The 101,411-nt window shown below is 54.0% G+C and overlaps 1 protein-coding gene across 1 annotated transcript; it reads right to left on the bottom strand.

Moving 5' to 3' along the window:
* Positions 1-28,481: 28,481 nt before the first annotated feature.
* Atp9a (ATPase phospholipid transporting 9A (putative)) lies at positions 28,482-96,986 on the bottom strand. The gene is made up of 24 exons (XM_077109196.1): positions 96,929-96,986; positions 95,270-95,321; positions 93,554-93,648; positions 90,605-90,685; positions 89,285-89,360; positions 83,099-83,175; positions 81,762-81,922; positions 79,223-79,365; positions 78,226-78,338; positions 69,966-70,178; positions 58,285-58,446; positions 51,589-51,681; positions 50,321-50,404; positions 49,445-49,615; positions 46,918-47,016; positions 45,077-45,166; positions 44,821-44,965; positions 44,062-44,126; positions 41,315-41,470; positions 39,070-39,134; positions 38,154-38,262; positions 37,558-37,615; positions 35,761-35,964; positions 28,482-33,022 (listed from the first exon to the last, which is right to left on the bottom strand). The coding sequence occupies exons 1-24, from the start codon at positions 96,980-96,982 to the stop codon at positions 32,886-32,888; spliced, it is 2,703 nt and encodes a 900-aa protein (XP_076965311.1). The 5' UTR covers positions 96,983-96,986; the 3' UTR covers positions 28,482-32,885.
* Between the last annotated feature and the right edge of the window lie 4,425 nt (positions 96,987-101,411).

Raw genomic sequence — 101,411 nt, 5'->3', positions numbered from 1 at the left:
GCCAACGCCTTCACCTCAGACTCCTGACTCGGGAACTGTGGAGAATGTAGTTTCAAGCTGCCTAGATCGTGATGATTTGTTACAGCAGCCACAGGTGACCGATACCACCCTCCAGCAACACACACACACACACACACACCAAGCCATTCGGGGTCCTTTCTCCTATTTTAGACCCCAGCATTTAAAGCCATTTGAAATCATCTTGGCTACTTCTCAGCTCACTTGCCCCAGAACACAGCCCTTGAGGACAGACTCCCTGCTCTGTGACACGTGGGGTGACTGAGGCGCCAGCCAGTGAAGTTCCTGGTGCCAGTGGTGCAGCTAGCCAGGCGCAGAGGCAGGCTTTGGAGCCCCGACTCAGAGCTCAGGCTGTTACCTCTAGGGTGGTTGAATGTCACCCGGGACCCAGAGACTCACAGCTATAGGGGAGCAGCCCCCCCCCCCCAGGGCCTTGCAGCCCCATGAAGAGAGAGCTCTGGAAAGCTGGCTGGAGGAGCGTCCCACTCCAGTGACTCTCCCTGGAGCTCTGAGGGGAGGGTGCTGTGGGCTGGGGGGCTTCCTGGAGGAGGGGCCTCTGGAGAGCCTGGGAGGACCAAGAGGGAGGTCCCCAGAGGGGCTCTGGCTCCATTCTGTGAGGACAGAAATGCAGCTGGGTCCGGAGGCTCCTCGCTGGCCGGCTGGGGACTCCCTTCCTCTAAGGGAGACACAAACATTCTACTTTCATTTCCCCGAAGCTATGCAGGGCCCGGCCCCCTCCCCGACTCACCAATCAGATCTGCCTCAGTTTCCCCATCCTTAATAAGGACGTGCCCGCCCTCCACACCCTCTGTCACGTCCGTCCTTCCTTTCCGGAACATGTCAAGGAACGACGTGGGATTGGGGAAAGGACCAGAGCCAAGGTCCGACCCCACCTTAGACCCTCCATCTGTCGAGCCGCATTTAGAAATCCGGGTACCGCCATCAGAGGATCAGAGACAGCAGAGCATGTGGCCAAGGGCCTGGGTGACAATTAAGGCTCCACCCCCTTCCCTCCTGGGCAACACTAGGGCAGTTGCTGCCCTCTCTGTGCCCCACTCCCCGCTTCCAGGAGGGGACAGTTGCAGCAGTTGGGGCACAGGGCTACACGGGGATGGAAAGACTTAGTCCCCGTCAAGCGCTCGGCCCAGACCCATTGAGTCTGTGCTGAAGGTGCTTCGGCTCTCGGTCCCGGAAAACGGAGGCCCACAGTGTGCTTCTAATTTGCTCGTGGCTTTGGGCAAAGGTTGTCTTACTGTGTGCAAGTGCCAGTCAGTCCTAAGGCTTAGTGTGTGCTTACGCCTGGGAAGCACTGAGCTAAGTGTTTTATGTGCATGATGTCACACAACGCTGGCAACAACTCTATGAAGTCGACACTATCATTACTCCTTTTCTGTAAATGAGAAAATTGAGGCTTCACAAGCTACAGCTCTGAACCCAGTCTCTGTCATTATGCAGCTCGGTAAGTTAAAAAGTACCTTGAGAGGTATAAAGTATTGCATCTATTCAAAGAATTCTTGCTATTCAGTCCTGTTCCTATTCAACATGGGTCATTGTTTTTGCCTCTTAAATATAATAGGAATTGTTGTTAACATTTATGGAGCATCGACCATGAACAAGACATCGTTTTTGGTGCTTGTGAATCTCACAACAACCCTACAAGGGAAGCAGTGTCATTGGTTCCATTTTATAGATGAGGAAACTGAGGCACAGAGAGGTTAAGTCATTTGACGAAGATCACACAGTGGTAGTGTGGCCAAGCAAAAACTCTAAACCATGCAGAAGTCATAGAACTCGGGCCTGGGAGCAAGCAAAGCTCACTCTGGGTTTGTTTATTCCTGAAATACTTTCCACCATCTCACGTCAGATAACACTGAACACACCTCTTTCAGATCTTCAGTTTTCCCCAGGGCCTCAGTCCAAAGCTGCACAGCAAGTTCATTATTTTCTTGCCTTGCAAACATCTCTAGGCTCTATTTAATGACTTCACCCATCTGCATGCACCCTGTAGATCTGTGTCTCTAGTCCTGCTGGCGTCTGAGTTTAAAGGGACTAAAAGGGACTTCAGTCCTTTCCTCCCTAGACCCTTATGCGGGGCCAGTTGATGCATTTGGATCAGCCCATTTCAAGCCAGCTGTCTTAGGGGCCTAGAACAGCAATCTGTGTGCCCTGTTGCCTTGGCACGCCGATCGTGGTTTGCCAGAAACAATCTGGTGCCCTTGTCTCCACATGTGCACACACACAGTGGCATGCACACACCCACAATCCCTGCACACGAACACAGTCTGGGGAGGGTGCTCATGCACATGCACACGACACACACGTACCTCGAAACTGTAACAGAGGGGCAAGGTCATAAACCTGGAGCAGAGATTGAGCAGCTCCAATAAAATCAGAGCCCAATTTCTCTTCTAAGTTCCCCCTTCCCTGTCTCTCCCCGGCCTCCATCCCTCCTTCTCTTTCTCTCCAAATGGAGCTTAATTTGGCATTAGTCTGTCCCCCACCACCACCACCACCATCCTAACATCAAACACTGGGTTTCGGTTTGGAAGGCAGTAAACCATTTTGCCTGCCTGAGAGCATCCCTTTATAGATGATGCAATATCAGCGGTGATTCTGCCACTATGTCATCACGTCTCTGCTGCCTGACCACAAGCAGAAGACGGGACAGACTAGCACCAGTTAAAATGTCCAGAGCGCTGGCAGGATCTTGCTTTCAAAAATGCAACTCAGCTAAAAATATGCCACCGAGGTCCACTGTGGCAAAGCGCACCGTTTACCTAACCCAAGGCATTTGGCTTCAATCTGGTTTTCAAAAAGAGCCCCTTAGGTTTATTTACTGAAATTGTCATTTCTGCCCCCACCCCCACCCCCCAGAACTTTAATCAGCCACGCAGAGCACAAAACCTACATTCAACTCTGATTTTATGACACGAGGCTAACTCCTCCTACACGAATTTATTCCACTTAACTCTTGCAGCCCTTCCCACTTGGCAGTGCCCCCACCCCCACCGCAGGGCTGGCCTCGGAAAAAGACTGGGCACTGCCTCCCCGCACTTCAAAGACTGATCCATCATGTGCAGCCCAGACTCCTGCACCGTCCCCACCAGGGGGGATCTCTTTCATATCGAATTCGTATATAGTAGCCCCCTCCCAGAGGATGCAAGGGGTCTGATTCCAGAGCTGAACCCTAGAGGAGGGAAAAGAAGCAGAAACCGGGAGAGTAGAGGGTCATCGTTCCATCCCACGAACCACGGTACACGGCACTTTAAAGGGCGAGGGGGGCTGGGGGACTTTTGCCATCAAGCACATCAAAAAAATCAAAAAATACATATATAAATAAAGAAGAATACTGTTCAAATGTCCCAGAGTATCTGCCGCCTATTAGAAAGCCGAGTCTCCTTGTTACATTTACTGTATAGTAAACTGTCAAGCCCGTTTTCTTAAAGAAAAAAAAAAAATCTAATAATAATAATAACGACAACGACAAAACCATGCAGCCCAGCGGCAGCCGCTGTCAAAGCCGAGCGCTGAAGAGGTTAAGCGGCCAGCGGTTAGCAGCGAGGATCCCTCCCGGTGTCCCGTGGCGGGGAAAGTCCTCCCGACGCGCTCGCCGAGGGAAACCCGCCTGGGGACACTTCCCTGCCCCCGCGCAAAGCTGTCTGAAGTCGGCTTCCCGAATCTCCCTCCCCGGCCTGGGCGCGGGCGCCCCTCCCCGGCCACCCTACCTGAGTGCCCCGGGCAAGCGGGGTCCCAAGCGGGGGTCCCCGGCTGCCCCCGCCGCCCGGAGCTGAAAGCGCTGCCCGGGACGGGAGCGGAAACCCGGGGCCGGGAGGCGCGAGAGGCGACGTCTGGAGCGGGTCGGGCGCAGTTACCTTGGTCCACAGACCCCATGATGCGGAGGGGATGGCAGTGCCCCGGCCTGAACGCAGCCTCTCTCTGCATCTGGAGGGCACCGGGCCGGCGCGAGCTGGGGAGGGGTCGGCTGGGCCCGGCCGCCGAGGGCGCCGTCCTCTCCGCAGCTCGCCCGCGGGGCTGCGCTGGCCGTGGAGCCTGGCTCGGAGCGGCCGGGCTGCGCGCCTCGGCTCCCGGCGCGGCGGGTCGGCGGCTCCGCGGTCGGCTTACTCCAGAGGCAACGCGACTTCCTTCCCCGCGCTCCGTGTTTATAGGCTTTCAATGCAGTAAAATAACGGGATTCCCTCACTGTTTCCTCCTGTTTATCCAGCGCCATGGAAACCACTGGATCCCGTCCATCTCCAAAACTCAGGGCTTTCCTGCAAACTTCACACTCAGGAATCCATGACGTCGCCTCCTCCGCGGCCAGCCAGCTCCGCGGCTCCTTCGGCCGCCAGCACAAGTCCCCGATTGTTCGGGAGAAAAGTCAGGGAGAGGGAGCGAAGCGGGAGACCGCGGGAGGAGGGGCGGGGGCGTGCGATGTCCGAGTCGGCCCTGCAGGAGCTCGGCGGCTGTTTGCGGGGATCGCCCGGCCACCGCCTTCCCCGGCGGCGGCTTTCCACAAGTCAGGCCCAGGACTCCCCAGCCCCCCGTTTTCCGAGCGGGCACCCCTCAGAGTCAGCTGCCCAGGGTTCAAGTTGTCGAGGTCCCTGGACACTTGCCCGGGGCCCTTCCCAGTCCCTCTGGCTTCTGGCTGCCCAGATTTTGGCGTGTTCAGGGATGGTGGGGAGGAGGAAGAGGAGATGGAGGAGGAAGGAAAATAAATAAATAATAGTGCCTTGTGTCAACTCTCCAACTTCAAGATTTTTTTTAAGAGTTTATTTTTAGATTCATTTAGAAGATCCAAGGTTTCCAGTGATACTCAGAGGCTCCAGCAAAAAATGAAATGGCCAAAGAGACGCTGAAACCAGGCAACCCATGTGTTTACACATGCTCGGGATAAACAGGAAAATAAAGGGGAGGGATGTCATGAACTTTGCAATGTCCAGAAGAAGATCCGCGGTGTGCCACGCTGGGCCCCCACCAGTGGGCCTCAGCCCGGGAAGGCCAACAGGGAGCCGGCTGTGCACCTGGCAAGATGCCTCTCCTGGGCTTGGACGGATGTGCCTCTTCACCTGCGTGCAGGACGGGAACTTCTGGGCCCACAGATAAAGCCAGTTTTGAAAATGGACCTTGTAGATATTGCCGTGGGCTCTGATAAAATGGGGTGGCAACCAAGACTGGTGACTCACCACCTCCCCCCACTCTCCACTTGGAGGGAGCTGGCTCCGTCAGAGGGACCGCTCTGGTCTCCACGTGTGGGCCCACAGTGGCCTCTCTGGGCAGCCCTCCGACATAACCGCTTATCCTGGAAGGCTGACCAGAACGGAGCCTGAGAAAGTCCCGCCCGTCCTGCCCAGGGGAGGCTTTCCCAGGTCTCCCTCAACCAGGGTGGCCACCCGCGGTAGAGCTTAAGGAACGCTGCTCCCCCAAAGGGCACTGCCATTATCTGTCCGCCTACTGTGCGCCAAGCCATTCCAGGTAAGGGAGGCTCCTTGCCTCTCCCATAAACTAGATCTCAGAGCCGCCGAGTACCTTGAAGTTGCCCTGCAAGAAAGGGGTCTCTCCCCAATTTCCAAGGGGGAAACTGAGGCCCACGGAGGGCAGGTGGCTGCAGTCCATAAAGCCATAGACTCTCCCCAGTGAAGCCAACCAAGGAAGCCCTGTGCCCTGAGGTCTCCTTCCCAATTATCTGAAGCAAGAACAGGTGACCAACCCTCCTGGGCATGGATGAAGCTCAGGCTCCTTTTGCCACTCTCTGTACGTGACTTTGAAGGACAGTTGCTCTACTTAGTACTGTCACATAGCAAGTCCTAACCCGGACCTACTAGGGGCCAGGCCCTAAGCTAGGGCCATCTCTAAATTCCAGCTCACAACCCTCTTATAAAGTAATTATACTGAAACCAGGAGGGGTCAGCCTTGTGCTGTCTGGTGTGGTCGCCACTGGTCACGTGCAGCTACTACAGTTTAAAAATAATTAACAAAGAAAAAGTACAAGTCAATTCTTTCCACAAGCCATGTTTCAAGTGCTCAAAATCCACATGTGGCTGGTGACTACCAAACTGGGTGGCACAGAATAAAACATTGCCAACACTCCAGAAAGATCTCCCGGGCAGCGCTGGCTTAGGCAACCTGAGAGCCGAGGTGCAGCCCAGGCTCAGGAACAAGACTCCCATGTGGCCACATTGTCAGTTCCCCACTCTGTGAACTGGGGACGCTGTCCACGCTGACACTCAGCCGATGTAAAAACTAAATGAGCTTATTTAATTGAAGTGCTAAGAACCATGAGGCATATAATAAATGCTAAAAATACACATCTTTTAAAAAGCCTTCTCACGGTCAAGGCGAGAACAGTGACTACGCCCCGAGCGAGCGAGCGAGCGAGCGAGGCTGTCTGCCTTCATGTAATAACCTCCAGCCTCTGCATCGCACCCAGGCCTGAAGCAAGCCCCTCGGGCCATCTGCCTCCTTCTACCTGTCTGTGAGCTGGATGCTGTGAGTCCCGAGGACGGATGAGGAAACCGAGGCTCTGCAGGTGGATGTTCACACGGTGGGTGACCGTGGCCCCGAGTTGAACCCAACTCTGGCAGCAGAGACTGTGTTGTTGGCACAGCAGCCCCTGCTTCCCAGAGGCCTCCCTTGGAGGAGCCGAGGTCTTAGAGGCCAAAAGCGAGGCAGGAAGCAAGCCTGCGGGGCCCTTCCCTGGCGGACTCATTATCGGGGATAATTTTAGACTCAGTCCCACCCAAACTTGGCTTTTGAGGCAGGGCCCGTTCTCTGCAGGTGCTGGGTGCCATGCGGGGGAGCCTTTTGGAACTCAGTAGGACCAGCATCAGCCACATTTCTCTGGAGCCCACACTGTCACCGTGAAGCGTTTTCCCTTTTCGGGCTGGAGAGGGCCGTGGCTGAGTCACCTAATTTACCCTCCCGAGCGAGCTGCAGCCTGGGCTCCTGGGTTAGCAGCTCTTCCTTCCTCAGACGGCTTCTTTCCTCTCCCCGTGCCAGGGCAAGAAATATTTTGTCCTTTTGAACTGAACCACCCACTGTTTCTCTCTCGGCTGGAGCACTCTCCCTTTTTAAGGGATGCTCCGAGGGGGGTGGGTGGGGAGCTTCCACCCACTAAATTATCCACGAAAACTCCCCAAAATAGAGGCCCTCAGCTGGAGTGCCAATCGACAGCATGTGAGGAAAAAGCAAAAGAGAAACCCAATCAAAGCAAATAGAGGGTGTCCAGGTGGCCGGGAGGCCGTCCCTGTCCCTCCCAGAGGCTGCAGGCACATCTGGGGTGAGGGAGGCCTGGGATCAATGGCAAAGCCCGTTGCTAAATTCCCTCCTGCAGCCTGATAACAAGAAGCACAGGTATTCTGCTGAGACATTTGTTGGCCATGCTGTCCCCAAACACCAGCGACATTTCAAAGGCAGCTTAGGTGAAGGTCCCTGACCTCGCTGCACACACAGCCCAGGTGACATCTGTCTGCCGGTCGCCTGGACTGCCCACCCCTTCTGGCTGAAATGAAGTTGAGGTTCAGTCTGGATTTCCACGTGCTCAGACACAGGAAGCAGGACCCTGCAGGCGTGTGAAAGCCAGAATTTCGAGGCGTATTGACCTATCCAGGATCACCATAAACGTGCACAGAGCACTTGCTCTGTGACAAGCATTAACTCGTTGAATGCTCACAACAATCTTGTGCTGATCATCTTATGGAGGAGGAAACTGCAACACAGAGAGGCCATGCAGCTCTCCCAAGGTGGCACAGCCAGTAAGGGGCAGAGATGGGTTTTGAACCCCAGCCACTGGGCTCTAGAACACATGTTCTTGCCCAGGACAGTGTTTTCTCAACTGTCCTGAGAAACCCCCATCACACATCAGCCCAGGTGCCAGTGAACAGAAGAATCGATAAAGAAAATGTGGCACATACACACAACCGGGTCTGACCCCGCCACAGGAGGAAGGAGATGATGGCATTTGCTTGTAGGTGGACAGCCATGGAGACATCCCACTAAGTGAAATAAGCCAGGCCCAGAAGGTCAGGGGTGTGTGCCAAAGCTGGAGTGAATAAGGTGGGGAGGGGATCCTATGGAAACAGATGGGGGTCACTGGAGTTGAGGAAGGGGATTGGGTGGGAGGGACAGACACAGGGAGAAACTGTGGAATGAAATTGATCAGATTATGCCATGTACCTATGTGACCGTACCACAGCGAATTGTACTCCTATGTACATCTACAAAGTGCGATTAAAAAATGATAGATAAATAGAAAGAAGACAGAGGACGGACAGGGGGAGGGAGGAGGGGAGGGGGGAGGAGAGGGAGGGGGAACTGGGGACTGATATGGAGCCAACTGTATCCCCTGCATGTGTGAGTATGTCAAAACGAACCCCACTATTATGTGTAACAATAATGCACTAATAAAAACATTGTTTTAAAAAGAAACTCCCCATTAAAGATTTACTCATGGACCAGGCTCACTCTGAGGGCCTGGCCCTGGCTGAGTGTTCGGGTCAGGTGGGGGACAGGTCCTTGCCTTCCGCTTGGTCCATGAGGACCCTAAGGAGGTGAGGTGGCAGCCTTGGGAAAGAGCAGCCTCAGGAATGTCCCCGGGGGGCCAGATGCCAGGGATCCTGGCAGAGGGTGGGCAGGGCGGCCCGTGGGCCAGCCCCAAGGGCCTCTGTCCTCAGCTTCCTCAGCAGGGACCTGGGAGTGGCCACCCTTGATTCCCCTCCCCTCCATTGCCACGGCCTGCAAATCTCGCGGCTCCCAACGCCCTTCCCCCTGGCAGGCTCCAGCCCACCCTCCAGCCACCAGGGCTTCTCTCCCCTCCCAGGATCTCCAGAGTGACCTTGCTGACCCCCTGCCACCCTGGGCCCTCCCCTGAGGTCAGCTCTCTCCTATGGCCAATACCGTCTCATCTATACTCAGAGTCTCCAGGGGACATTGGATCCTGTCACACCCCGCCGGCCAGCCCCTGCGTTGGTTCCCATGTACCTTCAGAGTGAAGTCCAGAATCTCCCGTGTGTTTAATGGAGGCCTGGGAAACACCCAGCCCCCAGCCCAGGCTGGCCCCTTACACTTTGTTTTTTATTTAAATACCAGGGACCGAGCCCAGGGGCCTAACCACTGAGCAACATCTGCAAGCCCTTTTTTTATTTTATGTAGAAACAGGGTCTCGCTGAGTTGTTTTAGGGCCTTGCTAAGTTGCTGAGGCTGGGTTTGAACTCTCGATCCTCCCGCCTCAGCCTCCTGAGCAGCTGGGATTATGGGCGTGCACCACCATGCCTGGCCCTCTTACACCCTTGAACCCCACATTCCTGCCCTCCCCAAATAACCAGAGGCCCCCTGGTGCTTCATGTCCTCCCGTCACTCTGGGCCTTTCACCAGGCTGTCCTCCCTCCTGCCACCCCAGACTCCTTTCCTTACTTAGAGGTGAGTCTACTAGGTTCCCAGTCCTGCCTTACATACTATTTCTTCCAGAGAAGCCTCAGCTTCCTGTGGAACCTGGATCTGCTGCCACTGTGGCTGACCCGGCACGGGCCCAGGACCTGGCACACAGTGAGCACCAACAATGGCAGCTGCAATCATTGTCCTCCTGCCACTACCTACAGCTGTCATGCCAGCACCCAGATCAACCGGATATGACACTCCAGATGTCCCCTCTCTCTCAGAACACAGTGTGGCCTCTGCCCGGTGGCTTCAGTGGCTGTCTGCAGAAGCCCCGGCCACCAGCCTTGGTGTTTCTCCCCGACGCAGAATGTGGGGACATGGCCGGTGTGACTTCTGAGGTTGGTCCTAACAGACATGTGGCTTCTGTGTCCCTCTCCTGACCACTCACTCTGGGGGAAGCCAGCCGCGGTGCTGTGAGGACACGCAGTCAGCCCTTTGGAGAGTCCACGTGTGGAGGCACTGAGGCCACTGAGGCCACCCGCCCACAGCCGGTCTGGAAAGGCCCCTGGAGCCTCCAGTGGCTGTGGCCGCAGCCCAGGACTTGCCTCTCGAAAGACCTTGGAGCCCAGTGAAGCTGCTCGACCCACAGACACAGTGAGGAGCTCACTGGCTCCCCTAAGCCACTGCGTGGGAAGGAAGCAACAAAACTAAGAGAGGCCCCAGGCCTGGTCCACCGCCTGCCGGACCCCGCTTCCTCTCCCCACCGCCTCCAAGCTCCAGCCACTCCTTGGCTCTTTTGTCCCCAGATCTCTGGGGCTGGCTTCTTCCATCTTTTGGGTCTCAGTGCAAATGTCACCCTAAAAAGCCTTCTCCCACGACCCTCATCTGGGAAACAGGCTTCTCTGCCTACAGCTCAACCCCCACCCCGAAATCTGAACACAGCACCCTTTATGGTCTTGACGGCCCAATGGATCCAGGACTCATTCGTTTGCATACTGTCTGTCTCCCCAGCCTCCGGCTGAGACCTCCCCACACAGGCCAGGACCTTTGTTTACTCACTACCGGCCCCGGTGCCTAGAATGGGAACCGGCGGACGGCTGGACCTCGAAAATGTTTGTTGAGTGAATAATAGAACATGAGATTGTCTCATCTGTTTTGTTTACTTGGTTATGACTCATCTCCCCACTAGACTAGGAAAATAGGGACATGTCTGTCTTTCTTGGGGCTTGGCACCACGTCTGGAACTGGTGGGTCCTCAGTAAATAGCCCTATCTCATGTCTCCAGAGGGACAGCTCTGGCAGGCTCTCCCCAGGCCCTCCACATGGGTGAACTCACTCGGGCCTCACAACAACTGTCTGAGATAAGCCTCCTATTCTCCCCATTTTGCAGGTGAAGAACTGAGGCAAATACCAAGCCGGGGACTGAGTGAGAGTTTGGGCAGTGGCTGCCGGCTGCAGGGACACTGCCAGGCCGGGGCCTGGTGGGTTGAACGAATGACAGGCAGGCAGGATGTTCTGGCCACCTGCCGCGCTGCGGGGAGGACCCCCGCCCATCACATGGCCCGGGAGGTGGGTGAGGGCTCAGCTGTGGCTGGCGAGGGCCAGGGCGCAGGCGGGCGGTGGCGGGCAGCTGTGTCCCCTCCCCGCTTCCCAGGGAGGGAAAGGTCCACCTCATGCGGAAAGAACGCCCAGTTCCGTGGCCGGGGCCGGGGTGCCTCTGCGCCGTCCATCTCGGGATACATTGTCTTGCTTTTAATAGCCTCCCCCCACCCGCGGCCCTGACTGACTGTTCCCAAAATAATCCTCCAACTCGGCTTTTTCCAGCCCAGAAGTGCTGAATCTCGGTGCCTCCCCATGGCGGCTGCCAGCGGGAACCTTGGTAACCCCAGGGTCCCCCAGGCCCGAGTGTGACCCAGCAGGGAGGTTTCCGAGGCATTTGGAGAGGCCCTGACGTCCCCTGCCAGCTCATCGGCGCTGACAGCGACTTTCCCTCCGCCGGGGGCGGACCTGCCCCGCGGAGGAGCCGAGGCCAGCGCCCGGAGCGCGGCCCTGGAGCGGGGACGCCGTTCCTAGAAGCTGGAGAGCTGACGTGGAGCGCCAGGGACTGGCTGGTGGTGGGGCTGGCGGCTTGGCGGCCGGGCCTCTGCGGGCAGGAGGACGGGGGAGGGGAGCCTCCGTGCATTTTTTTTTTTTTCCTTCTTTTTGAGCGTGAAGCTGTGAAGCTCGAGGCCCAAGCTGCTCCTTCCTTAGTGGAGCCGACAGGGCGCCTAGACTCGGGGTTTTCTTGCACCATCTTGTTCATTTGTTCATGCCCTCAGCGGGTCCTGGAGCACCTACAGTGTTCTGGGCCCCGGGTGCAGCACAGATGCTGTCCTGGTCCCCGTGGAGGGGACACACCGTGGGGCAAGAAGACCCAGAGCTGGAGAAGCAGCCTGTTTTAGCCAGGGGGCCAGGAAAGCCTCACAAAGGGGTGACCCTGGCCAAAGAGAGCCAGGGGAGGGAGCTAGCCGCCCAGGGCCGGGAGAGGCCCTGCCGGTGCTTTGTGGAGCAGGGAGCCTGCCTCCTGGTCACATTGGTTCCTTCAGGCCTTGACACGTTTTCTGTGCACCTGCGAAGAGCCCTGAACTTGATGGTGGACGCCCAGGCAGACGACAGGTGTCTTCAGGGACTCTCCATGCAGCCAGAGCGAGAGTGTCCCCAGACAGCGAAAAGCAGGGTCTAGGGCTCTTGTGGGGACCTGGGGAGCCACAAAACCACAGGAAGCTGCATAACCTAATAGCAGGGGATGGGACAGGACCTCCAGAGCCGCGACCTTGAGCAGGTTAATAGTAATAGTCGCCATGATTTATTGAGTGTTCATGCCCCACTCGCCTTATTCCAAGTCTGACTCGTATTAACTCGTCTAATCCTCAAGACCTCTGAAAGGAGTCTGAATATGTTCACAGATAACAAGAGGCTAGTGACTTGTCCTAGACCACAAGGTGGGAAAGCCTGGAATTGAACCCTAAAAAGGTGGAGCATGCTCTCTCCACTTCCCCTTCTCCTCTTCCTGCTAAAATGGGATTGATGGTAGGAGTTCAAGCAGCCATCTTGGGCCATGAAACAGGAACTGTCTTCAGGAAGACAGAGCTGTCACATTGGAACTTGATTCCCGAATGACCGTGGAGCCTTTATAGCAACCCTGACTCTCCTACCCAAATTCTTTTGTAAGAGAGAAATAGCTAATGTTTTAAGCCACTGCTCCTCAGGATCTTTAGTACAACAATTAGGCCTTTTCCTTAACCAACGTGGATTTTATCTTAAGAGTAATGGGGATCCCATGAAGTGTGGACACATGGGGTGACCCAGACACACATGTACTTTTGGAAGGTGGCCAGAGGTAGAGCTGAGAGTTGGGCCCCAGGACCAGCTGATCTGGGCTCCAACCCCAGCTCTGCCTCTCCTTAGCTATGTGGCCTACTTAACCTCTCCACGCCTCAGTTTCCTCATCTGAAAAATGGGAGTACTGTCACCCCATTGAAGGACCACCACCAGCCCATGTCAGGGTGCTTAAAATAGCACCTGCCCCAGGTTTCCAGCCCAAGGCCCTGGGAGCCAGGCCAGGGGAGGACAGCCCTACTGGAGCCATCTGGTCTCAATGCCCAGCTAGCTCGGCTCGGCACCACCACCCACTCCCAGGAGGTATAGGCAGGCACCTGGGACCACAGTGAGCCCAGAAAGGTGTCCACAAGGAACCCTGAGCCCCACACCATTGTTAAGGCACACCACGGAGAATACCTAGCCATGGTGGTGACCCAGAGTAGAGCCGCCAGCCCCCGGGGGAGCTGGCTCTAGAGGCTGCCACCCAGCCACCCTGCAGGAGCCACCTCAGCACCAGGAAGCCCAGGAAGCCGTGCCCAGGAGCCCAGTGGGGAAACGGGCAGGCGCCCTGCTGGGAGCCGCGTGCTGCCCTCTCCGCCGCGGGCACCCTGGAAGATAAGGAGCCCGGCTTCCTGAGGATGTGCTCCGAGCCCTCCCTCCGCCTCCTCTGGGCCTGTCAAAATATTTCTTTGTGGAGCCATCCCTGTTTTTCCATTAATAAAAGTATTTTTGGGCTCCCAACAACAATGAGCGAGTGTTACAAAAGAGGCTGGCCTTCCAAGGTAAACAGAGCCCTCCTCCATGCGCGGAGCAGGCAGCAGCGCTTCTGCGGCTCTCTGTGTGCTGAGCTGCCAGCCCAGGGAGGGTGGGCTCCAGGTCCATCCACCCCGTCCAGAGCAGAGGGCAGTGCCGTCTCTCTTCAGGGTGCCCTGGGCCGGTGCAGGCCAGGGAGCCCCAGCCCTCCTCCCTCCCTCCAGCTGATCAGACAGTCAATCAACATACATCTGTGAGGTCCTGCTCCGCCAGGTAGACCTGCAGGTGTTCTGATACATGTCCCCCTGGGGCCTGGCTAGGGCAGAGTGCAGACAGGCACCTGGTGAGCAGTGAGCATAGTAGTTCTGGATTCAAATCCAGCTCAACCACTTACTGGCCACAGGGCTTGGGGCAGGAGATGGGGCCTTCCAGAGAGTCAGTCTTCTCCTCTGCAGCATGGACATACCAACAGGCATTAATGCAAGAAACATGCTTGGGAGAGAACAGAAATAATAGCTATTAAGTCATTGCTACTAAATAAATCAATATTTGTTCAATGAATGAATAACCATGCAGATGAGTGAAAGTGGATGGAGGATGGAAGGAGTCATGTGTCGGTGGCCATAATAGGAATCTCTAATAAGCCTCTCCAAGATTTAGTATTATAAGACAACAATAAACACTCATTAACTCCCATAGTTTCAGTGACTCAGAAATTCCAGAGCTGCTTAGGGCTCTTTGTAGTTCAGTCAAGATGGCAGCCAGGGCCACAGTCATCTGAAGGCTGGACTGGGAGCCACTTCCAAGGTGCTCGCTGGCAGGAGGCCTTGGTGCTTCCTTCTGGCCACACCCCACCCTTGGGTCTCTCCTCGGGCTGCTTGAGTGGGCTCACAACATGGCTGCCAGCGGGCCCCAAAGTGTGACTGAAGAGAAAGAGAAAGAGCATATAGAACCCGAGGCTGTGACCTGCGATGGAGGTCACCCCCACCACTTCCACCATGTCCTGTCCCTTGGGGGTGAGTCACCAAGTCCAGCTCACATTCAAGGGCAAAGAACTTCAGTTTCCACCTTTGCCTTTCAAAGTGGCAAAGTCCTTACAGATGTCCTTAAAGTCACGACAGCAACCAAGTCGATCCCCTGCACAGGCCAGAGGGTCTTAAACACCAGGCCAGCTCCCCAGACCAAAGGAGTGCGCAGCACCCAAGCCCATCCACGTGAAGCCCTGGCCCAGGCCACAGCATGCAGAGGACAAAGAGGGGTGGCTGCCGGGGTGGGGTGACCTCTGTAAAGGACAAGGGCATGCTCTGTATTTTGACTGGGGTGGGGTCAAAATTGATGGGGCTGTAGCCTTTAAATGTTCATTTTGCTGTATGTGAATTATAATTTTAAAAAGGTTATTTTTAAAAGTACCAACGTTATTGACCCTTCCCACAATAACTTTCTTCTTTCTTTTCTTTCCTCCCTCCCCTCCCCTCTCCTCCCCTCCTCTTCTCTTTCCCTCAGTGCTAGGGATCCCACCCAGGGCCTGCCTTTTGCTCCCTAGCAAGTGCAGTACCGCTGAGCTACCCCCTGGCACGCTTCCCACACTATTTTGGTTGTGTCACACTTACCAAACCTGGTTCACTGTTTATTGTAAATAAAGTTTTATTGGAACACAGGTGCACACACTTATTTACAGCTGTCTCTGGCTGTTTTCTCGCTGCGATGGCAGAGTGCTACCTTTGAGTAGTTGCAACGGAGAGCACATGGCTTGCAAAACCGAAAATATTTACTAGCTAGCCCTTTACAAAGGGCATTTGCTGACCCCAGCTCTACCCAAGAAAACTAGGAGCTTAATGCAACTCTAGATGCATCTGTTTTCAGGGCCAGAAAGCCAGCCCAGCCCCCACCCCCCAGCGTGTGCACAGCTACTTCCCCCAGCAGGACAGATGTGGGAAGATCCCATGATTTGTCCCCATTTGGAAGTCATTTGACATTTTCTTAAAAGCACTCTCTGCAACCCACCCTTTGGTGCCGGGGAGCCCTGGCCAGGGCTGGTGGGTCTAGAGGGGCCCTGAACCTGGGCCCTGTCCACGCAGCAGGGGGCAGGACAGCCCTTGGGAAGATGCTTACTATTCTATTTATCCACACCCAACCTTTCTCCCCCCGCCCTCTGCCCCTCCCCGCCCCTTTCTCAAGACACGTTGTCATCTTTGTCATCGGAGTCCACCAGATTGCTGGGGTTGGCCAGATTCTCTCAAAGTGACTGTTTCATGGTGCTGACTCAATTTGTAGGCAGGCAGGATGAAACTGCACTGTAATCAGCTTTAAGAGCAAAACTAATTAAAACACCAGTTGGGGACTCCAGGGGGTGGGGCAGCTGCCTGTCACTGGCCTCCCCAACCTAAAAAGTTAGAGCCTGAAAGAGCAGGGGGCAGGTGGTCCCTGAGGCTCTGCCGGGCCAGGTCCGCGTGGCCTGGGGAAGGGGCCCTCTACAGTCACTGGCTTCGCCCCTCCTCCTCCTCTCTCTTCTGGAAATAATCTTCAGTTCTTATTTGGGATCAGACCTTTCTGATTCTCAGTTGGGGAGGGGCTGGCCCCATCCCCAGACCCTGGGACAGACAGGTGGCCAGGCCCAGGCAATCAGCACCCAGAGCCGCTGACCCAAGCCAATGCAAGTCACCTGGGCCTGCGGTTTGAACAGCCAGGGAACAGAGCCTCATTTACACGCTCATTTTCTCACACTGTCCTCCTGGAATGGCGGTCAGCCGGCTGGGGCATCGCCTCCTGACCTCTGACCTCCTGGTAGGAAGTGCTACTGGGTACCAGGCTTGGATGTGTCCCCTCTAGGCCTCTCCTTGGCTCAGGGCAGGAGCCTAGCAAGCACCAGTGCTCCTTTTATAGATGAGTAAACTGAGACTCAGAGGCTGGGGACAGGGTCACACAGCCCCTAAGCAGAAGGGACCCAGGAAGGAGCTGTCTCCCCAGGGATGCTCCCGGGGAGCCTGTGTCCCTCTGCACGGAGCAGGAGGCCCGGGCGCCCTGAGTCAGCGTGTGGCCGCGAGCGAGCTGCTGGGATCAGCAGAAAACCCGGGCTCCTTCCCAGAGGGCTTTGAAGGGCCTGGGCCCAGGGACAGGGAAGGACATCAGTGACCTCAGACAGCGAGGAGCAGAGGAAGCCCTGGGTCACCTGGGGGCAGGTGCCCCACCTCCCACTTCCAGCCTTGGCCTTTCCCAGGCCCCTCTCCTGAGAGGCTTCTTGCCCCCCCACCTTCTGTTTTGCTTTGTGGTTTTTTTTTAAAAAGTTTCCTTTGTTGTTACCACTTAAAACAAATAAATAAATAAAGCCAACCAACAAAGCAAACATCTGGAAAGCTTTGTGGGAAATGGCATCCTGCTCTGGGGACCCACCCTCCCGGAGCGCAAGTGCCCATGGGACGCCCAAGTGGCCCCCAAATGCTCTCAGAGGAGAGGCGAGGCCCGGCCGCTCTGCTCCCAGAGCACTGTCCTCCTGGGAGGGTCCCGGCCCTCCCACATCACCAGGACTCCCTGACCAAGTGCACACCCTGGCTCCCTCCCTGAGGCTCACCCTGAGGCTCGACCCACCCGGGCCCCACCCATCCACGAGGGGGGGGGGGGGAGGGGGCCTCTCCCAATCCAATCTCAGACCTCTACCTCCCTCCTCCAGGCCCCTCTTTCCCGTCCACTGCAACTTACTCCTCCCCCACCCACTGCTGCTGAAGGTATCTTCCCAAAGAACCGCTCAGATCAGCTCACCGCTGCCCTGCCCCACAACATCCTCTGGCTCTCCATTGTCTCCCGAAAGAGACACGTTTCTGGTTGCGATGGTGAACCTCTCTGAGGTGGATGTCTAGTTATGTTTTTCCAGCATTCCTTTTGTCCCTTCTTGGGTAATTCCACACTCGGTGGTCTTCCTAGTGGGCCATGGATTGACAGCTCCCCAACTTTGAGTCCACATGGTTGGGGGGTTCCACTCAATCCACCCCAGGTTCTGAAGATGGTTCTGTGACCCAGACGGGACTGATGCATATACAATACACCCCTGAACAAGGAATTGGTTCAGTGTTGGCCATATGACCCAGGACAACCCCTCTCTCTCTCTCTCTCTCTCTCTCTCTCTCTCTCTGTTGGTGTTGTTGGGAGACAAGGCAAGTCAGGAGTTGCCGAGGGCCATCTTGCTACCATAAGAAGAGTTTCATCTCAGGGGAAAGTAGAGCTATGAGATCAAAAAAGAACTAGCCACCATGGCAGGATATGCCTAAAATCCCAGTGGCTTGGGAGGCTGAGGCGGGAGGATCACGAGTTCAAAGCCAGTGTCAGCAAAAGCAAGACACTAAGCAACTCAGTGAGACCCTGTCTCTAAATAAAATACAAAATACAAAATAGGGCTGGGATATGGCTCATTGGTTGAGTGTCCCCAAGTTCAACCCCTGGCACCACCCCCCACATAAGGAACTAGTATTTAAAGCATCTTTAAGCCCCTGGATACAGCTGTGCCTGAAGCTACAGAATTACCCACTCGCCACCCGTCTGGTTCTTCAGTTTTAACAAGTCAGAGGTGAATTTCCGTGACCGACAGAGTCATTCTGGCTAATACAGACCTCAATAAAAACTTCAGCTTCCTGGTCCAGCTTCACCCCATTATTTCCTGCATTTCTCTCTGATTCTGAGAAAGTGTCTTCTTGAAGAGTTGGTAGAACATCTACCCTCCAGCCTCAGGGGTTCCAGCCCGGCTGGTTCCTGGCCCTTGACGCCCTCTCCGCGCTTCCTGCCTCCTGAGCACCCCCTAGGCTTTGCCCAAGCCGACCTCCCCAGGAGGACCTGCCGTTCCTGTCGTCTGTCTGGGAACGCTCATCACCTCCCTTGGATTCTGCTCATTTGTGCATCTCCTTTCCCCTCAGGGTCGGGGACACGGAGGACAAGGACACATCTCTTTGCAAGCACGTGTGTGACATAGAACAGAAACTCAGTGAGGCTGCTTTGTACTCATGGCCACCTGCTGAAGCGTCCCAAGACTCCCTTGCTGGGAGCCTCCGTTGGAGGGCAGGTGAGCTGCTGGCTCTGCAGCTCTCACCCACCTTTTCACACCAGCCCCTTTCATCCAGGGGCAGCCCCATCTCCATTCTCAATCTGGAAGCTCAGGTGGAGCTCGTGACCACGTCTCTCTGGCTGCACAGAGGGCAGGTGACCCAGGCCTGGCAGACCAGGGCACTGCACATGCCGAGCCACAGTGATTATCACAGAGTTAGATGCATGAATCTCGCAGAGATTCAAACCGAGAACTTTTGCTGGAGCTGTTGAGAATGAAACACTGTCTTGGCTGGGATCGGAAAACTGGGATGTGAGCCAGGGCTGCCGGGGCCACCAGGGAGGGGGGCCTGAGAAAAAAGCGAGCAGAGTAGAGCCAGGATCCAGACGGATGCCTGACATCATTTGCACCCTAGATCCAGCCATGCCTAAAGCCAGTCCTGCTCTGTGCTGTTTTGGTATATGATCCAGTAAATTTCTAGCAGACTGGGCTTCTGTCACCTGCAACCGTGAATCTCAACTGATGCAAGTTTCAAGTCTTTCTCCCCATCCTTAGGACTGATCAAGAGTACCTCAGGTGGTCATTCAATGTCTAAATGTCAAATGACTGAGGACAGGTCCTGCCACCATCCTCTCTCCCTCCACAACACTGCTCTGGCTCTTACCCCTTCTCAACTATCATTTCCAGAAAGATCTTATTTGTTATTCACAGAAAGAATTAGATCTCTCCAGAACAGCTGGGCCTCAGAACATCCCAGATTCTCCTTCATAATACCTCTCACAGTTGGCAATTGCATAATGGTTGGTTAAATTAAGTATTCTATGTGATGGTACACACGTATAATCCAGTAACTCTGGAGGCTGAGGTAGGAGGACTGAAAGTTTGAGGCCAGTGTCAGCAACTTAGCAAGACCCTGTCTCAAAATAAAAAATAAAAAGGGATAAGGATGTGGCTCTAAGGTAAAGCATCTGGGTTCAATCCCCAGAATTGTGAAAATAAATAAATTAGTTAACTATATTTGTTTACCCCTAGAACTGCAAAACTCCACCAGACCAGGTATTGTTTTATCTGCCACTGAATCCTCGGAGCCTGGAAAAAATAGGTGCTCAGTAAATGGCCACTGGATTAATAAATACACTGACAACTTAGAAATCAATTATAAGAATATACCTTCCATGTTTCTCAGCTTGAATAAGACAGGTAGAACCACAGCTCTTACTGAAATCTGGTGCATCCAAGGCTCCAACGAAAACCAACCCTGGAGAAGGCTTCAAGAGGAATTCCCTCCTGCAACTCCACCAGCGTTTTAGCGTATTGAACTTGATCAGAAAGCCCAACACAATTTGTGATTCATTACCAGGGACCTAGCCACGCCCTGAAGCAAATGTCAAATTTCACACATTTAATGAACTCCATACTTGAAATATGTGGCCTGTAAAATCTGACTTACAACTGCAGTTAAAATCCGTGGTGCCTAAAAAGGAATGTGAAAAGTATGTATTTGTGCTTAGAGAAGGGGCTTTTTTCTCCGAGATATTAATTCACTCCAAGGCATATAAACGTTCCCGAAAGCATTATTTCAATTGCAATATTTCTTTCAGCACCTCAAATTTAGTTACCAACTTTTGAGAAGGGTGGTTGTGTCAGGTTACACGCGAGTGCAAATACGCCACCATGCAACTGTCAGCCCCCTGGAAGGCCAGGGAGTTGACAGCTGAGCTGCGACGGCCCCAAACAGGCAGAACCGAGCTTAGTCAGCACCATCATTAAACCTGCCTTAAGTCAATACCGCCGGCCACATCGCCTGGAACCATGACTTTCTCCCCCAGGTGGGCCACAGCCTGGTTTACGGCGGCCAGCACCTGCTTCTTCCTGGGGTTCAGGACTTGATTTGTCACCTTTGAGGTTGGATACCACGGAGCCCTGACCTGCCTGGTGGGGTGACAGATGGCTTCCCATGGGATGCTCCATGGTGACAGCACAAACCAAATTTCAAGAGCATCTTCCAGACTGAAAAGGGCCCCTTGATCCCGTTTTCCAGGAGCCGTCTCTTGAGATGACAGAAGCCAGCAGACAGCTCCAGGGCCTCCGACGGCCACGCCTCCCCCCACGGCCACTTAAGACCAGGCTCAGTTCTGATTGGTCTTTATCCGCTCCCCTCTCCCCAGTGATTGGCTTAGGGGTGGGCGTGCATCCCAGCACTGACCAATAAGATGTAAGAGGATTGGGGAAGGGTTTTCTAAGCGGTTGGGAGGAGACCACCTTGGGGAGAGCTTCCCTAGAGATTCTGAGAATCACCCTGGTGTGGACCTCAGTGCGCTCATCCGACAGAATAGGAGCTGGCAGTCTTGACCCAAGAGTTCAGGGGCAAAGTCAAGGTCGTCACTGTAGCGGGCCCGTGTTCCTCCTGGACCACCAAACTTCCACTGGCCCCTTCTTCTGAGGAAAACAGAAAAACCCCTTCAAGGAACGCCCTCTACTCCAGTCTTGGAGGAGTCTTAGAGAGCTGTCAGTCAAAAACGCCCCGCCATGTGACCCAAGCTCCGCCCACCAGGCTCTCACACTAGGAAGCTGAGTCTTGAGTGATGCAAGGTGGGGTGATGGGGTAGGGGTAAGGGGACAAAGGAGCCGCAGGGGACCAAACAAGCTGCAGGGACCCAGTTCCAGGAGTGCTTTCTGCTACCTGCATCTCCAGCGTGTCTGCGGCAGCTCCGCATCCTGGCAGTAAACCCCACCCCCTATTTCTGCTGCATGCAACCAGGGCCTTAAGGGATACGAGAGGGTCCGAGCCCTGCACGCCACACAGCAGCTCCCAGCAGCTGTTATCCAAGGAGCGAGTGAGAGCACACACACACACACACACACACACACACATACACACACACTGTACAGGCGAAAGGTCCGAGCCCAGAGCGGCAGTGTTTATCCTTCTTTCATAGCTAATAAGTTGCCAGGTCTCGGATGTCAGTGCTTCTTGTGCTCCTCGACTGTCAGTCCGTCCGTCCGTTGAGTTTAAAGCTACTCAGCCTCAAGGACACAGTGAGAACTCAGAAGATGCGGGTGGAAGAGCCCGTGCGCTCCCCGTTTAGAGAGACCCTAGTGCTCAGAAGTCTTGTCTTTGAGAGGCGTTTCCTGGGGCCATGGAGATTCTCTTGAGAATCAAAGCCTTTCTCATGGATTGAGCCAGCCACCAAAAGCCACAGCCCTGGACTTGGAGAAGGAAACCAGTTGAACTTGGGCAAGCAGTGTGGTCTGGGAAAAGAGCCCATCCATGACATCTCTGGCTCTGGGAATCCACATGGGGCACACACAGTGGGTCCACTCTCCATGCTTACCTCCAAAGGTCAGAGTCAGCTGCCTGGCATGGTGAGGGCAGGCTTAAGGGCTGAACAGATGCCTTCCTCTTTGGCCCACCCCATGACACTCATCAGCACCAGCTGCCTTTGCTCTAGTTTCTGTTCCTGGATGCTGTGAACTCTTCTGCCACAGGACACTTGCATGTACCATTTGCTTTGCCTGGAACACTTTCCTGACATCTATAAACTCTAGCTTCTCTCATCTTGCAGATTCCAACTCAAAAGCCACTTCCCAAAGGACACTGTCCACGAGTGCCAAGTCTAAAATAGCCTCACACATTCCCCTAACCCAGCTCTGGACAGTCTCTCCGGAAGCACCCTGACTTAATTTCACATAGAATTATTTCACAGTGCAATCAATTACCTTCTTGACTGTCTCCATTTATTTATTTCACATGTATTGCATACCCATTACGTGCCCCCTTTTCCCAGGCACCCAGAATTGCCATATAAAGCCCTGCAGAGTTTACAATTTTGTGAACAAGACGGGCTGAGGGGCTGAGGTGGGCATGGCTGCCAACCAGGGGGGTCAGGACGGCCTCCCCGAGGGCACACTGGAGCAGGCTTGAAGGGGCTTTCCTCCCCCTAGGACAGAGGCTCACTTCGCCCTTGAGAGTAGGGCCCGCAAACGCTAAGGCCCACACATGCCCAGCACCGAGAAGCTGCCTGGCACCCAGTAGGTGCAGTATAAATGCATATGTGATAGACGTCCATGGTGCCTCCAGACAGCTCTGGGACTCTCTTCCCCAGGGTGACGACATCCCCGCAGTGACTCATGGTGTGAGGCTTGTACCCATCCTGAGTTGGCTCTGCTCGTAATTAGAAGGTGGGAACAGCCACAGTGACAGCGGCCAGAGAGTGTGGCAATTCCCCGGGATGTAGGTCAGGGCTGGAGGGGAGGACGGTCCCAGGAATGAGGGGAGTCAGACAGAAGGCAGACTGTGGTGCAGAGGAGGCAGCCGCCTGGCCACAGCAGGCCGGCTCCACCATCACCTGCAAGTTGTGTGACCTTGAGCAGGTCACCAGCCTCAAAGTAGTTGATAGGAAAGACAAGGAAAGATGCCGCCGGGAAAGCACCGGGCACAGGGCGCCGCTGAGTCGGCCCCAGAAACCAGACTAGGAGGTGAGCAAGTGCAAACGCACCCATTCAGCCCTGCAGGACTCAAAATAAGGACGATAAAGGGAAGGACAAAGGAAGCTGTGGGAGGGGATATCTTGCAAATCCCACATGTGACAACGTACCTGGATCTCCAATAGGTGGAACTCTCAAAACTCGACAGTAAGGAAACAACCTGCAAAAGAACCCGGCACGTGGCGCACGCCTGTTATCCCAGCAGCCCAGGAGGCTGAGGCAGGAGGATCGCAAGTTCAAAGCCAGCCTCAGCAACAGGGAGGCGCTAATCCACTCAGTAAGACCCTGTCTCTAAATAAAATGCAAAATAGGGATGCGGCTTGGTGGTCAAGTGCCCCTGAGTTCAATCCCCTACCCCAAAAATGTGTGAAAGACATAAACAGTTCACTTACAAAGAGGTGCTATTTCCAGAGGGTGACAAAGGAGCACAGGAGGAGATGGGCGATTTTATTAACCACTAAGGAAACGCAACTTATACCCCTGGAGAGCTGCCTCTGCTCACCTGTGAGTGTGGCTAAAGCAAGTTGTGGACAATACCAAGTGCACACGAGAATGTGGCACCTCTGGAAGCCACCACACACATGGGGTAGAAGGCAGAACTGGTACAGCCACTCTGAAAATTAGTTTGCAGGGTTTTATAAATAGCTGTTGAGATACAAGTGACATATGATAAAATCCACCCATTTAAAGTACATAATTCAACAGCTTTTAGGAAGTTCAGTGTTGCGCAACCACCACAATAAAATTTTAGAACATTTTTATCACCCCAGAAAGTCATGCCAAAATAATGGGAACCCATCAGCAGTCTCCAGTCTCCCTATGTCCCCAGCCCTCGACAATCACCCTTTTACTTTCTGCCTCTGTGGATTTGCCTCTTTGGGACATCTTATACTGCTCTGGAGGCCTGGTTCGACCAGCTTCTCTTAATGTCATCCCGTCTGCCCCGGCCTCCGGGCTGCTGGTGGACAGCGCTCTCCAAGATGAGATGCCGCGGAGGGCAGGACCCACTCTGGTCAGGTTCCCGAGTCTTCCAGAACCTGCTCCTACTCAATGGCTCGCCGTCACTGAACCCAGTGCATTTCATTATGAGTATTTCACCAGAACTTTAAAAACAAAACAAAGAAATGCTCAACTGTCCAAAGGTTTGCTGAGCCCTAACCACGGACCGGCCCTGGGTGGGCTATGGGGGACACTGGAAGCCAGCGGCTCCCACGGTGTCCCTCAGACCTGCAGGAGCAGGAGCCGGGAGTGGAGCCCCCTCTTGGCCAGGTGAGCTTGGGCCGCCTCCTCCCCTCTCCCCTTGAGCTTTGGGGTTTATTTTGTTAAACTCAAGACAATTCTGCCTTCGGCTCTATTAACAAATTTTTAAAATATATATTTTTAAAAAGCTTCCAACCATCTGCCAATCCTACTGCCGCCTGCATCCTCCCTCCCGCGACTGGGTGCGAGGGCTCTGGGCCGCGCCCTCTGCTCGCTCCTGTGGCTACGCGTCCTCCCAGCCCCCAGGGGCGTGTGCTCCGGGTGGGGTCTCCTGGCACCTCGGTGACAGGGCCACCTCCATGTGGGCGCACGGACAGGACCTCAGGACCCAGGACAGCAGGCTGCTGCCTCCCCACTCAAGCTTCCGAATCCTCTGAGAACCCTGAGCAGCGTTTGGGGAAAACAGGCCGTGAACCCATTTTGAAGGACTTCTGAGCTTGGGAGAAATGGCGCCTGCTCATCCACCACCTCCCTCGGCCCAGATGCCTCAGTGAGAGGAGCTTCCCCCATTTCTCCAAGCACTGCCTCGTTGCTGATCCTCAGAAGCCCAGAGACTTTAAGGAATTGGCCCCACGTCCCCAGCTAGTGAGTGGGGGAACTGGCACCCAAGCCAGGTCTGTCCCCATCTCACCCAGGTCCCCGACACGCCACCCAGGCTGCCCACCCCAACTCCAGCACGTCCCCCCAATGTGACCTCGCCTCCATTCCCGCTCCCGCCCCATCAGGACCAGGAAGAAAGGTAGCACTGCCATTGCCTGGTGTCTTCTTCCAGCCCAGGGGGCCACGGCAGAGCAAAAGTCTCCCCGTCCACAGACGGCAGCCCAGCTCCAGAATGTTCTTTGGCCTGATTTCCTCAAGTTCTGGTGGTGATGAGCTGCCTAATAAAATTATGCTAAGTTATGTGCATAAAGAGCAGCATCTTAAACCCTAATTACTGGCCACGTCTTTGAAGAATGCCTGGGCAATTTCCAGGCTGATCAGCTCACCTCTCGTTGGGCCTGATTAGCTGTTGGGGCCTCGTTCAGCCGCCGCCCCCCGCCCCCCGCATCAGCAGGGCTCTGGTTGTCATTAGCTACTCAGATTGCCTTTTTAAAAATCTGTTTCGCATAAAAGGACAAATGAGAATGAATATTTGCCCATCTTTAAGACACTAACTGCATTCTTTTCCACAGCCTGTTCTTGTTACTCTCTTTCTTCGGGAGGGATCTGAACGCAGCCCGGGCTCCGGAGTTTCTGACTGCAAAACGCATCAGCCTCGAAACTTGATCCCGGGTGGGCATCTTTGGGAGGCACCACAGATCCGGCCACCAGGATCCTTTTTCTTGACCTACTCTTCCTCCAGACCTACCTGCCAATCCTAGGGGGCTGCTCCCTGGGGCTTCTTTTCCAGGACTGTGGACTGCTCTCTGCCTGTGGCACTCCAGGCTACAGGCTGGCATTATTTGCTGGTAAAGCAAGAAGACATTTCATCCAAGGATTGGCTTCTTCTCCTGTAACAGTCAACATGGTCCATGCCATTAAAATCATGCCGAAATACTGGGCATGGGCGCAGGCAGGTTCCAGTGGAGGGGATTTCACTGCAGTCTGGGTGACACTGATGTGGTATGAGACCATCAGGATGGCCCCTGATCAACAGAACTCCTTAACCCAGTGCCAAAGTCTGCAGGCCCTACCTGTCCCTACCTCACCTCCTCGACTCCCTCTTGGTCTCAAAGCTCCAGCCATGTGCCCAGCCCTCCTGCCCCAGGGCTTTTACACACATCCCTGCCTGAGTGCCCGTTCACGGTGTGCCATGGGTCAGTGTTCCTCATCCTGCAGGCCTGTGCTGCTCTGGCCCTTGCAGAGGGCCCTTCTCTGACTCCCCTCACTTTCTCCACCCTGATTCTTACCCTCAAGGGCTCATGTCCTGATGTTGCGTCTGTCTGGCTGCTTGCTGACCCCTGCCACGTGTAGACAGATCCAATCACTGTGAGGGCAGGTTCTCTGTCTTGTCCTCTGCCAGGCCCCCCGCCCACACATCAGTGCCCAACTTCAAGCAGGCTCTCAGTAAATATTTTGTGAACAAATGGATAAAAACGTCAGCGCATCCCATGTGTCCCTGGTCTCTGAGATCTTTCTCAAAGGAAAAATATTCATGGGTTTATCTGACCTAATAAAAGAAAACGTTTATTTCTCCTAAATCTCTTGAAAATGGACCACAGAGGCTTAGAACAGCGAGTTCCTAGGGTAAGCAAACAGAATCTGCAGGCTGAATTCTAAGAAAGGAGACCTGGCTTGTCACCAAGCATGGGTCATGGGGCCAGTGACTTCATGCCGTGACTCAGTTACCCCAAAATGTAGGGGGAACAGTCTCCCAGTCAAAGCCTCAACAGGAAAGCGGAGGGTGGCTTCGCCCTGGCGTTCCCCCCAATCCCTGACCTTTGGGGAGACGCTGTGGTGCAGAGGGCTCACCCACAGAAGCGGGCGGGGAGGGAGAAACCCAGGATCAGATGCGATTTCCCTGCTCAGGCTCTGGGCGAAAACTGATCTGGGAATGCGTGATCCTCCAAAAATCCGCCAGCCCCCGAGCGCTTGAGTTACCCCTCCGACCACAGCCACATGGAGAATGAAATCAACGCCCCACGGAAAGAGCTGACTTTTTTTTTTTTTAACATTATGCAATGTTTGGGTGAAAAAATAAAAAGGAGGAGGTATCAGGGAAAAAAAAAAAAAAAGCTCATCGTTTTCCCAGAGTGTGGCGGAGCTATTTCTAGCTTTTTATGATCGATTTCACCATCCATCACTGGCCGGGCGTCCTGAGAGGCGCGAAGGCGGCCGCGCGGTTATGTAACCCATTTCAAGTCGGAAATTAACGAGTCCTGGATGAATCCTGTTACTGTATTCCGACTTCTGGAAAGTCTGCCCCGGCTGCAGTTCTATTTTGAGGTGTGCAAATCCATCATGCACCAGCCTCCTTGCAAATACCGCAGGGCTTCGTGTCACCCTGAGAAGTTTCATAACAAAAACAGCCCCAGTGCGCGGGGCGTCGGAACATTTCGTCTCTAAACCTCGTTACAGGGAGTCCAGTTGCCAATTATTCAAAAATGCAAATAGCCAAGATCCAATAAATATTCATCGCTCACTCTCCCAACACATTTTTTTTTAAACCAAGCCCAGCAAAATATTCTGGTCAACAACATGAAAAGAGATGTCTGTTTCTAACGGGGCCGCTGGCCATGAAATCAATTCCGAAGCCACCAAAGCTTCGGTGGAAACCCAGGGCGCGGGCAGCAGAAGGGACCGCGGCTCTCCCTAGCCTCGGGCGCCCCCTGGCGGCAGGGACGCGCAGCGCCGGCCGGGGAATGGAATTTCACTGAGAGCCAAGGCGCAGTCCCGGGAGCGCGCTGACTGCGGAAAAGTACTGGGGGTCTCCACCTTGAGAGCGCGCCAGGTCCCCTCTGTCTAGGGCAGCCAATGTGGATAGAAATGGGCAAAATTATGATTCTTTTTCTAGTCAATTAACGCAGAATGGTCCTTTCCAATGAACCAATGAGAAGTGAGCAGCCTTACCCTAATTGCAGCCCTTGGCCAGCCTAATGCGGAATTTGCTTCCAGAGAGATGCACTGACACCATGAGGCCCCTTTACAAATTAAGGGACAAATGGCGAAACTGATGCATGCCCAGGAAATGAGGGTCCTCAACCTTGGCACCATGGACATTTCGTGTAGGGTAAGTCTGACAGGAGAGATGCCCTGGGCTCTTCAGGGTGTCCAGTGACACCATGGACCTCCACCCACCAGTGGCTAGTAGCACCCTTCACCACCTCCCAACAAACTCGGGTGTCTCCGGATTTCATCTGAGCGACAAAATCACCCCTGGGTTAAGTTAACAAAGCACAGTCCTCCTTGCTTCTTATGCACCAGCTTCCAAACCTCCTTTGCCTAAAAAGTAAGTGACTACATTCTTAAATCTTCGGTCCTTGATTTAAAAAACAAGACTTCACCATCATCAAGCGCCGTGTGTGTAAATACCATCTGATCTTCTGTTTTTCCCTTTTCCCATTTTACACGAACCACTCTGGATTTCTGACACGTCTGGGAAGGACCAGGGTAACACCACGCATTGATTTGGGTTCCTTTCCCCCCCCACCCCCGAATTTGAAATGTAAGTGGGAAAAAGTTCTGCACCTGTTAACGCACCACAAGATAAACACACAGTGGGAGCTTTATAGAAAGTTCTTGTTCCATCACCAGAATTCATGATTCCATACAAATTAAAACGATCCCCCAAAGCAGGAAGTACACAAGCTTTATTGGGCAACAGCAACAGGCCACGCTGGCACACAAAGAGTGGATCCGCTCGGAAACACATGTGTCGTCACCGAGCCGAGGATCCGAATCAACTGGACAGACCCTCCGGCTCAACTGAAGCATCTGCACAGGGCTCCTCCTCCATCATGATGCTGTCCTGGTGAGCACGGCAATGAGGGTGACACGGAGAGATCTAGGGAGGGACCTGTGACCCGGACCCGGCTGTGTTAACCCGGGACAACAAAGGGATCCATTGGCCATGATTTCATTTGCAGACACACCCCCCCACCTTAACCACAAACACCACCTTCCCTGACACAGGCCAGCTCTGTCCACCGCGGCGCGCCGACCCCTCGAGAGGAACTGCTGCAGTCCAGAGGCTCTGGGCTCCAGGTTGGGGAGCACGGCCCACAGGGCGACCTCAGGTCCGTTCCCATACACAGTCCATTGTTTCCCCAGGGGAAATGAACAGAATCCATGAAGCTATTTCCAGGTACACACAAACAGCAAAAAGCTTTACATTAAAAGGAAGGAGAAATAAAACGAGTTGTATTTACAAAGCTCCCGGTCTATTTTTAAAACGGGAACAGAGCTGGGAGCAATGGAGTTTTAACACAATAAAAACCAAACAGTCTTCAAAAAGCTTGAGATGACACCACAGACACACACACAATCTCAAACACACACAAGATTAAAGATAAGAACGGCCGACGGGTGTTTGCTTTCAATAGAAGGGAGCAGGAGAATGTGCAGATCCATATGAAGTTTTGGCAAAAGTTTAAAACGCTGCCCTGAAGGCATGTGGGCATGCCTCTCCCCCCAGGGCAATAATAAGACCAAGTAGAAAAACAAAAGTCTGGAGGGGAAAAAGGCATTAACACATCAATTTCCAGTGAGCACAAAATTCAAATTACATCAGAAAGTACTGTCGGTGCGACCTATAATTTCATCAGAGAATAAACTGAGGAAATCTTGGTAGAGAGACAATGGTATTTAAGATGCGTGCCACACGGGTTTCACTCAATGGGGAGCTCACCTGGGTCTGGGTAGCATCCTGCCAGGGATGGGAGCAACCAGCTCAGGAGGCTGGAGGCAGGCACTGGTCTCAACTTTAAGATGCTCCCTGGGACTTTCTCCAAGCAGCTCAAGTTAGCACCCCCGACTCTCCTAGCACCTTAGCCACACACGTGCAAGGACCAAATCAGGATCAAAACTGTCAGACTGGGTGTGGTGGTGCCTGCCTGTAATCCCAGCAGCTGGGGAGGCTGAGGCAGGAGGATCATGAGTTCAAAGCCAGCCTCAGCAAAGGGGAGGCGCTAAGCAACTCAGTGGGACCCTGTCTCTAAATAAAACACAAAATAGGGCTGGGGATGTGGCTCAGCAGTCGAGTGCCCCTGAATTCAATCTCCAGTACTGCCCCCCCCTCCAAAAAAACTGTCAGATGCAGAGGAACCAAACCATCCTGCTCACTCCACCCTCCACCCTCATCAGAAGATACAATCATAACAAAATCACAGTAGAAGCTCTCACAGGGGCAGAACCTGCTAGTGCTGTCCGAGGACACAGGGAGCTGTGACTTCTACTTTAAGGAGGTATTCAACGGGTGGAGACTGTGCCCTAAGGCCTTCAGACCTCAAATGTGTCAATGGATAAAGGTGTCAATGGTGCTCTACAGAAATTCCTTCCAGGCCGATGAACCAAGAGAAAGGCCAAGGGCATCCTGTGTTCAAGGCTGACAAACTCGGGAGACACTAACAAAATAGTTAAGTTCCTGGCTTCTGGTTTCCTTCGCTTCCTCCACCACTGAGAACCAGGGCAGTGCCCAGCATCCGGGCTCTGCTGGGGTTGTGTGTGATTCCTGAGGTCACGGCTTGCCGTGCCTGCCCTTGGGTCTCCTGGGCTGCCAGCGGTGCACATCCTTAGGTGCTCGGGGACCCCTGGTGGGTGACATCAGCAGGCTGCCTTCTTGAGGGATGGTCCCACAGCATGGCAGCCTCCCTGGGGGGTTCGGTCCTTCTTGGGCAAGGAAGCTGCCCCCACCCAAGTGCACGAGAGACAGCAGAACAAGAGGCTCGCGGAGGAGCTGCCCAGCACCTTCAGCTTCCAGGCGTGGCCTCTGGCCTCCCGGGAGCCTCCTTCCTCCTGGGGGTCAGGTGTTCGCTCATTAGAAATTGGGAATTAAGGGGAAAAAAAGATCAGAAGGACCAGCTTTGTTCCCTGTGCTAGAAATACCTACTTCTCCAGCGGGGTGCCGAGGATCTTCTTGCAGGAGCCGTCCGTCACCTGCCTCTGGGAGTTACACTGGTTCAGGCCTCAAACCTGCCATGGAGTTAAGATTCCCAGGTTCATAGGATCAAAAACACTGAACGACACTTCCTCCTCCTCCACGGATGGAACCAGGGCCTTGCACACGCTAGGCAAGCACTCCACCAGGGAGCGACACCCCCAGCCCTATTTACTTTTTTTGAGACAGGGTCTAAGGCTGACCTCAAACTTTCCATCTTTCTGCCTCAGCCTCCAGAGTCACTGGGATTACAGGTGCGTGACGCCACATGGGCCCGGCTCCTCCTCCACCTTTGAAACCACACAAAATCCCCTCAGTGAATGCGCTGGACCTGCTCAGGCTTGCTGAGGTTTCTGGACAAAGATCCCTTCCCTAAGCAACCACTCGTGCAAGGCGAGACATCTTTTCTGAAGGACTTTCTCTGGCAGAAATGGCCGGTGGAGAGGGGAAATATTGCAAAATTACAGAATCTCAAAAACAAACAGAAATGACATCAATAACCTGCAACTCGCTGCCACCCTAGGAAGTTTTAAAGGGACAACACAAAATATAAGGGCTTGTCAAGAGCACTCCAAAGCTCAGGTCCTCGCGTCCCCAACTCTCGGAGGCAGGTTCCCTCGGGTAGGTGGCAGGCGTCAGCAAGCAGGCTGTGACTTCCATCCCCGAAGCACACACAGTTTAGTGTCGCACTGAAGCTCTGCAGGGTTTGCACACATCAAATCCGAGACGACGACCACACTCAGCTCTTGCGGACCCACTGACTTAACCCTCCTGTAGTCAGAGACTCGAGAGCCCAAGAAGGCCCTGCTCTCCCCGCCACATGGGACACTTGCAAACTACGGCTCCTCGCAGGCAGCAGCCACTGCTTTATAAGAAACACACGACGTGTGGCCATCTGGTGGGGGAAGTCTTGCCTACTGGCGGCCTTTCAGCGAGTTCCCTTGGAAATCTGCAGGCAGGGAACTGATTCCAGATCCCAAGCCCCGGCCTCCTCCCACGGGGCTCCTGGCTTTGAAGGCTGCCACCGGGAATGGCGACACGGCAAGATGCCTTGCTTGCTCAGTCCGTCCGCAATAATTCCTCCTAACAGGAAACAGGTTGCTGCAAAGAGAAGAGCCCCGTGCCCTGACCTTTCCGCTCGGGGCCCAGAGGGTCTGAGTCACATCTGCCGCGCTGTCTGAAGAATTAGCCGAGTCTTATCACACTGTCGACACATTTAGGGGCTGTTCAGTGGCACGTTTCCTGCTAAAACACTCTGCTGAAAATGTCAGGGGGTGTCCTCAGATGGCCACTCACTGGCTTGGTAATTGTCACCAGCTCCTAACAAAGCAGGATCACACCTCTGGGATTCTTTTACGAGGTGGCAGGTGAAGTTAACTGGAGGCCAGGACCGTTGAGTTGGATCCAGGGTGATGACTGGATTTAGGGCCCCCTCCCCTCCTCTCGGGTACCTTTCCTGATGCTCTGAGGTGGGGCCTCCTGAGGACGGGGAGGATTTCCAAATGCAATCCGGATTCGGATAACTTTCACCAAACATCACTGTCTTTTTCTTCCAAACCCTCACTAAGAGCTTGATGTTTTCCTGAAACTGCTTTGTAAGATGAGAAAGACTTAAGAGTGCACATGATAGGACTGTTTAAAAAAAAAAAAAAAAAAAAAAAAAGCCTTCTACTACCTTCAACTAGACAGAAGCTTTATCACATGACAACAAAATTCAAGTCATAAGGAGCTTGCACGGGGCCTGCAGAAGCCTCTCTGCGGAGTCACCCGGCTGCTATGTGTTCACGCTCACTCCCACAGGGCTACAGGGCCACAGGGCTCCCGCAGGCACACTGGGGACCTCAGGACCCTCCCTCCTGATTCTTCAGCGTTGGGACTCGGTCCCGACACAGAGCACAGAGCCTGGCCACACCGAAACTGCACAGGTTAGCGATGACTGCAAAATCCACAGGTGGTGGTGACACAAATGGAACTTGAACTCTGTCCACCAGGAAAGCCCAGAGGCCAGGTCCCCTCCACCGAGTGCCGAGCCTACGACGTGAGCTTCGAGTAGCTGGGAGGAGAGAACCGTCTTCGCAGGTACTTGAGGACGTAGAGGGGTAGGCAGCTGACCAGGGTGATGACAGACACCTTCCAGAGGAAGGACAAGGTGGCAATGAAGTACACATCTGCAAGCAATGGAAGGACAGCAGTGAGCATATGGGAATGTTCCAGAAGGCCCGGGCAGTTCAGAAACGGCTACGCCGACGTCACGGGAAAGCAGTCTCCAGTCACCAAGCCCCGTCCTCCACTGGCCCCTGAGGGTGCGCCCTGGGTTGGCAGCACACCCCACCCTCCCGCACCTCTGTCTCGTCCCGCTGTCTGTCCTCCCTTGTGGCTTCCTGATATTTTTTTTCTTTTAAATACTAGTAAAAGAAACTTCGGGGAAAACTATTCTTACAGTGTTTTTTGATTTGTAATCTGACAGCTGGCATCTAAACCCAGCCCCTGGGGAGCCGAGCGACACTGAGATGCAGGCTTCTGCTTCCTGCAGCTTTCTCTCAGCCCAGCGTGGTGGAGGGGAGCCACCCTGAACAACCAGTCCTGTCCTCGGGCACTGACGGGGTGCGTCCTCTGCTGCCACGGGACACTAAACCCTGGACCTCAGGTTCTCTAGAGAGAAGAGGCTGCTCCGGGCCTCGTGAGGCAGCTGCCAGAGTAAATGCCTTCCCCTCAGTGGGCACGGACGGACGCTGGGTCCAGGACCTAGGATCCTGCGCCCTCACCCAGCCCTGGGGCTGGTCGTCCAGCCAAGCCGGGCTTCCTGTTCTGCCTCAGGCCCGAGCCCTGCTCACACAGTAGGTGCTCACACAGGCCGTCCTGAAAGACCAGGGCAGGCGGGCAGCTCCCGGTCTTCGCTCCTGTTATCTTCACTGAAACCTTCAAGAGGAGCTCGGAAGCCGGCAGAAGGGCCCTGACCAAGGATGCCTCCAGGTTCAAGGGGGTTTCTTAGTTCTTTTTCTTATTATTGTCCCCTAAGGAACCTTTGCAAACTTTGCCCCAATCTACCTCCCCCATGACATGTTACCGCCACAGGCCTGCGGTCCATCTGTTACTGGACACACCTGCCCTTACACACACAGGGAGAGCTGCTCAACCCCACACCTTGGTGGTGGGGCCACATGGCCCCGTCCAGGATCTCTGGGGTTAAGGGGAATCCAACTACCCAGCTGTGCACCCAGAATGCACAGAGGTGGCATCCTGGTGGCCCTGCATGGGTGCCCCAGGACAGTGCTGATGGGCACCAGCTCAGCCTGGTATCTTTAGTGCTGGTTGGGGGGAGGTACTTTCCCATCTGGAAGTTTCCATGACACTTTTTATTTGGGCTCAGCTTGGGAGTCTGTCCGGGCCCTAGTGTGTCTGTCTGCACACACATCTGCCATCTCTGCCATCCCGTGCTTATAATCTCACCTCCCTATTTGCCATGGGTTTTGTGACATGAAGAGCCACCCCCTGCAAGCCCGCCCATCATGTCTGCCCATCTTGCTGGCACAGGGCAGGTGCTCCTTGTGCATCTACCAAGGGGCCAGTGCCCACTCCGGTGGCAGCCGTCACTCCTCGGGCTGGCTGTACAGAGCAGGAGACTTTATGCTGAGGTCCAGAGACTCCACAGAGGAGCTGGATCAGTGGAGGGGCCTCCCACCTCCAAAAAATAATGTCTGGAAAGTCAGCACAGGCGCGAAGGGGGAGAGGCCACCCCTGCCGCCATCAGGAGCCATCTCATAACCTGCTCAAGAGTAGGACCTGGGTGCCTGACCCCCACCCCCAGCGAGCTCTCAGGGCCAGCCCAGCTCACTGGGAAACCCAGAACTGTAGGCAGCCCTCAGGGTTCACAGGGAAGGGGTTCCAACCAGGGGGGCGGGGGAGATGCTGAAATCCGCAGATCCTCAGGTGCCTTGTGTGAAATGGCACAGTCTTTGCCTAGCACCCCACAGGCTCCCAGAGCCTTAAATCTTCTCTGATACCAACGCAAGGCGAACGCCGCGCAGACGGCTGTTACGCTGTATTCTTCAGGGAAGAACGGCCAGAAGAGAGGCCGAACATATTCAGTTAAGACCCAACTTTTTTTTTTTTTTGCTAAATGTTTGGGCTCTGAGGTTGGTTGAGTTCACGGATGTGCAACCCATGGATAAGGGGCTATTCTGCCCTTTCAGAATTAGAAGGACAAAGGATTACTCTTCTAAGTTGGCTAATTCTTTTTCTTTTCTTTTCTTTTCTTTTCTTTTTTGATACCAGGGACTGAACCCAGAGGCTTTGACCACTGAGTCACATGCCCACCCCTTTTTCAGACAAGTTCTCGCTAGGTTGCTTAGGGCCTCACCAAATTGCTGAGGCTAGCTTTACATATATTATATGTATAAATTGTTGATGGACTTTTATTTTATTTACTTGTTTATATGCTGTGCTGAGAATCCAACCCAGTGCCTCACACATGCTATGCAAGGGCTCTACCACTGAGGTAGAGCCAGCCCCCTGAGGCTGGCTTTGAACTTGCAATCCTCCCACTTCAGTCTCCTGAGCCACTGGGATTACAGGCATGCACCAGAGTGCCCGGGGTTTTTGTGGTTTTTGGAAACACACTTTTGGCTGATGAGCAACTCAGTCAAAGAGTGCTTACCCAGCGTGCACCAGACCCTGGATTGTACCCCAGCACCCTAAAAAATGAACAAAGTAAAAATACAAACTCATGCTCTACTCTGAGAACAACCCTGCACCCTCAAAGGCAGCCACTGATTCACAGCCGCCACTTGGCCCAAGGCAGGCACTGGCAAGAACACGGGACAGCTAGCGAAGGGCCGCTGGACCAAGAGCCAGGAGGCGGTGCTGGGCAGTGCAGACAGACACCTGCGCACACTCGGGGGCTCACCGATGAATTCGTGTAAGAACACCAGGGAGGCGATGTAGCAGGCCAGGCTGAGCAACTCCGCCACGGTCATGAGCCAGTGCCAGGTCTGGATGGTGAGCGCCACCATGAGCAGCTCGGTGAGGATCAGCGACGTGAAGGAAATGGCCACGATGTGCACGAACTCCGACTCGAACAGCAGCAGCGCCCCGTACATGATGGTGCTCCCTGCAAACCGTGCAGGTGCCCTGGGCCAGCCGCTCGCACACGCCCCGCCCCTCGCACACGCCCCGCCCCTCGCACACGCCCCGCCCCTCGCACACGCCCCGCCCCTCGCAAACCCCGCCCCTCGCCAGAGGCTCTGGCCCGGGACGGAGAACTGCTCCTTTACTCTGGGAGCAACTGCTCGCTAAATGAGGCTGCCAATGATGCTTCATGGAGGATTCAAATCTATAGTTTCCTATTTTCCTTTCTAACCTTATCAAATAGATGATCTGTATCTGTACAGGCAGAAGGAGGAAAAGAGCGACAGAATGACTAAGAAGTTTAACATTTAAAATGAGGGCTGGGATGAGGGCCGGTGACAGAGCACTCGCCCAGCACATGGGAGGCCCTGGGCTCTGTCCCCAGCACCGATACACGTACGTACACACACACACACACACACACACACACACACGAACACACACGTTTGTATACACACACATGTGCACACTCTACAATTAATGATGGGAACAGCGGTCACAAAAGGACAGCGGCTGCATGCAGCCACTGGCTGGAGGTATCTGGAGGACATGGGTGCCAGCCATAGGGGAGGGGACATAGGGCTGCTGTTCAGTGGCGAAGGCGTGTCAGATTTGTAGGACGGAAAGTTCTGGAGATGGCGCCCAGCAGGGACATGCTCACCCCCGACCCGGATGGTGGTCACGGTGGTGAAGGTTGATTAAATGTTTTCACCACCTACATGAGCACCAGTGACCCAGGGCACAGGGGGGAAGTGGAGAGAACCCCACGCCCCGCCAAGGAAGGGCAGGAAGCATGGGGGTGAGCAGTGGCAGCCTCTCCAGTGCCCAAGGGCAGGCTGATCGGGACCTAGTCCAAGACACTGAGAGTGTCACTCAGAGGGGACGGCCAGCAACTCTGACACCCCAACTCTCTAGTGACTGCCTTTAGGAACAGGCCCGAGGGTGGCGAGGGCAGAACAGAGGACCGCTCATGACTGACAACCTTCACGCACACTTTGCATTTTTTAACCCACTACAGGGACCACCCTGTGGTGCATTCTTCCTCCTCCTTCTCTCTCTGCCGTGCTGAAGACTGAACCCCGGGCCTCACACGGGCTGGGACAGTGCTCCACCACTGGGCCAAACCCCAGCCCATTTCATAATTTTTTTTTTTAAAGACAGGGTCTCACTAAAGTTGCCAAAGCTGGCCTTGAACTTGAGATCCTCCTGCCTCAGCCTCCTGAGGAGCTGGAAATGCATGCCTGTGCCTCTGTACCTGGTTTGGTAAACATCTTTAAAACATTTTTTAAACACATCAATGACAACTGAACCCTCTGCCAACAAGCTCAGTGGCCTCTACACTTTCTGATCACCCCACCCACAGACTCTGTGTTTGGGACGTACCAATCGACTACACTCTGACTTCACCACCGCCCTGGGTGGTCAGGGCAGGAGTCCTCCACCCACCCCGCAGGACCCCGCCTCACTGCCACCTGCCCCAGTCCACCTCAGGTCTGGCTTTTCGCTCCCTGTTCCACAGGAGGGAGAAGGACCCCGGCGGTGACCTTCGGAGCCCAAGGCAGCGGCAGATCCTTACCTTGATAGATGCTGATCAGGACCCATATCAAGAAGGTCTTGTAGGACAGCGGCCGCCCCTAAATGAGAGACAGAGAGGTCAGGGCAGGCTGCTGCCACCCAGGGTCCCAAGGGCCTTCCGGTCACTCTTCCTCTACCCACATGAGGCCTGCTCCCTGCTTCCACCCAAGAGGCCAGTGCACAGCTGAGCCCTGAGCCACGGCCTGACAGGGAGCCGACCCGAGGTCTGGATGAATCTCTGAGGAAACGCCTCTGAAGGCCAGCCACACTGCGGTCACTACGTGTGGCTTCTGGACGCGTGTGGAGGGCCCTTCTAGGGGCGGATGCAACTTGCAGCTCAACACGGAACCCCGGGGGCCCTTTAAGTCAGCAGCTCTTTCCAGTTTGCCACCTCGTACTCCTTACAGGGCACTCGCCACCGCCCTGAGAAAAGGCGCCAACTCCCGCGTCTTATCCCCAGAGCAGGCGGGCACGGGATCAACCGCGTCCCAGCCGGACACAGGGGTCAGCGTGGAGGAGAGGCAGCAGGGAGGGAAGATGGAGGAGAGGGGGAGGAGAGGATGGGTGACCGGGAGGACGGGGGGTGACCTGTCCCACCTTGAGGAGGTCCTTGTAGAGCTCCGGGTAGAGCATGGCCACCTCTGACTTGACGTCCTTGTCCAGGACCAGAGAGAAGACGGGGAACATGGTGTAGATGGTGGAGTACCTGGGGAGCAGACGGCCAGGGTGAGACCCGCTAGCAGCACCTGCCCGGCCCAGCTGTCCCCCGCACCTGCGCGCTGGGCGCCCACCACGCGTCAGGCCAGGCTTGGAGCCCCGGAGGCTCGAGACGTAGACCGACAGGACACCTGCTCCAGAGCTTTCGGGCTGGTCTCTGGGTCAGTAGCAAATAAACTCAAGTAACCAAGCCCCGAGGAGGAGACCCTCACGGGGAAGAGGGAGTGAGGCCTGCGTGTGCGCATGTGTGTGGGGGGTGCAATCGCCGACGGCGGCTGAGGAACGGGACGTCTGAGTCCCCACCCACAGGAACAGCTGTGCCAGCATCTGGAGGAAGAGCCTCCCTGGCACAAGGCCAGCCAGTGCAAAGGCCCTGAGGCAGGGGGGTGGCTGTCAAGAACCAGTGAGGAGAGGGCGGTGAGGGAAGCTGGGGCGGGTCACAGGTGGTCACATGGAGCACGGCTCAGGGGACCCCTTGACTCCACTCTGGCTAGTTGTTCATAGTCTTCCAGGACCCAGCAAAGGACACTCCACCTTTCCAATCTGAAGCAGGTAGAATCCAGTGGATGCTCTCAGGCTGAACCAACCAGCCAAACCCAGTAAGTCAGCGGACTGTGCCGGACACCCCGGGGCTGCTCCCCTGCTGAGCCCACCTTCCCAGGGCCACCAGTCCACAGTGGCCGGGGGGCCAGAGGGTCTCTACACGATGCTTCTTCTCCCTCCCCCTCCGTGGCATCTTAGGGAAGTTTCATAAAAAAAAAAAAAAAAAAAAAGGAGACGTGGCCTGGATCCTTACCCGATGATGAGGAATCCTTGATAGAGGGGGACGGAGGCAAAGTAGAACACAGAGGAGAAGACCGCCTGCACCAGGGAGAAAGAGGATGTCACCAAAGGCCACAGCAAGGGTCCCCGTGTTCACCCAATAAAACACCCGCCCCTGCACAGTCACGGCACACGGAGCCGAGGTTACGGGTACTTCGTGTGTGCGAGCTCATGCGAATCTGCTAACATTACCCCCATTCTAAAGGTGAGGAAGGTGAGGCCCAGAGAGGGTGAGTGGCTTGCTCAAAACCACACAGCTCCTCTCTGCCAAAGCCAGGCGTCAGACTGGTTCACCCAGCTCCAGTGTCCACGCTCAGCCCCTCTGAGACTGTGAAGCTCCAAGAGCCGGGAAGGCTTTGCGCACGATCCCAGCACATCTCCAGAGCCACCCACAAGCTTGAGCCTAAAGCTGCCACAGTCCACAGAAAGGGACACGGAGGAGAAGAAGGGCCTGCAGGAAGGAGGTTGGCCCTGCCTCCAGGACCACACAGCTCAGAATGACCGCTGACCAGCCACTGGCCCGCGCTTGGGGACTGTCAGGGATGAGCCCCGTGTGCTGCACCAGCCACCTCCAGGCTGGGTGGCGGGCCAGGCTTTGCTTCTCACGTGCCTCCTAGTGTTTGGGAAAACAGCACCTGGCAGGCGGCGTTTGCAATCAGATAAAGCCAAAAAGACACCTGTAAGCCCCGCTGAAGGCCACTTCCCGGTCCAGGAGGTATTAGCTACCGCGGGAAGGAGGAGGGGACCGCATCGGGCTCACTGCGCCCCAGGGCCCCTGCACACCCACAGGGTGACTGCGGGATGGCAGAGTCCAGACTCATCTCCACTAGATAAAACCAGAGGGGGCCAGTGTCGCCTGGAGGCTTCGTGATAACCAGACACGGAGGGAAAGGGGACGGTCCTGGTAACCAGGCACCTCTAACCAGAGCAGCTCCCCAGCACCCGCAGCGGGCAGAGAGCCAAGGAGACCCACGTCGCCAGCCACAGAGCTCAGGTCACAGTGCCACTGAGGGCCGCGGCCATGGGATGCTGGGAGCTGCCCGGTGCCGTTCTCAAATGCCTTGTCACTCAGGTGGGACTGTGACACAGGACGACTGTATGTCAAGAATCTCTGCTGACTTCACAAATCAACACGAGGCGCCCCTTCCTCTAGGAGGGGCGTGTGGACCATGGTCTTCATCTGGACAAGAAGTAAAAACGCCGCATCCGTGTCTGTCTGAGACCGTTTCCAGGGGTCACAGCAGACGGCGTTAAAGGCCATCTGCAGCACAAGGGGCAGTGCCACACCCTGGAATTGTCCTTCTGAAAGATATGGCAATGCCAGGCCCTGCTGGAGTCCCCAGAACCAGCTCATCGGTCTCCCAGTGGCTGACACCCAGCATTTCCCAGCTCAACGGGTAAATCAACATAAATGAACAGGACAGATGTGGTCTGAGGAGCCGCAGCTGTTAGCACTGGGACGTTGTGATGGAAAGCACTTCAAGGCCCTACTCACGATGCCACAGACATTAAAAACGCAAAAGCCACCCCAACAGGCCTGGGTGAGGCCAAGGAGAGCGCGCCCTCCTGGGGACCCCGGCAGCACCAACCGACTCACGCGGTGTGATTAGAAACCTCTCCTGCACCCTGAAAGGCCGCCTGGGGAGGAGGTGGCCTCCGCTCTGGCTGTACAGTGGGTGAGGCTGTGGCAAGGATGCAGGTGGCCCTGCACTGCAAGCACCCAGCTGACACCCAGGTCCAGGAAGCGCTCAGGAGGACCAGGCCACTCTCTGGGGTTCCTCCCGCCGTCCCTGCCTCTGCACCCCAAAAACCAAGATGTGAGCACTCACGCTGCGGTCTCCTCTGCGCCCATCGCTGGGGCACACCAGGGAGAACTCAGTCCTGTTGCCATACTGCCACCATGGTCACGGTCACGGTCACCTACCTGCTCCGTGCCAAGCACCTACGGGCTCCACTGCTCATGTCCACGCCACACAGCAAGCAGGGCCATCGCCTCTCAAGAGAGGAGCAATGTGGAGTGACTCGCCCAAGAGCCAGCAGCTAACACGCCACGTGGCGGATTTAAACTGGCCCAGGAACAGCACCAGGCCTACTCTGAGGCCCAGGCTTTCTCCACGATCAGCACACCTTCACCTGCACCTGGGCACCAGGACCAGCTGCCCGCCCACTGCATGCTGTGGCCACGGGCACCTGCACAGAGGCGCCAGCTGCCCACCCACCTGCATGGTACTGATGCAGAGGCTCCTGTGGATGACGAACTGGCTGAGGGCGGCCGACCGTTTGTAGCTGTTGCGACCGTGCACCATGAGCAGTCGGCCCAGGTGCTTGAACTGCGTGATGGAGAAGTCGGCAGCCAGCGAAGCCTGTTTTCCTTCCTGGAATCCAAGGAAATTGGGCACCGTCAGCAGCACAAGAGGTCAAGGCGGACACGTTTTTTTAATTGAAAAAATAAGACATGGTAAGGAGATCTTTGAAGAAATTCAATAAGGAGGTTCTTTGGTTTCAAGCTATATGCAGTTGGTGGTCCAAGTCTAAATCTGATTTAAAAGAGGAATTTCTTTAAATAAAGAACATACTCCATCATGGAGAGTTGTAACGTGGGGGTCAACTGAGCGTGCTCGGGAGCCCCGAGAGCTCTGTGCCTGTGAAGCGCACAGAAGCAAAGAACCACTCGGGGGTCTGCGCTGTCCACCGGCTCCCTTCAGAGGCCAGCACGAGGGGGACACCTGTGCTGTCGACACTGAGGTGCAGCAGCCTGAACACAGCTCTCCGCGTGCAGACATGGAAACAACGCGTGGTGCAACCACCTCGTGGAACCCCCTTATTTTGAAAGGTCCCTGTTGGGCACGGGGCCGCTGGACACCCAGACCCCGACACACAGGGGACCAGCAATTTCTCTTCTGTGGCACACAGGGACGGGAACAGATCAACCCGACCCACAGACACTGTGGCCCATTCTGCCACCGTCCTAAATGCTTCAGAAACAATGTCACAAAAAATACCCTCCTCCAAAAAAAAAGAGAGGAAAAGTGTTTTACATTAGAGAAGATTAAAGAGACATGAAAACATGCTAATGAATGAAATTTGTGATCCCCGATTGGTTCCTAGATCTTTTTTTTTTTTTTTAAAGCTAGATGACATTTCAAGGACAACTGGGGAAATGCCACCGTGACTCTTCTACACTATAGTCACACTGGTCTTACATCTGGGGCGACAAGCTTCTCCCGCAGGCACAGGAGAGCACCCTTGTTCTGGGAGCCATGCTGAAGCACTTAGGGGTGACACGTGATTACGTGTGCAATTTACTTTCAACTGATTCAGAGAGAGAAAGCGAGAACGTGGCAAGTGTTAACAATTGGTAAATCAAAGCGGAGGGCAGATGGGTGTTCATTGTTCTATTTCATATTTTCGGAACGGATGACATTTTTCAAAATAAAAAAAGAGGGTAAGACACGATGTCTGTACATACTCTGATGTAGAAAGAAATCCAAGATGGAATGGATTTAAGCAAGATGCATAACAAAATGCATGGTGTGTTTTTAATTTAAGATTATACACAAAAGTAATATATCTATACATACATGTGTAAAATATGTTTACAGTATATGCAATAGACATGTATGCACCCAACTGTACACCCATAGAAAAATGTTGGATGAAGACCCCATGTTGGTAGCTTGATGCAGTTTAAAAGATGCACTTTATTTTAAAATTATTTTAATTTTTCATCATAAGAACTTACTACTTTGATGCTCTTAAAAAAAAACGGAGGACTCAGAATATAATTTTTAACAGAAGGGAAAATGGTTTTTTGTTTTTATATAGGAACTTATAAAGAATTTTATTAAATTCAAAATGCTTCTTCAAACCTACATTCCAAGAAATTTACCGAGATTTCAAATTCAATCTCTCACTCCAGAATCATCTGCCTTTCTAACTCAAATGATCAACCTCTGGCTGGGAACCGAAGAAACTGTGGGAAGGGAAAAATTTAGCCAGATCATGAGGATGTGCAACAGGGCCCAGGGGAGCCGCCCGGCCCTGCTCGGGCCTCTGCACTTACTCAGACGGGGTTCCAACAAACCTGGAGACCAGTCTTCCCCCGGCCGTCTCAACAGATCACAGGTGAGAGAGAGCAGGGTAAACCATGAGAGGCAGGCAGGATGGGAAAAGCAAAAATTGTTCTACCACAAACTAAAACTCACTGCCAAGGACTTTTAGTGAGGGTGGACGGCCACCACACTCCCTACGGCCCAGAGGACCGGCACATGGCCTGAGGACCCTTGGATACTAGGAGTGTGGAAAAAACACATCTTTTTTTGTTGCTGCTGTTGTCGATTTAGGTCTTGGCAAGCAAAAGGCCAACATCATCTGTCCGTACATATGCTACCGTGCTGAGTGCTGGGAGCCATCAGCCAAGTAGGTATGACAAATTCCTTGCCAGCTTACTCCCATGCTGTCTAGTGGAAGGACTTCTGAAAGGTGACCTTGCTCAAGGACCAGGGCAGGATTCCGTGTTTAGGGTGTTCCCCCTTTAGAATAGGGCAGTTTAGCATAATAGGAGATTAGGGTGTTCCCCCTTTAGAATAGGGCGTATCCTGCTGCTGAGTTCCTCTTGAGTGCTTAGGGTCAGACAGTATATTTTGGGAGACAGAAGCCCATGCGGAGTGGATTTGGGCAGGAGTGGATTTGGGCAGAGAACGTGGATTCCCCCAGAGCGTGTTTGTAGACGGCCGGTGTGAGTTCGGGAACAAAGAATTGCTGTTTGAATCTACAAGCTGTGTGGAGACTCGTGATTTGTGCCCAGCAAAAGACTGCGGCATTGAGGATGCCAGCTTCCAGGGGCTCCGAGGTGCCTCGGGCCCTGTGCTCCTTACCTAGACTCTCCATGGGACAGGGGCTGTGTCTCTGAGGGAAGGAGGAGGGCGAGGAGACCCCAGAGAGGAGCAGGGCGGGGGCGTCTCACCTTCCCCTCCACCCCGACGCCGCAGTCGGACTCCTGAATCATGCTGACGTCATTGCCACCGTCCCCTGCAGGACACAGAAAGCAGAGGGGAGGAGGGGAGGTGAAGAAGGGCAGGAGAGACCCCCTGGTAGGGCCACAGCACCAACAGCAGTGCCTACGGGTGGTGGCCAGCACTGTGGCCCCACTTCCAAAAGGGACCCCTTCCCCTTTTGGCCCTTGTAAGCATTATTTGAGAGCCACTGCCACTGTTCCCTCTCTACTGATGGACAGACCCAGCTGGGAGGGTGAAGGAAACCACCTGCGGCACCTCTCAGTAATGACCAGCAGGGAGTGGAGCCAGACCGGCTCTGCAGAGTGGGGTCCTCCCTACCCTGGAACGCAGGGACCCTGGGCCAGGGCAGAGGAGAGGAGACTCCTGGGCTCGCCTACGTGCCCTCTCCCAAAGGGAAACAAGAAACACAACAACAAGGGCAAGCCAAAGCCCCTGGTGGGGAACAGTCATGCCCTGAGCAAAGTGGCCCAGGGAGTGCAGAAAAACCAGCATCGGTGTCCTGTTAGGCTCACAGAAAAGGAATCCAATGCAGAGCAGGACAGGGTCAGTAGGATGGGCCCTGTCTGCCCAGGTGAGCTTGCCCTCTGACCAGGGGAGCTTACCCACTGCCCAGGTGAGCTTTCCCACTGCCCAGGTGAGCTTACCCACTGCCCAGGTGAGCTTTCCCACTGCCCAGGTGAGCTTTCCCACTGCCCAGGTGAGCTTACCTACTGCACAGGTGAGCTTCCCAGTGCGTTCCTGGAGCAGGCGCACGATCTGGGCCTTCTGGGTGGGGGCGCAGCGGCAGCAGACGACTGCTGGGCACTGGCAGGCCAGCTCCATGAACTCGTACTCATAATACTTGAGACAAACCTGGAGGGGGTGCAGGGAGCAGGGGGTGGGTCAAGGGCACCCCCCAGTCCACAGCTTAGCCCCTGCAACTCTGCCCCACAGCTCCAGGCTCTCGAGGGTCCCCATGCCCACCTCCAGGGAGTCTCCAGAGATGACCAGGGCACAGTCATGCTTCCTGCGGAAGGCGTTCAGCTCAAGGTGGGCCTCTCCACGGTTAGTCACCTGCAAGGGACAGAGATATGGAAAAGCTTCGCTCTCTGGAGGTGACAGAATAAGCAGCAGCTTCCTGGAACTAGGGTGAAGACAATGGCCAAGGACCCTTCCCCTCCTCCGCCACCAGAGCCAGAGCCAGATGAAGTCCCGTCTGCTATGCTACGGAGAGTAGCATAGCCACCATGGCCTTCCGCTCCCTGGGACCAGAACTGTCTGCACTCGTGTGACGGGCCTGGCAGTGTGCCGGGGGCCTTTCACTCACTGACACAGCGACTCTACGAGCTGCCCAACGGTAACAGCTCGTCCTACACTCAGGGACAGCGAGGTGGGGTCCTTGGCCTGCCTAAGGTAGCAGCTATGTGCTGGAGGGCAGGTCCTCAAGGCCAGCGTCCAGCGGGGCTGCAGCTGCTCTGCGAGGGACTGGACGTTAAGTGCTGCAGGCTTTGCAGACCCAACCTGACCCTCAAAAGCAGCTAAACACAACCTGTAAGCCGGTGGGCGTTTCTACATCCCAACAGGACAAAGCACATCGCAGCCACAGCCTGCGGGCCCTGATTCCAGAACCCAGCTGGCTCCTGTGATTCTTGGTAGCGACATTCTACAAGGTTGCCGAGAACACTGAACCAGCAGATCCCCAAGGACTCCTCTAGGGGCACAGGACGGGATCCTCCAGGGCTCTGCCCACGCCACGCTGGTCAACACCCACGCCTGGTTTGTGTCTCTGTCTCGAGATCGCTAGATCCCTTAATGCTGCCCAGCACCACAGCTCAGTGGACTGTACTTTCTCCTTAAGAAGCATCCTGACCCCTTGCTCAGGGTCACTGCCCAGCTCCAGGGCCCGTGCTGAGGGCCACTTGGACCAGCAAGCTGCCAACAAAAGCAAAAAACTCTAACTCTCGACACTTAACTGCGCTACGGGAAGGCCACTGATTACAGTCTGAGAAGTGACAGGAGAGGGAGACCGGGCCTGCCCGGCCTCGGCTGGGGAAGGTGCGTGTCGGCTTCTAATTTTTGCCACGTGACACGTATCTGCGAATGGCCTTGAAAGGGCTGCAGATACTGGTTTTGTGGTCACAAATAGAATCACGAGAGCAGAGTGCACCAGTAACACGGGCAGATGTGTCCGCTTGTGCACAACGCCACAGCTCCAACCCTGGCTGGATCCCCTGATGCTCCGTGTGCTGTGCACCAAAGGCAGGGACCCCAAAACATCCGAACCCTTCTGGCTATCTAGCTTCACAGCTCTGCTGACCCTGCCCCAGGGGATCCTGTCCTCCTTCCTCCCAGACTCAAGAGAGCCACCGCACTCAGGGCTCCTGACCCCCTGGTTCAGTCGGGCACACACATGGCGGGCGACTTCTCAGGGGCCCACCCAATTCGGAGCTTCCTTCATGTCTCCCTGGTGGCCCCAAATGCCTCCCAGCAGGCCAGGGTCTAGCGGTTCTTTCTTTCCAGAGACCTTGGCCTTGGGAGGGTCAGTGGAACTTCCAGAAGCCCAGGCACATTCTGTGTATAGAGCCTGGCTGTGTCTCCCGGGGGTGCAGCTGACGGGACCTCCAGTCCCAGGACAAGTCACAGTGTCACCCGGGGCTGCAGCCCACCCAGAGGAATCCCTCCACCTGCCCCTGTCACTTGGTAATCTGCGCAAAGCAAGCCAACCAGGTGGCCAGCTGCTCCCTTCCCTCTTTAAGGGCCCGACTGAGTGACGCGGTCCCAGGACCAAGCACCCCCCATGCGGCCCCAGCACAGAGGTGCTTCACCAGCCGGAAGACGTGGATGTCCTGGTTCCTGGTCACCAGGTGTGCGTTCTTGGCTGTGCAGGTGGCGGTCTCCAGCTTGTCCCCCGTCAGCATCCACACCTGAAATCATGGCAGGAAGGGGTCCTGGGTGCCCATGCTGGGTGCTCCCCAGAGCACTGAGCTGACATGCTCCAACCCAGTCGCCTCCCCGACACCCCAGGAGTGCCCCGTCCAGGGCTCTGGGGCCTCAACAGCCAGGCTGGCAGCAAAGGCAGAGCAGGGAGGTTTAGAAAGACCATCGCCACAAGCTTCCAGAGACTCCCGAGGCCGGTCTGTGACCTCGTAATCCCCCTGGGAATCCAAAGCAGCACGTAACCTATCCTAAAGACTATGATGAGGGGTCACTTTGGCTCCTACAGGAAACACTGATCTGTGACCTCACGGTTTTTCTCCATGCCCCAGACAGACGCCAGGTGCTTCCCCCTCTTTTATCAAATTGTTCTGCATTTCATTTCTGTGGGCCCAGAGAGGGCGGGAGCCACACAGTGATCCCTTGTCCTAACCAGGCCCCAAGTCTGGGTCTTCAGAGTCCAGCTGGAACATGCTCCCTGCTCGGCCATCCCACCCCACTAACCCTCCCCACAGGGAGGGGTCTGGGAGTCAGGGGCCGGGAGGGCTGGGAAAGAAGATGCAGCAAACGTTCCCCCGGGCCTGTGGCACCCGGCTGTGCTGCACCTGTTCAGTGATCTCTGAACAGATCTCTGGGACCCAGAGGCACCGAGAGGTCAAGTCACCTGCCAAAGGTCACAGAAGTGGATGGGAAGCCAGGTGGGAAGGCAGGCCGCGAGGGGGCCCCCTGGAGTCAGCAGGGGGCAGGGGATGCGTCTGGTTTCCCCAGGTGTGTGTCGGCCTCACTCAACGTTCCCAGGGGACCTGGCTCGGCACCGGCATTCTGACTTCGATGTAAGAGAACCAACTCCAGGAAGGAGCTGGGAGTTTGAGTCTGGGAAACTGGGATCATAGCTGTCCCACAGCTGACGCCCAGCAGCGGTGCCGCTCCCCAGGGCGAGGACCTCCCGGCAGGGTTTCGGTTTCTGTCAAGGGCCCAAGAGGAAAATGCCCAGACTCTAACACTGCTGGCCTGCAAAGGGTCACACCCCAGACGTGACCACCCAGCAAGCTGCTGCGGCCACCCACCCCCGGAGCAACCAGAGAAGTCAGGTCCACGGGACGGGAACCAAACACCTGGCCCTGTGGACAGTCAGTGCTGAGCAGGAGTGAGAGCCCAGGACAAGGTGGACACGAGCAGATCTCCAAAGCCCAGAGACAAGAGGGCACAGACCCCACCAGGGCCAGAGTTCAAACACCAAGGGCAGCGGAGGCAGGCCCCCTGCCCCCCGAGTTGCACACACAGGATCCTGTTGGCCATTTCCTCACAACACCAGGCCCCTGAGCCAGAGGCTCGTGATGGGACCTGATTTCCGGGGACACCTGCACATGCGCGAGGCCCCACTGGGCTGCGTGCTGGTTCCTATCTGGGTCTAACCCATACTCCTCCCAGGGCCTGGCCTGAAGGAGCCACTTCTGTCAAACTCCAGCCCCAGGACGCAGCAGGGAGCTGCTCCCGAGTGCAGCCAGGGGACAGCGTGTTCTCAGAGCTTCGAGCTTGTTAACTAAAAGGGCGTGGGCCACGTGGCGGTGTTCTGCCAACCTCGGCATGTATGACGGAGGTCCCGTATGACCGCAAGGGAGCTGGAAAACAATGGCCTAGTGATGTCAAAGTCTTGGTGACATCACGGCACAACACTCCCCACATGAGTGGTGACACTGATGTGAACAGACCCACGCTGCCCACACAGTTGCACGCAGCATGTGATGCGTGATCATGCAGACTTGCTCCTGGCTCTCCAGCCCCCCCTCCTGGGGTGGCGTGCACTCCTGCACGGGGTCAGCGTCGAGGCAGGCTGCTGTGCACGCTGCAGCCGGACACCTGTGCTCAGGCACAGGACGGCACCAGTGACGGCCGACCATGAGGGTCTTGCAGTGCCCTCTGGATGTCTGCTGACTCTCCATCACGCAGGGGCACAGGCACAGGACTGGCCTCCCTGCGACAGGGCCTGGACCTCTGGCGCCCTCTACTGGCTCCTTGAGAATAAAGGCTGGACTTTTCTCCCACCCTGAACAACGTGAAATGTGAATGGGGCACTCTGCTGGCTCGCAGCTCTGTCAGGTGGTCAGTCACTGCCTCATTCATCCCCATGGACAGACAGCCACCAGCAGGCCAGTCGGCTGGAATGCCCGCTGAGCTGGGCCCTGAGCCACCAGGAGACACATGCAGTCCCAGCCCTCAGGGAGCCTGTGATGGGGAGGTGGCCAGAGAGGGCAAACACAACACAAACACAAGGACAATGGCAGCGGTGGCCCATCCCACAGGGGCACTCTGGTCCCCTCTTGCTCCTCCCACCCTCACTTTCTTCCCTCTGAAGTCCTCCATCTGCGGAAGGGACCATTGATGTCACCGAGCTCCGCTCCCAGGCGCCAGCCCTACCTTGATGCCTGCGTTCCTCAGCGTCTCCAGTGTGGGCCGCACGTCGGCCTGCAGCTGGTCCTCCACGCCAGTCAGGCACAGCAGCTCCATCTCCATCTCCAGGCTCTCAATCACGGTGGCCACTTTGAGGGAGCGGTCATGCACGCTCAGCTTGGCCTGGACGTAGCGGGCCTGGCACACCAACACGTCACCGCTGGCACGCTGGCTCCGTGCCGGGCACCAGGGGTCCAGCAGGGAGCAAGACCAGGACCCCGGGGACATGCAGGGGAGGGGAGGAGCAGGCCACAGCCTCATTCAACTCCCAACATCCACTGCAGCCTAAAGAACCCGCGCTCCAAGTCATATCACACGCCTGCGTAGGCCAGCCTGATCAAGTCCCCGGCCCCAGAAAGAGTTTGTTCCAGAGGCAGATGGATGAAGTGAATGTTAAAAGACACCAATCGGGGGCTGCAGGGTGGCTTAGTGTAGAGCACTTGCCTAGCACGTGCGAGGCGCTGGGTTCAGTCCTCAGCACTGCATATAAATAAGTAAATAAAATAAAGGTCCTTGAACACTAATAAAAATATTTAAAAAAAAAAAAAAAGAGCTGAACAGGGAAGTTACATGGGTGACGGGTCAAAATCAATGAGGTGAAGCTGCCTTAGACAGCTGGTCCAGGAAGGCTTCCTGGAGGAAGCAGCATTTTAGCTGAGACCCAAATGAAGCCAGGGCGTTCTGTGGGGCGAGAGAGCTCGAGGCAGAGAGGAGAGCAAGCATCAGGTCACAGCGCAGTGGGGAAGTGGGGGGCTCAGAAAGGACGTCAGGGCAGCTGGGAGTGAGCACAGAGGCCCCGGAGGGAGGTGTGAGGGGGGTGGGTGGGGCTGCAGGACAACGCACCTCAAAGTCTTGGTACTGCTCCTCTGCTAGCGACTTCTTGGCCACCACCAGCACCCGCAGCCCCTCCCGGGCCATGTTGCCGCACTGCAAAGCAGACAGAGGTCAGCAGGGGCTGTGCTGGGCCCTGGCCCTGAGACCCTGGACACCAAAGTGCCCTGTGTTCCTTCCAAAGGGGACAGGGGAAAAGAAAACTGCTTTTCCCAGAGTGACGGTCCCCAAAGCCAAGCTTCGTGGGGAGGCTGCAGAGGGGCGGCCCACAGGTCAACCCCGGCTCCCACGCAGGCCTTCTGTGAGGGGCACAGAAGTCACCAGGGAGTGCTGGCCGGTGGAAAACCAAACAGCTCACTAATCCGGAAACACTTTCCCAGATAACCTCTGGCTGTACAGTGGCTGCTCCCGTGGGTCCCCCAAAACACACTGTCAGATGAAGACCACTCCGTGGGTTCCACATGCCAAGCACAACCCTATCTGAAAAACACACCAGGCCTGGGTGGTTTGTCCCTGGGACTGGCCGACCGAGTGGCACTGGTGTGCAATGCCTACGAGGAATAATGACGTCACTGGACATAACAGAGGGAGTCCCCTGGAGCCGAGAGAGAGAACACAGGTGGCCTGACAGACCTGAGCCTCCTCCCGCTTCTGGCCAACGCCCACCTCACAAACTGTGACCTGTGGCCCTCAGTGACCCCACGTCCTGGAACTCATGCCCAGCAGCTCACACCCGGCTCCTAGGGTGTGAGCTGGGCCTGTGACATGCTCCTGGCAGAAAGCAAGAGTGAGGGGTGTCACTTGTGGGATTAGGGTGCCAAAGACGGTGACTCCCAGCTCGCCTGCCCTCCTCACTTTGATGAAGCCAGCTGCCAGGCTGCGCACTGCCACAGGGAGAGGCCCGGGTGGTGAGGGACAGGGGGCGGCCACCAGCCACCAGCTGGAGAGACCTGAGGCCTTCAGTCCAGCAGCCAAGAAGCCGGGAGCTACCCCAGCCCTCAATGAGCCCAGCAGCAGGCCCTGCCTGGGTCGAGTCCGCAGAGGAGATACAGGCCCCACTGCAGTCTGCAGGAGCCCCCAGGGCAGAGGCCAGGCAGGGCCACACCCAGCTCCCTGACCCACAGACCCCATGAGCAATAAGTATGTGCTGTTTCCAGCTGTTAAGTCTCAGGGTGGACGGTCACGCAGCCACAGAGAGCCAAGAGAGACTGGCCTCCACACTGGGCGCAACCTCTCCACACACGCTCCTGAGGCCCAGGGTCACTCAGCGCCACGCTCACCTCTTCCTCCAGCCAGTCATTGTACTGGACGATGCCGGCCATGACGACGTCCGCCCCCTTCATGTAGAAGGTGATTTCTCCCGTGGATTCATCCTAGAGGGGGCGGAAGGGAATGAGAGCAGGAAGGACACACTACTCCCCCCCACCGAGGCCCACTGCCCACGGTGGGGGGTGGACTGAGCGAGCCGAGAGGATGCCAAAGTCTGCCACTTGGATGAAGATAAAAAGCAAGAGGGGCCTCGCTTTGGGGCAAAGGCCACAGAAAATAAAACTCAAAGCGCTTGGAAAATCATTAAATGATAAAAGCAAGATCAAAAAAGTTAAGACTCCTGTTTATAAAGTCGTTACTACTCCGGGGGAGTGGACGCCCATGCTATTTGACTATTTAGTTATTGCAGATCTACACAGGGAACTGCCAGACGGTCAAACTGCAGTCCAGGGTGCAGCCCAGGGTCCTGAGCTCAGCTCTGCTGACCTGACGGGCTGGATTCTCCGCAGCAGGGCGGCCTGTGTCCTGCGGGGTAGGCGGCAGCACGCCTGGCCTCTACCCACCACAGGCCAGCAGCAGCCCTGTGGGGATGACGAGGAAGGCCTCTGGACATTAGCAAATGTCCCCGGGTGACAAACAGTCTCAGCCAGGAACCACACGTGGGGGGCTTTGCTAGGACATGGTGACCCAGATCTTCCCGCCTTTCTGATGGCGCCGCTGCCCAGGCAGCAGGGCTGTGTGCACCTGGGCAAGCGGCTTCTCCTCTCTGCCTCAACTGAGAGTGCTCACTGCAGGGACCGTCATGGCCCAAACAAGCCATCCCGCAGGGCACGGGCACCGGCCACATCCAGCCCTCCCGTGACTGTGCTCCTGATGGGACGGCAGCAGGCCCTTGGCCTTGGTCAGGTGGCAGCGTACTCTCCACGGGGCACCTGGCGATGTCCAGAGACGCTGATGGTTGGCACGACTCAGCGAGTGCGGGAGGGCATGGGGGTGCTGCTGCTGGACGCCCCACTCCCACCCCGCTCTCTCCTCCAGGCCTCCAGATGGGGGAGGAGGGCCTGGACAGGGCCACTGACTCCTGTGCCTCAATTTTGCTGCTGGGGAAGCCCAAGACAAGTGCCCCCAAAGCCTTCCCTGAGAACGGACTGATGCCCAAAGGCAGAGCAGGGGTGCAGGCCTCTTCTAAACCAGCTTTCCCGCACCCCGATCCCGGACAGCCTTTAGGAACAGCGCTGACTCACCGAAGTCCCCCCAGGCCACGAGGCTCTGAACAAGAAAGCCCGGGAGGTTCCCTTCCCCTCCACCCTCAGGGCGCTCACCAACATGGCTGCAGGAAACAACGCCCCCCGCCTGGCTTCCTTTACTACACAGAGGCTCCAGAGAGTTGGGACGCGCTGTCCAACGTAAACACTGAATGGACATCTCCTCTGTGAGTCATTTCCTCCCGCCCAGTTCATCGCCAGTTTACTCCGTTCCCACGTCGTGGCAAAGCCGCGCCGCACACTCAGAGTGCTGCCTGTGCCGCACCGCAGTGGGGCTCCTCTTCCTATGTGTCCTCCCCGGCACCTGCTCAAAGCCTCGTTCACCCAGACAACGCCAACAGCCCCGGCTCTACCGGCCTGACTCCGTCATTCCACGTGGGAAGCTGGGGACGTGGTGGACATCTTGTACCAACAAAAACCTAACAGGTGACATGACCTTCCTTTGGAAAGACAAGTGTCCCAGAGCCACCAGTTTCTCCCACCTCACCTGCCTGCTTAAGGACAGAGCCCTGTGTAGGGCAAGGAGAGGCTCCAGGTTCGGCTTGCCTTCCCACGTCCAGCAGGCAGGGTGCAAGAGGCCGGCAAGGGCAACACTGTGACCGCCCACAGTCGCTAAAGCACGCTGAGAGGTTATAAAGGAACCAACACTTCCTCACATCAGGAATCGGAGAGTCACCGCACACGACAGGCAGGCTGTGTGGCCACATTAGAAGGGGGTGTCTCAGCCTCTGTACAAGTGACGTCTGGTGTCCTCCGGGGGCTCCTGTGCACCGGAGGACACGGCATCCCTGGTCTCCACCCACAGAGGCTGGGGCTGTGACTCCCACAGTGTCTCCAGAGATCGTCAAATGAGCCCAGGGTGAGAATGGCCACATCAGAGGAGCACAGTGAGATCTGTGCAGTGTAACGCTGATTTCCACCCAAACCAGAGATAAAGAGAGAACTCAGAAAGTAAGAAAAAATTAGCAAGATAATAGGTCCGCCATTGAAGACCGCCTGCCGCCGAGGTGGAGGATCACGATGTTATTTTTTTTAAGTAGTCAAAAATGAGAAACAATCTAAGCATCCAAAAAAAAAAAAAAAAAAAAAAGAAAAGTAAATAGCTGGGTGAGGTAGCACACGCCTGTAATCCCAGCAACTCAGGAAGCTGAGGCAGGACGATTCCAAGTTCAAGGCCAGCCTGGGCAACTTAGCAAGGCGCTTCCTCAAAATAAAAAATACAAAGGGCTGGGGACATAGCTGTGAGCCCCTGGGTTCAATTCTCAATACTGAAGAAAAAAAATAAAAAGTGAATGAAATAGCGGTACATTTTCAACAAAGCATCATGCACACACTAAAATCAGATTTTAATGATAAGAGAAAATTTCCTTCCTCTGCGTGTGCTTCAAAGGGGGGAGGGGAAGCTTGGAAAGACTGATCAAAAATTTAATGCCCGTTTTATAAAAATGTGTGTGGATATTCATAGTCGTATATGCTCAGGAAAAAAAAAAAAAACCGAATGGAGGTGAACCATTCATAGTCCCTTCTCTACATCGTTACCTGTTCTAAACACCTGCACTGTGAACGCTGGTTCTGAAAACTCTCAGGCAGTGGGAGCTGCCGTAGGTGAGGCAGACCGGCCACCTGCAGGCACAACCACTTCCAGCAAGGCCCTTCCTGCCGTGGGGAGACCCAGGGCCATGTGCCACCTCGTGTAGCATGACGTGCGTCAGGAACAAGAGTTCCTTACAACCAAACAAAGGGCGGTGTGTCCCGCTCGCCTGTTCTAAGAGAAGTGGGCGTTGGGGACTCTCCGATGATGATTCAGCCCCTGAATGACCTCAGCAGAGACCATGGCCTTAGAACTTAAAAAAACAAAGGCTGGAATGAAATTAGAGCGATTCTGTAGGAGATAATGACTCGGATTCCTCAGGAAGCCTCACCCATGGGAGTGAGGCTGGGCGCGCTGGGCAGCAGATGTGTGCTCAGGGCAGGCGGGCGTGGGCCAGTGGGACAGCACAGCTGTGTGGGAGAAGAGGCTCCCCCCACCCCAAAGTTGCCAAGGATCAGATCCCACACAGTCTGAGAGTTCCCACTGGTACTGGAAATAAAAGTCCCTTAGGATGGGACGTTTCCCATCACGTCCACACCGTGCGTCTCTGGATCATCGGCTCAGGCGGAGAGCGCCTGTGACCCCAGCAGTGCAGGGGGGAGGCCTCTACGGCAGTGCCCAGTGTCCTCCACTCCTGGTATTCACATCTCGCCGGTCACCGCCTCAGGACAGGTTGGACCTGGGTGTTGGATCGCTTGTGATCATGGACGAAGGCTAAGGCACCGGACGTCACTTCTGATGCTGGGTTGCAGGCGGAGGTGTCTCCCTTGTCCATGTTCCCAGCTGCTCGCCCTGATGGACAGCTGGCTGGGCATGAGCTGAGGGCGGTCCCTGGTTCCCAGTCAGTGAAGAGCTAGGCCTCAGTCTACCCATCTGCAAGGACCTGAATCCTGACAACACCGATCCCGTCAGCAGGACCTTAGAGCGAGTGGCCCTGGCCCCTTGACCGCTCACAGATCCTGACCAGAGGACCCAGCTAAGCTACGCCCGGCTGCCTGGCCCAAAGAGACTAGCAGGGACTGCACAGGTCATTGTTTCAACCCACTGAAGGTGGTGCCACCTGCAAGGCAGCAATGCCTAACTGACCCAACAAGGCTGCAGGTGCCCCTGAGCTTTGGGGCCCTCCTCCTGGCACACCCTAGCCTTGGGTCCTAGAGGAAAAGAGCACCAGCTTGGAGCCAGACGGCCTGGGCTTGGATCCCTGCTGGCGCGGTCCGGCTGTGTGACCTCGGGTGGCTCCTCAGCCCTCCACACCTCAGCTTCCTGCTCTGTTGACCGTCAGTCATAAATGGTGCCTGCTTTGCTACACTACGGTGAGAAGCAAGTGAGGTAGCTTACCATGCACGTCACTTAGAACAGCCATGGGTGCACGGCAAGCCTTGGTTAACTGTCACTTAGAACAGCCACTGGTGCACAGCAAGCCTTGGTTAGCTGTCACCCACGTTATTGCTGGTGACCCTCCCACGGTCACTACTGCTGTGGCTACGCACCTCTCCTGCCACTGACCCCAGGCTCTCGGCCACCTTGGAACTGACCACGAAGACTGTTGGGAACATAAGTGGGCTAGAAAGAGCTGAGCTGTTTTCTTTGCTTTGTTTTGTTTTAAATATTCTTTTCCCTGACCACCCCCCAAAAAACAAGTGGGGCTGCACGCTTGTATGTCTGCACTGCCCTTCGCGTCTGCTGTGTGTCAATGGAAGGTAGGTTAAAAATCTAAAATAGTACAGCAAATGATGCTGCTGACTGGTCAGCATTCTTCCCACTTTGTGACCACATGAATGGAAAAACACAAGGGTCAATCACAACAAGGGTGCCAAGAGCAGTCGGAGGAAATCACAGTCTCTTTGGCAAATGGTTCTGGGACAACTGGGTATTCACATGCAAAAGAGTGAAGCCCCTACCTCACACCATGTGTAAAAGTTAACTCAAAATGACTAGTGACCCAATAAGCTAAAATTATAAAATTCCCCAAAGAAAACACAGGGGTGAATCTTCACAACTTTGGAGTTAACAACGGATGCTTAGAGGTGACACCAAAGCCAACAGCAGCAATGAGAACAGATAAACTGAACTTCACCGAGATTGGAAACTTTGGTGTATAAAAGGACATTATCAGAAAGTGAAAAGACAAACTATAAAAGGAGAGATTTGCAGATTATATATCTTATAAAGGTCTAATACCCAGAATATATAAAGAACCCTTACAAAATCAACAAGAGGATAACCCAACTAAAAACTAAGCAAAGGACTTGAAAAGACATTCTTAGAAGATACAGCTATGGCATAAGCTCATGAAAAGGTGCTCAGTGCCATTAATCATTAGGAAAATGCAGATCAAAACCATGATGTGGGCTGGGGATGTGGCTCAAGCGGTAGCGCGCTCGCCTGGCATGTGTGCGGCCCGGGTTCGATCCTCAGCACCACATACAAACAAAGATGTTGTGTCCGCCGAAAACTAAATAAATAAATAAATAAATAAATAAATTCTCTCTCTCTCTCTCTCTCTCTCTCTCTCTCTCTCTCTCTCTCTCTCTCTCTCAAAAAAAAAAAAACCATGATGCAATACTTCTGCATAACCCTAAGGACGGCCATAATCAAAACACATTAAAAATTTTAAGTAACAAGTGCCGGCAAGAATGTGAAGAAAATGGAAACTTAATATGTTGCTGGTGGGAAAATAAATTGGTACATTTTAGAAAATAATTTGGCAGTTCCTCAGAAGACTAAAGAGAGAGTTACCCAGCCACCAGGTAACCGACCCTGCCTGACTCCATAGTGTCAATCCCCAAACCCCCAAATAGGCTCTCAAATCCTCGTCCCTGAACATTTCCAACATCACTATTCACAACCATCAGTAGGTCAAACAACTCGAAAGTCCATCAGTGGGTGGACGCATTAGCAAAATATGGTACAGGTCATGCACCCCTCACCCAAAACAAATGCTCCCAACCCCAAAATTTGTTGAGTACCAACATGACGCTGCAAGTGGAAAATTCCACAAGTGTCCTGAGGCAAGCTGTGATCAAAACACAAGAGCACTGGAAACACTATAGAAAATGACCTGGGCCTACGTGTGCAAGGTGCACAGGAAACAGATGAATTTCACACTTAGACCCAAGGCTCCCCTCCAGGGTATCTCGTTACCTCCATGCAAATATTCCAAAATCCAAGAAAAAAACCCTGAAATCCAAAACCCTCTGGTCTCAGCGTTTAGGATAAGGATAGTATCCACCCGAACATGCGGCGATGGAATACGGTCAGCTGAAAGGAGAAGTGAAACCCGGACACACGCCACGGCAGGGGCCACCTGGGAAACACACTCCAGGAAAGAAGCCGGTGACCCACAGGCCATAGTGACCGATTCCATTCACATGAAACGCCAGGAACAGGTAAGTCCCCGGGACAGAAAGCAGACCGGTGGCTGCCAGGAGCCGGGGTGGGCGAGGGGCTGCTTTTGTGGATGATGAAGATTTGACACATTTTGAGACCTGACCATGTTGGGAACTTGTGCTGTTGGGGGGAACAACCTTCAGGAACAACAACCTTCAGGAAGGTCGAAACACCACGGAATCGCTCACTTTAAGACGGCTCTCTGAGTCGAACCTCAACACGTATTTAATCAAACAAAAGAGAAGGAATCACGTGTAACCAGGAACTGCCCACCTACGGGCATCGGAACCTCCGTTCCCTGCAGCCCGGCAAGGCTGAGCGGAGGCCTGGTGTGGGCCCCCATGAACTGGGCCTCTTTCTGCTCAGGAAGACACCTTCCCGCGTGGGTCTGGGCAGCAGACACCACCCGGAGGAGGGCTGGAAAGGCCACGGGGACGTGGGGCATGCGGGGCGGGACTCACCCTGACGATGATGCCCATGCGCTTGCTCTCGTAGGTGAAGGGGAAGATCTGCAGGATGGTGAAGTTCAGGATCTGGTCGCCAGGGGTCCTCAGCTGCATGGAAGACTGGTCTCGGCCCACCAGGGTCAAGCCCACGCTCTCCGTCCACTGGACCAGGGCCACCTAAACACGAAGACACACACACATGTGAACACCCAGGCACAGGGAAGAGCAGGGACAGGTGACGGACACGCAGTCACTGCACCTGGGGACAGCAAGGGCCTCGGCCTAAGGGGCTGCCGCCCGTGGCGGTGTCTGTACCAGAGGGTCTGCGGGGGCCCATGCTCACAGTTGACCCTCTGGAAGGTCACGTGGCCCTTCAGACCCCAAAGCAGGCCGCACTCCACAGGCTCGGCCTTGAGGGACCACACCACCTCTCTGGAAGAATCTGTGCCAAGCCCAACAAGCCCCAGGAGGGCCAGGCCAGATGAGCCCTGGACCTGCCTGTGGCAAAGTCCCCCCACCACAACACTCCGTTCCCAGCGGCGCCTTGACACAGCCTCAGCCAGGCAGCCCTGAGGCCAGAGGCAGAGTCGCAGACCCCCAGAGCACAGCCAGATGACTGCATCCTGCAGATGAGCGGAGAGGCTGGGCGGGGCCAGGCCAACAGGATCCCAGCCCCAGCCCAAGGGGGCCGCCGCCTCTGTCTCACACTGGTGGAGCAGGTGGCCCTGCGGATTGTGGCCCAGGATGGCCGGAGCTTCCAGTTTCTCAAGAAAAACCTGAGATCTGGACTCGTCCTGAGATGTCCTGACATTCAAATGTAAGCAACTGGTTTTCATGTCTTGAAAGTCCATGAAGAAATTAAAACATGTCTGAGCAGGGGGCCTGGGGCCTCCAGGAGAAGGAGGAGAGGGGAGAGGAAAGGGAGGAGGAGAGGGTGGGGAGGGACGGCGGGTGGCCCCGCGGAGAAGGATCAACAGCCCACTGTATGCAGACGAGACCCAGAGAGGGGGACCCTGCTCACTCCTGGAGGCGGGAATGGCCAGCTCCGTGGTGAGAGGGATAGAGACCCAGCAGGCCAGGGGCGCTGACCAGCGGCCGCTGTGATGGGCTGAGACAGGACCCTCTGCGAGGTCTAGCTGAGCCTGAGGAGACCACAGGAGAGTGCCAATCCTGGGACGTCCAGATCTCGCGGCCTGCACTGGGTGAGGGCCCCTAACACACGTCCCCAGTGGGGTCACCCAGCCCACGGTCACCACTGAAGGGTTGATGGGAGGTAGAGTGGCAGAGGAATGGCCCCAAAGCAGCCCTGGCCCCCAGAACCTAAGAACGTGACCTTCCAGAACTTGGCAGATGCGACCAGGAGGAGGCCCTGAGAGGGCAAGGTCATCCCCGGGGACCCAGGTGTCCCCATGTGATCCCACGAGTCCTGCAGGGGAGCCCTTTGGGTCTGTGGCCAGAGATGTGAGAGGAGGAGGTGGGGGCAGGGGACACCGCGGATCTTGCAGAGGGAGGAAGGAGCCGTCAACCTGGAATGTGGACAGACTGGGCAGCCCCAGGAGGAAGGACTCGACCACCCCGGAGCCCACAGCGGCAACGTGGCCCGTGGACACCCTGATCCCATCCCTGGGAGACTCCTGTGGACTCTGACCTACGGCTGAGAAACGTCACTTGTTACCACAGCAACAGGAAACAAGCAGAGGACGGCTTCTGATGTTCAAGCCAAACCAGCCGTCTCTGTATTCAGATCTAAACCCTAAAACACGGTGTCTTAAAAGAAAAAAAAGCATCTCCTGCCACTTTCTGCTTATAGTTTAATCTTTAGGGGAAAAATTAAAAGGCAGGTGTTTGGGAGGATTGAGCTGGGAAAGAGGCTATCCCCGAGGCCTTGATCACAGGGGAGATTCGATAAGCCCGTCGTGAATTGAACATGTCCTAAGTGAAGCTGGGCGTGTGGCACACAGCCGTAATCCAAGCAAATCAGGAGGCTGAGGCAGGAGGATTGCTGGTTTAAGGCCAGCCTAGGCAACTTAGTGAGATCCTACCGCAAAATAAAATGGAAAAAATAAATAAATAATAAGGAGGGCTGGGAATGTAGCTCAGCAGTTCACCTCTGGGTTTGATCCTAACACCAGAAAAGAAAAGAAAAGAAAAAAAAGCCAAAAGAAAACCTGGTAGGTGGAAAGTACACTCAATACCTAACTCACCACCCACCTGGCTGGGCCACCCAGGCACCAGGGTGTGGGTCATCTCCCCTTGTGACTGGGAGCTGCACCCCAGCCGCTGCCCAGGACTGGACCGCACAAAGCTGGCCCGGAAGAGAGCAAAACTCCAAAAATGGAAGTGCAGAGCGTATGCACCACCGTGAGCCCACTCTGGCAATCAGGGACGCCTCTGTGTAATGTTCCCCGGGCCTGAAACAGTCAGGGAGGCAGAGAGGGTGGCTTCCCCCGGGGATGGCCTCCCCCCAGCACTGTCCCCCTCCAGCACAGTGTCCCTTTCACCAAGAGAGGACTGCGGAGGCCCTGGGAGAGGCCGCCCCCAGCTCCTTGTTTCTGGAACCCCTGGGATTCGTGTGCACCTCAAGGACCTAAGCTGGAGCTCACAACAGGCCCCAGCCCCACCACCACTGTCCCCCCTGCCCCGACCAGGCCTCTGTGAAACAGGGGCTCAGGAGACTGCTCCCCACAGCCTGTCCTTCCCACGGCCTGTCCGTCCCACGGCCCAGGCTGGCTGCGCTCGGATCTTTGGTTTTGCTTCTGTGGCTGACATCGAGGGTGCTCACATAGCAGGAAGTCATTTTCAAGGCTTTTCCATCTTATTTAATAATGAATTAACTGGGATTAAATAGCTTTCAATTTTGACCCATAGACGATGCCATCACACTGACCTCCACCTTTCAGAGGAAGGTCTAATAAGTCTCTCTTTTCTTTTCATCTTTCTTTTTGCTACTGCTCTGCATAAGCCTTTGAAGCCCTGTTTGCTGACTGCTCACCTAGCAACGGATCCCCCAGGCCGGTGCAAGAGGAAATGCTGAGTCACAGGTCCGAACACTCAAAACAGACAAATGTCCCCGAGGAAGAGTGGTTAGAACTGTATGCAACTTTTAAAAATATATATATTTATTTTTTAGTTGTAGATGGACACAACACCTTTATTTTATTTACTTATTTTTATGTGATGCTGAGGCTGAAACCCAGGGCCTCGCACGTGCTAGACGAGTGCTCTACCGCTCAGCCCCAGCCCCAGCCCCAGCCCCTGTGTGTACTTTTAACCGTACTTTCTTCCATAGCAAGCCCCTCAATGGAGTTAGGGAACCTCGGTGTCCCCTTCAGATCCTCTCCTGAGCCCTGCAGGGGACAGTTCACTCCCCACTTCCTGCTCCCAACTGCAACACAGTCAGCGTTCATTTAAACCCACTCTCTAACCCAACGCATAAAGCCCCCAGAGCCCGGGGGGTAAGGCGGGGTACTCAGTGGAGCTGAGGTGCTCACAGGGATCATCCCACAGCACACGACTGGGAAGACTTCAGGGCCTGAGCCTCAGCGTCCTGAACCTGGGTCAAGGTCTCGCGGGGCCTCAGGACAGAACTGGGGGCCAGAGCAGTAGCAGGCACAGCAGCTTCAGTACCATGAACGGCGCAGGAATCCGTGAGATGGGAACGAGACCAGGAACTGGAGCAGAGCCCGGGCGGAGGACCTCGTGTGGGGCTCTGCTGTGTCTTCTGCTCTGGGTCCAAGGAGGACGTGAAAGGGCAGAGCCCACTGCTGTCCCTCCTAACACGCCATCTCAAGAACTTGGGCCAGAAGCCACCTGTGGAAGGGCTTTTCGTCATCTGTGGTTGGCAATGAACCACCCGTGACAAGATTCACTGATTTTTCTTTGAGCCTGGGGGGAGCGCACTGGGCAGCCTTGCACTCTTGTCAGAAGCAGGGTACACACTTGTCACAAGAGCACGGAAGAGACTCGAGTCTGACGTCTGACTCAAGGGCTCTCTGGTGCCTTCGACAGGACACACACTCAGACACACGGAGGAGCCAGGTGGTCCTCGTCCAGCCTCAGTTCCCTAACTCCATAAATCCACCTCGGGTCTAAGGATTTCTTTCCTTAATAAGGAAACACATTCAACCATGTGCTGGACGGTGGCTGCAGGTTCAGACACCCAGAGGGATGAGCAGGTGGCAGACAGGAGCGGGGCAGGCACGTGGGGCCGGGGTAAACTGAGGCAGCGGACACCCAGCAGCGGAGTCAACCACTACCAGGTGGAAGAGGGGCCACTATTTCCTGATCTGACCTGTCCCAAGAGGAGCTATTTTTTTAAAAAAAATACATAAAGTGATTTCAAATCCCTGCTTTAAGAACAGGTCTTAAAGACACCACAGAGCAAACAAAAACAGGCTGCTCAGGTAAAATGGCAGGGGAGGTGACAGCGGAGGCAAGGCCACCTGGGTCCAGGTCTCCAGGACCTGAAAGCCGCCTCTCAGCTCTGACAAATGATACTTGGAAAGAAAGGATGGCATTGTCACCACAGACACCTCGTTATTTAGAAATGACTCTGTTTAAGTCACTGGGATGAGACTTGCATCCCAGACCCATGGGTGACCTAATATCCAGGGTGACTTAACTGACAGTTTTCCTACAATGTCCCCCAAACACTTCCGGTCCTGCTTCAAACAGCCCCAGTCCCTTGTGACCAACCAGAACCCCACGCCAAGCTCCTGCCTGGGCGGTCACCACCACCTCCGCTCAGGGTCTCCAAGTCCCGACCTCTGTTCTCTGAGCCACAGCGGCACGGCCCTGAGAGGGCACAGCCCACCTCCGCCCTGAATCCTTCTTACCCAACGCTCCAAGCCCAGTGGTGACATGTCAGAGTGCTGTCACTGTCCCCAGGCCTGGAGACGAACCCTGGGGACACGAAGCATTTAGGGGAGCTGCACACAGCTTACACTCACTGAGAGCAACGTGGCCGCGACAGGCCTGGCTGCCCACCCGCGCTCTGCAGGGGCTCGAGTCTCCCAGGTGGGTGCTTTTGTTTATGTGAAGCTGGTGATGGAGCTAGGGCCTGGCACCAGCCCCCTGCCACTGAGCCACGCCCCAGCCTCCCGAGGTTCTACACTGGAGCTCAGCAACTAGGGGAAGAAGGTCCAGAACACGGGGGCACCTCTCACATGCCACCGGGGAGGCGCAGGGAGCCAACCTGGACCCCAGGGCATGATCATTGTCAGGCTTTATCTGTGATGTCCCAGGTGGGGGCCTCCTGATGATCAGCCAGGAGGCAGAATCGCCGTGGTGACGCTAAGCCACAGAATGCAGCGCAGCTATCAAATCTCTCCTCCTGGTTGGCACCGCATCTTGTGGGAGTGAAACCAACGTCTGGGTCGGAGCAGTCGCTGCTGACGCCTCCGGCCACCCACCCACAAGGACGGGAACATCCCTGCCAACCTCTTCGAGGGCCTTTTGCAGCCTCAAGGCGGGCCTGGGTGGGGCAGGGGAGACGGCGGTGCTGCACAGTCAGAAGCCGGGTGACACTGTGGCCTCCGTTCCCACCACGGATTCGGCCTGGAGAGCAATGAGCACAGACCCTGGGCTTCCCTGTGTGCGCCAGGACAAGATCCGGCCGCTGTGGGGCCGCTCAGAACACCCAGGCCTCCCTCCCTGCCGTGCACAGCAGTGACAGAGCGTGGGAACGAGACCCGTGAGGAGCCGTGAGGAGGCTGGCTGTGAGCTCCAGGAGGCCGTCCCCCTGGGGTCTGCCAATAAGCAGGTCCTCCCCAATGTCATATACACCACCCAAATCACAGACAAGCTGGGCTGCACTCGCTAAGTCACGGGAGCTGTTACATTCAGGCCACGTGTGTCAACACTGGGGACAGACTCTACGAAGGACAGACTGGCTGTTCAATCAGCTCCAGAACCAGAAGTGAACCAGAAGTGAACCAGAACCCCCTGCCCCCTCGCTTCCTCCTCCCTACCCTGACTTCCTTTCATGTGGCAAACGTGCGACTCTGTGATCCTGAGTGCCAGAAGCTGTTGCCATGGGTTGATCAGTGTGCAGCGCTCCCAGCTGGACACGTGCAGACACAGCTGTAGCCATGTTTTTATTTAATGTAAAGCTTTTCTGTTTCCACCGAGGCAGTTTCTGGTATTCCTATGCAATATTATTTAGCTTTTTTTTTTTTTTTTAATTGTAAAAAGAGAATCAAGTCACTGTCAGCACTGAGAAAGGATTTAGGCATGTGGACCCCTGGCCTCCAGAGCTCCAGGGCTGTAGATCGGTGTTAGGATCCATTCAGTGGCCAGTTTTTAACTGAACTCAGTGCATTAAAAAAAAAAAAAAAAAAAAAAAAAAAAAAAAACAACGACAAGGAGAACCCCTGAGCACACAGCAGGGAGACCACGCCTGGTGCACAGCATGAATGCTGGCCATCGGGTCAGCCGTTCCCTTCTGGGAACACAAGAGGGTGACAGAAACCGCCACCCACTGCTTGGTCCTAGTAGAGACCCCATGACTCGCCTGTCTTGAGGTCACCTGCATTCCACAGCACCACCTGGGGGCAGGCTGGGAGGGCCATTGTGGGGGACACAGGGTCTGGCACGGGACACAGCAGCCCTGGTTCCCAGCACCCGCTCAGCATCTGGTAGAGGCCTGGGTGACCCCAGTGGGAGCCGTTCAGGCTGGGAGGGTTGGTCCACGGCAGACTCATGGGCCCCGGAGCCCCCATCTCCATGTGAAGGAGCTCCCCGCTCAGCCCGCAGGGCTCCATTTGCCTAGAAAAAGATGACCGCTACTGAGGAGGCTGCCGCTGTCCAATTTACCCTGGGGAAACCGGGGGACCGGCTCACCTGGTGCCGTGGAGCCTCCTAACGCTTTCAATACACGACTAGGATCAACTGATTTGCCCACTGGCCTTCGGTTTTCAATTTGACGAGCACTGTAAGTACAGCTACTAGAATAAAGTCTCTGAACTACCTGAAAAAGCTCCTCTTACACCGACATGGCTGCTGAAAAGTGATAACGCACCACGTGACTAAGGGAACTGACAGGGACAGCGTGGAATGATACCAGGTCCAGGTGACGTCAGCCCTTAACCAAGATGCACAGAACTAGAATCGCTTCCGGTTTTATATTTTGGAATATTTACACATTCCCGATGAGACATCTTGAGGATGAGACCAAGTCTAAACAGGAAATTCATACTCACACTGACAAAGGTGGTTTGTTTTTGTTTTTGTCCCAGGGGCACTCAACCACTGGGTCACATCTCCAGCCTCTTTTGTATTTTATTTGGAGACAGGGTCTCACTGAGTGGCTTAGCACCTCGCTGTTGCTGGGGCTGGCTCTGAATTCTCAATCCTCCTGCCTCGGCCTCCCAAGCTGTTGGGATTACAGGTGTGGGCCACTGTGCCCAATTAGCCAAAGGTAATTTTACAGAACATTTTTAGTGCCCCTTTGTTGTGACTATGACCTGTCACTTGAGTGTGCAATTCTGTACTGACCTTGAGAATGCTCCTCGGCCAACTTACATTTCACCTGCAGAGGGCGCACGATCATGGTGAGCTTATGTTCTGAGAGGCCCACGGCCCAGGGCCAGCACGGAGTGGGTACTCCACCGCCAGTCATTTCCTACTACTGCCCGCACCCGTTCTGGCCCCCACTCTGGTCTTCACCGAGGACCTTGAGGTCAGTGGTGCTAGTCCCTCTGTACCCACAAGGAGCTGAGGTGCAACAGGTGGTTTTCCTAAAATCACACAGCTGAGGGGTCAGAAGGGGGAAGTTAAACAGGCCAGTGATGGCTCCGGGGAGCAGGAGGGCCGCACGAGGGCCCGTCCAGCACGTGTCAGTGCAAGGGAGAGCTTGAAAGGTTGGTTTTGGCTTATGTCACTGAGAGGCTACAGGAACCCACAACAAACACCTAGCGACACTCCAGCCTCCACAGAGGTCACCGGCAACAGCACCCCCCACACCAACAGGTTACTAAGAGCAAGGTCCCAAGCTGCATCTCGACGCTGTGATTGTGTTTTCAAAGTATTGGAATGATTAAAGGGTGAGGGGAATTTTAGTGTGTGCAAAGAATCCCTCTGACATTAGTCACGGTGGAGCAGCAGAGGAAGAGTCCTGGGAGAGGAGGCCCTGATGCAGGGGCCTTGAGAGGTCTCTGCACCCTGTGTCACAGCCTGTGGAAGCCACTTGGAATGTCTGACATACTACCTAGAACACGGAACTCGATGCTCTGAAACCACTGAGCTCTGCAGGGCATGGCCCGATATGACCAGAGGGTGTCATTCGACACAAACCCTGTAAGTCCACACACATGTACGTGTGGTCACACCCAGCAGGTGCATGTCCACACTGTCTACCTCTTTTATGTACACGTACACACTACACAACTGCACAGGGTGGGGAGAGGTCATCTCACAACGGTGACCACTACAGGTTAATTTTATTAACTCCTTTTGGAATCTGTAATTTCCGCATTTTCTGTAGTGAACACTTGTGATTTAGAAGCTTTACAAAGCCGTGTTTACCAGGACGAGTTCACGGAGGAGACCCTGGAGCCGCGGGGTGGGTTCCCACGGCTGGAAGAGCAGCTCCCCTTGACCTGGCACCCCGAGAAGCAGTGCTTTTAATGTCACATCTCCACCTTGCACCCCCAGTGCCCCTGGCTGGGACCTGCCTGCTCCACCCTGGAGGGACTTCGTTTTCCTGGGAGCCAGCTTCTGCAGCAGGGAGGGCCAGCGCCCCTCGGGCTATCATCTATCGCTGAATGAAGACCCTTCAGGGCTTCCAAAGCGGAATGTGCACAGGAAACAAATTGGGGAAATCCTGCTTTCTGTTACAGGAAACGGATCCTCCCCCAACTGGTAGAAATTACGCCAGCAGCTCAGCAGCACAAGGAACGCTGGTTTCCCTGCGCTCTGCGTCCACTGACCCCGCCACCGCTGGCCAGGTTTTATTGATATTGAATTTCAAAGGTACAATGCTAGCCCCAGCCCAGCCCATGCGGAATCCTTCAGGGATCTGGAAACACTGCGGCCTTCTGAAAGAGTCCACTTGAGCTAGATTTGGCCCCCTCTGGGTCACGTGACGTATTTCTATAAACACGCTGGTATTTTGCCAAATCCTTTGAAAGAAGTCAGAAGGCAGAAAATTCCTAGCAGCTGCCCCCTCTGTGGGATTACGGCTGCCCCTTTCCTCATCTGTATTTTCACATGTTCCTCTATAGCCATGAAATAACGAATAAATAATGATGGGGGGGGGGGGTGAACACACAGCCACAGCCACCAACAGGGTGGTGGTGCTGGACTCCATGAGGACACCAGAGACAAAGGAGAATGGCTCTGTTTGTTGTTTGTTCAATCGTGACTCGGAATCTTAGAAAAACAAGAGGAATCTGCAGCGAAGCACCATCAGCGGACAGAAGAGATAGAGCGCTATTCACGCCCGGGACAAGGAGCCCAGGAGCCCAAAGCACTCCACGGAAGATTCACCCTTCTGGAAAAACCTCTGCACGGCCCTAAAACAAACGTACCAGAGTTCAGTGGGGACAGCGCAGGGTGGACCGGCGGAAGGACCTCCGGAGAGATGCGTATCAGCGGCACCCACAGGCAGAGGGCTGCTGAGGTCCCCCTCAGTGCAGACCCCATCAGAAGGCGCAGGCTCCAGGAACCACCGCAGACGTGGTCCTCGCTCACAGCTGAATCTCCTCAGCTGTGCAGCATGCACAAGGCCCTGGATTCCATCCCAGTACCGCAAACAAATAAGTAAATAAAATGACATCCCGTGGTATCTGCTCCCACTCCCAATGGGCAAAACAAGACCCAACAGAACAGACCCGAGGAGCCTCAAGAAGTTACCAAGATAAAGCAAAAAGTTCCTGGTCAGGAGCTGCAGGCCCCCTCCCCCTCTGCACACACTCCCAGCTCACAAGTCGGGGGTCGGGCAACATTTTTCTCTCCTAAAAACCCTGCTTCAAATGTCAACGGTCACGGGTGAACTGGGCTCTATGGCTGGAGCCACCCCACCCGCACCCAGCGGTCTGCAAGGAGGAGTCTCCAGATGACAAATTCCGACACCTGAGGACAGGGAGGGCTCATCCCAGTGCCCTTTCCCAGCTTCGAAAAGGCCCTCGTGTGCCCTCTCCAACAGGCTCCCAGATGCTGCAGATTAGCCCAGACTCTCAGGCGCTTCCTTCACTCAGTGAAGCCCCCCTTCCCAGAGGGAAGGGAAAAGAACCAGAGTCCTCGCAGCATGGGTAGAAGAATAAAATGGCTTTTTGAAAAATCTGGAAACACTGGCAATTGGTATCATGAGCCTTAAAAATACCCAATCAGACCACCAGGGTTACTGCCTGCCTAACAACATCCCCAACAACACGATGGTGGGTCCTGGGGTTCAGGGACATAGAGGCAGAGCCAGGAGCGGCCACCCACGGGTGAGGCTGGGACTCCAGGATTCGGGTGCTCTGTGCCTCACTACTCCAGGGACGGGGGCTGCTGATGCAAAGACCCCGTGTGACGAGCCCTCAATACCTGTTCAATGACGAGCCCCATCGCACCACTTCTAGAAATGTTAGGCCAAGCGTGCTCACCGCAAGACGCTTCTAAACACGGTGGCTAAAAAGGAGGACCAACCCAGACACAGCGCTACACACCTGTGCCCTGGGACTCAGGAGGCTGAGGCGAGGCCCTCAGTAAGACCCTGCCGCAGAATAAAAGATAAAAAAGGGCTGGGGATGTCGCTCAGAGACTGCATGCCTGCATTCAACCCCCAGGACCCAAATAAATAAGTAATGGGAATGAATATCAGGTCTAACCAGGTTCTAAGGACATGAGCACAGACAGATGTTAAGGCACACTCGCAGCCACCCTGAAGTGCTATGTTAGCATGTTTGAGAAAATTGGCAAAGATGAGAAATTAGTAAGTGAAAAAAAGGTGGACACAAAACCACGACTATATTAGAAGTCCCATCTTACAAGGGCAGCTGTGTGTATATGAAAAGACTGGACGGCCTGCTCAAACCCTGGCCCTGCCCCCGGGGGTGCGGCTACCAGACCAGCTGGCGAGGGAGATGGCGAACAGCCCCGCAGACAAGACCTCAGCGGAGTGATCACAGGAAATGCCACCAGGAGCAGAAGGCACCAACGTCAGGGGCTCCTGACAGCGGGCACCCAGCAAGACAGAGCCGCAGTGCACAGCCCACAGTCCCCAGAGGGCACTTCCGAGGGGGCCGCTGTGACCTGAACACTCACAGAGCCAGTACCTGGAGGGGCAATGGGCTCCTCTTCCTCTTCATTCTTTCCAAAATATTTGGATTTTTTTTCACACTGAATAAAAATTGTTCCTACTGCTGGGCACAGTGGCCCATGCCTATAATCCCAGTGGCTGGGGAGGCTGAGAGGGGAGGACTGCGAGTTCAAAGCCAGCCTCAGCAAAAGGGAGGCCCTACGCAACTCAGTAAGACCCTGTCTAAATAAAATGCAAAATAGGGCTGGGGATGTGCCTCAGTGGTCGAGTGCCCCTGAGTTCAATCCCTGGTACCAAAAACATTTTTAAAAATTGCTCCTATTATCAAAATCAAAGTTTTCTTGGAAAGAGAAAAGGAAATGGGAAAGAAGAAACCCCACGTGTTGAAAGCAGCGTCACAGACATCTGCGCTCCCGGGGACAAGGCCGGAGCTGGCCTCCGCGCCGGCCGTTACCTCGTCGGGGCTGGACGCCTGGTACACGCGGCAGGAGTCCTCGTACTGCTTCTCGGCCTCGGCCTGGTCGGTCACACCGTTGGACTCGTACACGGGCGTCACGTTGTGGCAGAGGGCGATGGCCTTCACGGCCTCGTGCACGCGGCTGCTCATGGTCCGCCGGACCTTGGTGGTGACGGTGGGACCCTTCTGAGCTGGCGGCTCCTGCGACTGCTGCAGGGAAGAGAAGCGAATGAGGACAGGGAGCCTGCACACGGCCACCGCTTCAGCCCACGTGACCCAGGTGACCAGGACACCTCGCTTCCAGGAACCTAATCTTTTAACCTCAGCAAAAAGAAACCTAAAGAGGGGGAAATTACACCCTGATAAATGAACGTCACGCTGCCTATGGACACCGTGAGCCTGTCTTCTGGGGACGGTGTCAGGGGAGTCACGGTGAGGACTCTGTGGCACTGAAGGGCGTCCTGGCATTGGGCAGGGCTTCTTCACCAGGAACCACCAACACGTGGGCTGGGCCAGTCGCTGCTGTGGGGCACCCTGTCCCTAAGGACGTTGGCGAGCGTGGCAGACCACCAGCTACCACTGGTGACAGGAGGCCCAAAGTGGGTCCCCAAGGGTCCAGTGGGGGACAAAACCATCCTCAGTGCAGAGCCACTGCTTTAAATGTGCCTCCTATGGGTTTGCAATGGAAGGTGACGACTTTAGCGGATGCCAACAGAGCCACAGTGGGGTGACCCGGGGCAGGCCCCCCAAGGCATATCAGTGACACGCAAACGGGAGGGTCGTGGGGAGCCATAGTGTGAGCTCTCTGGGCCTCAGTTTCCTAAAGTGGAGAGGGGAGCTGGCGGGCCTGTCTCACACAGCTGCACACCCAGCCCAGGAACGCCCTGCAGGGCGCTCAGCCCCAAGCGTGGGAGAGGGGGGACGGCAGCACGCAGGCCCCTCCCACCCATGTGACGCACCAGGTGCCACCTAGGCCTGCCTTTGAAGGAAGGGCTCTTCTGCCTTGGAGTATAATAACAAGTACCGGGCTGGGGTGCAGCTCAGTGCTAGACGGGGTGCCCTGCCTGAGAGAGGTCCTGGGGCCCACTGGCACCAAAAATAAAAAGATGAAGACACTGGGGGAGACCACTTGTTTTGTTTTGTTTTAGTGCCAGGAATTGAACCCAGGGGGCTCTACCATGGAACTACATCCTTAGCCCTTTATATTTTTTGAGACAAGGTCTTGCTAAATTGCTGAGGCTGGCCTTACACTTGTGATCCTCCTGCCTCAGCCTCCTGAGTCTCTGGGATTGCAGGCCTGTGCCACCATGCCCAGCTAAGACCACTTGTTAATGAGATGCCTTCCCGTGGCACACGGAGCCCCAGCCGGCTTCCCACTGTCCGTCATTGGTCATCCGCTCCAGCCACACCGGCCTTTCTGTTCTTTGACCTCCCACAGTTCTTCCTGCCTCGGGCCTTGAACACCTGCTGTGGCCTCTGCCTGGATACATGCCCCAGGCTTCTGCAGCAACTTGGATGTCACTTTCTCAGAGAGGCCCGGGGTGACCTCCCTTTCCACTGCAAGTCACTCACCAAGCACCCTGTGTGTCACCATCTTCACTGCCCACAACTGGCTTCTTGTGCCTGAGGATTCTCTCTTCCATCCCATTGAAGGAACCGAGAGCTTGTCCCTGAGAGCTACTCACCACTGTGTCCCTAGTACTCAGGGCCTGGCATGCCACAGGTACTGGCTGAATGAACAAGTTCATAATCTGATACTCCAAGGTGGGGACAGGGAATTCTCAACCAGCACAGACTTTCCCCATTTCCCCAGGAGAAATAAATATGAAATTGGCCAAGTCAGTTCCAGATTTTAAATCACAGTTTTGAACAAAGGATCACCTGCAGCAGCTTGAATTCTGGAAGCCAGAAATGTTTAGGGAGCTTCCGAATTCTACATTAAAAAAAAAAAAAAAAAAAACTTATCCAACAGGAGCTACGTGATCTTTCAGGATGAATTGCGTTTGGTATCCGTGACATGCGGCTGCCCCAGATGGAGAACAGATGGGTCACAAGAAGCAAGAAAATGACTTTCGTTTAATTTTTTAATACTATTTTTAGTAAGGCATTAGACTCCCCAGGTAATTAGACAATTACTAAATTATTCTGGTCACTGTGGGGACACGCCGTGCTCCGGCTTCCGGCTCTGTTAACCTCTGGTGTCAATAGCACACGAGTTTCACTTCCAGGCCAAAGGGCACTGCATGGTAACAATAATTAGAGTAATGAATCAGAACTCCGGTTTCAATGAATCATTATTTGCCAAGTGCTTTTAATTATAAAGAATTTAACTTTAAAATATAAAGAGGACTGAAGATTTACAGAAAAGGTCTCTCCTGGAGAGACCAGCAAGAGTGTTTCCCCGCGGCTGGTGATTTATGTCCTACATAAATGTATCTCGTGCAGCCGCCGACACGTGTCTTCATTTTTACCCACATTCCTCGGCACCTGGGCCAGATCATTATTTCAGATCAGGGGGCAATAACAAGGCCTTTGACAAGGTAATTGCCGCGGTTGGCGAGTTTCAGCGAGAGTAGGCTGGACAGGAAGGCAGAGCGAGGGGTGGCCTGGGGACCCCTGGGGTTTCGTAGAGAATCTGATCCCACAGAGGTGAGACACTCCGCTAATACTTCAATGGGGACAGCACAGAACCCTGGGGTCTTGTGTTCTGGGCAAAACAATGACAAGCAAGGCAAGAAGAGGAGCAGGCTGCAGGGTTTCCCCGAGTCCTCGCTTTCAAACCGGGGAACCGCAGCAGAGAGCCAGAATGGTGGCCCCAGCCAGCATCCCTGGTGACAGGTTTAAAGTGGCCACCTTCATCAATTTGTCCCTCACCATCTGCCCTGCTTCCCTCCCAAGAGGTTTCAGAGAGGAGAGGGACAGCCACAGGTTTCCGTGGGCCGAGGGGCAGGCGCACGCGGCTGAGCCGCACCACTGAGCGCTGAGCGGGCGCAGGGCTGGGTTCTGGGCCCCGTCTCCAAAAGGCCCCCCCCCCCGCTGCCCATATGGAAGAGTTTCACGTTGTACAGTGTTTACCCCTAACCTCCTCCCACGGGCCCTTTAACCTACACACATTTCTTCTTACTTAAAAAATACCAGGGGAAAACAAAAACAGATGTGGCGGCCACGGAGCGGGTTCGACTCTGCCCCGGGGAGACCGCCCGGCCCCCCTCAGGAGGGAGGGGCCACATGCACCACGAGGTCAGAAACGATGTCACCACCACCGGCAAGTGCACATGGGGAGGGAAACCAAGATGCTCCCAAAAGGCCCCTGGCAGGGCCCCCGGGAGGGCATGTGGCATCGGGGCACCGAGAGTCCACCCCACACAGCACAGGAGCCACCAGGACTCAAGGAAAAGTCGGCGTCCTTATCTCACCCATGACCGGTGGCAAGGCCACTTTCCGACAAGAATCTCAGGCAGTGTGACAGGAAAGATTAACACCCGAATTCACCATTGGGTCATCGTGAATCAGTCTTCTTTCCAAATGCAGTTAAAACGTCACCACGCATGAACGTTGGTGATGTTAATGGGTCTTGTGAGAGCGGGCGGTTGGTAGCCACTGCTGACAACAAGGAACTGCTGTGGGGCGGCCCCAGCCCTAGAGCAGCTCCCAGCTGACCCCTCGCCAGCTCCCAAGGGCCATGCCATGGAGACAGGCTCAGAGCTGCTGCCACCAAGGGAACCGGCCGGGGTGCAGCGGAGCCCGCCAGGGGCCAAGGCGTTCAGTGAGCAAGTAAGACTTCACTTAAAATTTCAATATTTGTTCCTTGTGGGGTTTTTTGTTGTTATTGTTTGTTTTTTATTTAGAGTTGTTTTAAAGATTGCATTAAAAGCCAGTTGGGTGGCACACACCTGTCATCCCAGTGGCTTGGGAGTGACCTGAACACAGAAGATTCCATAAATAACATTTCTTTTAAATGAATAAAAAGACAAAATAGGCTCTGTGTCCACAAGAAAAACTCAGATTAAAAAAAAAAAATTCTTCCTTAAAAAAAAATATAAACTGAGCCTCCTTCACGTTTCCTGTGGATGCAGAAAGTGAGACTACCATTTGGCACGCAGGACACAGTGACAAACTGTACACATCCTGTGCACAAACTCACACTTGGTCATGAAAACACTCCGCACCAATTTCAATAAGCCCCAAACATCATCAGAGACAAAATTCTAAGTGGAAAGGGACAAGCGCAGATGGAAGTACGTGGGTGGAAACAGTTATGTCTTTTGGAAAATATGAACTGACAGAGACCCAGCAGGTGAGGTGCACCGAGCCCTGGGTGGGGGGTCTGGGTGGGCCCCGCGGCCGCCACAGCGCCTCATCTCTGTCTCAGACGTGTGTCAAACAGTCGAGCCAAGGCACTTCCGCTTGCTGGGAGGGGTCAAGTAACATTGAGACTCTAGGTAGGAAGACCAGGTGCCTTGAAACAGTTTGGTCAGGTAGCACACTGGAGAAAACACTGGGGGATGGCCCCCATATTTGCACATTTACCTAGTAGCAATATTGGGTTTATTTATTGAGAATAACAAAAAAAAAAAAAACAAAAAAAAAACACCAAAATTCTAAAATGTTGAAAAAAAGTAAGTCTCAATCACCAACCAAAACCTCAGAATGACACAATGACACATACTCAGGGTAAGAGCACCAAGAACTACAGATAAAAATTTAAGTTTCAAATCATCATCTCTGCCGTTCAGCAGAAGAGAAGGGCTTGACAGATGCTCCAAGCTGCTGTGCCACGTGGAGGAAGCCAGACAGACAGACGGCCACAGGCCGCTGAGGTCCATGACTATGCCAAGTCCAGAGGGGCAGACTCGGGCAGACAGGGTGGACTGGTGGCTGCTGGTAGCTGGGGAAGGGGGTGGAGGAAGGGACATGGGGATCCGGGGATGTGGGCTTCTCTTCAGGTGATGGAACGTTCTGAAATTAGCAGCCATGGCCGCACAGAATTGTAGGCAATGCTCAACACCACGACCCATATGCTTTTTAAAAGGGGGGAGGTTAAGGTTTTTAAATTACATCTCCATTTTAAAAACAGCTACCCATAAACGGATCAATAAGCCAGGGGAGCATCATCACCGGGCTTTGGCCTGCTGGGGCCTGACCTCCTGGTGGGCTGACCGTTTCCTTTTGTTTATTTAGCCTGGCATTAATAATCTGCAGTCTCCTGCCGGAATCTTTTAAAACTGCCCCACCATCTTTATGAGGTTAGTTTAGTTAAATAACAGCCTTAAAACCAGTCACCTGGACACTCGTAAACCGCAACCTGCCTTTCGACACACTGAGAATAAGCAGCTGTGGGATCTGGGGTCCTCCTGCGGGGCCCTTCCAGGACTGGACCCGACAGGTGTTCACCCAGGCGTAGTGGGCGGGCCTTGGGTCACCCTTGGCCCCGTGGGTCAGACCTACATTTTGCACAGATCCTGGGGATGATGGGTGCTCTGATCCTTTCTCCTGGCTCCCCGGTGGGGCACCTTACAGACTCAGCCTTGGGGTCCACAACTCAGGTGCTGGAGTTTGAAAGGAAGGGTGAGCCTGAGTCACAGCCACTGTTCTGTGTCCCGACTCGCCTGGGTCACCTGTTACAGGTGGGCACAACTCCCAGGGCTTCCGACTGGTGGCTCAGGTGATGTGGCCCAGGGTCCCCAACACCACACTTTAAGAAAGACTGCTACAGAATCACTGCTAAGCCCTGAAGGCTGTGGAGGGGGTGCCACGGGCCAGGGTACCTTTGGGTACCTTAGAGTGTGGGGGCACACTCTAAGGTCACAATGGAGACACAACTCTCTACATCCACTAACAGTCACTGAATTGTGCGCTTAATGTGGCTGAATTCTGGGCGTGTGCAGTCAGTAAAGCTGGCACAAAAACAGGAGGGAGTCCTCATGTCTTATCACAGAAGGAGTCGTGTGCTCCCTGCAGGACCCTGACGTGTCCAGACAGAAAGCTGATGGCCTCCCCGGGTGGGGCTGTCCTCTAATATGAGCTCACCCCCAATCCTGAGCAACCGCAGACCCAAGACCCGCAAGGCAAACCCACTCACGAGCTTCTGCCCTGGAGGGAGCACGCGGCCGATGCGTTCATGACAAGAAACGTTCTCTGACTTTTATCACCAAGAGCGCTCTCTGCATGAAGCCACAAACGAGCCACAAAAGGTGAAAAGACAAGTATCCCGAGACGGGCCGGCTTCTGTCCACACCACAAGCTCTTTAAAATACCAGCCAGATGGGCAGGGTATGCCTCTGCGGGCCCACACCGCCACCTACGGAGCTGTCTCGTATAATCGTCACCATGTCAACACACCTGCGGACACTTAGCAGGTGCTGATAAGCAGGACAAGCTGAACAATGAACCCTCAGGAGGAGCCTGGGAGGAAGGAGGTGGGGGGGTGTCGTGGGAAGAGGAGAGAGAGGCCACCCCAAGGCACTGGGGCAACGGGAGACTGAGAGGGAGCAATCAGCAGCTACAGGGGAGGCCCCCGGGACCATATAATAGGGCCCAGGACCAGCATGGGAGACCCTGAGACAAAACAGCCACACAGGGAGACAGAAAGGAACGGGCACTGTGTGGCGTGTCCTCCCCATCCAGTCACACTCCTCATAATTGTTTTCAGTCCTAAAGAACATCTCTGAAAAAGGTCCACGGACCCATTTGGAGACCAGCCCTAAGGCTGACCCATGGAGCCTACAAGATTATAAAGGCCGACGACGTGAAACGTGTCCGATTAACTGTTCTCCATTTAACACCCACCCTCGTGTCCACTGTCAGGAGGGAGCCTGCAAATCCAGGTGGTCCTTCAAGCCAATGTTCCAGAACATTAAATATCAACTGTAATCACATTGGGAAGGGTTCGGGATTTGCCTTTTACAGAGAGATACTTTGTTCTTTTTTTCTTGGTGATTGGGGGCGGGGGGTTACTGGGGATTGAATTGGGGGCTGTACCTATGAGCTATGTCTCCACACCTTTTATATTTTGAGACAGGGCCTCACTAAGTTACTGAGGCTGGCTTAAACTTGGATCCTCCCGTCTCAGCCTCCTGAACTGCTGGGATTACAGGTGTGTGCCACCTCACCCTGTAACATTGTCGTTTTAAACTGGATTTCTAAGTAATCACTATCTGTTTTGACAAATTTAGGCTAATGTGGCCTCATCATTCTCTTGTTCTCTCCAAACAAGTGTCTCTTCAGCCTGGAGCTGGCCTCTTGGAGTATCCATCTTCCCTGCACATGCCTCAGAACTACCCAGGGCCTTATGCATCTTGTCTCAACTAACTCTTAACAGAAGCGGGGACCCTGCCCTAGCCTCAGTGGACCTGAATCTCTAGAGTGTCCAGCCCAAATCAAAGCACCACCCGCAATTCTAATGAGCAGCAGTAGTGGGGACCCACTGGCCTAACTTTTAGGAATATCTGTGAAAGAGTGACCGCTTTTTAAAAATGTAGGGGGAAAAAAAAGTGAGAGCAGTAAGTTGAGTCTTCTGATAGGTTAGTTTCCTTCACAGACCACCAAGTTGACCACAGACAAGAAACTAAAGGTAACGACACCATGATTCCTGCACAAGACCATCGGTGACCACTGCTCGGCTCAGAGCCGGGGAAAAGGAAAACAGAGCGTTCTCTAACTGGAGCGTGACCAACCGAGAGGCGCTCAGAGCTCCTTGTGGCACCAGATGCTGGGCAAACAATTCTTTTTTTTTGCAAAAAAAAAAAAATTTTTGTAGTTGTGGATGGATACCGCAACTTTCATTTCATTTGTTTATTTTTATGCGGTGCTAAGGATCGAGCCCAGTGCCTCACACTGCCAGGCAAGCGCTCTGCCACGGAGCGCCAGCCCCAGCCCGGGGCAAACAACTTTATCTTGGCTTCTCCCAGTGTCTGTTAGCATTTTAGTGTCCTGCAGATGAAGAAGAGGGGAAGTCATCGTCCACTATGACTTCACTCAAAATGTAAAGGACTGATGGTGATGTACATTTGGGGAGCAGACACTGGGGACGTGGGGAGCAACGCTGAGGGGTACAGGGTTCCCTCTGGAGTGATGCAGGTAAAACAGATCATGAGGATGGCCGCCTGACGGTGTGAATGCAGTCAAAACCAGCAATCGTACATTTTTAAACATACAACTTAAATGTGGATAAACTTACACTACTGTGATTACACCTCAATATAGCTATTAAGAAATGTGCAGGCGCTGTCTTGGGGACTGCAAGGGAGGGCTTTACCTGGGTGTAAATACTAAATATGTGGCTTTGCACTTCATCCATGGAGTCCAGGCCATAGGCCACCGTTCCCAGGTGAAGCCGCTTGAAAACCATCTCATTCTGGGTAAGAGTTCCTGAAACACACGACAGATGAGAACAGGGACCATCACACACTGGCTTCAGTGCTGCACCCCCCCCCCTAGAGTAGGCAGGAGAGGTCCCCTTCCCCTGCTGGGTTGCCATGGAGACATGACCACACCCATTCTCTAGGCCGGCCAGGAGGACTGTCCCTCAGGACAGCTGCCGTGTTCCCTTGACAAGAGGGTTGTGTGTGAGGTACCCCAGGCCAACCAGATTCTACCTGGGAGGAGCCTGACCCTTGAGCAGAGAGTCACGGAGGGAAGATGCGTAGTCAAGTCACCCCAACGGCACAGCCCTGCCGAGACCGTCCTGCGGGGACGGAGACTGGTGTGTCCAGAGCTTTCCTGGCCCTCTCCTTCCTGGAACCTGGCCTGGCTGTTCTGGGGAGCTACCTGGTATCTTTGCAGCAACCTCCCTCCTACGCTGCAGCCACTATCTGGAGGAGGGGAAGGTTAGGCTCCGGTCGCCACCCCCATCTTTGTTCCTCCCCACTGCGAGGACCTCAGTCAGACAGGAGTTAAAGAGGGGAGCAGAACTGGGGTGCGGTGGTGATACAAGGACTGTGGCCAGACTGCCCGGGTCCCACGCCTCCTTCGGCCACTCTGCCTGTGACAGCATTTAACCTCTGACTGCCCCTTTCCTCATGAGGGAAGTATGTCCTAATGCATGGGGCTGGCACGGGCATTAACCAAGTGACCGTTCACAAACTCCAGCACGTTAACTAGTCCCATGGAAGCCCCTGCTGCCACCACCAGCAGCCTCTACTCGTCCCACAGTGAGAGGCAGAGCCCCGCTCCCCGAGCATGGCGCCCCCCTCCCCTCTCCACCCCCTGCAGGGCACTGTGCACCGGGTGCTGTGCAGGCCGCAAGCGCTCACCTGTCTTGTCTGTGAGCAGGTAGGAGATCCTGCCCAGCTGCTCGGGGATCGTGCTGGAGCGCACCACCGTCCCAGGGATTTTGGAATCCCGTCGAATCACCCAGCTGTACACGATCTTGCCCATGTCCAGGTTCACACGCAAACTGGGCAGAAAGCCAGAAGGAGCAGGTTAGAAGGACAAACGGAAGGCCCGTCTGTGTCTTCACACCAAACAGCACGGACTCCAAACACACCGCGCCACGCAGTCAACTCATCCACACAGTGGTGCTACTGTCGTCACCCTGACTACTGTAGGGGCCTCCACAGTGGGAACAGATGGGACTTCTGCCCCTGTGTGTGGCTTACTCCACAGGGAGCAGAATGTTCTCAAGGGTCATCTGCAGCACCGGATGTGTCAAAATGTCCTTCTTTTTCAGAGCTGAGTAATATTCGTTTATGTATGTGCTGCTTGTTTTAAATACTGTTTAATATATTAGTATTTATTATAATTCATTATTAAATTCAGTATTTGTTACCAAAAAATAGAAATTTTCAAATTGATTCATGATCTCATAAATTAATCAAAATGCATGCCATTGTACTAACTAGCCCTGATTCATATGAAAATTCACTTCGCCTGCTGGGTATGGCGGCACATGCCTGAAATCCAAGCAACTCAGGGCTGAGGCGGGAGGATCACCCGTTCAAGGCCAGCCTCAGCAACTTGTTGAGGCCCTTAGTAACTTAGTGAGTCTCTGCCTCAAAATAAAATAAAAAGGGCTGGGGATGCGGCTCCGTACCCCTGGGTTCAATCCCCAGTACAAAAATTTAAAAACAAAAACAAACAAACAAACAAAAAAAACTATGACTTCACTTAGGATCACACTAGAAAGACTTGTTTCTCAAGCAATAAAGCAGACTTATTTGTCCCCTGAGACCACCCTCCAGAGTGTGCTGGCCAGGACACAATACCCTGCACTGAGGGACCAAATCCCACAACAGTTTCTATCCTGAAAGAGAAACAAATTCTCACCTGGATAACAAAAATATGCAGAACATAAGACAAAATGTAAAATAACACATACCAAGTGTAAGAGAGGCTGTAAGTGTGATAAGTTTCAGGGAAAATGATATTTAGTTTAATTTCACTGATCATTTATAATAGAGGAAAAACAGACACAATTATGCAGCAAAGACAATCAATCATCACACCTACAAAATTCAGTTCTAAAAACTGCACAGACATATTTGCTGGGAAAGGTTATTTCTAACAGTGCTCTGAGTTTTTTTAACATTTATTTTTTGGTTATAGGTGAACACAAATGTTTTTTTTTTTTTTTTTCAAAGAGAGAGGGAGGGAGGGAGGGAGACAGAGAGAATTTTTAATATTTATTTTTTAGTTATTGGCGGACACAACATCTTTGTTTGTACGTGGTGCTGAGGATCGAACCCGAAACCGGGCCGCACGCATGCCAGGCGAGCGCGCTACCGCCTTAGCCACATCCCCAGCCCCACAAATGTTTTTATTTTACTTTATGTGGTGCTGAGGATCGAACCCAGTGCCTCACGCATGCTAGGCAAGCGTTCTACCTCTGAGCCACAACCCCAACCCTGCTCTGATTTTTTTTATATGCAGATTTTATGTATAGAAGAATTTCCTTTTTTCTAAATAGAAAGAGGTATAGAAAAAAATATATCCCAAAATATTAGTAGAGCTTATCACCTTGGTTGTAGGATTGCAGGTCATTTTTTCTTTTCTTTTTTTTTTTTTTTTTGCTTATGTGAATGTTCACTCTTCCTACTGTGACAATCCATTATGTAAATTATTATTTTTAACAGGAGAGGAACCTAAAGGCTTTATTAATTTTACATGTTGTGATCCTCACAAGAGAGCAGAGTGTGCAGCAATGGCCAAAGCACGATGCACATGTACTTTTTACCCTAAGAATAATGAATCTGCGAGGAAGCGGCAGGACACGTGGGCGTCTGGACTTGGGTGAACTGTGTGGGTGTCACTATGAGAATACAGGATGGAGCTAGTGGAAGATAAGGGCTGCTGCAAGGCTTTCCCAGCCACATTCGCAGCAGTCCCAATTTTCAGTCTTGGTGATCAGTCCTGTTCGGGCTCTGGTATGGGTGGGACAGCCCTCCAAAGGGAATCTGCATGTCTCGGTGCCCATAGGGAAAGTCAGGCCAAGGGCCCTTCCCGAAGCTGCAGTTCCACAGTGAGGTCATGAACACATTGACTCAGCAGACCTGCTTCCATTCCTTGCCATGAAATGTATTCAGTGGGCTTTCTTAGGAAAAAGTAAATTGTATCTTCCAAAGGATGAAGACCCCCAAAGCAGGGGTCTCCTTCATATTTGAGGAAATTCATAAAAATGCAAGGAAAGGCGTTCGGAGGAGACGGGAGGGTTCGAGGGGGCCTCCTCTGCTGCAGCCCGAGCGTGGCCCACTCTCACCCTGACTGCCCGTGCTCACCCTAAGGGCCACAGGGCCGCGGTCCTGCAGTGAGCAGCGGGAAGCAGATCTCCCAGCACCCACGACCAGCCCTGCTCACCTGATGGGAATGATGTTGGAAAACAGGAGGAGGAAGCGGATGATCTGCAGGTACCAGCGGCCAGCAAAGTGCTGCAGGGCCACCATGACCAGTGAGACCACCACCAAGGCGCCAAAGAGGATCTTGGTGAGGCAGTTCACCTCCAGGTCAAACAGGCCGATCTGCGGGCGAAGCACGAGACTCATGGTCAGCCGGCATGGCCTGCAGCCCCCGCAGAGCTGGCCCTGCCCCGGGGACTCTTCTTCCCAGCAGAGGACGCTGCTCTGTAGCTGGAGGCCAGAACAGACACTCAAAGGACCTCAGAGAATTGCGAGTTCAAAGTTTTCTGGTTTTTTTTTTTTTTTTTTAATAACTTCAGAAGATTTAGATACAGAAACCCAGGAGCTCGCGACCTTGGCGCTGGGCTGCCCTATGCTCTGCACAGCCCCTGCCACCCCGCACAGCGGCCCTGGGAAACAACTGGGATCCTACACTCGCAGCACCGTGCCACAGGTCCTCTGGGTGCTGCCTGGAAGTTCTGGGCACCCAGGGTCCGGTGCTGCCTTAGTGGACATTATTATTTTAATAGTTACGTGTTTATTGTCATGTGTCTTCCCTGCAAGATGTAACTAGCCCATTGGGACCACAACTTCAGAAAACATGGCCCAGAACAAGGCTAAACCAGCACGAATAAGTGACACTATCATGTGGAGAGGGTTGGTGGGGGCAGTGACGAGTCCGGGAAGCCCAGCAGTCGCCCACGGTACCAAGAAAATCACTCTGCCACAGTCTCTTAACACTTGGAGACGGGAGGGGCTGGGGGGGTCCCAGTGTTGGGGGAGGAACGATGGGGCGTCAGGTGCTGATCCAACTGCATGTCCTGCCACAGCAGGGGCTCCTGGGGCACTGAACCCCACGACCTGCCCCCTCCCACCAGGAGCCTGTAGAGTGTCCCCTGCGTGACATGAGGAAGGGCCACAGAAGCCACCTGCACTCATGGCGCTGTGTGAGGACTGACTGATTTTTTCCTGCAGTGCTGGGAGGGAGCTCGGGGCGTCCACTGCCCTGCACCCCAGTCCTTGCTGTGAGGGGGAAACAGGCACCCACGGAGGCAGCGACTCTCACCTGCGCGTCCTCGGCAGCTTGCCTTAGGAGCTTCCAAAACCTCCTGTGTTCACGTGTGAATACGGATGTGTCTACACAGCATGTGTGTGAGTGTGCACGCACACACAGGGAAAGAACACACCTGCGTGTGCATGAATGAACACTGCCAGTGCCCCTACTTTTGGAGCTGACCCTCACCCGCCGACATTGCTCATGGTGGGCCAGGGTCGCCACGTGCCGGGGGCCCCACCCACCTTACTGCGCGGGTTCGAAGTGTTCATGACACTGCGGAGCTCTCTGCCGGTGTAGAGGACGACTCCCACAACCGTACCTGGAACGAGACCCCGTCCCAAAACACATCAGCACACACAGGCGGCTGACGAGCGGGAGTCGAACCCCATTGACACCACGCCACGGGAACAACCGGACCTTGGGCCACCAAAGATCCATGGCTGCACCGAGCAGCAGGATAAGCTGCTTGAATGAACCTCCAGTCAAAATTAGATAAGCCTCGGAGTCCCCCTTTCTCACCAGCCACATTTCAAGTGTTTGACAGTCACATGGGGCTAGTGGTTACTGGCAGGACAGCAAAGAGTAGAGCATTCTCCTCGATGTGCAAGGTTCCACTGAGCAGTGCCAGCCTGGGGGTCCAGAGGCCTCTGATGGCAGGAGAGTCGGGGAGCGAGGTGGTCCCTGGTGCCATCAGCCTCAGAGGCTCCCAGGGGTGCCTGGAACATCTGGGCCTTTGGACACCATCAGGGAAACTTAAGACTACACCCTTCTTTCCTGAGCGTATTCTTCCCAGTGAGTCCGACTGCCTTCTGACCCTGTGTCCAGCGTGACCATTTGGGAGCCTGTGCAAAGGGAAATCCCTTCCCAAGAACTGCCCTTCCCCCTCCACCCTCCAGGCACAAGGAAAGACCTCGGCCCTCCAGGAACAACCAGTTCACGGAAGAAAGACAAGCGACCAGTTAACGTTAGAGAAGCTGCTCAACTGAGTGGAGGATCAAAGAAGCACAAACCCAAGCCTGCTTACCCCCTAGGTGGGCGAAAGTTCAAAAGACTGACCATGTCCTGCGTTGGCCAAGAGGCAGGAAAATGGATCCCGTCACACACACTGGTGGCTTACGTGTAAACTGTGCAATGTATTTTGGAGGGAAATCTGGCAATATCTGTCGAGGCGGCAGGGAGGACGGCAGAGCCGCCAGCTCTGTGGGGGCGACTGGGAGCAGACAGGTGGGCAAGAAGCCGCCTGAGTCGGCCACACCTGAGATGAAACTGGTGAGAAGGGACCAGCCCTGCCTGCTCTCAGGGAAGGTCCCAGAACAGTCTCCACAAGAAAAAGAAAAGCCCTGCCTTCTCCCCACACACTCTGCGAAACCCACTGCTGGAGAGACGCGGAGACACAGAGTGGTCCAGAGATATCTTGGGTCAGGGAGCCCGACCCCAGTGCGGCCCTGTGACCATCTTTGGACAAAGATCCCTGGGAGGAGGCCCCCAAGTCCCTCTCCTGCACCCTGCCAGGCCGGAAACATCCTGCACAATGAGCTCCCCTCGCAGGAGCTCAGCAGATGGCCGGCCAGGAGAGCGGCGCGGTCCTCAGCAGATGGCAGGCTCCTGTGAACGCAGGCATCCCTCCCTCGGCCCGTCACCAGAGCAGATGGTCAGACTGTGGGAGCCACGCCTGGGAGGAGCTGGGGACGGCCACTCCACCAAACGAGGGCAGATGCAGCTCAGCCCGACCCCAATGCCCAGGGTGAGGAGGGTCCTACTAACCAGGGGCACCCAAAGGGCACGATCCCTATACCAGCCTGGCAACCACGGTGCCACCAAAGGCTGCTGAAAATGGCCTTTTCCACCTACAGCCGCTCTGTGCCCAGGACCACCACTCTGCCTCCAGGAGATCAGAACCCAGCACCCTCCCAGCTGCCCTGGGGAGAAGGCACGCTGGGCTGGGTGTGCCCCCTGCTGCCACAGTCTGAATTGTTATCAACTTTTAAATTCAGGAGCTTTCCTAAAAACTTGAGATCACTGGCTTTTCCTGAAAGTGGAAGATCGGGTGACCCTGGTCCACCTTCCTCCATGGCCTAAGCAGCTGGTGTGGAAAAGCCGCCACCCCTTGAGACAGGCACCTGCTCTCAGCTCGCAGCGGTCCCACCCCTGCCAACCCCCTGCCCAATTCTCAGCTCTTGACCCAACGAATCTCTCCACCCCAGCCTTCTGACCCCTTCCTACGTTGTCACCTTCCGGGTCCTACTCTGCTCTCCGTGTCGCCTCACTGTGGAGCACAGTCCTTGCCATTCCCCCGCCAGCCCCCACCTGGCTTCTCCCAGGAGCCAGGCGGACGGTTGGGCATGTCTCATTAGCTCTGCTGCAGGGTGGGGTCCTGCCTGGGCTCAGGGTTAGTCTGCGATGACTTGGATCCTCACCCATGACAAAAGATGAGCTGAACCCGAGAGTGTGTTCAGGAACCTTCGTAAGAGACGTCGCTGCAACGCCCCAGTGTGGATCTTAGGACGAAGCCCACTGAGTTAGGCAAAGTCCAACTGGGCATGCTCAACTCGTGCGGCAAGGAGCACAGGCGTCACTGCATGCTGTCATGCACAGGTCTAAAGAACCCTGCCCTAGATTAGGACCACACTACAGACTTAGGGGAGGGGAGGACCTCAGAGTTTGAGAACTGGGGTAGAACCCTGGGCTCCTGATATCCTGCCTTCCTCTTCTGCCAAGTCCCCAGCTCTCCTCAGCCCCTGCCTCCTCCATCGCCCTGGTACTCCTCTGCCTTGAAGCACTGTGTTGGGTTACCATGGCAACCACATCTTCCCCGGATGGATGCCTGCCGAGGCAGCTGGACCCTCAGCCCAGCCCAACAAGCTTTCTTATTTTTTAAAGTTCCACGACACAACAGTGGGCTGACCCAGAAGCAGGAGGGGGATTCTGAAGGGAGCAGAGACGCGCAGCCCCCCAGGACTGCCCGCACTCCTGCTGGCTCTTTCTGGAGTTGAGCACACGGCTCCAGGCATCCCACCCCATGGTCACATTGGAATCAGAGTGCAGCCAGGGGTCTACCAGTAAGGGAAACGGAGGCCAACTAAGGTCACGGCAAATGCCCGGGAGATCATATCACCCCAAAACATACAGCCACTGAAGGGCACAGCAGGTGACGTCACGGATCACAGAACCACTGCTCACTTTCTCTTCCCACGAAACCAAGCGCAAGGCAGGAATCCAGACGAGGAAAACCACATCTTTGACTCCACAATGTACTCCCCGCAATGGTCTGAAATCGAATCTATCTTCCAGATCCCACCTTGCCTTCCCCCGTCCTCCTCCCAGGTGGGGGCTCTCCAAGGCTGGGTGACCTTGGGCGAGTTGCCTCACCTCTCTGAGGCTCAGTTCCTAAGACCAAGACAAGCTGGTGGCAGCAAAGTACCTGAAAAATCAGGCTTCTCACTGTCGTTGACGTCTGAGATAGTAAGACTGACAAACACCTCAGCCCTGGTCCCTCACCTCAGAACCCTCAAATGTCCTTTTTTGCTAGTTTCAGAGAACATACATAAAACTCGTTCCCATTTTCTGCCACCTCCTCTGTAGCCTGTAAGCCACGAGCCCAGGAGGCTGGGACCAGCACCTGGGGGTCCTGCTGCAGCTCTGGGACCCAGCAGGGAGCAGGGGCTCCGTGAAGGAGAACGAAACTCCAGAGTGAAAACCGAGGGAACGGAGACATAGTTGTTATTGAGCCGTTAATGCCAACAAGATGAGTAATTAATCAGATAAATCAGGCTACGGGAAGCCAAAGTGATGGTCATCTTTGGTGGGGTGGGGGCCTAGAAGTGAGCTGAGGGGAGTTTCTGGGGATGGAGGGTTGGTAATAGCCCACTTCTTGCCGTGGGTACTGGTCACACGGGAGTCTGTGTTAAAATCCACACGTGTTACATTTAGGACTTGTGTGATTTCCTGCATGGTTCACACGGAAGGAGAGATGTCCAGCCCTCTGCAAGAACAGAAGCACACACTGTTCACACTACTGCTGGGGAAAGAGCTGTGCCCGTCACGGGCACCTGTCACCCTGCAGCCCTAGCCAGGTGCGGCACGGTGAGGTGCCCTCCTGCACGCCCTGTGCAGGTGTTCCGCACACACGTTCTCCTCGGGAGGCACTCCGCCTTCTCCTGCCTCCCTCTCCCGGGAGCTGACCGCTCCTCAGCCTCCACCTCTGTCAGGGTTCAAGCCGAGGAGACTCCTTGCTAGCCAGCTGTTCTATCTCTACCCCAAGATAAATTCCAGCTGCGTCAAGTATTTTATATAAATACTGCAAGACAATGTCACCATTTGGTTTTGTGATTTCTGAACTGGGAAGCTTTGTCTAAGCATGTCACAAAAACCAGAAATTATAAAGGAAAACAGGATCATGGGCATGATGAGATAAAGACTCTAGACTTTTAGATCAAAATACAAATAAGATCAAGGGAAACAGCAGTTGCAATTAAGATCAAACAGAAGGATGATAGTCTCACAACATAAAGAATTCCTAGAAATAATTTTTTTAAAAACCTATGAACAGGGCTGGGCATGGTGGTGCACACCTGTAATCCCAGCAGCCCAGGAGACTGAGCCAAGAGGATTACGAATTCCAACTTCAGCCTCAGCAACTCAGAGAGGCCCTTAGCAACTTACTGAGACCCTAATTCTAAATTTAAACAAAAAGGGGTGTGGATGTGGCTCAGTGGTTAAGTGCCCCTCGGTTCAATCCCTGGTTAAAAATAAATAAATAAATATATATATATATATATATATATATATATATATATATATATATATATATGATTAAACATAAAGGAAGTTGTGATATTTTAAAGTCAAATTAACATGTGGTATGTCAATCACCTAGACAAAAATTTAAAAGGCAGCCAGGCGTGGTGGTGTACATCTGTAATCCTAGCGGCTTGGGAGGCTGAGGCAGGAGGATTGAGAGTTCAAAGCCAGCCTCAGCAACGGGGAGGTGCTAAGCAATTTGGTGAGACCCTGTCTCTAAATAAAACACAAAACAGGGCTGGGGATGTGGCTCAGTGGTCCAATGCCTCTGAGTTCAATCCCTGGTAGCCTCCCCAAAATTTAAAAAGCAAAACACAGCACTGGCTTGAGGGCCTACGTGGGATTATCAAGATGGTGAACTAGAAGACAAAAAGCTACTGAGGAAAAGCAACCAGTTCAGACACTGCACAGCCTCCTGGGCAGGGAGTGGGCGGGGCAGAGCGGGAGTGGGCGGGGCAGAGCGGGAGTGGGTGGGGCAGAGCGGGAGTGGGCTGCATGGCCCAGTGGCCATGGGTGAGCGGTGGGGCCCTGGTGTGGCCAAGCAGAGTCTTCAGGACCAATTCCTCCCACATTAGTCACGGGCAAGGAGAGACATGATGTAAATGACCAGACAGTGGGAAAGGAACGCAACAACAACAACAAAAAACCAAGAGGGAGCCAGTCTCTGCCTGTTTGCACCAAACAGTGGCCACCCAGGATGACCTGCCTGCGGGCCCCTTTCCTCCCCTGGTCACATGGAATTCTGATCTGACTTCTGATGAACTACAGAGCACCAGAAGACCAAGCAAAGACAACAGGGGATTGGGGAGTGTCTGACGAGGGGAAGACCCCCTGACTCCAAGAGTAGAGCCAGAAAGTGGCCAGCGGTGGGACTGTCATGGGACCTGATTACACTAATATGCGGACACGCTCTTTCACGGACACGGGTGCTATACACTATGTTTAAAAGCTGCACAGTAAGTTCCACATCTGAGCAAAGTGTCTGGGTTCAAATCCCAGCTCTGCCTTTTACCCACTGTGTGGCCTTGAGCAAGTCCCTCGACCTCACCGACTCTCAGTTCCTTCAAATTCAGGTCAGGGATAATACTAGTGCCTGCCCTGGAGGCGATGTCCAGGGTGAAGTAGAGGGTGTGACACAAATGAAGGACCCAGTCCAGTGCCTGCCGCGCTGCCTCTTGCGGCCCGCAACTGACCACCGCAGCAGCAGACCACCCTGGGTCCTGGGGCCCTCCTGCCCTCGTCACCCGCAAGTGACCCCAAAGCCAGGGACGCCCACTTCACCTTGGTGTTTCCCACAGACTCGGCCCTTCCCAGTGCACTTTCCCACACGCACACCAACACGGGCAGCTGTCCCCACGCACACAACTTCCGGCCACACCGGCCAGGCTCACTCCATCACTGGCGCAGACTAGAAATGGCAACGAAAGCGGCAAGAAGGGGACATTGCAGTCCGCAGGCCACGGTGGCCTCCCCTCCAGGCGTCTGTACGTGTCCTGGCCACAACAGGTGTCAGTGGGGCTCCCCAGAGATGCCAGAACACGGGGGAAACTCCACCCCACCAGCGCCTGGCTTTCCCACCGCCAGGTGACCCTCCTGACGCCCACGTGATCCCCGCCATGCGGTCTCACCTGAGGCCACGACCGTGCCAGCCCACAGCGTGTTCTCGATGCTCAAGCTCTCGCTGATGGACGGGTCACTGTCTTCCTGGAAGAGACCACACAGACTCGTGTTTGTCTACTAGTGTCCCTCGGTATCTGTGGGGTCCGGTTCCAGGACCCCAGGGAAGCCGAGTCCTGTGCCCGTCCCCCGTATGGTTCCGTCATCTCTAGGAGACTCAGAACCCGAGCACAGCCCTAGTGCCGTATGAATGGCTGTAGTGCTCACGACAACAAAGTTCTCTACAGGCTCCATACAGGCGCAGTTTTTTCTGGAACTTTTAAAAAATATTCCTACATATGTCGTGGAATGCATTACGATTCTTATTCCACGTATAGAGCCCAGGTTTTCATTTCTCTGGTTGTATACAGACTATCTTCACACCGATTCGTGTTTCAGACCTGTACTTAGGGTCACGATGTCCATCAAGTTCCAGCATCATTTCTAACCCCCTGCCCCCTCCCTTGCCCTCCCTCTGCCCTATCTAGAGTTTTCTGGAATGTTTCTGATTTTGCATGATGTGTTGAAACTGTGGCTGCAGAACCCGCTGGTACAGGGGGATGACCAAACAGGGGACTTACTGCTTCCAGCCTGCCCTGCTCTAGGCAAGGAGAAGGGCCCCCCCATGAAGCCAGGGAGCCCCAGGTGGGAAGCCCACAGCTCAGCCGGGAGAGGGGGCCAGGCCTGCCCACTGCCACACCGGAGCTTTCATCTCTCATGGAAGTGTATGTGAAAGCTGTTCTGCACATGAAGAGTGGAGATTTCCAACACTAAAGAACGACTTCACAAGGAGAGGTCTAAAGTGCAAAAGGCACTACTCAGGCTCTGCGCTGGCCAGGCTGGGGCTTAGAGAGAGAGACCAGAGACAGGGCAGCTTGGGTTCTATGATCTACTGTCTCATATCCTCAGATAACTTAGATCCAAAATGAGCAAGTATTCTGAAAGGTCCAAGAGTGGCAGCCAGCACTTGTATGAAGAGGAGGACTGGGACCCACCTGGAGGGGGCAGGGGCATCAGTAACAGTAATCACTCCACACGCCACATTCAAGCCGTTCTAAGGCTGGGAGAGAATTCTGGCCTGTCAACCTTACTGAGGAAAGAACCCTCTGCTTTCAAGGTGGGGCCGCTGTTGGGAAATCTCAGGCCCGCCCTGAACAAAACCACACTCTGGCAAAGGTCCATCAAAGCATCTCTGCTGGCCTCCTCTGCGGGCCTCCTCTGCGGGCCTCCTCCACAAGCCCCAGCTCAAGCACACTCCAGAATGGGAGCTCCGTTACAGCAAGCTGACTTACTCTGGTAAAAGTCCCCGCGAAGTTGTGAATATCGATGCTTGGCTCCTCTGCATACACGTAGGATCGAATCTGGAGAAGGTCCTGTTCAACAGGGGATGTGGTGGGATTAAAACGGAGGTCAGCACGGGGGTCCGGGTTTCAGGAGGCACCCACTCTCTTTCCAGAACCACTGTATTTCCCAAACCCAGCCAACAGGCTCTCAAAATCACAGGGCGGGTAGAAAGATGAGGAAATGCCTCCGTGAAGTTAGTGCAGGGGTCACTACATCCAACACCCCAAGGCCCCCCGAGAGCCCAGTCACACCCTACGACCTGCGTCTGCCCAGCACTTCCAGGCCCCATGGTGCCGGGAATACTGCAGAGCCCCATGAGCACCTCTGTCGTGGGCGGGTGCCCCTCTGCTGAGCTCTGACCAATGAGACTTGCTCATGCCAATAAAACACTTGCTCACCCCAGAAACAATTGGACACCACTTGTGTGCAAGGTCCTGGGAAGGAGGTCCTTTCAAGAAAATATGAAGGACCGCCACAAAAACAGTTAAAACACCTATGATCCCAGCAATTCAGGAGGCTGAGGCAGGAGGACTTCAAGCCTCGGTAACTTAGTGAGGACCTAAACAACTTAGGGAGTCTCTGTTTAAAAATTTGTTTAAGGGGCTGGGGATGTGGTTCAGTGGCAAAGTACACCTGGGTTCAATTCCCAGTACTCAAAACAAAAACAAACCAAGACACCCAATTCTCAACACAAAACTGACTAAAAATATTAAGGGATAGAAAATGGATACTCTACGATCTCCACATGTCTTGGAATCGGAAAAAAAAATGAGGGTACGCGTTACATTTTTAGTGAGCTATCCACATGAACATGTGCGGATTCACGTGAAAAACCTGGGTTTCTGAACTCTGGGTTCTCTTTCAAAAACCATCAGGCAAACTGCAAACAACAGCACTCAGCAACAGGGGTCTGGAGTTGAGGCCCAGGGCTAGCCCTCAGGCAAGGCCCAGGCTCCAGAAAACTAGGAAGCGCCCTAAGCATACGTGTTAGCAGGGAGTCCCAGAGAACTGATAAGAAAAGGCCCAGAGACACATTAAACCTGGAGGGAGGAAACCTCACAGAGCATTAGAGACCCGTCTGTGTAAGCCACCACCTGCAAACAGTCTGCACGCTAACTGTTGAGAAGGGTCTGAAAGGACCACCACCTGCGTCACATGACCCCCCTCTGGGAAAAGATAAAAGCTGGGGTCAGGCCATGAGCCTCTTCTCACTTTTCCTTCCAGATCTTTCCATACACACAGTTAATAATCATGAAAAGAATATATCTGTGTATCACTCAAGTAAACTTTTCATATAATTCTCTTAATCTCAGCTTTATTAGAATGCTGCTTTCCACGGAGACCCCTGAGGGCCACTCAGGCCAAGTGTCCCCTGACAGCGGGGACAGCAGATCTTCTCTTCTTCTGAGCCCCAGCCCAGGACGAGGGCCAAAGTGGGTGATTATAAACTGGGAGCTCTTCCACAGCACACTAGCAAACACAACTCTACACGACAAAATATGCAGGCACCTGTGCTTCTGGGCCCCGGAACAGAGACCTTCAATCATTCTGAGAATCGGAATCCTTTATTTGAAGAACTCTCACCAGGAAGTAAAACACATACCCAAAGTCTGGATCCTCCACTGCACTTAAAAACTCACTCTTCTAGAATTCCTGGTTTAAAAATTAACAGTCATGCCAGGCACGGTGGTGCATGCCTATAATCTCAGTCACTTGGGAGGCTAAGGCAGGAGGATCACAACTTCAAGGCCAGACACTCAGCAATTTAGCAAGGCCTAAGTGAAATCCTGTCTCCAAAAAGGGCTGAGGAAGGCTGGGGCTGGGGCTCAGTGGCAGAGCGCTTGCCTAGCATGTGTGAGGCACTGGGTTGGATTCTCAGCACCACATATAAATAAATAAAATAAAGGTCCATTGACAACTTAAAAAGTACTTTTTTAAAAAAAGGACTGAGGATGTAGTGCCCCTGGGTTTAATCCTCAGAACCCCCTCCTCCAATAAAAACCAGCTATGAAGGGTGCTACCTCATTTTTTTATTAGCCATGAAAAACCACCAGTGTGGTGCCATGTTTATGGTTACGTTAACTGTACTAAGACCCAAAACTTTGGCCTGCCTGCTCCCTTCCCACTAGACGGCATCAATCCACGTGACAGGAACACAGGACAAGTGTACTTAACACTTCCAGAACGCTGGTGGGCAAGTCAACCTCTGGCATTTAAATCACATTTGGCCAATACTGTGGCCATCTGTCAGCACCCACTGTCCCATGCACTGGGGGTACAGCAGGGTCACACCAGGAGCAGCTGCTCACAGGGAGTCGGCTTGGAGGTGGGTGGAGTGGGAATGTCAGGGGAAAGTGGCCAGAAAGTAAGACTTATGCAGGACACCTATGTGACACCTACACGACATCTATGTGACACCTACATGGCATGCTGGACATACCCAGCCAGGCAGACCTGAGGTAAGAGGGTTCCTGGGGAGCAAACAGCAAGGGCCGATGTCCAAGGAAGAGGCATGCTTGACCAAGAGGCCAGTGGGCAGTGGAGAGGGGCAGAGGCCAAGGTCAGAGACAAGCACCATGCAGACGGATGGTGCGGGGCCCCTGAGCAGGGGAATGACATGTTCTGATTTCCCTTTAAGGTTCTGCCGGGCAGCCTGTCGAGCTCTCCTGCGACTCTGAGCCACCCCAGAGGGAGCTCGGGTCCTGCCTGTGGAACCTGCCCTGGGCACGGCCACACGGGAGGGAACTGAGGAGCCGTGCAAGTTCTCTGGGATCCCACAGTCCCCCGCCAACCCCAATGCACATCTGACGTCCCCTGTTGGCCCTGGAGGGCTTCTGAGCTGGAGAGCCTCCTGTGACCCGGTGACCAGCGAGCACTTTGTAGGGAAAGCTACTCACGGCGGCCGTGGGGAGCCTCTGTGTGCAGGCCACAGGCAGCCGCAGCTTCCAGTCCGTCTCCCCATCCAGCTGATCCGTCCGCAAGAAGCAAGACCCTGTGGAGGGAAGTTGGGGACTGTCCAGTTACTCAAACCCAAGAATCCCTCCTTGGCCGTTCGAAGCAGCTCCTTACAAAAATGGCCGTTTGATGGCCAATGACCCAAAGGGAAAATGAAAACCTTCCTTCCCACTTCCTCCATAAGCTCTGAGACAGAGATCTGGGTTCAAGCCCTCATGCCACCATTCTCTCCCCATGAAGCTAGTTTCATTTTTTTTTTTTTTGCTTCCGTACTGAGGATTGAACCCAGAGATACTTTACCACTGAGCCACACCCCCAGTGCTTTTTATTGTTTATTTTGAGACGAAATCTCACTAAGTTGCAGAGGCCAGCCTCAAATTTGCGATTCTCCTGCCTCAGCCTCCTGAGTCTCTGGGACTACGTGTGGGTGCTGCTAGTTCACTGACCTAGCCAAACCACAGTATGTCCTCATTTTAAAAATGAGAAGAAACAGCCTTCACAGCTTGTTGTAAGGACTCAGTAATGGTCCAGTGGCTGGCACAGGGTGGCTAGCCCCGAGGCCGTGCTGGGAGGGGTTATGACCCCTTCCTCAGGAACCAGACCATCAGGGACAGATCCCAGCTCTGCCGCCTACTGGCTTCCTGTCCCAAGAAGGAATGTGCCCTCTCTGAACCTGTCCCTTGTGTAGAAAGTGAGACAGTCACAGTGCCAGCACCCAGGGAGGTGAAGGACCTTCAGGTGTGTGCTTGACTTGCTGACTCTGCAGGGCAGACCTAAGAACCCCTGCAGCAGAACTCCCATCACTGTGGAAGGTGGCCGGGGCGCGTCTGGCCCTAAGCCACCGACTGTCTTCAATGAGCAGGACCCAAGAACCAATTCAAGGCTAATTGCTGCAGTTTTTAAAAGACTGTTTTCCTTCTAGTGCATTCTGTCCCCTCTTCCGGTTACATAAATATTATTAGTATGAATTTTTACCTTTACTTTCAGTCAATTCATAATTAAATAGATTGCAACAATCTTAAAGGAATACGAATGCACATTTTGCAGATGTTCGAACATCTCCAATTAGGCCAGATTGGGGCGGGGCTTGTTTCCTTAGAACAATTTAAATAAAAAGGCAGGCAGGCAGCCTGCTAGGGAATGACTGCCACAGGTGGAGGCTTGAGATTCACTGCAGTAAATAGGGGCTCTGATGACAGATAAGCCAATAGGAGCAGAGGAAGCCACGGCAGAAAAACGTGCCTGCCCCTTCCCAGTTTCTGTATCTGCCCATCTCCTCACACAGCCACTGGTGTCGCCTTCCATGAGAAAGATTCCTGTCTGCCTCTGTTCAGCACTTCCTGTCCGCCGACTCCTGAAGTTGAGCCTAACACAGCCCAGAGGAGAGGATGGGGGAAATCAAGGCTTGTGGGCGTGGCTCTGTTGTGGGCGTGGCCTCACCAGATGTCAGTCATCAGGGCTCCAACTACCATTTTAATGACAAAAATCTAATGAACATTTTCCATTTTAAAAGACTGCTCTACTATGAAGAGGTTGTTGATTCACCTCCAGGGCTCCAAAATGATATCTACACCTCGGCGGCATTTTGAAATGATTATCTTGCCAAATTACCACTGAAAGGTTAACGGTTACGTTCCACATGGATCTCAGATGTTTACCATTTTTTTCTGATGTCCTCAGGAAGATCATGTCAGCAGGGACCCGCTGGTTCTGTGGTAGGAAAAGGAAGACTGTCACGGTGGGCAGCCATGGGTGGGGTTTCCAGCCACCCCAAGGCAGGAGGCCGACCAAGGACCACCCCTCTTTGAAGTTTCTGCTTTTGTCAAATTTGGAGGGTCATTTTGTTTGGGATCTGAGGACAATGGCGGGCTGCTGGTGCTTTACACGCCCCTAATAAAATCCCATCCAGCACCCGCTGGAACCCCAGCCCAGGCGTGGGCCGAAGCCGCTCCGAGGCTGGCTCCTCCAGGTGTCCGCAGACACCCCGGGGACACCCAGCTCACCCATCTGCCTCTACCCATCCCCAGAGCCATGTCTGGCTCTTAGCGGGATTTTAATAGGGAAGTGGAACCGTAAGAATGGACAAAAGCCTTTCTTGAAACCAAGAGGGAAACTGACAGCAGCCCCCCACAGAGCTCCCAACAGAAGAGCATCTGACACCACGCAGCTCCGAGCGGTCACCCCCAAGAGTTCCACTCCCCTCGATCGACCTTGAGTTCTTGGATTTCGTCCTTTTAAAAGGCATAGTTCAGTTCCTACAGAGACAAGGTAGCACGAAATCCTTTTCTAATCAAATATTATTCCAAGATTCTCCAGGGCCACCCCAAAGTCTCACACCTTCCAGACACACATAGTAAAAAGAGATGTGTTTGCCGGGGCAACAAACATTAACAGGGCTATTTTTAAAAATGCATTTTTGGACATTTTACTGTTCGCATGTTAAACTTCACCCCTGACCTCATAAAATGGTTGGCAGGTACAACGTGTGAGTCAGAAAATGCAAGCTAATATTGCTCAAAAGGATAACGAGATAAGTATTTCTAAGTATCAAGCAAACTTAAGGGAAGATTTTATTTATGTGCTTTTTATTTGTATTTTATTTTGTACCAGGGATTGATCCCAGGGGCCTTAACCACTGAGCCACATCCCCAGCCCTTTTTTTATATTTTATTTAGGGACAGGGTCTCACTGAGTTGTTTAAGGCCTTGATAAATTGCTGAGGCTGGCTTTGAACTCATGATCCTCTTGCCTCAGCCTCCCAAGCCACTGGGATTATAAGTGTGCGCCACCACACTCAGCTGGAAGATTTTATTTGAATAAAAAAATTTTAAAGCCCAAATAATAAACATGAAAAAGGACATCAAAACCTGTACCTGTAAGGGTGTTTGAGTTTCCCCTCCCCACCCCCAGTACTGAGAATCAAACTTGGGGCCTCATACATGCGAGGCAAGCACTCTACCACTGAGATGCCTTCCCAGTTATTTTCATTTTTATTTTGAGACAGGTCTCACTCAGTGGCCCAGGTTGGCCTTGAACTTGTGAACCTCCTGTCTCTCTCTCCCAGAAGCTGGGATCACATACGTGCATCACCTTGCCTGGCTATGCTTGTACATTTCATAAGCAGGATTTCTTGCTACCCAATTCACATAAACCTTGAAAAAAATTTTGTTTATCTCACGGGAAAGAGATTTTTCTCCCAAGCAAAGACACTGGATAGAATCCAAACAGCATCATTCAGTTTGTCTACCCGATACGCACAGCGGACTCCCTGGGCAACATCACCCGGCAGCCCAGGACGAGCGTCCAGCCCCGCTCACCTTTTCAACGATGATGAGATCTCCCACTTGGATGCTGGAACTCTTCACCTTCATTGTCCCTGCAAAGCAACAGGCCAACACATCACTGCCACGGTGCATTTCAACACAGCTCCATCGCTCTTGGAGCCTTCCAGGAGCCAGGGTAGCATCTCCTGGCTCCCCAAGAAAAGGGTCCCTGCTGCAGAGACAGACACTGGGTCCTACCTCACAGGACACTGAAATAACTCATGTCCTCCCAGAAAGATCACTTGTCTTAACAGGGACTGAGATTTCCCAGGTAGCCACAAGGGATTCTATTTTGCCTCAAAAAGGAAAGGAAAAGGGACTGGGGCTGAGGCTCAGGGTAGCATGTGTGAGGCACTGGGTTCAAGTCTCAGCACCACATATAAATAAATAAAATAAAGGTCTATCAACAACTAAAAAATTTTTTAAATATAAATTTTTTTTAAAAAGGGGGGGGGGCTGGGGTTGTGGCTCAGTGGTAGAATTCTTGCCTAGGATGTGTGAGGCACTGGGTTCAATTCCCAGCGCCACATATAAATATTTAAATAAAAGGTCCATCAACAACTAATAAAATATTTTTTTAAAACAAGGCAGAGGGACAAAATAAAGAGTCAGATCCATGAGAAAAAGTGAAATTTTAATTTTCAACAACACCAGCAGCCCCCTCAAAAAAAAAAAAAAAAAAAAGCTAAACCAAAATGACTAATTTACTTTTTTTATTTTTAATTTCTTTAAGATGTTGATGAACCTTTATTTATTTACTTATATATGGTGCTGAGAATCGAACCCAGTTCCTCACACATGCTAGGCAAGCGCTCTACTACTGAGCCACAACCCCAGCCCTGATTTACTTTTTAATGGACAATTGCTACACATTTTGGCTACGATGATGATCGGACTACATGATTTTTATTAAATGTTTATCTGAATCAACAATCAAAGTTAATATTACACACTAGCGCTGTGCTAAGCACTAATATACACACTGCCAGTGCCATTTTACCCTGTGGTCACCATCGGGTACGGTCTCATCTCCAGCTTCCTGACAGAAAAACCCACAAGTTCAGGTCAACTCAAAAATGATGCATAGTGCTGTGTCCTGGGGTTAAAGATAAAAGATGGTCTTTGTAGCTCCCCAGCCCGTGGCCGAGCTCAGAGTGACCACATGTGCAGTGGTCAGGGCCAGACGGTGAGGAGTCCAGGCTGTGGGCCAGGAGGCGATGCCCTCAACCCCTCCCACAGCTCTTTTCCCAAAGGGCTCTGACCCTTTTGCACATTTACATTTCATATTTTAAAATGTGAAAAACATTCTTTGCCCTCAGGCCCTACAAAAACAAACAAGGAGCTGAATGTGGCCACGGCTGTGGCTGCCAACCAAGATCTAGGTCTAGTGACAGCCAGACGTACGTTAGAACAGCAGTGCAGGGTGTCCAGTGTGCTGGGGGCTTGGGAGGACAGTGCCCAGCACAGAGGAGGCCCGTTTACTAAATGCCTGCTGTACCCCAGGTGCTCTGAGGGCCGAGGGTCCATGAACTCACACTCTCGAGGGCAGAAACAGCAAATGAGCGAGCTGGGGCTTGGAAGGGGGTGTCAACAATCTTTTGCAGGAAAGTTGGGGCCAAAATTAGCCATGTGAAGGACACGGTGATACTGGGAACCGATAAAAATGCAGCCGGAGAGATGAGAGAAGGGTGCACATGTACGCAGCATGCCCGTGGCTAACGGCTGGGGTTCTCGTGAGCCGGACGGTCCAGCACCCTGTGAGCACACCACAGAGGAAGCGGACCTTCCGTCTGGTCGGATTCTCATACAAGGGAACAGCACCATAAAATCTTCACCAGTTACTGGTGTCCTGTTTACTTTGCAGATGTTTAGCTGAGACACAGAGAAAAAATAATAAGCAAACCTCAAAAACAAAATGCCCCTGAGCCAAACCATGCATGGGGACCATGATCACTGTGCCCTCGGCACACCTGCTGTCCACAGTAGCTGGCGCTCACCAGCATCTCCCACTTGAATTCCGGTCACTACACAGAGAACTGAAAGACATGCTGGAATAATCTGTGTGCACGACTCTAGGTTTTCATTAATGGTGCATATTTTAAGTGGTTTATGACCACAGACATTTTTCAAAGCATTCAGATGTCAATTCAAATGACTCTCTGCAATAATAGCCACAGAGTTTGATTCTAATCAATCCTGGCATTTTATTCAACCTGGTTATGTGAACCATAAGCAGGGCTGCCACCAGAAGTTCTACACACAGATATTATGACTTCTAGAAAGCTCTTGGGACTTCCGGTGCACAGCTCTCAAACTCACCCTACTAGGAGAGCCTCTAGCACAGGGTGGCGCCTCACTTCCTAAAATTAATGCTGACCCCATCCAGTGGCTGAGCCCGGGGAACACCAGGGAGACCCCCAGGCCTCAAGTTTCATTGTGTCTTAGGCTTTGGTCAATACATTTACAGAGAGGCTGGCCAGCGGGCCCTAATCCAAACAGTATAGCTGCATCTGCAGGGCATCAGTTCCAGGACCCCCGTGGAAGCCAAACTTGGGGGGGGGGGCGTTCAAGTCCCTTATGCATTGCATAGAAGCTGAGCATATCCACATCTCTCATTATTTTGAATGATCACTCTAGATTACTTAGGGTGCTCATACCATGTAAATCCGTCATGCTGTTTAGAGAACCATGACAAGGGAAAGTTTTCAACTGGCCCACACCACAGCAACCCCTGTAGACCCCTCCCCCCTGCACACTGGCAACAATGTAACACTTCTGATGCAACCTGGGTGGAAACGGAGGAATAGCCTGCAGAGCTGAGGGCCCTGGAAGCGGGGTAGGTAGAGAGAACTCTTTGACTGACCGAGCAACCTTCTCTGGCTCCACTAGGGGGCAACCGCGATGGGCAGGGACCCAGCCTTCTTTCCGGTGGGCTCTGGAGGCTCTGCTTGGAGGAAGGTCATAAATTCAACCAGCCCTCAGCGCCAATGAAGTTCCCCTCACCTGAGCCTGCCCCAACTTTCCCAAACATAAATTTACACATTGTCTTTGGGGTTTGTGAGTTAAATTTAGGCTGCTGGCCTGACTGAACAACCACACCTGGGTTCAGATCCTGGGGACTGCGTTACAAGTGTTAAAATCCGACTCGAAGCAAGCACAGGTTTTAGCTCTGGCTAAACAACAACTGCTTATGTATCTGTCCATCCGTGAGCAGGACGGAGAACAAAATCAGGAGGCCTCTCCGGAAAGGCCTGGTCATGATTCTGGAGATGCAGGATCTAAACCTTCCTCAGGCATAGATATTTTCTAAATTCTTCGGACACAGTATCTTTATTTATTTTTATGTGGTTGCTGAGGATGGAACCCAGAGCCTCCCACGGGCAAGGCGCACTCTCTACCACTGAGCCACAGCCCAGCGCCCTAAATTCTTCGTTTTTTACCATAAGCATGAGGTTGTTTTCTAAGAAGAAAAAAATAATAAATAATAAGCTCAGGGTTTTTTAAGTGACCAGGCCCAGATTTTTTCCCTTCCACAACAGAGGCCTGATTTACGATCAGTTAATTTGAACTGTGCCTCCCTCTGTCCATCTGTTCTACCTCAACAAAAACCCCTTTAATCCACCGTGTTTGCAGAGCAGTTTCTGAGTCACCCCAGCAGGCCGATCCTTCATGTGAACACTCCAGCCATTCCTGCCCATCAGCCAAAGACCTCCCCTCCATCTCCGGGGCCAGGGGAGCCACACCACCACCAGGCCACTGATGCTGCTGAGCTGGGTTTGCTCATTAGCATCCAGGGGAGGGGAGCGAGTCTCAGCTTTGGAGGCTCCCACTTGATTTCGCCAATGCAGGGTGAAATAAATCTGGACTTCCCATCTCACGGTGCCATTTCCTTGTCATCAAAAATATGTAATTCAGGGCTCAGTGGCAGAGCGCATCTCAATGAAACATGGCCATCTAAGGGACTCCTGGGCTGGTAGGGAAGGCGCAGTCTGGAAGGGAGAAAGACAACCTGAGAGAGGGGCCCAGGTTAGATGTGAGGAAGAGCTGCATGCTCCTATCTGGGATCCGCTCCCAGAATGAGAAAAACAAAAACTCTTCAGATTATGTGAAGGGCCACAAACACGCACTATCTGACCTTCCATCAACCACCTTTCTGAGTCTTCAATAAACGTACTTACAAAAAAGAGGAAGAACAAGATAACAAGATACAGAGAAGCCATCTGGCAGAGCTTCCTATCTTCCTAACAAAGTCTGTGGAGAAAGAAAAAAAATAACACTTTCACAGTGATTGTTACAGATCTCAAAAGATAGCCAGCTCTCCCTGCAGCCCACTGAGCTGGGGAAAAAATACTGCACTCAGCAGACACAGCACTCCTACTTTTTTTTTTTTTTTTTTTTTTTTTTTTTTTTTTTTTTTTAATATCACCTCCCAGAGAGCCTCCTAAGATGCAGGACTGTTTTCCTGGGTATCTGATGA

Source organism: Callospermophilus lateralis, chromosome 3 (genome assembly GCF_048772815.1).
Source record: "Callospermophilus lateralis isolate mCalLat2 chromosome 3, mCalLat2.hap1, whole genome shotgun sequence".
Lineage (NCBI taxonomy): Eukaryota > Metazoa > Chordata > Mammalia > Rodentia > Sciuridae > Callospermophilus > Callospermophilus lateralis.
Note: the sequence above shows the minus strand (reverse complement) of the source record. Positions and strands in the feature narration are given on the sequence as shown.

Excerpts from the sequence above, each read along its gene's own strand:
- Atp9a (XM_077109196.1), bottom strand. The coding sequence starts at position 96,982 with ATGAAGGTGAAGAGTTCCAGCATCCAAGTGGGAGATCTCATCATCGTT. Across the intron at positions 70,179-78,225 it reads TATTTAGTATTTACACCCAG|CAGTCGCAGGAGCCGCCAGC; the intron begins GTAAAGCCCTCC and ends TCTTCCCTGCAG. Across the intron at positions 37,616-38,153 it reads TCTACAAGGACCTCCTCAAG|GGGCGGCCGCTGTCCTACAA; the intron begins GTGGGACAGGTC and ends TCTCTCATTTAG.